Consider the following 144179-nt stretch of genomic DNA (forward strand, 5'->3'; position numbering starts at 1 on the left):
TTTCTTTAATGGACTTATCAAGATTCCACTGGAATTCTAGAAGAGGTAAATTGAGTATTTAAATTATCTCAGATCAACTATTCTTCAGCAGATATAAAGAATAAATACCTTTACTGAAGTGGTCTGGCCTCCCTACTGCAGACATAGAGGATTTTCCACTGTGTTTTTTTTCAATAAAGAATTGAAATGATTTAATTTCTGAATATTTTTTAGAAATGTGAGCTAGATTTGAGGAAAACAGAAATATGGCTTTAAGTGAATTGTTAACATTCTGTTGTGTATCTTGTTTCGGTTATCTCTTGCCTTCTTCTTCCTTAGAGTCAAGTGACAGTTTTTCCCCAAGTTTCCTTATAAGTTCTGCCAGATCCTCAGAATTCTGAGATTTTTCCTCCAGGAGTTCATACCGGAGACTTGAGATGTCCTGTTTAATTTCCTTCAATTCACCTGTAACAGGTTTTAAAAGATCACAGTATTAAGAAACAAAAGGAAAAAAAACCCCAGCATATCCAAATATCTCATAATTATGATGGGGTTTTTTTTTTCTGTATTTCTTTTTTGAAATAGAAGAAGTAAACATTCTGCTGCCTACTGGTGAATCATAAGATAGTCTGAGTTGGAAGGGACGATCGAGTCCAGCTTTTAAGTGAATGGCCCACACAGGGATTAAACCCAAATCTTGATTTTATTAGCACCATGCTCTGAGCAGCTGAGCTAACCCCAGTGGAATGGTGCCTTGGGGATAGAAATATGAAGATGCAGTTCAGGAATCAAACAAATCTGAATGCAAAAGTGTGAGAGACCGTAAATTCATAAAACTCACACAATCTATTTAATGGAAGATGCTGCTCTGCTGCAGGAGAGATCACAGATTCATAGTCACAAAATCATCTGGGTTGGGAAAGACCTCTAAAATCACTGAATCCAGTCATCAATCCACCACTGCCCAGCCCACCACATCCTTAAGGAACTAGATGATCTTTAAGGGCTCTTCCAAACCAAACTATTCTATGATTCTGTTATTACTAGATGTAGCAAGGCATTTTAAAGCTTTTCAGATCAGTGATAGTTTCTGATGGGTAGGAAGAGATAGAAATCACATCTCCTCTTCAATAGCACGTTAATTTTACCTCTTGCACTTGTAAACATGTCAGGTGGATTAAGTATTTTGGAAATATGTAACCACTTCAGTTTATTTTGATTCTCTGATGAAACATACAATCCATCAACATACTCACCTTCATTGACTTCATCACTTTCCTTATCTATCTGAGCTTTCAACACATATCTTTTAATAAGACGTTTCATTATTTTCTGCAGAGAAGAAAGAAAGAAAGAAAGAAAGGAAAAAATAGTTTTCTTAGCTGGACTAGCATTGTTATGACATTTCAAAGTAAGAGCTGATGTCCTGGTTTCAGCTGGGGCAGAGTTCATTTTCCTTTAAGTAGCTGGTGCAGTGTGTGTTTTTGATTTAGTATGAGAACAATGTTGATAACACACAGGTGTTTTAGTTATTGTTGAGCAGTGATTACCCAAAGGTGAAGAGTTTTCAAGGCCTCATGCCCTGCTGCCGAGAAGGTGCACGGGAAGTTCAGAGGGAGAATGGTTGGGACAGCTGAACCAAGCTGGCCAGAGGAATATTTCATATCGTAGAGCATCATGCATCATGCTCAACTGGGGGAGGCTTGGCCTTGAGGGGTGATCATTGCTCTTCTATCTCTCCCTTTCATTACTACTGCTACTGCCACTACTACTATATTTATTTATTTATTTATTTATTTATTTATTTATTTATTTATTTGCATTAGTGAAGCATTATTATCTCAACTCACAATTTTTACCTTTTACAATTCTCCTCCTCATCCCATGCAGTTGGAAGGGGCAATGTGGGGACAGTGAGTAAGCAACTGTATGGTACTTAGCTGACAGATGGGGTTAAATTATGACACCTCTGTTACCTTCTGTTGCATTCAGATACTTCAGTGTAGGACTTGACAGGTTAAAGAAATTGAATGTAAAAATCTCTGCTTTCATCTACAGGTGATATTTAACCTTTATGATTCTGCATATATATATGTATATATATAGACACAGATATATATAGATAGATATAGGTGATATAGATATTTATAGATTATAGATATATATAGAGATATAGATATTAATTCTATAGATATAGATATATAGATATAGATATAGATAGATATAGATATAGATTCTATAGAGATAGATAGATAGATATACAGACAGACATTTGAAAGCTAGAGAGCTAAAGACAATTTTATGAATGTTATAATTCATAAGGCTTAACCTACTAGGGGAGCCCATAAGAACTAGTACATGACTAATACAGTTTCACCAATACAGTTTGATCTCCAAGTAGATGAAGCCATCTGGCCTTTATTGCTACCCAAAGATGCTAGTGTCCCTGCTTAGCAGTCCTAATTGCTAAACCCTTTTGTTGTCAGTTTATTTGCACCTATTGTGATATATTTGCTAAATTATGTTTTCCCAGCATAGGGCTTGCTTAGAGAAAATGGGATCTGAAATTCAAACTCATTTTAGTATCTCAGCTGGGACTCATCTAACCAAAGACAGACACTTTCTAATGCAAATATACATATCTGTCACCTTTATTTCCTTCTATGGGTAAAATGAGCAAACCTGAGAGCACAGTTCATCTGACACAACTAAAACTGATCAAACAGCTCATGCCATGAGAATGACCAACCTGTCTACTAATAATAAGGGGAACCTAGGCCAGCAAATTTATTGTAAATTTTACCTTTGCAGGAAAAAAACCAATTAATTCTGGCTCTGATTCTCCCATTAGTTCAAATTACTTAAAAAAGAACAAGGTATCCAAGTACATTTTAGGATATGTATTTCTGCATTGGGTTTAACAATTTTGTAAGGTGTAGTTCATGACGACACAATAAGTTTTCTTTTCCATTTTAAGATATAAAACATTCATAGATTTATATGTCTGCTTTTGTCTCCACAATAATAGAGCTGACCAAAGATGGTTATGAGGTGAGTTATCCCAGATTAGTGGTCCCAGACCATCACTACAGTCATGCTTGCAAGGTCAGCAGCTGTACTGTTTATTATAATAGTCCAAGAATGTTTCAAATACAAAGCCACATTACATGTTTATGGGGTAGATTTTTAATCTTAGTATCTATCCCTGCATCATAATGAAATTGGCTGTGAAAAGGTCAGGGAGTTTTTGGAACAGACTCGTGTAGACACTGCATAACAAAAAAAGTGGAATGGAGCCAGCCTGCCCAAGAGAAAATCTCTTTTTCTGTCTTGTGGTCAATAAAGTATACTTGTTTTCTGTACCCTTTTTCAATCAGATTGTCTTTTTATATTTCCCAGGCAGCTCTTGCTTCTTCCTTTCTACCCACTTTGAAGTATTACAAGAAGGAAAAAAAGCAGTCTCTGGACCAGAATAGCTGAGATTTATGTGGACTGTGCTGGGTCTCTTTGTACTTAACAACACAAAGGCCCACTGCAGTTGTTTAGGAGGCAAAGGAAAAACAGACTGCATTGATAGGATAAAGCTGACAGATACTTGCAGTGCTTGAGGCATTTGTATGTAGAGGTGTGCCACAAGAAGCTGATCTGCTTCAGCAAATGGAAAGGGGAGATTTTGGGATTATTTTTGGTTTTCACAATTCACATTGTGTAGTTGAGGACTCAGCTCTAAAATTAAAAACATTTTTCTAAAGCACATTAATATATTGCACTATAAGGGTACCACTTAAGAAACAAAGAGGAGAGGAAAATACCCTCAAATTCTACTGCAAATACCTAGTTTCATTTATTTCTGATATATACAAGGTCTATAGATATATTCTTGACTCATGTTGCATAGCTCAAATGCAAAACTGTCCTCATGCCATCAGTCTGCCAGTTCTACTGCTTGATTTTATTTTAAAATAAACTGGGTTTTACCTGGTATTGCCTTGGAGGATTGTTTAAACTGTTTAAGTGGATTTCATCTGAGCTTCTTATACTCGATTGCTTCCTTTGACCAAGCTGAAATGGAAACATTATTTATAGTACAAAATAAATAGAAGATCAATATGTATATCTTGTGTATGTCCTATGACAAAACTTAAGGCATCACAGAATGGTGAACTGGGATTCAAGCTGAAGGACTGGGCTGAAGTAAGAGTGAACAGAAACTGTAAAAACAAATGGTATTAATTTAGATAAAGAGTGGGACCAGTTCAACAAGTAGTGGTGCAAGAAATATAAATCATGATGGATCTGGATGAGGAATAAGTGGGACTGTAACTAAAAATTCAGTTCCCTGAAATGATATATAGTCTAAGAGAATTTTTACTGTTTCATAGGACAGGACTGTCAGTGCAGTGTCTCAAATCCCATGGGATCATTTTGTACTTCCATTAAACCTCTTTGTGTTGTGTCCTAAAATAGTGTGCATCTACTGATAAGCAGACTGGGGCACTTTGAAGTCTATTAAATACTCTGTGGGACATACTGGGATATAATTTGTTGGGGACAAAAATAGGACAGGATCCTATGCTTAGGCACCTGTACACTGAGAATAGTTAAAATACTGTTATATTTGGTTTAGCATTCCATAGAATCACGGAATGGTTTGTGGTGGAAGGGACATCTAAAAACAGGGAGTCCAATGCCCTTGCCATTGGCAGGAGCACCTTGTATTAGACCACACTTGTATTTTGATACAAAAATTATTACATCTATTGATAAAATATTTTGCATTAGCAATTAATATAAAGTGTACACTGAATTTGGGAATTTTTTTCTTTCTTTATTAAGATTCACAAATCTATTTGCCCATACTTTAAAAAATACATTATTTATCTAGCCAGACTATGTTTATTTGACTAAGCAAAACTAATGGTAAAAGATAAATAGTGTAAAATGTAATAAAACAATAATAAAACAATTAATATTTCTCTTAAATATTAATCTACATGTGGATGGAAATTAGCAATGTATAAATAAATGCAAGTTACTACTTTTTCATGCTTGAATAAAGCTATTTCAGATTTTTAAAATATATATTAGAAAACATAATCTTATAAAAATATTTTAACTTAAACTAGGTATCTGATTTATAATCAAAAATAATGGCTAGTGAGTTTACACAACCACTATGTAATCACTATGATTTTCAGGATTTTGGAACTAATTATAGTCTTTCTTGGCCTTCATCTGTAATACTGGGTTAAAAGAGGAAAACAATCTTCTTGCTATTTCAGCTCCTGGATTTCTCATGCACCACTTTTGGAAATAATATAGTAGAATAAGAGTAAGATCACACTTCCCCTGCAGCAGCAGGGGGAGGTTGCTTTGGATATTTACTATATATTTTATTACCTACTTTAAAAGCAGTGTGTCATGCTGGTTACCAGTTTCAAACTTATGTTACATTGGTTCACCTCAAAAGTTAATCCATTGCTTAATTACAATTTGTTTTTGACTTGAAATAGCAAAATTGGTAATATGTGGTGAGATGAGTTATGAAACTGCAAACTTCGAAAACCAGGCTTACTATAACGCCTTTATCTTAACCTTAACCCTCCAGGGCATTTTAAAATATAATAATGTACATTTAATTAGCTACAGTGCACCTTGAAAGTTGGCAGGTAAATCAGAAGTGTGGAACTTCATGAGATCTTATGTGTACCAGTAACAAGACACAAGATCCACTGTAAATTGCTGAATGACCACTTGGTGGCAGATACTGCCAAGATTTCATTACAGCATCTAAACATTTTTAAACTCTCTTTAAGTTTCCTTCCTATGGCTTTTTTCTTTCTCCAAAATTAGTACTAGAGTATAATCAGCCTGTGACATTGATAACTGACGTAGAATTCATATTTTTAAGTTAGCATTTATTGAACATGAGTAACCAGAGGTGAAATTATGTTAATTAAACAAAACAATTATATAAATCCCAACAAAAATAACTCTTCTCCTTGAGTGTTGTGTGAAATATGAAATGCAGGACATATGTATCATTGCTCTTTGAAAACACCTTCATCTATAAAATTGACTCTCACTTCATTATTCTCTTGTACTACTTAAATTCAATGCAATCGGAATAGTAATGAAATTATTGTAGATGTTTTGTTTAGCACATTATTAATGTTTTATATCAGAAGCTTCTTTCAACTTGAAATTCCAGAAAACTGTACTTTCTTGGATCAGAAGGCAGGGTTCCCAGAGAGTGGCTCAGTTTGTGCTCCAATAACCAGATGTCACTTGTGAAAATTTCAGACACACTGTTTAACACCAGGAAAGTTAAAGTTAACATATTTTTCTTGTTTGAGTGAGGGCTTAAAGCTACTTCAATAAATAGTTGTCCCTTACTTCTTTTCTGAAAGGCCATGTTTAAAGAACAAAATTTAAATATATAATCTCTCACTGCTGATTTTTAGCTTAGGAAGATAAGTTCTGTGACCCTTGAGCAATAAACTTTCTCAATCCCAAGGCAATTTTTAAATGTAGAATAGAAGTTAAAGTAGGGATATTTTTAAAACTCTCCTTTTTCTTTATTTTCTTCTCCCTTTTATTGGTTTGAGTTTCTCACTCACTTGATGTTTAAAATGCCAATTCTATCCTGTAAAAAGAAATCTATGGATTTTAATCTACAGCCTGAAAGAAAGCATCTTCACAATCTTTAGTGCTGTATTTAAATATGTTTCAGGAAATTAATTTCTGGTGTACCACACTATGAACACAGCTATGCAAATTACTTGATGTTTAGCACTCACATATCTGGCTTAGTTTTTTGCTAGCAAGAACCACGGCAGAGCTAGGTCTAAGAGTAGAATTTCCTTTCTTCTCACCCTAATGCTTGTTTTCACACTCTGTAGCTGCTGCTGCTGCTTTTGCACTGAGAAGATGCAGGCTCTGCAGCAGAACAACCCACAGGCTGGGTCTGAACACAAAGTTTGTGTTAACATTTTTGGGCACTGCAATGCAATGTTTTCCATCAGTAAACTTTGACTGTCCTCCCAGGTAGGACTTGCACCAGAAGAACTTTCTGTCTTCCTCAGCACAGTTTGGCAACTGGAAAGGTTTGGGGACAAGAGATTTCTTACTTTGTGAGGAAAACATTCCTGAATTGGCTTCAATGCCCAGATAAGATATCCACATTTTACTTGCACAAACACAGCCATCAATTCTTGGGTCTGGTCATGCCAAATCTTTCCTTATCCTTCCACAGCTCATTTTGTTTATATTAGCTCCCTGCACAGGTAGCTCCTTGCTCAGCAATCACAGCAGCATCAACCCACTCAGCACTAAACGAATCAAAAGTCAAAATCCCAAAAACCTGAAAGTGCCTTTGAGAAGATGCCATAACAGCCTCAGTAATAATGAAATATCAACAGTGGATCAAAAGGTAACACAAAATCACTTTAGCTACTTCTTGGAAGTGCACACCATGGCAACATCTTATAGATTCAGATAAAGTCAGCTCCACAGGATGTGGTAGCCTCAAAGATAAGTAAAAATGTAATCATCTGCCAGTATCTGCTGCACAAATAAATATGACTCAGACACTTTATGGTTTTCAACATAAAAGTTGTTGTGGTTTTCTTTTCTTTTTTTTTTAATTTTAATTTGATATGCAGTTTTATAGCTGCTGTGGCTGGGAAGTAAGCACATTTCATTTAGGATTAGTTATACTAAAATCTGCACTAAGTGTAAAGCATTAGTGTTTGAAGACTTAAAATTAATTCAGGGTTGGGAAAAAATCTGATAAATAATGTTTGCATCTCTACAGCCCTCTTTCAGAGGCACTGCTGTAAAAGCTGACAAACTTGCAACTGTTTTATATAGAACTGGTAATTACTACACTTTGCACCCTTCTAGAAACATGCTAGAAAACATGAATTGCTAGGTTTGAATGGAATGATAAAAATACATCTTCTTTCCTTAGGCTGTATAAATGGGATTTACAAGAGTACCTGTTTTATGGGAATATAAATTTCATGCTAAAAAGTCATTAAAACAAGCTTGTAACCCACTGATGTGTTTTTCAAATTCACACAGTAAGTGAATTAGGAAAAGAATGATTTGCTGTTTTCCACCACCACTCAATTTTAAGTTTATATGCATCTCCTCAAATGTGCAATATTTTAGTGATGACTTTATCACTCACAGAGGTTTTAAAATCAGGTTGCATCAGGCTGTTTAATGAAAAGTTTTGCAAATGTCCGTTTCTGGCAGGTCTTAAATACATTAGGACCATATTTCCCAAATAATGTGAGATCAGTGAAACACTAGAAAAATTTCTGGTAATAGCGATGAAAAATTTGAACTTAATAACAATTTTGACTTTGGTGACAATGTTTGTATTACCTGTATTTGTTTTCATAAACTTACCCAGAGGCACATGATTTTTCCCTAAAAGTCCATTTTTTTTCCTTCTAGGATTGTGGGCATTTGTTCTCTTTTACTATAAGTGTGAAAAATGTGCTGGTCACATTGGCAACAGAGAACTGACAGATGCACATAAATTCTTTACTGGTCCCTAGGCTCCTGACAGACTTAAGAACTACTAACCTTGAACAGATCTGTGCTCAGACCAAAGCCCATTTTAACTTAAATTTCCATTGAAGAAAATTTTGTTTTGCCACCATGACAAATTTGAACTTCCTTTTGTTTTGTATGTTAACATATGCTCCCCTTTCTATTCCCTACGTCTGATCAGCTGCCTTGCACAACTCTTCTTCCCTAACATGTTACAATACTGCTAGAATAGTGCCAGCCTTTATATTTCCAATACCATCTAACATTCCATGTTCTTCTAAAGCAATTGATTTGATTTATACCAAGACAGTGCAGGAAAAATACACTGACTACAAACTCTTTAAGCAAGTCAAATATATCAACTCAAATGTCTTTTACTGAAGCTGTGTTAAGTAAAACAGGTAACAAAACATTTTACATTAAAAGCAAAGGGTATTTTCAGTGGAAGCAGAGACAGGCTACCAAGGGGGAACTTTAGAAACTGCCCAGGCATGTGGGGGTGGCATTAGGAAAGATAAAGTTTGCCGTAAGCTGACATTTGGAAGGGCAGTAAGAACTATTGCTACAACAGCAATGTAAGGTAGAACAAGGAAAATGCAGGCCAGTTGCTCAGTGGGGAAAGGGATTTAACTGAGTGTTGGATGAAAGTAAGAATGAGGGACTTTAGGTCTTTTTTGCCTCAGGATTCATTAACAGTCTCTCAGGCCTCAGGGCTTAGTGAAGGAATTCAAGGAGACCAGAAGAACTTGATCCAGGCAAGTCCAGAGTGCTACATCCACAGGTAGCTACATCTGAGAGAGCAGATGCACCCCTTGCAAATATGCTATCATCTCTGAAAGACCACGGGTATTGGGAGAGGTCCCCAAAAGCTGGAGAAAGGCAAATGTCAGATCCAGCTTCAAAAAAAGGTCAAAATTTTGTTTCAAGCAGCCCTGGGCCACTCAACCTCCCTTCAGTAACTGGCAAAATAATGGAATGAAAAATGAAATTTCTTACAGCACATGCAAGAACAAATGGTGACTGGAAAAAGCAGGAGTTATTCATGAAAAGTAAAATCTGTCTGACCATCTAGATGGCTTTCCCTTTGCAGATAAGGGGAAAGCAGGAGATGTCATTGGACCTGAACTTTACCTGGGATTTTAACTATTCTATTCTATTCTATTCTATTCTATTCTATTCTATTCTATTCTATTCTATTCTATTCTATTCTGTTCTGTTCTGTTCTGTTCTGTTCTGTTCTGTTCCGTTCCGTTCCGTTCCGTTCCGTTCCGTTCCATTCCGTTCCATTCCATTCCATTCCATTCCATTCCATTCCATTCCATTCCATGCTCCCACATTAGTGACTGACTTCAGTATGAATTATGTATGTTGGGAAATTCAAGAGTAAAGCAGGGCACTAATAAAAATGAAGTCAAAATTTGCTTTATCTTCTAAAATTAGCAGTCAGTATATACAAGATAAAATTACCTTGTTCATCTCTGCATCTTCCTGAAAGCTTTTCTTTTGGCACAAAAATGGTTTAGAAATACATTTTTTGATTCTGATTAGGAGATACAGCAAAGATTTTGGGCTTGGCACTAAGTTGAAGGGTACTGGAAGAGTTCTCCCTTCTTCAAAATAAGAAAACCAAAGTTTAGCCCTTGCAAATTTCCATTCTACATCAGCATCATCCTGTAAAACAGAAACACAGCAGTTAAGACACTGTTAATACCACTTTGACTATTGAAGATGCTCTAGCTAAACTTTTTGTGTGTTTTAAGTGTAAAGATTTACAGTGTAAATCTTCAAAGTGTAAGAGATTTGCTTACTTAAAGAAGTAAATCTCAAACAGATCAAGATGTATGAAAACCAAAATTTCAGTGGATGGAATTGTTATTAATCCATTTTAAATAATGCAATTTCAGAAGAACAGAATGGATTTAATTTAAACTTCATTTATTCCAGAGTGAGTGCTAATAGTCTGCAATACAGGATCACAATGACAGACTCTATTACTAGTCTATAGACCCTATTACTTTAAACATGAAGTTGAAAAAGATGAGGTGATTCTTACCTAATTCCTTCCATTTGCTGGAATATATGATTAAACCAGATATATTATCATCACCATGGTTTATGTTTATCATTTAGGACCACCAAAACACTCACTTTATTTCTTCCTGTAAAGCTTAAGAGGGTTTTCTGCAGAAAGGACTGACATCAGTTTGGGTAATGACTCAATATTGTTGTACCTGTTTTAAGAATCTGTTTTGACCATTCAGAGTATTTTTAATGCTTCAAACCTGATAGATTTGCTCCGTGGCCTCCTGATCCAGAAGAATGTGAATGTCCCTAGACAATGTGTTGCTTGACAATGCTATGCCCCCCAATCAGAGCCCAGAATGTGGGACCTAAGTGGAGTCAAACCAGAGATTGCTGCTTTGCCAAGAGCATCCCCCAGGAAAGTCTGGGACGGCCCAGCTCCTGGAGATCTGCTTACTTTTTTCCTAAACAGTGATAATGATTTAGCCCTCTGTTTTCCATGGTATGCAAAAGGTCATGATGTCTGCAGAGGTCTAGAGCAACACTTGTTTCAATGAAAGAAGAACACAGCATGTTGGAGACGTGCATGCAAGGTCGAGGCACAGGAAAGAGAACATCCTTGCAGCAAGGACACTTCCAAGTAATTACAAATGAGGCAAATAAAAAATTCACAAAGTTACACCATGTGGCCCATACTCTTCAGGAACATAACATAGCTCACCACTGGTTTCTTATCCAGTCTGGTTCTTACTATTGCAAACACATGCAGCTAAGTAATTGCCAGGTATTTTATTAAAAAAAAATGAACAGTGGAATTAATATTTTGGTCTAAAATATTCCAAAAGCTTATGTGGAATGTGTCTTCAATCAGATGTCAACAAGAAAATTTTCCAAGAGCCTGAGACAATTATTTGTAACAATAAATAGGGTGATAGTTTATCATAAGTGGACATTTTACCTCAATTTCCTGGAATGAACTGTTGATCATTGCAATAAGCATGTTCAGCAAGACGATGACCATGGTGACATTATAGACTCCATAAAGAACATAACCAATATTTTCAATAAATTTGTGTTTATAATTGATAACAACTGATTTAACTTCAGAGAGTCCAAATATAGCCCAGAACAATGTTTTGAAACTTTCTTCAACACTAAAAAGAGAAATTGGACACATGCATATGTTATTGAAGAAAAGCTGTATATTCTTATTGTAGAAATTGCCAGTTATCATTTTCATACACTGTACAAATTTTTCCATTATCATAATATTGAACTTCACCTCAGTGCATAAAAGTAGACTGTCTAATTCCATGGGTACAGGCTGTTTCATAACATGAGATTCCTAATACTTAGGAATGGCAACAAAACAATCTGATTCATATCAGATGGTTTTAGGAATCATATATCCATCCTCAAAAGTATATTACAACAATTCACTTGTTAACTACTTTAATCTACAAGCTACGAGCTTGCTGTTAATATGAAAGTAAATTTACAAGAAAATTTACCTGTAAATACTTATTTAAATTGCACCATTTGTTCACTTACTGGGAATTATTTCACCATTAATATGACAAATATTCTGAGGCTATGAAGAAGACAGGTTATCTGAAGGCAAATTATCAGTTTAAAAAAAAATTAGTCTTATAATAATCTTTCAGTTCAGTTTTTGCTATTCTATATTTCCAGGGTAAAGCCATGGTGTGGGAATAATGATGTTTTTTCAAGTCAGTTAATTTAAATACCTGTATCTCCCCCTAATCAGTTTATAAATAAACATAAGTCCAAATCTCAGAGATACTTTTTCCTATCTATCTCCATCTGTTTGAAGATTTATTTTCTCTTGCTTCAATAAAGAGATCTCAGTTCCCAACATCCAAAAATATAGTAGCATTGCAAAGAACATTTAGTATTTTATTGAGTTATTGTTAAGAAAATAAAGGTAACAGTTTAATCAGTTGTACTTACGTTGTGAACGCTTCATTCTGTTTTGCCCCCAGATAGTAGGAATAGAGATTAAACATGCCTATCATGAAAGCCACAAACACCATAATAAATATCACCATAAACTTGAAGATGTCTTTCACGGTTCTCCCAAGTGATATCTGCAGTGGTCCAAAGCTTTCATTAGCTGGTAAGATGTAGGCTATCCGTGAGAAACTTAGCACCACTGCAATTGCATACAGCCCTTCAGAAATGATCTGAGGATCAGACGGATCCCAGTTTATTCTGGCTGGAAACAAAAGATGAGAATTCCTGTCATTATAACATGTGCTTATCAACGAGAGGTCTTTTTGGACCAGCTGCTACCAGTGCTCTGCCTGATGTAGCCCAGAATACTCCTGGTCTTCTTTGCTGCACAGGCCCATTGCTGGCTCATGTTCAACCTGCTGTCCATCAAGTTATGTTTGCTAGCCTATAAGAAAACCTGGCATTAAATAATCCCTGTTAATAATATCAATACACAGAGAAGGTGTCCAAGCAGACTTCAGTGTACATGCATGTATGAAAAAATGCCTTAACTAGCTGCTTTTAGGACTTATGCGAAATGTATCACTTTCCAGTAAAATTTATAAGACTACAATGTAATGTATTTCAGTATATATATATTTTAATTGCTCTGCTTTTCTGCAATCTGGATAATGCAGAAATGCAACCTCATCAGAAATAGTACCTGAAGCACAGAATAGATAGAAACTGATGTCATTCAGTATCCAGAGAAAAATATCTAACAGTGGTAAGAGAGATGTGGTGGTGTTGAGAGTGAACACAAGTCAACAGTCCTTATTTTCTCATTTGGGCAAAATACCTTCTAGGTATTCCCAAATATGCCAAGAAAGTTAATTAACATTTTTATCTCTTACTGGTAAAGAGAGTAGATTGAGAAATATTACAGAAATATAATAGAGTCTCTGACCAAATAATATATAAAAGATATATTGGCTTTGCTGGGAAAGCAGGTTTAAGAACTTCCTGCATCTCATTGCTCAGTTCTGTCCCTGCAATAAAGTACATTCCATTCACGGCTGCACCACCATAGACTGGTTTTCAGGACAGCATTGTGTAATTGAACAGATCAAAATTATCTAGAAAAGGGGTGGGTGACAATGAGTTTATTTTGGTATTAGATCATTTCAGTGCTGTCTAGAACCATGTACAAGAAGATGAACAAACACAGCCAGGGGAACTATGATCCAATAGTAGAATCACAGAGTCATAGAATAAGCTGAGTTGGAAGGGACCCATGAGGATCATCAAGTTCAGCTCCTGGCCCTGCACAGCATCATCCCCAGGAGTCACACCATGTGCCTGAGAGCAATGTCCAAATGTTTTCTGAACTCTGTCAGGCTGGTGCAGTGACCACTTCCCCGGGGAGCCTGTTCCAGTGCCCAAACACCCTCTGGGTGAAGAACCTTCTCCTGATATCCAACCTAAGCCTCCGCTGACACAGCTTCAGGCCATTCCCTCAGGTCCTGTCACTGTCACCACAGAGCAGAGATCAGTGCCTGCCCCTCCTCTTCCTCTCTCAAGGAAGCTGCAGACTGCAATGGGGTCTGTCCTTAGTCTTCGCCTCTTCAGCCTGAACACACCAAGTGACCTCAGCTGCTTCTTGACTTTCCCCTAAGGCCCTTCACCATCCTCACTGCCCTCCTTTGGACACTCTCCAGTAGTTTAATATCCCTCTCAAATTGTGGAAGCTGTCCCAAGCACTGGAGGTGAGGCCACTCCACCCCAGTGTAGAGCAGGACAATCCCCTCCCTTGCCCAGCTGTGATGCTGTCCCTGATGCCCCCCCAGGACAGGGCTGGCCCTCCTGGCTGCCAGGGCACTGCTGCCTCATGTCCAACTTGTGACAGGGATAACAAAGAGAAGGAGTGGGAATTTCTTCAGCTCTACTTTGTGAAACGATAGTATTATTAAAAGAAAATAAGTTTGTTTGGCCAAGAAGAGTGCAATCCACTCACCCAAGGTGTAGTATTTTATGTTGGGCTCCAGTGTTGGACTTGTCAGATCTTTCATATTTGCATCAACGATGTTCTGGGCTCTGGATGCATGCCAAAATGCCATAAACCTTGCTATAAATGATGCTGCAAAAATTGCTAACATACCAAAATCAAGCATATTCCATAACTCAAACAGGTATTCCTTTGGACCTTGAGACCAAATTTCTTTACATTCAGACCATATCATGCCTGTATAAGACAGAACAGAGAAAACAGTGTGTTCTTAATTCTTCATGCTTGTTTTATATTTTTATGATATATAGGACATGCTCTTGGTTGCAGCCAAACTCAAAACTATTTTTATCAGTGGGAATTCGTATACAAAATGAAATTCTTGGACTTGCAAATTCATATACATTCCGAGACTTCTTTCATCTGAGTAATAATAACAATCTTCAGACTGCTTTTTCCTGTAAAACTACAAAATCTTTCCAAGAGAGGAATGGGATGTGAGTATAACCATCTGTTACAGACACAGAGAAGAGACGAGAAGAGCAGAAATGCTTTGGCATCAACATATATAGTGGTGGTAGAGCTAAAGCAGAACTCATAATTTTTTATTTGCCATTACCCTGGGTACAGTCTCTCTTACTGAAACTGAAAATATATGTAACAAATCAGCATGAAAATAAGACTCAGACCTACTGCTTCTTCAATAGCACAAAGGTATCTGTTTGATTCCTAACTACTGCCCCTCAGTAATAAAATGAAAGCACAGTATTGGCTTATGACAGCTTTTTTAATTGCAAAAATCCTTTTTTCTTTCCAAGGTAAAAATTGTATAATTATGAAGTACAATTACATGATTCTAAAGAGAGTTAATAACTGAATGGAATAATGTCACTAATTTTTACACTCGTCAAATTGAAAGCACTTTTCATCATTTTAGATAAGGACAATAGTAATGTCAATTTCAGTAGCTAAATTCAATGTCACATCTGTATGCATGAATCAATTTTTCATAAACTGTCTTATGCATGTCACTGACATAAGAATAGATTAAATTAGCAAAGCAGATTTTCAAATTGAGAATTTATTATTTACTTCTTTATTACTAGATGAAAATATTGATATTTATAGACTTTGGAAATCTAAGTGCTATCTTATTCCTAAAATACAGAATTATAACAACTTATAAATAGATTTACAGTTAAATAAATAAATACCGGCAAGGTCTTTTAAAGCTATTATAATCAGTTGGTATACAAATTTCAATCACAGTGATATCATAAAAGCAAAATACTTTAAGTGCATAAGCTCTTGAATGGATAGCTTGAATTTAGCTCTCACATATTACTGATTTAACTAACAACCAGAATCCAGATCCTTAAAATATTTGAGCATCTAAACCTTACTGGACCAAAAGGTAGCAGACTTGTAATAAGAATCTGACAGCTAAAATATTTTGGAAGGTCTGTGCTCAAGTTCTGATGCTGAAGAGTTCTACATCACCAAGTTGAATGGGTCAGCTCAGAGTGCTGCTCAGAACACTCATTTCATTCCTGCATTGAGATGGAAAAATCTACCACCAAATCTTCAGGGATCTGTATTCTTCTCATTTGTCACTAATATACTCAGCTAAATAGTAGTAGTTCTGCAGGCATGCTTGCAAAGTAAGAGAATAACATACAATTAGACACAAAAAATTCTTGGCTCATCATGTAAAAATCTTTCCCCTGGGAAGCTCACACTGTGACTCAACCACCCCAAAAACTGGTAGACACTTTGCTTTGATATGCATAAAACTGAATTAATTCATATTCAGATAATCTAGATTTCACCTAAATACTTTCTCTGCATGCTTGTGATCAACTAGACACATGAATCCTGCTGCTATCCAGTAAAAAAACAAGGCCCATGTGGGAATGCAGACAGCTGAATAAACTCCCTTCATTGCAATTTTTACACAAAACATCAAAAGAAAGGATTCAGTTGGGTTCAGATTCACTTGTAATCATAGTAAGACAAATTTAAGCAAAACTTTTTACCTACTACCCAAGAAATAATAAGCATCTCCATCCATGAGAAACAGGATGTTTTCATCCTAAAAAGCTGTTTTACATTGTCTGTTGTTTCATTAGGTCGGAGTTTGGTGCCATCAAACCTGTCAGCTGCATTCATGACAAGCAGACCAAGAAAAATGGTGAAAGAGGCTGCATGGGCTACAAACTTCATAAATGGTCCACGCATTATCCTCCCCAGCTGCAACAGAGATTAAGAAACACAAGGATATTGCACTGATTCCATATAGAATGTATATCAAAAGAGGAGTAACAACAGATAATCATATATTTCAGTAATACAAAGAAACAAATATTTGAAAATGTTTGTATACTACAATGCCCTGTTCACAATCATCTTGAGAAGTTTCTACTGATTCGCTGCTTTCAGAGGAATAATCTAACAGTTTCACTGTTAAGATATCAACGATAGATTAAGAGTGAAACTGAAGTGAAAAAATATAAAATACATAGTTTAACTCAGTGATTTGAAATAATACTGTAATTATTTTGTGGCATCCATGTCTATTATAGATAATCAAGAGATAAGTTTATCACAGTTGTTGAATTTGTTAATATTAGCAAGCTTCATTGTGAGGCAAGACAGAAAATAGGATTTTGACACACTTATTAAAAACATTATCACCATGAATGAATAATGAAAAAAATAATTCCATTTGCTTACTGATGTGAGGCTCAGTTTAGCACAGCTATTGTGGCGTTTTCCCAAATAATTTTCTTTTTTTAAAAAAGTTGTGACACCTCAAAAGGTTATATTTGTAGTTCTGTAGATTCTTAATTTCCTTCTGATTTGTACAATGGAAAAGTTCTCAGCTTTGTAATGACTATGAACAACTTTAAAAATGGTTTATTATAACATTTTAAAAACCTAAAAGTTCTATACAAACTCATATGAGGTTGAACTTCTGGCAATTCTTTATTTTTGAGAGTGCCTGTATTAATATTGAAAGTCTTAGCTTGTCCACCTAGTTGGCAGCTGCAGAAAAGTGTTTTTTAATTTTAGACTGACTGCATTTGTATATGACAGATAAATCATTGAAAAAGGAAAATAACAAGTAGTCAAGTCACTGCTATAGCAGAAAATCAACTGAAATGTGTTGTACCTCAAGGCGTTTTAAGAGAAAACTATACATAAAACTTCTAGTCCCACTACCAAAAAGTGAACATAACTGATTTTTATTATCTACATTGAAAGACATGAAAAATAGGCAAAACTTAAAAGGCTACAGAGTTCAACCTGCTAGAATTGTGGATCTCATACTGCAACACATTGAGCAACCCTTATAGGAGGACATTTGTCCCTCTAATGTACTTTCAAGGGAGATTTTCCATTAGGGAAAGGGCTACTGGCCAACTGAAACAGGGATTCAACACAAAACTCAGTGAGGTCAGAAACTGCAACCCATCTTCATTAGAAATGTTTTCCATACTATATATAAACCAAACCAAATTTATTAGTAGCACCTAATCCCAGACAGCGCATTGCAAGTGAATGGAGGGCAGGTTGCTCAACTGCTTTGAAGACCTCACAAAATCTGATGAATAGTAGCACTGTCTTGACTTTTATATTATTTTTAATAATGAAAAAGAAAATTGCCTCTGAGGCAATTGGAACCAACCCACAGCTTTAATTTAGTTTACATCTGAATCAATGGAAAATGAGTATCCTCTGCATCTTCCTGCCAAGGCAAGAACTAAATGAAAATTTGTTTGACTCGTTTATAAAGCAGGATTTCTATAAGGCCACTTTTGGCAAACCATTGTAACTTAATTTCTTACATATTGGAATTAACACAGTTGCAATTAACTCATTTACATGTCTTAATTACAATTGTCTGAATGTGCAACTTTAGAGCCATTCCATTCAAAATGGGCTTTAAAATAACACATTTCTGAAGGACTATTTAAGTGTATCTTTGTCCTACAGGAATCTACGTGCAGAGGAGTTAATAGAAGGCCCTGACAAGGTTTCCCAGGCTGACCTTACTGCAAGGAGCAATCCAATAGGCCATGGAGAGGAAGGGCAGTCCGACTGCAACTGCGAGGACAACCAGAAACTTCACTGCCATGGTCTGCTGCCTCAAACCCGACAAATTCTCGTACCAAATCGAGAGGAGTTGCTGCTGGCAGTTTGGATGTGCTACAAACTAATAAGGAAAAAAATAAAAGAAAAAAAAAAAAGAGGAAAAAACAATACTGCTATTAGAATAACTTCTGTTAGAATACAGCTATAGGAAGTGCATTAAGAATGCTGGAATAGTGAAAATGCAGTTTATATTCAGAGGAGCATTAACAGGGGCATAAGGAAAACTATTTTGATAAGCCAAGTCTCCCAGCAAACAGGTATGCTGTCATCAACAATAAATGCTTTAATTTAAAAAACTTATTTATTAACACAACATTCCATCAAAAACTATTAATTTCATCTAAAGCTAATTTATCTGGGCAAAATTTATATGTTACTGACATGTATAATTTTAATTTTACTGCTTCATACATTCCAGCACTTTGAGTCTTTTGGTCTGCAAAAAATGCTACACAATCTTCACTTAGGAAAGAATGAATATGTCCTATTAATACAAAAGCATGTTAACAGAGAAAATGCCATTTTTCTCAGCTGGCATGAGAAAACAGCTGCCACATTTGCAGGAATGCAGATGATGATTATTTATAACTTGTTTCTGGAACCATTTGGTTAAACTGCAAAACTAAGTTTGTCCTATAAGGCTCTTTGTGTCCTCTGGACAGCATAAGAAGCATCTTACAAAGGTAAATGTTAAAAAATAATATATTCTTGTGCACTGTACATTTTAAAATAGAAATCTATAAATAAAATAAGAATTTAATTGAATATGGTCTTTTTTTTTTCTAGATCCTTTCTCTTTATTTAAAAGATGACTGGCTGAAGATACAAGAAATGGCTTTATTGAGGTAAGAGAAAGTGTTGCAAGGAAGTTCACATTTGCAGAAGCATTAAGATCCAAACAGCATGAAGGACCCAAGCTCAGTGTGATCTGTTCTCTTCAACAGCTGTTTCAGCTCTCTTTAGTGACTGTAGCTTGGCAAGTGTTTTGCAGTTTTGTGGTCATATACTGGTTCAGCTAAAATGGATTTTATTCTTTTCTTCCCTTCATGAACACATAAATACACCTCACAGATAATTTTTTTCTGTGTCGCCCAGAGATGTGAACCCAATTTTTTAAAAAACTTGGGGTAAAATGCTTTTGAAGTATATTTTTTATCTGTGTCTTCTTGATCTTTGGTTGTACAAAGATCACCACACAAAGCATTTCTACCTGGTTGACACAAGTCACCTAGAATTTTACAACCTATATTATCCAAGACAAGTTTCCTGGGAAATTCCAGCATTTATACAGCTACGAACTCAGCTGGTTTCACCGAGCACTATTCAGATGGAGAGCAGAATATTAAGCAGAGTATTAAGTAGAAATGAAAGCAAGTCAAAGAAGGGCCAATAATTCCTGTAGCTGGCATTGCCTAAAGCCTGCTTTCTCCTGAACTAAGAACCACAGTCCTGATATTCCTAGGTTGTGTCTCTGATCCCTCTGTGCAGACACAAGCACAGCTTCTGTGGGATATGCAATTTCTCCAGGTTTTCTCAAATTTCTGAGCAAGGTGCAACAGCTCGACAAAAACTTGTATCAATATCTATTATGTAGTGCACTGGGACTGATGTGCTACTCTTTAGCTTTTATTAAATCTTACATTTTTCCAGGCTTCAGAAGTGGTTAAAAATTTTCCATCTTTTTACTTTAAAAAACAGACTTAAAATAAAAAATATATAAGATTTTGCACATAGCTACACATTGTTTCAGAGTCATTCGCTCATTGTGAGAAGCATTCACGTTAAATATCTGCTTCTTTTTTATATTGCAAGTGAGGACTCTTTTGATTGTAAAACCACTGTGCCCAGAGGGCCCAGAATATTCATTTCAGTGTTGCAGGCTACCCAGACATAAAATATAGCAGTAGCACAATTTTATACCACCATCATAACATGCCTGTTTGATCAACATAATTGCTTACTTTTTTAACTTCATACTTGATGGCGAGTTTTAAGCGGCTGAGGCTGGGACGACCATGCTCTCCATTATTATGGCTCATCTCTACATCACCATTCAAAATAGCTTCCACTTCTTCTGTATTTCTGCACAAATCAAGCAGTCCAACTACAAAATCTTTGCATTGCATAGACAGTTTCTTGTAATCATTCTAGGAAACAGAAGTAGAAAGAAAATTTTGATGTTTAGATCCAACATGAGAGAAGCAATTCTACATTCCACCTACACCTCTGTGAACATGGATAGCTTCTTTGCACCTTGTTACGCTTTTCTTTCCCCCAGATGTTCAAAGAATGGGATTCATCTCACCTTGGTTGTCTTGCACATGTACATTATCAATTTTCACACCTGAGTCACTCCTCTAGACATGCTTTAGAGGAAATTAAAATAGAAAAAAACCAAAACACTTTCAGAAATGTTGTATGACACGTTTGAATAACCAGTTCAAGTTGAGATGTATAGCACAGGGGAAATTTTTCTATTCACTGTCACAGAAGTCTAGAAAAGATGTAGAAAATTGCACTCTAGACATTTCAATTGGACAAGATGAGCATCCCACAGAATATACCTAAAGAAATTCCCAACCTTCTTTGACATTGAATAAATATACTGAATTTTCTAAGGCCTAGAATTACTATTGTAAACTTTGCCTTTTTCCTTTTCCAATGCCTATTCTAGCTTGCAAACACAAGGTTTGATTGCTGCTCTCTAGCAACACAGCTTGTGTGGTGATACCACATCTCTGATGGCAGCTCTGCTCTACCACAAGGATCTCAAAAAAGACTTCACCGTGTGAGCCAAAATGTTGCTCTGCAACTTCAGCTTCAGTTGCTTACTGCTTTAACTAACAAGGGCACTGTTTTCCAAAAGACATAAGTCAAAATAGAAAAAGGTATTTTGATCATTGCAATCTGCCCATTCATTGACCACTCCTTACATGCAGCTGTGTTTGGGTCATAAAAGTTGGATATAACTGGGCAGACAGGGAGTTAGGTATAGATGTGTATCTAAAGCTAAAAAAATCTCACACAAGTAATTTACTCACACATGTGTCAACAACTTTGTTATTTTTGTGATTTCTGCTCATTTTAATGACTTAAAAAGATGAAATTATTGCAGAATTTTTCCTAAACAAAAAAAATTGAAGAAATCTCCAACCACCCCACACCACACAGGACTGCTCATGCAGTCTCTGTGACATGTTCAAAGTAATTTTTGACAAATGCTTTTATTAGACTGACACATTTCCCCTTCTTCCAGTCTGTTCTTCAGGGTATTGCCCCTTCTTCCACTCTTAGTCCCTAGTTAGCCCCTTCTCTTTAAATACTTCCCTCATACTAACCGCCATCTAATGCATCCAATATTCATCCTGGAAGAGAATGAGCATGCAGGATACACTAATTTATTTGCTAAGGGTGTGCTTCATGCATCTTTGTGTTTTATTATCCACATCACTACAATAACAGTTTATTACTTGGATATATTAAAGGATTGCATCCAAGTTTTGCACTTCACTTTGCTTAGATGGATGCAAACATTCAGAAAGAAATAATTACAGACAAAATTTTACATCTACATAAAACTGCTAGTGATTTATTTTTTTAATAATATAACATAAACAAGGTAACTCAGATCTGTCATAAAAGCAAAAGGCATTTCAATGCAATTTATCTACAAAGAGAAGAGAAGCTAAATACTAAAACTAATAATTTCCTGTTATTCTGGATAATTTATAGTTGCATTATTTGTTTTCCCTCCATTCAGATGAATACCAGGAGAGGGTAACCAAAATCCTGACTTCTGGTACTACAGAAAGACAATTTTTGAGAGTAGTATTTCATATTCTGTTTGGCTTTCATTTTTCTGCAAAGTTAAGATTCAGTATTCAGTATTTTTAACACATGAATTTTCTCTTTCAAATGAAAAGAAAATTTTCCATTTTAAATTCACAAAGGAGAAACAAAGAGGCAACTACCCACCCTTGTATGATTAGGTACCAACTCTTCCAAAATTATATTTCACCCTTGAATACCATTATAAAAGAACAAATAACTTTCAATAAATGTAAGAAAAATATAATTTGGCCTTCATGAGAACTTATGAGGCATTTTAATATATTAGCATGTGTATTTTTTTTCCAGAAGATAAGTACATACATCCACACTCACACACACTCTTCATCAGTATCTTCCAGCCTGAGCAACTGACACCTGACATGGAGTTTCAAAACAGTTTGTGAGACCACTACTCTACAGGGGAGAAATCCCCTCTGAATTTAGGTTTGTACACAGTCCCACAGTATACTGCCACAGCTGTGACCAGTGGTGGTAGCTGAGATGAAAAGTTCTCAGCAGTCAGGTTATAGCAAACAAGCTTTGGGAAATTGAGCACTGCCCGTCACTGTCTCCACCTCAGCTATAGCACAGGCAAAGTCAGCTGAAGGCAGAACAAAAATGCAATGACAGCAGAAATGGTCTATACACTCTTCAACGTCTCTCTGTCACACACACAAATAAAGTTTCCTCTCGCTGGATCTCACGTGTCTCCTACAATTTATGTGAACTAAGGGAACGGGGCAATTTGTTCGGCTTAACTTATTTTCAAAAATGGACAAAGGCATGGATGATCAGTTCTCTTTTACTGCATGTTGCAAACTTAGTGATTTTTTTAAAAACCCATTCCGGAGAACCTTTAGATGGTAGTTAGAAATTAAATGACAGTTGGAGTCTCTAAAAAGAATCAGCACTGAATTCTGCAGCAAAGCAGGCGTGCTTTATTCTCTGCATGCGACAACATTGGTTCAGGGCTCCTCAGCAACTTAGGAAAAAAACTAATTGTGCCAAATTTCACAACACCAAGGATGAGGAGGTAGTACTAGCTGCTCCCACCCTGCAGAAGGAAGGTAATGATTTGGGGTGAGCACAGTGGGGGATGAGGGACTAGGGTAACAATGCAGGTGGCAGAGGGGTGAGAGTGAGAGCAGCACTGCTGAGAGGAGTCACCCACCCTTAGTGTTTGTGGCAGATGCAGACTATCTTGGGGTAAGTAAGGGAGCAACCAAACTCTTGTCACTCTGAAAACCTCAGCTGGCCATGTCCTGCTTTACCTCTCACCAGGCAGCAAGAGACCACAGCCAGGAGACCAGGAGAGCATCACTACAGCTGTATCTCCCAGAAGAAAGGGTCTTTTTTCACACAGTCCCCTGTGACCAGTCATAGGCTCCTGCTGACCCCCAGACTGTGCCTGGGATAAGAATGCTTTCAGGATGCAGGCTGACACTGGACCCCATGGATGAAATGGAGCAGTGCTCCAGACCACGTCCTGGTTCTGCTTGGAGAACTGTAGAGGCCAAGATCAGAAATATGGGTACTGCTATACTAGAATTTAGGATTTCAAAGTGGGATGTAATGTTGGATTTAGGTGTCACAGTAGGTAGGTAAAAACATTATTTCCCATCCAAAGGTGGCCCTTATGCATTCAGTGCTTCACTCCTTCTTTTCTAACAGGTGAGGTTACTTTTTATTTAGGAAAGCTGACAATAGCTGTAGTGAAGACTGGGGTTCCATTTCTGTAATGGGGTCTGTATAGATTAAAAGAAAAAAAACCTGAAAATTAGACTTTGAGATGATAGGTTGAATTTTGCTTCACCAGAAAAGCAAATTTGGACAATCTTACTAGAGGGATTACTTTACAGTAAACAGTAATATATCTATGTTTAAAGTAAAAAAACATTTTCCATTTCATCCCTTTAAACAATAAACCAGTCAGTTGCCTTTATAGTTGCAGTGGACTTTATAATAAATGCTAATCCTATCAATTTTGAACAGAACTGGGCCACAGCTGTCCCTGTCAAAACTTCAGGCCAAATCTCTGCAGGACAACATTTGTGATATATCATCTACATTCTTACGTACATAGTAAAGGTATTACCTCTTAGGTGGGCAAACCATTGAGATGATAGAAAACATGAACGCCACCTCCAAAAATAAAAATACTGTATATAATATGAAACTTTGTAAAGTTGCACACTGAGCCATGTCCTGCACATGCGCTTAGGCAATCCCAAGTGCCAAGTACAGGCTGGGCAGAGGACGGATCAGGAAAAAACATGGGAAGTAGGACCGGGAGTGTTGTGGCTGAAAAACTCAACATGAGCCAGCAGTGTGAGACTGCAGCCTAAAGAGTCAGCTGTGTCCTGGGCTGCATCCAGAGCAGCGTGGGCAGCAGGGCCAGGGAGGGGATTCTGTCCCTCTGCTCTGCTCTGCTCAGACCCCACCTGCAGTGCTGCACCCAGCTCTGGAACGCCCAACACAGAGAGGTTGACTTGTTGGAGTGAGTCCAGAGGAGGCTAACGAAGGCAATCAGAGGGCTGGAGCACCTCTCCCAGGCAGACAGGCTTAGGGAACTGGGACTCTTCAGCCTGGAGAATAAAAGGCTCCAGCAAGACCTTATAGAACCTTCCAGAATCTAAACAGGGTCAAAAGAGCTGGAGAGGGACTTCAGATAAAGGCCTGGGGGCACAGGACCAGATTCAGTGTCCTTAAGCTGAAGGAACATAAATTTAGACCACATATTAGGAAAAACATCTTTACTATAAGAGTTGAAAAGCACTGGAACAGGTTGCTCTTAGAGGACTTTCCATCCCTGGAGATGTTCAAGGCCAGGTTAGATGGGGCTTTGAGCAACCTGATCTAATGGAAAGTTCCCTGCCCTGGCAGTGGGGTTGGTACTAGATAATCTTTAAGGTCATTTACAACCTAAACCATTCTGTGATTCTAAGACACAAAACTAAATTAAATGGTCTTCAGAAAATCCTGAAGATCTCAGAATTACTCATGAAGCCTGAATTAGCTATTTGTTTGGTATAGAAATATTTCTATGCTGTGCTTTACATGTCTGTTCAGTTATTCCTCCTTCAGAAGTAATCTTCTACTTTTTTCTGATTCTACTCCTAATAAAGTATGCTTCTCCAAAACACTCTTAAATAATGCAACACTTTTAATACCTGCATCAAAATGCAATAGGCATGTAGCGCCAGATGACACTACTGCATAGGTGTGTAGAAAGAAAAGGGGTTATTCCAGAGAATAATGGTTTCCCCTGACTTTGGCATTTCCTATTTTGTACGAATCACAGTTTCATGGCCAGTGTTCTCCCTAATATCAGAAGAGAGAAGCAATTTATAGGTCAGTCATAAAACAACCAGCATCACAGCTTAGCGCTGATCCTTCCTATTGCCTCTGAGGAAGACCTGGAAATTATCTGTGTCACTGGCTGCTGTAGGCAACTACTTTAAAAGTTCCCTGCTACAATACCCTATCAGCACTATAAAATATGTGACCTAAAATGGTGCATTACCAGAAAGCACAGTTTTAATTTAGGTAAGATTTGAAATACTTTAGATGACTCAGGCTAACCCTAGGTGGAGCTAAAGATTTGCCATGTCCAGCTAACCTATGCACTAAAAATATATTTGTTTTGATTACACTAACACAGGTAAAGCATTTTTTACCAAACCCACTTCTATGCAGTGACTACACTCTCCAAATAATTGCACCAAACTCCTGAAATAAAGCAAGGGTAACAGTTTTTTAGATTAATTGCTGCAAGCAGGGATATGAGCTTGCAGGGGTGCAAACAAGCCCAGACTCAGTAAAACTGACAGCCTCCATTTCTTGTAACTTTTACACACTTGTACTGCCTCCACTGAACCTAAGGTGGGTATTTTGCAGTCAAGTCCCTGGCCAGTCTAGATATTGTAGATGTCACTACTTATCAATAGTGTTAAATGTCAACTCCCATCAATTCAGTTATAAATGTACTCCACAGTCTTTAATATTTATCTAAAACCACCATATGGTTTTAGTATCTATAAAAATGTTCCCAAAAGGCCTTATGCTGCCAGATGCTCACTCCTAATGAAACCTTAATGTATTGGAGAGCTAAATTTCCACGTTGCTGTGTACTTGTGCTCCTCCCTGTTCCTCTTCCATGTCACCCTATCCAAAGAATATGTATATTCCCAGCAGACCCTGGATGATTAATTCCCAGCAGTATGGAACTGCTTTGTCTCTCATCTAATCTGCTGTTTCTGCTGAAGGACAGTATCCAAAATCAGTTTAAATTCTTTGTACACACCACACTAGAAGTGAAGCTCTCATTTTAGAGAAAGCAGCTGAGAAAAAAGAGGAGCTGGAAAAACAAAAGTCACCAAACAAGAACCTCCTCACGGCACTTCAGGGCTGGCTGCAAAAGTTTGTTCTGCGACCCAGCCTACTTGGGCTCTCACCTGTGTGCTCCATTCCTTGCCTGGTGGTGCCACAGACAGGTACTGTGCTCCCATTCATCTCACTGATTGTGTACTGTAGCATACATCTGAAGGGCACCTCTCGCTGGTTGTTCCAGAGGATGAGTTTATTTATCCTCATAATAATCTTAGCTTGTGTCACTCCAACTGCGGTAGAGGGATCTATAAAGTCCCTACAAATCAGACATGCTATTTATCTCAACATAGCTGTAAACTTTACAGGGTGCACTTAACGGTTTATGAAAAATGGTTTTCAGCTCTGTTCTAAATTTACTCTGCTTTAAGTTAATCAAGTCCTTTTGTTCCCATCAGCAGCTGCTAAAGAGAAAGAAGTATGTGGTTTCAGTACTCTTCTCTGAACTGTACATTAAATCAGTGGATGAAATCTCAGTCCACTGAGGTCCTAAAGGTTTCTGCCAGGGACTTTGTGGGACAGATATTCATCTGCAATAATCTGAAATGGTTCTCCCAGCATTTTGTTTTTTCTCCTTCTCTCTAATTTCAGCAGTTCAGTTGCTGTTTTTAAGATCACTTTGCACATTCCTTCTCCTTCTTTTCCCTCTCCAATAAATATTCCAGCTTCTTATAATAGACTGGTGTCACAAAGATACACCTATGAGCACAAGCCCATGAGCCCAGGGGAATTAATTCAGAACTGCAGCACCTCAGCTCAGGCTGGCTGAGTAGAACTGTGCCACTTCTAAGATTACTGCTAAATATTGATCATGAAAATATCAAACACTTGCTAGCACAATGTTGAAAATTGTTCTGTTACAGCTTTAGAAGGATGTTGATCTCTTGCTAGTGAAGTCTATATATATTGCTCTGTAACAGGAGTATCTGCTTTCGACAGGGTCCCACGAGGCAAACCCAGACTAAGTGATTTCAGCCAACCCAGTTCATAAACAACATTGGCAATGTTTGCACAAGGCTTGACTTTGCATTTACTAACAGATAAAACCTTACATTCTTAGTGCCTTAGCTGATGCTTCAAGAATCTATGGATCCTGGGTCTCCAGTAGTAATATTTTTTTCAAAAATGTGCATTTATGAAATACTAAAATTTCTGTGTAACACTGAAAAAGCCTTTTAACTCTAGAGAGTTTACATATTACTAAGTACAAATAAGAAAGAAAGGTGAAGAAGTGAACAGAAATAAATACCAGAATAGCACATTAAAAAGGAGGACATTTATTTAGTATCCTCCTTGTGAATGAATGCAAAACACTGTAAGAAGTGTGAAAGCTTCAAATCCAAATATGAGAAACTAAAGAAAATGCAAAAGAGTTTAATAGAATCATGAAAATTGTCTGTCATAAGTGACTAAAATGTACAACTTTAGTCTCCCCCTCACCCTAAACCAGCTTCAGTCATGGGTTTGGAGGGCCTCCTTCACTCTCCAGCCTGATAGGAAGTAGAAAATCAGTTCACTGGCACATTCTACACAAGCAGCAGGAATTACAATCAGCAAATGGCAATAAGACATTCACAAAGATTTAAATCTTCCAGTAAGTTAAAGACTGTGTCTTTTCCCATATTATCTTGCTGATTTATGAAGGATAAAGTTTGCAGTTCTCTGTCTCCAGAAATCAGTGTCCCTTCTACTCACCTTGAACTCTTTTTCAATGTTGGCAAGCACAGCCAGCTCATTGCTGAGCTCTAAGGCAGTCATGACAGGGTCTTCACTGGACAAAGACAGGTAAGCAGGGCTGGCCAGCCCTTTGTAGGCATTGATCCTGGATCTAGAATGGCTGAAAGAGTCATGCTTTTGTTTCTGATTGCACTCACTGCACTTGCAGAAATAGTCGTGTGGCCTATCGATCCGAGCTCCTTTCCGCAGCAGGGTGTGCACGATCTCGTACTCATGGCAGTGAGCGGCCAGGATGATGGGTGTGACATCGTGGGAGAACCGTGTGCCGTCCTCATCGTAGGCATAGAAGTCATCGTGCTGCAGCTCCGACTGGCTGGGGCTCAGAGCCAGCCTCTTGCCTTCGGCGAACGCGGGGTGGCTCAGGATGGCTTCCACTATCCGAACGTAGCCTTTGCTAATGGCCAAAAGCAAGGCATCCCCCACCCGGGCCAGGTTCTCCTTCTTCAGCAGCAGCTCTGTGATCTCCAGGTGCTCATTGGCCACTGCCAGCTGCAAGGCGTTCTGTCCCATGTAGTCCACGCAGTTCACATTGAGCGAGGGACATTCTTCCAGCATTTTGCGAACCACTGGGATATTTCCATACTCGGCAGCATCCAGGAAGCGTTCCTCCTCCAGAGAGAGGCTGGTGGAGTGGTCATTGAACATGTAGGCTGGCCCCCGGCTGGCCTGCCTCCTGCCCTTCTCCCGCAGAATGGTCTGTCGCCGCAGGGCCAGTCTGTTCTCGCTGCCCCGGCTGCGTGCACACAGAGAAATTGTTAGTTCTTCTTTAGGCAAGGGCATATCCATTTTGAATAATAATAATTTATACAATTATCCTAATCCTATATTTGCTGTGCATTTTGAATGCAGCGCCGTAAGAAACCCTGCCTTCGATGCGCTTTGTAACCACTGTTACTACGCAACCTGAGAATTGGGAGCCAGCTACATTTTATTTCAACAAGAAGAAAAAGCTGTCATCAATCATCATTTAAAACTACACCTTTTTTTTCTTATTTTGTCCTCACAGCTCAGAGTGAGGACAAGCCCCGTTGTGAAAGGAGTCAGCAGTCATGTCATGAGAAATGAAGGATTGCTCAGGACAGCAGGGCACACAAAGATGGAAACTCTCTGAACTCCCTTCTGCTTCACAAAAGCAGTCAGGCTGACTTCACTTGCTCTTATTCTCTCTACTTCAGCAACCATCTAATTTACATTTTGGCTCTGGTTTCTACTCTTAACCCTCCTGATGTTTTTCTGACATCTATAATTGAATATTCAGGCATTAACTGAATCTGGACAAGATAAAAGCACATCAAATACATTGTATGGCATCTCTTACTCCCCATCTCTGCAATTCTTTCCATCATTACTGTTCATAATCTTGATATGCTATTTATTCTTTCACTCAGGACCCTGCCAACAAATCCTGCTAATTCTTGATTCATGATAGCTCTGAAATGTTGTCCAGTCTGCTACTACTGAAATCCTTAGCCATTTCCAACCATAATTATTAAATACCTCATTAACAATTATTTTGTGATTATTGTAAATAAAGTGAACATATCAAACTTAATTTTTCTGAGAAATGTTACAAAATCCACTACATTCTCTTTAAAAAGAAGAAAATCTAATTCAAACTTATTTCAGCCAAGTAAGATCCCAATCTTCAATAGAAATTAAATTACAAATAATTTTCTCTCCTAGAATTACTTGGCTAAACTACTTAATATTCCCCAAAACTTCATCTTTTTTTTTCTTTATGGAATTAGAAGAATTAGTAGCTTAATTATTCTTTACATACATATGCTCCAATACACCTCACTACATTTGGTATTTCCCACAAAAAATAACCATGACCAATATTTTATTCATTAAATACTAATAAGTATGAATTTAAATGTCAGTCAAAAAAATAGTCCTTTGTGACTCAAAGTTTCTTCACAAGAAGTAACATTACAAAGTATTATTTATTCTAGGTTGTTTAGATTTAGCTTTATATAAATTTCCTTTCTGCTTCTAGCCTTCTCTGTTATAGAGATACAGTCCTCTGCAGCACTGGAAATACTTCAAATTGCCTTAAGTATTAAATATAAATGAACCATTTTTCTGCAAGATAGTAATAGGTATGGAATGTGGAATATAACACAACTGGCAACAATAACTATTAAATACAGTTATTAGCTTCATTATCTGATATTTTTAATAAATATTTTCTCAGACTTGTTAGTAGGGAAGCACAAAATATTGAAATTAAGCAAAGAAATATTTAGTTTTATTTTTAAATTCATTTTGAAAGCAAACTTTTTTACTAGTGATGAATACAAATCATATGAACTGTGAATGTATTTCTGAAAAAAACACTGTATGAGCTTTATTTTATATTTATCCTAGTTTTCCTATGTATGTGTTGAATTTTGTGAGTTTGCTGAATTTTCACAATTCAGAGTATTCCTGTCGACATCACACCTTTAGAAGGTCTGAAAAGCAGTGTGAAGTTTTCATATACATTTTGTATTAATTTGCTTTTTGTATCAGAGAAGGTCCTTAGCAGTGTGAGGCCTTACCTACATTTAAGGCAGACTGACCTGGGCTTCAATTTAACCAACCAGACACAGAGTCCTGAGACCTGGCATACAAGGGTGCAGAGGGAGAAATCATGGCAAGGTTGCTCTCTACTATCTTATAAGTGCACCAGGTTTTCCAACTTTCTTAGCTCCACACTGGCTTCTCAGTTTTGAGTAAACTGATTATTTAACTTCAGCAACAAAATAATCTTAAATACAGAATCCATCCTATTGATCAACATGCTGCAAATTCCCAGTCTATCTTGAACTGCTTCTTTCTTCTGCGCAGCACCAATTACTGCTAAACATAATTCAAATCATTTACACTGAAGTTATTTCACAGAAGGACAGAATCACTTAGGTTGAAATAGACCTCCTAGATCATCAAGTCCAACCTTTGACTGATCATTACCTTGTCAGCTAGACCAAAGCACTCAGTACCAAGTGGCTGCACCACCTCCCTGTGCCATCTTTTCTGATGTTTAACAACCCTTTCCATGAAGAAATTCTCCCTGATGTCTGACTTGAACCTCCTCTGAACAGATTATAAACAGATAGTAAATTCAACTCACAAAAAATTGGAATATATTTTTTATACTTCTTCCAAATAATAAAGATGTGTTCAGTGTAGATTCAGATCTTAGTTAAACTAATTGTCAGTAACATCATTGAAATAAAACACATCTCTCTTTGTGCCCTGCAAAACTAACCCAGTATAAAATTATTTTGCTAGTATTTGATCCTTGAACAAGGAAACAAAGCCTTCAACAGAATCTTGGTCATTATTTTTTCCTGAGATGCAACAGCTTCAGCAGTGTGGGGTGGTTAACTGACCCAATATAATGTTTATGGGAACAGATCTTACTGTTTAAAACTGAGGCAAAGGAAACACTGAGTACCTCAGCCTCACCCGGGTCCTTTTTCACTGGGTCTACCAGCATAATCAGTCTGTGGTGGTGAACGGACAAAGCACACAGCCAACAACTGCTGTTCTTTAAATACTTCCTCTTTCATTTTCCAAGTAAAGGAAAGAGATTGTGTTTGTATTCTAGCAATACATTCAGTATAGTTTATCACAGCAAAGGGTAATCATTGCTAGTGAAGAATACTTAGAATTAGCACCTTTGTCTAGTACCACTTCCTCTTTCCTTGCCTGCATTTAGAAGAAAATTATTGCTTAAATGGGATATTAAATACATACATTCCTTATACAGTAGCTCATCATCTGAATTAAAACCTATCATAGAATGAAATAGAATATATTTTTATTCTTTGCTTGCCTGTATCACATGTCTGATGCAGACCTCTAGAATTTCAATGTAATCAATTTTTCCTGCATCAATGTATTTCATATGTATGAAATGAACATCCTGTTTTGTCCATTTCAGGACAGTTAATTAAATTTAAGGGTCTGTAGTTAAAACTGGTTCTTGCAGCACAAGACTATTAATATGTTTAATTGCAACACAGAAAGCTGAATTTTCTAGTTTATTATTTCTGCTTAATTAGATAGGGAAGCAAACATTACTTCAGGAACTTGTTTATAAAAGTGTAAGACACTCAATGGCCTCCAAGTGCAGGGAAAGGAATTTGATGATCCAAAAGAGTGTGTTCAGTCCTGTTATATTCTGACGTTCTTATATTTATTTTACATTCATGAAGGTCCTTCCAGTTCATTTTTTTCTTAAAGAGATGACCATGTCACAGGTACTGGCCACATAAATCTTATAGCCACTTGAAACCTCATCCTTTTTAAACTATAGTTATTGGTTACAAGACATTATCAATGTATTTTGGGCAAATGCAGTCTAAGGTACCATAGGTACCATACTCATTACTCCTTAGGACTGAGGAGCCAGCATGACCAAGGCTGGAATATTGTCATCATTTTGGATGCCATATTACAGGAAGGAGTTTACAAAATTAGAAATTAAATGCAAGAGAGCAACAAAGGTCATGAAGTTTCTACCATATTTTCTACTTGAAGCATAGTAAGACTGATTTTGTGAATTATATGGAATTGTACTCCACTTATCTCACTTCCACCCTAGGATCAGTAGAATTCTAGTATAAATTAGTCATTTTTATCTCCTCTGTAGATAAAGGAGAGACATTTCTCCTACCTACTTTATAAATGGAGAATCTATATTTTTCCACTGTTTCAAAGGGAATCCCAGTATATTATGTGAGAGGCCTCCTTTATTGCTTAGAATTTAACAGGAATATAGACTGCAGAAGGATGATGGAGTAAAGTCCTTTACAAGTACAGATATCATCTCAAACAATTTCCATTATATATTATATATTATATAGATTATGGATTATAGATTATAGATTATATATCATAGATTATATATTATATATCATAGATTATATATTATATATATCTTATTATTACGCAGAATCATTAACCTAATTTCCCCCCTATATTTTGAAATCACCAATGAAGATCTATTTTACTCAAACTGAGAAGCACTTTCCCCTGAAAGTAGTTACCTGCAAAGTACGAACTCATAGCAAACATATCCCCTCTCAACCTTCACCTTGCTGAGTGAAATTAAGCTTCTCTCATTTCCTGCTACATCCATATGGTTAAATCTCTCACAGAACAAAACCCTTCTTGAGTACAGCTTCCTAAACTTAAAATACAGCAATCCCTTGTGCCAGTGTTTGTAGTAAAATGATTAGTCACCTTTTTATGGTGCAGTACATATTTGGCTGTGTCTCAGGGGCATTTACATCCAAGAAATCATTTAGGCACTATGGATACTCCCGTGAGCCAGAATTCTGCATTTGCTGACTTTCCTTAATCAGGTGTCAGACAATGAGTCTCAGATTTATGAACTGAAAGAACTGTGCTGAAAGGACTGGTTTTGACCCTCAACTCCCTTTGAGTATATGAACTGTCATTATAAAGAGTTGTGAACCTGGGAGAGTTTGGGCATGGGAAACAACTGTGAGTATCCACAGCATTAGAATCAGAAGTAAAATCTTTTGTAGAAGATTCTGCAAAATCTGCTAGAAGCCGAACAAGTTTGCTTAGTGACAGATTAGAGACTTCATCTTTCTGTACTCACTTAAAAGAGCTAATAATACTTTAAAATTACGTTATAAGAGTAACCTGTTAATGCATTTAAACTTGAATTTTGGATTTCCTTCAAAAGTTTTTAACCTTTAGAAGAAGACTGAGCAACATTTCAAGAAATTAGAATACATAAACTCAAAAAAATCCAACTTTTCTACTACCTTCACGACCATGCTTTAGTAAAAGACTACACTGAAGTCCCTGACTTGCATACATTAAGACAAAACCAGACATAAAACCTGCTGTTCTCATTAAAAGAAAATAAATGCTTACTCATGTGCACTGCCAGCAATGCAAATCTACAGGCTGGAAACACAGCAAGGAAAAAAAGGAGGCTGGCAGCATCCTAAAGAAAAAAAGTCATAAATGTTCTCAGAGCAAACAAAATGGAGAAAGTTGTGTTGACACACTGGTTTAATCACAAACTCCTCAATGCTGTGAAGTACAAAAGTTTTGAAAATTGTCCAATCACTGTGACAATAGTATCCACTGTTTGTTCAAAGTCACGTACACAGCTGAAACAAGGTTGAAATCATTAGTAATCACTTCTGAACCAACTTTGTGGGGAAGCTTCCAGAAAACTTGAAAAGCCATGAGCCTATTTTTACAAACAGAAGGAAAAAGCTAAGCTAAATCAAAAATTTTCAAATTTAATTTTCTTATGCTATTGGTAACCTGACAATAATTAGCGATTAGATAGGAAGTAATATCAAACACAATCATCAGCACCAAACACCGAAGAATGAATCAGCTTAAAACTTGCTAATTATTTGGATTAGGATGTTCTGTACTTCTATTGTCCTTTATCACACTTCTATATAAAAAAAAATATTAAAATATATGTAGCATATAACATAATATTATATATAATCTGCCAAACATTTTATAAAATTATATCTTGATATACATAAAATAATAGCACCATATGTAAAAATAATATAAAGTCCATCACACTAGAGATAGGATGGGAGCTTAGACAGACACATGCTGTGAACCTCTATATGATACCATGCTAAGGGACAGAAAATGAAAGGCTGTAGAAAGTAAGATTAAATTGAAATGCTAAATGTAAAGATGGTAAACATCTTGAAACAAACATCTGAAAAAACTTGGGTTTTCCATTCTTTGGTGTGAGGATCCAAGGCTCCTCCACAACCCTTAAAAGCTGGTGGTGAATTATCAGTGACCTGGGGCTGAAAAACACTGTAAGTAACAGGCCAACCCCATCTGTGGACATGTACAATAAAGCTTACAAATAATCAATAATCAATAATCTTAGAAGCAAGAAAACCTCCTAATGAACATCCCTTAAGTATTTAATTTTGTAGCAGATGACAGGTATGAGTAAGATTATTTTTACTCTTGTGGGGTTTTTATCAAAAGATGTACATCTAACACACAGTATGAAATATGTCATCTTTAAGACTTTTATCTGAAATTTTGGTGAAAACTGATTTGCCTTCTTCAGCTGTCTGGAGGTCTTTCTGAGACCTGGACTGTCAAAGCTTTTTTTGTTTACAGACTTCTAAGGAGTATTTTCTCCAAGCTGATTGAGTATGTTGTCCAAATGCTTTTGTACAGAAGCAGTTAAAAACAATTATGTTTTAGAGAGTATTTCATCAATCACAGTTTGTGAACCTGGAAGGATAATAGTCTGACAAACATTTTCTTCAGGAAATAAAAGATTTTTCTATCTCTCCCGAAAAGTAGTTTAATGACTATTTAATGGATGATGGAGAGCAAGCACCCAATGTAAGGCAAACAACCAGTTCCTAGGTTCTTTATTTCAGTTATCATTCATTCACCCTAATTTTTACCCTTAGATCAGTAATAAAACCAGTGGGCTTATTACTGATGAAGTAGCTTCCAACCACTAAATGAGAATTACAAGTAAATAGAAGTATTTAGGGAAATGACTGGGAGAACAGTGTTCTGAATAAAAATGGCCTAAGGTGAAAAAGTAACCTGGAAAACTGTAACCGAGTCAGCTTACAGATTTATCAGGAACAACATATAAAAGGTTATAGCACTCAGATTGCTAGAAGATTTTAAAGAGGGGCATGAGATTTAAATTCTTTCCTAAGAGACGAAAAGAGAGAAGAGAGTGCTTTACTAGCACAGAGGATTTTACACACCACAATTGCAAAGCAAAGCAGAGTCACAGACCATTCTGAGTTGGAAGGGATCCACGAGGACTACTGAGTCCAGCTCTGATGTAAACAGCCCATACGAGGAACAAACCCACAACCTTGGTGTTACTAGCACCATGCTCTGACCAAGTGAGCTAATCCCAGGGTCAGCATAGGACATAAAGCAAGGCAGATGACATGAAGAAATGGGTTGGGACTGCTTAGTATGGACTGTCAAAAGATATCCTTTTCTTTGAGGATTAATAACATTTTAAGCTTTAAAGACTTCTATGGATCTGGATTTTGTAGGTCTGAAGATTTAGTTGTACCTGAGCACATTCGTAATTTCATGCTGGCTGCTGAAAACATCTGACAACAAACTTTAAATATAATTTTTGAAGCCTAATTTTAGTGCCAGTACTGAAAACCTGAATTTGTATTTTCCAGTAGTTGATCTTGCTCAAAATGGTGTCTATGTCTGGAAAACAAGCCCCTTTCTATGTAAAACCTGCTCAGACATTTTTCCTCAACTTTAAAAAATGTTAAATGCATTCACCCTCTAAAACACACTTTAATTAAAGCGCAATTGCCTATTTTCACAACTTATTTGATCAACGTGCAATCTCAACTCTGAGGTTGTTTAAAGATAGGAAACATTTTTCTGCACAGTTTCCTGCAGAAGATGGCAAATACTGGTGTGTACCCACCAGACAGAACACCTTATTAAGCTTGGTGCTTGATAACACCACTGTTCTCCTCTATACCCAGCATCTAATAAAAAATACAGGATTCTCTGTTCCTTACATGTTTTTTAGGAAGTTCCTCTTGGTGCCTCCTGTATAACTTAGTTACATCCTCTGCCCCTCTGGAGGCATGCAATCCAAAGTTCACTTGTTTAAGAACAGTAAAACAAAGATCAAAGAGTCATAATAATTCAAATTAAAGCTAGTATTTTATCTTCTGGACGAGGCATAAAAAGGAAAATTAGAAGAAATGAAATATAAAAATGAAATGAAATATAAACTATGACTTAGCATAGTTTTACTAGATGGCTACTTTGCTAATTTGTGGTTTTTATTTGAATACCCGAAGTACATCACAGCCTTCGCTGACATGTGTTTATAGAGGTATTCTACTTGCATATGCCAAGGGGTATGTTAAATTCTGTATTTCTACAGTCTTACACATTGCCATTTTCAGACAAAGCAAATAATTCTTCATTTCTGAAGGTTTCTATATGGCCTTGTATTTGGGGCTTAAACAATTTATATAGGTCTATCTGAGCTTGCATGTTTTGTAAAATTTACTGTCTTGTGCCTTGTTCACTCCTCAGTTACCTGGCAATGCCCAACTTTGTCACTGCAGCTGCTGGTCCTTGTTGAGGTTCCTTCTGCTAGCCCTGGAACTATTTTCCCTTTAAGAAACTCAATTTTGTGGTCAGGTGCTTTCTGTCCATTTCAAGCCATGCCTTTTGCAGATCTATCAGTCCTGTGCAGTGCAGCTGCCTGCCAGCAGTCTGCTGTGCCCACCAGCTCTGGTGAGTGATGGCTTTCATTACTCACCTAGCTGCAAGGTGACTGTCAGGAAGACTACTGAAGACAAAAATTGCTAGGAACCTGCTTGCCCCAAGCAAGCTTCCCCTCTCCACTAAGTATCACTGGCCTTTCTGTCTTAATAAGCCACTGGAGTTAGCAATTCAGTAATTCCAGGCCTGACTTGATCTGAGACAGCAATTTAAGAATCAGTTGTTTACCCAGATAGGAGCCCCCTGAAAAAGTACATCCACTTCATATTAGAGTCACCACTGAAGTTTCCATAACTCTCTTATCATTATTCATATCATAAGACTACTCTCGATGATTTGTAGACTAAATCACTGAACCTAACAGGTCATGTTTTTTAAAATGAAGCTGAAACTTTGTTCAGTTGGAAGGATCACAATCGATATAGTGGCTGTAACACAAACACAGCTGTCTGTCTACAACAAACATGCCTCTATAAACAGAACATTATTACATTAGCAGTGAAGAAGCAGACATCAGGACCCTAGCCCTTGTTACTTTCTTAGAGTTCTTTAGGAATGAAGTGACAAGAAATCAAATAAAAGCAAAACTCACTTTTATATCTCCTGGAACATTGTGCTACTGTGTTGCACGTGCTTTACTGCTGTGTCCCGCTGGTTATAAATAAAAGCACTTTAAATAAAGTGTGGATACTTGTACCAATGCTAAAACTGGATACAAATAAAGCAAACTTCTATTGCACACAAGGCCATGTGTTGGTCCTCAACTGTCGGAAACCCTGAGATTCCTAAAGAGAAAATATCTTTTAAACAACAGAGACAAGGTTCAGTGTTTTATTTCTCCAAATATTGTTACACAAAATGTTGATTCCACAGAGGGACAAACTGAATTTCTTCTTTTATTTTCAAAAGGATAAAGCCTAATTTCTATTCAACTAAACAGGTTAATTCCTGTACTGACATAATTTATACAGTGCAGTGGTTTTTCTAACTGCTTCACAAATTAGGTCAGGATGCTGTTTCATGTGCATTCTTGCAGAAACACTCCAAATCTTCTGCTCTGCTTTGGCTGCTCATGGCTACTGTTGTACCATGTAATTCAGACAGATGTGCTAGGATATCTCCAGTTTGACCCCAAGCAAGGAGCTATCTAAATGAAAATTCAAATTTCTGAAATAAGCAAAATCCTCTTCTCTCCCCACCCCTCCAGAAAAATGCTTGCTCTAAACCCAGCTCTCCAACCCAGATTATCCTACAGATGCAAACCCTTGTGCTGTCCCCTGGTAAGAGGCAGTGTGAGAACAGGAATCAGTGGCAGAAAGTGAGGAGAGAAGGAGATTTGATTCTAGCACCAGTCTGTACCACCAAGACTACTGTCTACAGTAGTCACTCAGACACAACTGTTTGTTTTCCTTTGTATTTTCCCTTTGTTGAACCACCCTACTCCGAGCTCTTACTCAAAACAATAGGCTACAAAATAGGATGCAAAATAAAGGGGATTTTTCTTTAAACCAGCATTTTATGTTCACTCATGAAGTGATCTATCTATGATGAGGGCAGATAATCTAGAAGACAGGGGAACAGCAGAATCGACAATTTCATGTGGATTTTCTCTATCAAGCTCTGGGTTGTGCTTTCCCATTTCATGAGCACATAAACAGAACCCGGGCATATTAATCATATTTAGACCAGTAAGAGTGGTCCTTCAGCTGAAAGAACTGGAAAATGCAAACGTGAAAGACACTACACCTCTAGTTTTAGTGAATCCTAAACAGAAAACAGGTTGAAACCTATGGGTCCGGAAGGGGGGCCACGTTATTTTCTCAGTATTTGATGCTCTCCCATCCACTCATTGTCTACAGTTCACAAATAGGATGCCTGCAGTTGGCACCCTGCTCTGATTCCAAAGGACTGCTCATGCACAGCTCTCTTGCTCACATTTCTGAGTCATCATAAAGCCATCAGCGAAGAGCTACAGAGGATCCCAGAGATTGGTTGGGAGCTGATAAAGATCAGAGACCCATTTACTTACACACACACATACACACACAGCCCTTCAATCTAGAGAACATACGGCAATGCACTGACAGAACATTATATTTAAACCAATCTGGAGAAACAACATCACCCTTTTAGAGAGTGCATTTTTTTTCTGCCATGTCTTCTTCAACTTTGACCACAAATAGGCATGCTTTCAAATAGTACTTGAAGGGAGAGCTGAGTGCTTATTATGCCTATCCTCCTTTCTTTTGTATATATTTTTTTTTTCAGGAACAAGTACAAGCAGAGCCTGTATCTTATCCCTACAAAAGAAAGTGAAGAAAAGGGAGCAGGAAGTGCACTAGGAGACTACTGACTCAAAGCACAGCAAAGGAGGTGCTCCCTCATACTTTGCAGTTAGTACATGCAACCTGCCACACAATGCTACAGGTGATAAAAGTTAACTATAGGCTCAAGGGGCAACGAGACAAATTCAACCAACAATAATCCACAGCTGGGATTGAACTGCTTTGTTTATATACATATATATATTTAGACATAGAATCATGTGCATACCAAATAATATATAATTGTATATAGATGCCTAACTGAAAAGGCATTCTTGAACCATTCGCATGTCTGTAGGTGTTTGCATAGCCTACAGCACATTCCAAAAACTTCTGTTATAATCTATTCCATTCTCAATAGTTTGAGAATAATATTTGTATCACATAGATGTGCCCATGCTGTAAAAATTTAACTTAATAAAAATTAATTTTTATGGAAATTTTGTTATGCAAACTTGAGTACGGAGAAAGATTATTACATTAGGCAACAGGAAGGTACATCTATATACTAGAGACAAAATTAAATTTGTGTTGCTCATCTGAGTAAAGCCACAATTTATCAGAGAAACATGGAATCTGATTTAGTACAGTGGTAATTTAGAGTTATTGGATTAATGTTTATAAAAATCACTTCACGCCTAAGAGAAAAAATTAGACTCAAGAGGTTAGTGTAAACAAATTTAAGGAGTTGAAACTGTCCTGAGCTACAGACTTTCCTGAAAATTTGAAGAACGCAAGCTTTCAGACAGCTGATCTTAAGTTCTTCTATGATAAATACCAATGTTTGAAATTAAACAACAGTTTTAAAAGACAGTAACATCTATGTACAATGTACCAGAAAGACAGGGGAATCAACCATTAATTGATTAGCTCTGTAGCAGCCCATTCTTCATCAGCCAGTCCAGGGCTGAAAGGTCCAAGTTCAATGGCACAAGCTCTCAGTGCTGCTGCAAGAGCCTATAAACTCCCCAGCAATACTGGTGGGTGTACTACTGGTGCCATACACCATCCTCTAAATCTCATTCCTCTTGCCTTTGCAAAATCTTATACAACTATGGCTCACAGCTAGAGAACAACATCGATGTAAGCCTCATGATTCTGATGATCAACTTCTTCCTACACGAGTAATTAGCTGTAAAAACACAGCCAAGGAAAACTTCCCACTGCGTTCTCCCAAACTAGTTTGAACTTCAAGTTCTTTAAAGTACCTGACAGCACAGTGAGAACCTTTTCCTAATAGCTCCCCCTCATCTGAATAGCTCACACCATTGTGTGTGAAACATACTTTGCTAGCATATCTTGACCTTTAGAAGGGAAAAAGCAATAGATTTTTCTTGTACATGGGGTTTCAGTGTAATAGGATTTAATCTCATTTAACAGTGCTTCACTATTTGTAAAGCTGAATACTGCTGGGACCAGGTGATTTAGAAATAAAGGCAAGAAACCTCAGATACCTAATTTAGGATAACCAGGCAGTTCACACTTTGTGAAACTATGGTTTCAGGCTGTTTGTAGTCAGGGAAGTGACACTATCTACAGACACTAGTTCATATTCCCAAAGCAAAGAGTAATGGCTGGAGAAATAGGGCCCTTGAGTACAGTTACACATTGATGAGATCCGGAAAAATCCCAGCTGTGGAATTGCAGATGGCCACAGCTGAACACTGTGGGTAGGTGTAGTATGTCAAAGACTGCTTAAATCTGTGAAACAATTAGTAAACTAACCTAGCAGCCTTTAGTAACACCATTGGATGCAGTATTTTGTTCTGCTTGCTAGAATGGGCAGATCTGTAGAGAATGTGCAGAGGTACAAGAAAGATTGTTTGAATTTTGTTGACCAAAAAAATGGAAAACAGAAAGAAAACTCAAGGAGTGCTGGGGAAGGGTATATTTAAGTCATGCCTCAGATATGAAGCAATGTCCTATTACAGTCCTGAGGCATTAGCCTTCTGATAGCAGTGGAGTTGCTACCAGAAGATGTTTAAAAATTAATTTAACTTCAGCTCACAATGTTGTCACATTCAGGAAGACATTTCAAAAGCAGAGAAACTCCACATTGAATAGCATTGCTATTCTTCAGCTTATTTTAACTGTGCCCTTTACCACATCCATTTTCATTCTGCTGGGGTTTTTTCATAAACTGAATGCTGCTTACTGACACATGTGTTAATTAACCTCATTTGTGAAATGCTTCTCCCCAAGCACTTTCTTAACTCCTTCATTTATTTTTAAACCAACACTTATAAGAGACAATATTTTCACCTACTTTATCCATATTCAAAACCTGCCAGAGCATATTAATAAATTGCTTATAAATAATAATATACAATAAAATTAATATACTAGGAAAAAAATGAAAGACACCACAACATTCTTCCCAATATTTTGGGTTCTAGTTTCATGCGTAAAATTAAAGATATTTAAGGCACTGATGCGCTTCACATGGTTTGAACCTAGAAAATAGCTATTAATAACAATCAACTGAACCAGACCAGGCAGAAAAGGCATCCTACTTAGAAATTCTTCAGGGAATACATACAGTGAAAATGTTGTGCACACATTACAGGGAGATTCACCAGATTCCAGCTGACAGATAATTAGCTACTCAGGTAGTCAGGGCTCAAAGCCCCTTGCCACGTAATTGTAAGAATAAATGTAGAGGTTTTACCCAAAAATAAATCCAAACCAGATAAAATTAAATATAAAAAAAAGCTAATCTACCATTTCTATTTCTGATTCTTTAAAATACAAATGGCAGGTTTAGTTTCCCAGAAAACATGGTACATATTTTTCAGGATGTAGGACAGCATTTGTCTCTCCTGCCTATGCTATTACCGCTCTTCAACTTTCTTTTACCCCTGAGACATAAAGAAGCCCAGCAGTATAATAAAATCACCCTTCTGACAGAAACAGGCTGCTGGATTACTCCAACCTTAGCTCCCTTCCATTGGGAAAAGATCCATCTATGATTTCTTCTTGGTTTCTGGAAATTGGCCAATATCCTATTTCATCTTTCACTCAACACCATTTTACCACAGCTAATAATCTCCAGCAAGGAATCTTGTCAAGTGATTTTTTAAAAAAATAAGGCATATCACTTACCTCATGCAATATTTTTATAGCACTTAGAAAGGACCGCAAAATTAACTAGGCATGCTCCCTTGTTTTCAAACCTTCCAGCTATTGATGGATAAATCATTGGTTTTCAGGGATTCTCCAATTCTTCAAACCATAGAAACATCAGTGCAATGTGCTTTAATTCCACATTGGAAAAGAATATTAAACAAATGTTTTATAAATGTTTTAGGACTGTTTTAGAAGTTATCCAATCAACCTATTCAACTACTTATTTCACATTATTCAAGCTGTTAGATAGTCCAGGGTCACCATGAACTGCTTTTTCTACCAGTGAGCAGAGAAAGTGATATATCCCAAAGTCTAGTCCCCAGTTCATTATGCCAATAATGAAAATCTCCTCACAGACTACCTGCACACTGCCCAAAGAAAACCTTTCTACAGAGATGCCCGATATCTCTGTATACGAGATAAGCAGCAGGAAATGATCTCTGCTCTGAAAATCAAAGTGAGAGCATTCCAGCACTTAGTACTAAAAGGAAAACAATTATCAAATTAACTCATTTGAACCTAAAACTGTGCTGAATTTAGCTTAAAGTTGTTTGTGTCCCGTGTAACTGTTACCCTTGCCTTAGTCTCATTGCTGCTTGATGCTAGAGTGGCAGCTTTAGTAGGAACCACAGACAAAACTAGATTTCCATCTTGGTTTTGAAAAGACAGGTGTGTGCTAGGGAAGATCAGGGCTTTCCCTCTGAATTAGTATAATTTTGGAATTAAGCGTCTCTCAGGCAAAGATATGGGGATAGGAATAACAGTTCTTTACTAATAAAAATTAGATAGATAGAAAGATAGATAGATAGACAGATAGATACATAGATACATAGATACATAGATACATAGATACATAGATACATAGATACATAGATAGATATAACAAGGCAAACAAATCAACAACAAGGATGAAATTACCACCAAACAGACCAGACCATGACCGCAGTAGCAGTTCTTCTGGCTGTGCACACCTTTCCTTTCCCCTCTGGAGCAGTTCCCATCCCACTGGCAGTCAGTGCCAGCAGCTCCCGGGGGCAGGGACAGATGTGGTGATCCCGGGGGGCTGCGGGAGCGCTGGGGGCGATGGAGGCTGTGTCCCCATGGGAAGGGCGGAGGAGAGGCTCTGCTCACTGGTCCTTGGGGCGGTGTCGGTCCCGGTGCTCCAGCAGGATGCTTGGAGGTGCCAGGCTGAGGCAAGAGAGCGCCCGAGCAGGGAGGTGCGGGGTTCCACAGCCAGAGGAAAGGTAACACCAAGCATTGGCATGGCAGGCGAGGTTTTCCAGCTGCCATTCTTGTCCAAGCCAAACAAGTGGGAGAGAGCGACTGCCTGCAACTCTCCTTTACCTGCCCCCCTGATCTCACAGTCTTCCCCCTCCTCAACCCCCCCACCCGCCCTGAGAGGGAAACTCCAAAAAGGGACAGGGAGCCTCCCTCTATCACTAGCCATCTTTGCATGTCAATGGGAAAAAATTCCAGAGAAGAGAAGGGAAAAAAAAAAAGAAAAAATCAACCCCCACCATTACCCACCCTGATTATTTTTTCCATACCAACATGCTACATCAAATTAAAATCTTCAAATTATAGACATCCATACAGTTACAGATACAGGCACAGTACCATAGGTAGTTCACCCTAAAACAAGGTCTCCTTGGGGTATGCATCTGGCCTTTCCATCCCTTTGCATCACCCACCAGGTACAACCCAGTCCTTGAGCGAAAACCACCCCCCGAATTAGATTGTCTTTGCTGGAGGCAGAGTTCACCCAAACAGTTTTTCCTAGCATACCTCTCATGTGCACCACTGGAACCTTGTCCCCATCTGGTGTTTTCAAGGGCTCAGACTGGGCAGGGCCTGCTCGATTAGTGGAACCTCGGGTGTTCACTAACCATGTGGCCTTTGGTAGATTAATCTCCCAGTTTTTGAAAGTCCCCCCACCCAGTGCCTTCAAGGTGGTTTTAAGCAGCCCATTGCACCGTTCCACTTTCCCAGCCACTGGTGCGTGATAAGGAATGTGGTACACCCACTCGATGCCGTGTTCTCTGGCCCAGGTGCTTATGAGGCTGTTCTTGAAATGAGTCCCATTGTCTGACTCAATTCTCTCAGGGGTACCATGTCTCCAAAGGACTTGCTTTTCCAGCCCCAGGATGGTGTTGCGGGCAGTGGCATGAGGCACAGGGTAGGTCTCCAACCATCCAGTGGTGGCTTCTACCATGGTCAGCACGTAGCGCTTGCCTTGGCGTGTCTGAGGCAGTGTGATGTAGTCAATCTGCCAGGCCTCCCCATACTTATATTTGGACCACCGCCCCCCATACCAGAGGGGCTTCACTCGCTTGGCTTGCTTGATGGCAGCACACGTCTCACAGTCATGGATAACCTGGGAAATACTGTCCATGGTGATATCCACCCCTCGGTCTCGTGCCCACTTATAGGTAGCATCTCTGCCTTGGTGACCTGAGGCATCGTGGGCCCATCGAGCCAGGAACAACTCTCCCTTGTGTTGCCAGTCTAAGTCTATCTGTGACACCTCTATCCTTGCAGCCTGATCTACTTGCTCATTGTGTTGGTGCTCTTCATTAGCCCGACTTTTGGGGACATGGGCATCTACATGACGGACTTTTACGGGTAGCTTCTCTACCCGAGTGGCAATGTCTTTCCACTCATCAGCAGCCCAGATTGGTTTTCCCCTACGCTGCCAGTTAGCTTTTTTCCATCTTTCCAGCCAGCCCCACAGAGCATTGGCTACCATCCACGAATCAGTGTAAAGGTAAAGCTTTGGCCACTTCTCTCTTTCAGCAATGTCCAGGGCCAGCTGAACGGCTTTGAGTTCAGCAAGTTGACTTGATCCACCTTCTCCTTCAGTAGCTTGTGCAACCTGTCGTGTGGGGCTCCATACGGCTGCTTTCCACTTCCGGTTCATCCCTATGATGCAACAGGAAACATCGGTGAAAAGAGCGTAGCGAGTTTCATCTGCTGGCAGTTGGTTGTATGGCGGGGCTTCATCAGCCCGGGTCACTTGTTCTTGCTCCTCTTCGTCAGTGAGACCAAAGTTTTCACCTTCTGCCCAGTTTGTAATTATTTCCAAAATCCCAGGGCGATTCGGGCTTCCCATACGGGCACGCTGTGTGATGAGGGCGATCCACTTGCTCTATGTGGCATCGGTGGCGTGGTGTCCTGGTTTACAATACAAGATATATATTCTATTACCATCTGAGAAGGGTGATCATCCTTATCTCTGTGGGAAATGTCTTCTGTTGATGGGCCATTAAGTCCTACTGTATAACTGATAAGATTACATCATCCCACTGGGAGATGCTCCAGCCAGGAGGATGAGACAAGCCTTTCCTACCTAGATAAAAACTGAGGTTTAGAACGCCAAAGGCAGCCTTTTTTGACTGGATTCCAGAGGAAGAACCAGGCTTTTTCCACATCATCGCTGGACCCTTTGGAGGAAAACTGCACCAACACCCTGACTGACAGGTTGTATTCTGACTGTCAGTGTTTTGGGTTTTTTTAATTATTGCATGCATTTTGTTTTTCCTTTTTCTCTTCCCTATTAAAAATTGTATTACTGACTTGAAGTCTCACAGGTTTTACTTTTCAAACCAGTACACATGGTGGGTAGAGGGAACCTTCCCTTTAAACATCCACCCCAGCACTGGTAGTCGGGGTGCCAGGAGGAGCTGTGCTTCTGTGCCAATCACCTCTGAGGCAGCTTGAACTCCTTCATAAGCAGCCAAGATCTCCTACTCTGTTGGGCTGTAGTTGGCTTCAGACCCTCTGTAACTTCGGCTCCAGAATCCCAGAGGTCGGCCTCGGGTCTCACCAGGTACCTTCTGCCAAAGGCTCCAGGACAAGCCCTTGTTCCCAGCTGCAGAGTAGAACACATTCTTCACCTCTGGTCCCATCCTGACTGGGCTGAGGGCTACTGCATGAGTGATCTCCTGCTTGATCTGGGCAAAAGTTTGCTGCTGCTCAGGGCCCCAGTGGAAATCGTTCTTCTTCCAGGTGACCAGGTAAGAGAGGGCTCACGATCGGGCTGTACTCAGGAATGTGCATTCTCCAAAAGCCTATGGCACCTAGGAAAGCTTGTGTTTCCTTCTTGTTGGTTGGTGGAGACATCACAGTGATCTTATTGATGACCTCAGTGGGGATTTGGCGCCGCCCGTCTTGCCACTTTACTCCCAGGAACTGGATGTCTCGGGCAGGTCCTTTGGCTTTGCTTTCTTGATGGTGAAACCGGCTCCCAGCAGAATCTGGATGATCTTCTCTCCTTTCTCAAATACTTCCATTGCCATGTTCCCCCACACAATGATGTCATCGATGTATTGCAGATGTTCTGAAGCTTCACCCTTTTCCAGTGCAGCCTGGATCAGTCCATGGCAGATGGTGGGGCTGTGTTTCCACCCCTGGGGCAGTCGGTTCCAGGTGTACTGCACGCCCCTCCAGGTGAAAGCAAACTGAGGCCTGCACTCTGCTGCCAGAGGAATGGAGAAAAATGCATTGGCAATGTCAATGGTGGCGTACCACTTTGCTGCCTTGGACTCCAGCTCGTACTGGAGTTCCAGCATGTCCGGCACAGCAGCGCTCAGCGGTGGAATCACTTCATTCAATGCACGATAGTCCACAGTCAATCTCCATTCTCCGTCAGACTTGCGCACAGGCCAGACGGGGCTGTTGAAGGGTGAGTGGGTTTTGCTGACCACCCCTTGGCCCTCCAGCTCACGGATCATCTTGTGGATGGGGATCACGGCATCTTGATTTGTCCTGTACTGTCGGTGGTGCACTGTGGAGGTGGCAATTGGCACTTGCTGCTCCTTCACCTTCAGGAGTCCCACTACAGACGGGTTCTCTGACAGTCCAAGCAAGGTGTTCAATTGCTTAATGTTTTCTGCCTCTACAGCAGCTATTCCAAAAGCCCACCTGAGTCCCTTTGGGTCTTTGTAATAGCCATTCCTCAGGAAGTCTATGCCTAGAATACACGGTGCCTCTGGGCCAGTCACAATTGGATGCTTCTGCCACTCTTTCCCAGTCAGGCTCACCTCAGCCTCCAGCAAAGTCAATTCCTGTGATCCCCCTGTCACCCCAGCAATAGAAACAGGCTCTTCTCCCACATGTTCTGATGGTATTAGGGTACACTGTGAACCAGTATCAACTAATGCCCTATGTTTTTGTGGCTCTGATGTGCCAGGCCATCGGATCCACACCGTCCAAAAGACCCAGTTTTCCCGTGCCTCTCCCTGGCTAGAGGCAGGGCCCCTCTAGCCCTGGTTATTATTTTCTTCCTGGGCATACATGTTGGAGGTTCCCTCAAGGGGATCTGACAAATCATCCTCCCTTTTGTAATACCCTGCATCTTGGTTATGGGAAGTTGAGGCTACCTTCACTTTAGTGGAGCTCCTTTGGTTAGTGTTTCCCTCCCTGAGTTGACGCACCCGTGCTGCCAGGGCAGAAGTGGGTTTCCCATCCCACCTTCTCATGTCTTCCCCATGGTCATGTAGAAAGAACCACAGGTCAGCTCGTGGGGTGTATCCTCTCTCCCTAGCTGGGGAACTTTGGGCTCTACTTTGGGGTCTGTGACTCACACTGGTGCTGCATTGATCTTCCTCATCTCCTTCCTCATCCCTCTCATCTCCTCCTTAAACGCCTCTTTGAGGTCCTTAACCATGGCAAAGACTTGAGCCTGCATCGGGCCATTGATCATACTCTCAAAATTTCTGAGCCTATTGGCAACAGAACCCACTGTCTCGTGGTTGGTGTCAGCATTAATGGCTGCAATGAATGTGGTGTATTGAGATGGCCCCAGGTGTGCCAGATTCCACAACATCTGCCCTGTGCACCTGACCTTGTCGGGGTCATTGTCATGTTGTCCACCCCTCCCAAGGAGTATCTCCAGTACTGCCACTTCTCTCAGCTGTTGGATCCCCTCCTCAGCGGTTTTCCAGTGCATTCTATGGTGGTGCTCCTGCATTCTCTCTCTATGGACAAACCTCTCTCTTACACTCATTAAAAGCCGCTCCCAGAGGGAAAGGGGGCCTGGTTCCTTTACGAATACGTAATCCACACCTGAGTCCTGGGTCAGGGGTCCCAAATTCCTTGCCTCAGTACCATCCAGCTGCACACCTATACCCATAAGGTCCTAGACCCGCAGTAACCACGTTGTAAAAGCCTCACGGCCCCTTCGTACAACATCTTTACGCAGATTACGGAGACTCTCGTATGACAGGGACTCGGTGATGATCTCAACCTCTGGCTCCCCTGCTGGTTGTGAGGGCCCTGCTTTCTGATCCTTATTATCCAGGTGCTTTGTTTTCATCTTAGACTTCCTGGTTCCCACAGGGGCAACTGCTGCTGGTTTGTGAGTACCCTTGTAGTTCAGCTGGAACCTGGTGAGATGTAACATCTGTGGGTTCCACTGCTGCACCATCAGGTTCTCCCTCTTTAAGGCAGGGGGAGAGTTTCTCAAGAGCTGGGGAAAGGTACTCCTTCAGCATTTGGCCCATCTCCTTCACTAGAAACCCCACCCACTCTGGATGGTTCCTTTCTGAGGTGAGCTCTGGGGCAGTCAGGCTCAGGGGGAGAATCCCTATTTCCTGGGGTAGGTATCAGGGTTGTTATCCAAGTCAATCTCCTCTTATCTCTGAATGTTAAACAGAACAGGCATATCAGCAACACCAGCTACTGTATATTATTATTAGCACTTAGAGAAGATTTAAACCCTTCAAAAACTGGTAGAGTAGACCCAAAAACTGGGTGAAGGGTTGGGAGAAAATTTCCCCTGCTGTCACTTCCTCACAGTAAGTACCATTATTGAAGTAACTCCAAAAACATATAGTTAGAGTGTGATAGCCCTGAATCCATGTGCCCACCTTCCAGAGGAAGTTAAAAATTCATGTGTCCTGGTTTTACCCTGAGGGGAGGGCACACTAGGAAGATTTTCTCCATGAGAACTTCCTCTGTGAATTGATGGGACCAATTGGAGGCTGGTTTAGTTGTTGACAGCCTGAGAAACCAATTGGAGAAGTCAGTTTGCTCCATGAATCACATCTGAAGCAAGTAAACACCAGGAAAGCTCTCTTGCATTTCCAGCCTCTCACAAGGTAACACCGACCTGGCCCGGGCCCACTTCCAGTGTGGCCCGGGCCAGGCAGGAGCAAGCTTCGGAGGCTGCTGGGCCCTGTCTTTAACCCGGGGCTCCAGTGGCGGAGGGGAGGAGAGCCCATTGCTGGGATCCTCGCCCTTTTCCCGGTGTGTCCGTGGCTCGGGGGGCCCTGCCCTGCCCTGCCCCAGCTCGGAGCAGCCCTGGGGTGGCCGAGCCCGCCCGGCCGCCCTCACGGGCTGGGGGGAGGCAGCCGGGCCCGGTTCGGGAGAGCCCCCAGGGCTTTGTGTGCTGGGCAGGGCAGAGGGAGAACCCCCGGGCTGCGGCTGGAGCTGGGGGCGGGCAGCGCCGGGGGAAAGCCATGGACACACGGCCTTGGCACCCATTTCTCCTCTGCATGGACTTCGCAGTTTTCATCCTGCCCCTCCAGCGTGGCCTGGGCACCCTGAGATCCTGACACAGCTCCGGCATGGCCTGGCACAGCCCCTGCAACTTCTGGGGGAGATCTTAACTTTTTTACCAATGCTCAGATAAGACTTACAGACTTTCCGTCCTTCCTTGGGTGAAAGGAAGAAGAACAGAAAGGATACACCAAAGTCCATGAAGTAAAAGTTAAGTTTCTAGATCGAAGGAGAATGAGGAGATGCCACAAAGGTTGGCTGAAACACCTTTTTGTAAGTTATAGGGGTGGACTGTACTACACAAAAAAATTCCTTTAAACCATGAAAAAAGAGAGACATGGGGGGTGGAGCAAGGTGTAAAGTGTTTGAAGTATCCTTTGCCCCGAGGGAAAAAGGGGGATATCTGTTCCTGGAAATGAAGTATGAATAGAGAGAAGTGAGCTAAAGATAACTTTTACCATTGAGTAGCTCATGCTCAAAAGAAATACCCCATGACTTTTTTTTAACATGGCCCACTCAGCTCTGAGAAGGCTGTGAAGTGGGAGGAGATTCATGATGGCAGATCCCAGGTGGCTGTTATTCATGAAAAAAGGGAAGTCAGGAGAGAACTGGCTGTTTCACTCTTGAAAAAAAAAATCCTTATAAGTGAACAAGGAGAAACTCCTCTCCCTAAAGTGAACTGAAAAAGATGATTTAAGTAAGGAATTGCCTGAAGTGTCTCTGTATGTTGTTAAGCTGTGACAAAGGGGAAAGAGGGACTGGTCTGAAAATCTGTTCTGAATTTATTATTATTATTATTCTTTGTGTTGTTAATAACGTTTTTCTTTATTCCCTTTTAAGTTTTAGGCCTGCTTTACTTTTCCTCCTAATTCTATTTCACAACAAAAGGTAAATATATTACAATTGGCAAACCCAAGCTATGACACCATGAATTCCTCACCTTTATCAACTCACAAAATGAACTGGATAATAGTTACAGTAGCCTGAGTTATAGAACCCATGTTCAAATAAGGGCCAGCAAAGGGAGAGATAAAGCTGTGACCACGTGTACCCCAAACCAGGGTAAGCTGGACAACATGATTCCACCTAACACAAAACTGAAGTAACTCAAGAACTGTTATTCCTTTTTCACCCTTTCCGCACAATGTCCTCAGGCCTCACGTTAGGCGCCAAAATCTGTCTTGGTTTTGAAAAGACAGGTGTGTGCTAGGGAAGATCAGGGCTTTCCCTCTGAATTAGTATAATTTTGGAATTAAGTAGCTCTCAGGCAAAGATATGGGGATAGGAATAACAGTTCTTTACTAATACATATATATAGAGATATATAGATAGATATGTATATATAACAAGGCAAACAAAACAACAAGGATGAAATTACCACCAAACAGACCAGACCATGACCCCAGCAGCAGTTCTTCTGGCTGTGCACACCTTTCCTTTCCCCTCTGGAGCAGTTCCCATCCCACTGGCAGTCAGTGCCAGCAGCTCCCGGGGGCAGGGACAGATGCGGTGATCCCGGGGGGCTGCGGGAGGGCTGGGGGCGATGGAGGCTGTGTCCCCATGGGAAGGGCGGAGGAGAGGCTCTGCTCACGGGTCCTTGGGGCGGTGTCGGTCCCGGTGCTCCAGCAGGATGCTTGGAGGTGCCAGGCTGAGGCAAGAGAGCGTCCGAGCAGGGAGGTGCGGGGTTCCCCAGCCAGAGGAAAGGCAACGCCCAGCACTGGCATGGCAGGCGAGGTTTTCCAGCTGCCATTCTTGTCCAAGCCAAACAAGTGGGAGAGAGCGACTGCCTGCAACTCTCCTTTACCTGCCCCCCTGATCTCACAGTCTTCCCCCTCCTCAATCCCCCCCCGCCCTGAGAGGGAAACTCCAAAAAGGGACAGGGAGCTTCCCCCTATCACTAGCCATCTTTGCATGTCAATGGGAAAAAATTCTAGACAGAGAAGGAAAAAAGAAAAAAGAAAAAAACAACCCCCAACAATTTCCTCATTCGCTTTTCATTGATATTACATAAAATTTCCCACAGTCTTCTGTCTGTGTCACCTAAATAAAAATTATTCTAAGTAAAGAATGAGCTTTTACCTTTTTTCTAAAAATACTTTGCATTTTACCTATAAATAAGTAATAGTGGTATGAAGCATCTGGGCCAAATCCACTGTAGAAAAATTAGGTCAGCTATCCAAAAAAAATGCAGAGATTCATGTAATGCTACCTCTAGTTTCAGAATAGATTAATTTCTTACTGAAGCACCTTTTGTGCCTCCTTAAATGCCTGGCACTAGCAGATGTTAAAAATTCTATGAGAAAAGATAGTGGATTATCTCAGTCTTTCTTCTTGAGATCTGCATTTTGGATATTGTGTTTTCTGTTTCTTTGTCATAAAAAATACTGCTGGGGGAAAAAGACAGACATTATGGGAGTCTGCAAATTATATAGAAGAGAACAGATTTCTTACACATTATAAAAAAATTTATACCAACAGTTAAAGAATTCAGAGCAAACTAAAAATAGCTCTGAAAATGAATAAAAGGAAAAGATGAAATAAAGTAGAAACAGTGGAAAGAGATGTAAAGAGCTGACTATTCAATGTTCCTTATAAAAAACACTCTACTTTACCTCTATCCTGCTAAAGCATTTTGTGTAAATGACAGGGTCCCAGAATTATACACAAATACAAAACCTAAGGACCTTGTTCTCAGGTCTCCATATATGAGTTGTTGTACTATTTCTTCCTGTCCCCTCCTCATCATTTTCTACATTGGTCTCTGAGTCTTATAAACCTTCTGAAAACTGGGCCAGAAATTTTAATATTTTTTTTAGTTCTTTTTAGTTTATTCCACTCTCTAGACAGGTCAGTAATACCAAAATATGCTTATTTGCTGTGTCAGTCTTATCCTTTCCAAGAAAATCAATATGTTTTCATTACTATGGCAGGGAGAAAATAAATTTAATACACTATGTTCCTTTTGTCTGCGTCATCAAATGTAACAGTCTATTTATCATGGTCTAGCTCTTCAGTGTTCCTTTGTGTAACTTTTCATGTATAATGCAATTGCTAGAGCAGTCACAGCAGCTTTAAAAGACTGAACTGAGCAATACTTAGCAATAATGAACTTGTTGAAAGGATGCTAAGTTTATTGCTAATTTATTAGAGAAGATAAACAGTAGTATGACAGAGAATACCTATTTCCTGTAACTTTTGCTGACTCTTGGGGATAATTTCTCAAGTTTTTTACTAATTTCCATTAATAAAAAAAAAGATAAGCAAACAGTGAAATATTTTAAATTAGTTAGAATAGAAACAGGAAATCAAAATAAATATGATAAAATATCAAACAATAGCACTGAAGCATCATCAACAATATGAATCTCAGTGGTACATTTTTTTCTTAGAGAAAAGAAAACCTGAATGAAGTCCGAGAATCCTCTTAATCGGACTGGCTGAACAGGCTCATAAAAAATTGGCTGAATGACCTAAAAGGGTTGTGTTATCATAACACAGCTCTATCAGGAAGCCCTGCTGACAAGAAAGAGTAGAATGCAAGAAACCTGACTCATAAACATTACTTCTCATGTTGGCACCTGGGTTAAGGCACTTTAAAAAATTAAAATATGGGAGTCAGTTGAACCAAAGGGGAAAAATGTTCTTTAAATAGGGAACAGCAAGAGAAAAATAAAGGAAAAGTTAACAGCCAGGAATTCAGGTCAGGAAATTACTCAATAATACAAACTCTGTTTCCTGAAACAGTACACTGTCTTGGACATTTCTCAATACTAAATGCTATTAATACTATACTGCAATACTAAAATCCATGGTGTCAGAGGTGCCCTGAATTTAGATCATACACACTCCAGAAAAATGTGCTATCTGCCCCTTTCTGGCAGCAGGTCACCTCTCCTTCTGTATCATAAAATCAGCAGATACTGATTGAGGCTTTAGTCTGGCATAACAGGATTACACCAGTTCCACTACCAGTTGTAAAAAAAAATAAAACAAAACAAAAAAGAACCAACAAAATCCCAGAAACACAAATCCAACCCCAACCCCAAAACCAGTGAAACAGAAGCTGGTGAAGCATTTTTATTATTATTTGCACATGAAATTATGGATAGCATCAATAATGTATTAAGGAAAATGTCTGAACATGTTGCTGTCTTACACTGCCAAAATTCATGCTACCTTGTACCCAGGAGCTTCTTACACTTATTATAAATTCCACAGAAATACGGAAAACCTGCAAGCAGACCTCCCAGCTGAGTTAATGTTTCAAGGGAAGGAAAAAGAAAGTAATTTCCAAGTAAGAAACTTACAGATGTCACTATGTGGAACACTGAACATCCGTAACCTACTTGTCTTTATATCTGCTGGCTGATTCTGTTTCCCTAAAAAGGGTAACAATTCAAGCTGAGTCCTCTTCCCTCAAAACAGCAAGAACTCAAATCCAAAATATGACAACAACAAAGGGAAACATTCCCCTAGATGTTAATTCATTTCGAATAAGACCAAAGGATGAAGCAGCTTATTTTCCAGGGAAACTTGTTTTTCTGTTGTTCTAAAATTCATTAGTGAGGAAATGAAAGGTTTAAGTGACTTCAGACATGGAGCAAACCCCAAATATTAATTTGGGATTCTCTGCAGGACAATAAATGCAAAGTTTAAAAAAAGGTCTCAAGTGCTTTGCTTAGTGTCAAAAGAACACGTTTAAATCTTGATCTTCAAGGTCACATGCTAATTTATAAATTGTCGTTTTTGTGCCTTAAAAGGAAAAACAAGTGCTTGTGTCTTATGCTTGGTGTCAGTGGCCCTGAGATGTAACCATTAATTTCTGTCTGCTTTTGCTTCTGGAAAGAATATAATTGTGTCACCAGATCCCTGAGTGCTAAGGCTTTTTGCAGAAGCAAAACTACTAAAAACTGAATAAAAATATCATAAAATAGATCTGGAATAAAACACTACCATTTACAGTAGCCATTGTTATGCCTAGGGTGTTTTTGTGATCAACACTGTCAGAAACTAAATAATGCTACCAAATAACTTGTTTTGCTAGGATTAGAGAAGTATGTCCTAAATGCTGCCCTTGGTAAAGAACTAATACATGTCCTGTGTTTTGTGAAACATAACTTTCTGTGTTCTGTTTTCTGAGCTTCTGAAATTGCTTTTGTGACAGGGAGCCACAGCTCTTTGCATGAGTCCCATATCTGGTTATGACTGTGTACATCAAAACTGCCTTTGAGACTACACCAGAATAAAACCTCACATCCACTTCATGTGTCCTGAATTCAATGACACGACAGGAGTTACTTGAAAATACTATGCAAAACTAAATAAATAGCACTCATCTTATGAGAAAGGTTTTGCCCTTATGATTGTTTACTGATGTAGCTCATAATTCTTGTAATCCTTATTTTTCTGGCTGCTCCACAGACACCCAGGAAGCATCAGAAGAACTTAGAGGAATCTTGATCTCTACCTTTATGAGCACCATCTGTCATAATTACATTTTTTCAGAGATGACAAACTGACAATCAAACACAGTAATTAACTATCACTGCTGTCTACGGGTTTCCTATACATGCCCTGTCACATCAATCAATTTTATGGCAAGGCTAAATACATATGAAAATACAGGGTTCATATGGTCATTAATGACCTTACCCCTCTGTAGGTTTCATTTGGAGAGGTTTCAGGGAACATTCTCTCATAACAATGTTTTATCATCTCAATTTTCAAAGTAACAAGCCAATTTGTGGCTTAGGTCATAAAGGGACACTTGTAGATAGGTAAAATGAGCAAGGAAGGGATGTGTTTGCATTTGTAGATAACAGGGTTCGAAGGAATCAGGATATAAAAACTGGTGTTTAAGGAACAAGTACTGTAATTGCTCCCAGTTCTGAAGTGCAGACACTGGGCAATAACTTGTAAGAAATATTAAAACATACCATCAAATTAAAGTCACAGATTTAGCAGAGCTTGGTATGGTTAAGTCTATAATTTTGTAAGTTTAATTTCTAAACCAATGCTTCAATGTTTTACTTTGTTTTAATCACAGCTCGGAGAACAAGAAGTTCCTTACCACCTCTTCTTTTGACTTTAATTCCTAAATGCTTTTTGACAGAGTTAGTAAACTAATAACTTTCCTTTGAATAGCTGCATATTTTTTGAAGGACTGTTTGAATGCCAGCAACTTTGCCTAGAAGGATCAAATTAAGACTCTGATTCTCATACTGTTACACAGAAGATTTCAACACACCTGAGCAGAACACCCCAGGCATTTTCAAATACTCCCAAGAAAGGACTCAGAACACTAACTCACTCACATTTCCACTGCTAATGAGGTCTGGAGGAACTCTTCTGTCAAGCAGTCTCTCTCCTGTTGTGCACAGTCTACCTCACTACACTAGATCTTTCTGACTTCCGCCGCACAAGAAACCCACTAGTAAGAAACACAATGCATCTCAGAATGGTCTATCTTTCTTTTAAAAAATTTAAACATGAGTCACACCCAGCACAGTAGAAAACAATCTGATGCTTTTAATGGGGTATACTCATGTTGACACCAGAACTGACTTGGGAAATGAGATAATATCTAATCATATCCATTATGTGTGACACAATCAGACACGATTGATTTGACTAAATATAGATGCACACAATGCAGACATCTGCAACTGCACTCGGCATCTCGAACTCTCCACACTGCTGATGGACAGAAATAAGCCCTTCCACAGCATGATTCACTGCCCCAAGTAAATATCTAAATTCAACTGCACATTAGGAGTGACTATTTATCTCCACTTTTTGTAAAATACTTAAGCATGGCTAGTTGAGATGTAGATACCTACATATACATCACTAAAATTATCTCAGAAGATTAGGACTTTTTCAGCTCTGATTCAGGTCTACACTAACTGGTCCAAGAAAGGTATTGCCTTTGTCCCCAAACCTTATCTTGCCAACAGCCTTAAATCATTCTGGCTATAACATTGTAAATTGAAGCATGCCATTTTTTGAAACTCTGCCACTCTGTAAAGCAGAATGCAGAGAATTTAGAGCTTGTACCAGAAATTAGATTTAAAGCATGGATCTGAGAGATTTATGTAAGAACCAATGCCCTCTTGAAAACACACTTTTCTGACATTCAATCTAAGCTCTTGCAAAAGGTCACATAATGCTGTGAAAATTCCCCAGGCAGTTGCATTTTCACCATGGCAGCATAAGCTAGATAAAGCCAAACATCTCCTTGAATCTGATCCAATGTTACTGACTTGTGTGGGAACTGGTCCGGACCTCTAATGTTCATAAAGGGTCTGAAAAGTCCTGTAATGAGATGAAAAAATGCTATCTGTTTGGAAGAGATGAATCATTATTAAAATATGCCACCATCTTCCTTTAGTTAGTACAATCTATGAGAACATCAATCTTTGAAAAACAAACAAGTGAACAAACACACATGAAAAAACTACAGGAATAAAACTCTTACTTGATCAAAGACAATATAAAGCTCTCTTGCTCATTTTTAATGAGGCTGGGATTTTACTGTATGACTTGGCTGTATGTCACTGCATATCAAAATGAAAACTTAAAAAACGTATTCAGCTTTGCTGCACCACATAAAATATTAGTCAACCGATGTAAATACAAGTTTTGCATATCATATTTTCTGCGTGTACTTGAGTTTAACCCTATAAATAGGATATAAATGTTCACACTTGGAATCCCAGATAGAGAAGATAAAGCTCACTCATGTCCCTGACTTTCAGCACACCACCATGTTCTGTTCATTCACTCTTCTTGATCTCATATACTAAGTGCAATGAGTTATTGGATCACAGGGAAGGCTACCAAGCTGCCTCTGGGTCCTTGAAGGTTTCAAGTTCCTGCAACACAAATAATTTCCCAAGAAAACATAGACTCCCCTCTTTAATGCAGGAAACAAGAGCCAAAATAATGTTCTATGCTCAGAAAAGGGCACATCTTGTATGGCTGGAGAGAAAGAGAATTGCAGGTGCTTTCTGCTGCATGCTCCATTGTCCTTGTCCTGTCCCTGTCCATACTGAGGACCTGTCTGGAGCATGCTACGACTGCCTTTCAGCCAGTAGATTTTCTTTCTTTGGAAGACTCAAGGCATGGTCTTGAAATGAAAGCTGAAGAAAATTATGAGTTAAAGTATATGTGGGAAACACATATTGGAACTGGTGTATCTGCACCAAAAAGTGAATTGGTGCTGAACAGCCCTTGACCCTTTATTAAACCCTGTTATTTACAAAAACACAGTGGCAGCATTCAGACTAGCTAATGGAAATGTTCCATGGCCTGGGTTAAGTCCTGAGTGGTGCGTGGGAATATTTGGGAATGCTAGTTGGCTTATTCCAAAACATACCAGGGACCATTCTAGTAATTTAGCCATACAGAGTGAATATCTGCTGCCCAGGAACATTCCCTGGCACTTACTCATTTATTACTACAGACATAGCCTAGGGACTAGAAATTGAGCAGAAACCTGCTGTGTGAGATGCTGTCCAGACACATAGGAAAACATTTCTTTTGTGACTAACAGCTTTACGAGTGACAAAAATACAATTTTTCAATTCAGATCCTAGTAGTTACTGATCCCATTTACAGGTGTTGGGTGAAATTACTGGGTATGCTCAAAAAGTTGGAAAAGGCACATTGGGTCCTGAAAGAGAAATGTGTACAGAGCAGATGCCCAAGAATAACCCTAATAAAGCTCCTGTGTTTCCAAAACAAATAATAAACCTTGCATATCCCAGGAAACATGGCTAGCTGAATGACAAGATTTCCCTTCCCCCATATATTTCCAAGGACAGGGGATGTTACAAAACAAAGAGAAGAAAAGAAGATTGTGTAATTATTGACGATTTTAAGAGGAGAGGGAGGCAAAAAAGCCTAAGGTCTTGAATCCATTACAAATGTATGACACTCCTAAAATCAAAAAAGTCCTTTGAACAAGAAGCAGCAGCTTTTCTTCCTGGTTTTCCTTAACTCCTTTTCTTTTTTCTTTTTTTTTTTATCAATTCAGACTTACACCTAGTAGAAAAAAAAAAGAGCCGTCTGTTTTCTCTGGACATGCTGCTTGCAATACAAAAATGTAAATACTGTTGTACAATTAGAAGATATTTGGGATGGATTTGCACTAATGCTTATGTGAATCCAAAAGAGGAGGGAGTTTGAAGAATGGAAAACTAGAACAATTGAAAGAAACTGACATTTCAACCCACGGTATCTCTAGGATTACAACTGTTTTATGCTGCATCAAGATATTTTCTAGAAAATGAAACAAAGTGAGGAAAAGTCATTCAAAATGGACAGCATAGCAATTTCATTATAGTTAACGGCCATATCAGGATCCTCTGGGTCTTCTAAATCCTTCTGTGTAGGTAATTTGCAATCTTTCACCTGTTTGTAAATGCAAGTGGAAAAATAGAGCAGTGGGAAGAAACAAAGGCTTTTAAAGTGCTGTGAAATATGAAATCAAAATAAAACTGCAAGGAAAAATATTTTTGTGGAAGCAAAAGATTGTAATCAATATGTTACTGACAACCAATAGTGCAGTATTTTAATTACACTTAAGGCAATGGTAGAAATAGAATAGATCATATCCTTGTAATCACTGCAAGATTCTCCTTTTCCCTCAGCAGCAGAAAAGCCAAATGGAAGTTCCTGGGCAAATACATTAATGGACATAAAAATTATACTCTGGCCTCTGTATAATCCCTGCCTGAAGGCAAGGGTTCATTCTGCTGACTTTCTCAACTGGCCTGATTTGAACCTCCACCAAATGCAAAGCTGAGTAATCACAGCTAAACTACAAGTTCAGCCTGAGCCATCTGCCTTCCTGCTGAGTGCATAACCCAAATTCTGCACCATACCAATGGCCTTTATGAACTAAGAGCAAGTTCAGGCCAAGCTGGCATCCACCTGTACAGGACTGTGAATACATATCCATGTAGAGGTTCCCTGTGGGAACAGCAAGCTATATGTATAATCCATATGAAATACCTGATTTTGTAGACAGCTAGAAACATTAGGTGCATATATGCTGATAGTATACATGAAATTCAAGTGAATATGCCAAGTAATTTCTTATGAACACAGAGCAAGAGGCTACTAATAATTCTGAAGCTGGATTCTTGAAGTTCAATTAAGTATTACATTTTTAGTTAGGACAGGATCTTTCCCCCAGTTATAACAGCACAAAGTAGATTTGAATCTATTATGCAAAAGTATAAATCTTTGTATTCTGCCAGAATCTCATTGATGCTATGTAATCCTCAGGGAATGATTTTGAGAAATGCTCAAGAAACCTGTCTCCACTTTTCAAATGTGAATTTACTGGAGGAGTAAAAGATTCCTAATTTTCTCATTGACTCATTTTCACAATTTATTGGAATGCTGTTTGTTCTTATGTTACCAAGAAACATTGGATATATTTATTTGAATATGCCTCATGAAACAGAAGTAATTTATATGAAAAGAGGAATCTCAAACAATTTTCTGATGGAAATTCTTCATACTCATCTGCTGAAACCAGAGTTCTAAAATAGTAAATCACAAATACCTATGGAAATTATAAACTAAAAACAACTACTTCTGAAATCCATGGTTGGAACTAAAGGAAACTCTTAAGAAATGGAATCAAAGTATTTCATAAAATATTTGAAAATCTCTTCTACAGGATTTGAAAGAGGAATTTGCGTGACTTCTCATATTGGAGGCAATAGTGATAAAATGTGAGGAGCTTTTAAAGAAACCATTATTCATCTGGCAAGGTTTTCTATTCTTCAGGAAGAATTAAACTTTAGGTCCATGAGTCTTTTTGCTGTAACTATTTGCAGACTTTTGCTATGTCCTTTCTCCACCTGTTTTTAATATGGGGAAAGCACATAACAGACACAACAGTAAGAAAACAATCTGTGCTTAACAACAAAAATTCCCGTTAGAAACTTTTGCATTGCACAAAGAAACATTTACCAAAGTATATGTATCTTGAACTGTGTCTGATATCTCTTTCAGTCATGAATTGGCTGCTACTGAAATCCTTAGGAAACCTCATTCATGATTATTGGCACATAAGCATTTTTATTTCCTGCAAACCAACAGTCCTACATAATTATTGCACCCAAACTCTCATTAGCAGTGTATCAGCATTCTGGGATTACAAATGTAATGAAGAAGCTGTGACAACATACACAGTAAAGGGGTGAGCATGGTGAAGGGGCTGGAGGGAAAGCTGTATGAGGAGTGGCTGAGGTCACTTGGTGTGTTCAGCCTGGAGGAGACTGAGGAGAGACCTCATTGCTGCGACACCTTCCTTGTGAGGGGAAGAGGAGGGATATCAGGAAAAGGTTCTTCACCCAGAGGGAGTTTGGGCACTGGAACAGGCTCCCCAAGGCAGTGGTCACAGCAGCAGCCTGGCAGAGTTCAGAAAGTATTTGGACAATGCTCTCAGGCACATGGTGTGACTCTGGGGATGGTGCTGTGCAGGGCCAGGAGCTGGACTCAGTGATCCCTGGGGGCCCCTCCCAACTCAGTATTTTCTGTGATTCTGTGAACTCACACCCCACAAAACAGCCCACAGCCACCATGCTGGCAAGAAACTGAAGCTGTTGAGTCCATAGGACTCCTGCAGTGTCCCATCACTCTGGGATAATGAGAAACAACTGACTGCAGCACTGGAGTAAACGTAAGCCAGAAGAGACACAACCCACAGCACCCAGCTACTACACACTCTCTCCAGCAGCGTTGACTGCTGGTGAGTTGGGGATTCTGCAGGAGCCAGATTTGACCTGTCCTGCCTGAAGAGCTCCAGTTCAGTGCAAGTCATGACATCTCCATCCTGAAGAAGATGCTCATCACTGCATAATTACATCAATACATAGATTTAAATTCCACCACTACAAATGCAAAATCTTCATAATTGGTTTCAATAAATTAATAAGAAGTACTATGTAAAGGAGCTCATGGAAGTAAAGCATCTGCTAGAAACACCGCGAAAAGCAAAAAACAAATTAACAAAAATTTAAAAAAAATACACTGTAACTTTTCAATTAAATATTATCATACAATAAATTCATAAGCATTGCTCTACCAAACCATTTCTCCTTTTTGCTCCTATGACACATTTTTATTTTATTAGAAATATTTGAGAACACATTTACATCTCTGTTGTACAACTATAAATATACTGCCTTCCAGTGTTATTGTCAGAGAAGATTCTTTTCAATGGTTGCATTATGGCTATAATACGCAGCTAAATTAAACTGTCATAGATTTATTTATTAAGTCCAAACTCTGCTTTGAAAAAACTGGAGAGCTATATGGCTCCCTCACAACATGCATATGAGAGGTTCTTTTGTATAAAGCCAAATAGAGACAGGAGGGGGGTGAGGAAGATGGAAATGGGGAAAGGACACTGTGATCCCAGAAGTTTCCAGGGTATGTGTCAGGTTCAGAGCTTTGGAAGTGTGCACAGACAGGTTTAATCAAAGAGCATCAGTTACTCCTTCAGGCTTTCCTTCTGGAATCAGCAGGAAGTAAATTTTAGATCAAGGAAAACCAATGTGGGGGTGGATGTTAAGACAGACCACTTGTCTCTTACTATCAGTAAACTCTCTAAACTTTGCCAGGTCAGGACTGGCTGAGGGCTTGGGGAAACACATTCAGACACATGCTTAAATTTATCTATCATTTGCTCTGTATCTCTCCCCTTTTTAGAGCTGATGAAAGTCTTTTACAGAACAAAGAAATGTGTTCTTATAATTGGCACTAGCTGATACAGCGTTTTTCACAAGTTTAGTCAACTGTTTGTGCAGCAGGCCTGTGAGGCTAATCCTCAGTGCTGGTTAAAATGAATGTTTCACTACAGCCACTGTGCTCAGTTCCAGTACACTCTCTCACTCTTGAGAACAGGGTGGCTGCATGAAAATGAACACTTGGAAACAGGTCCAGAAACACTCTCAATTCTTTTTGCGATGCTGTATATGGATTAGGCAAAAAGAAGGACAGGGAACTTTCCAGCTTGTTACTCGCAAACTAAGAATTGGTATAAGATACAAAGGTCATCAACAGCCTTGTCGTCAGGAACTGTGAGGTTGCACAGTTCAAAACCCTGAAAGAAGGCAGCAAGACAAACAACAGAATGAAGAGTCTTGGACTTGAGTAGAGCGAACATGACCTTGTTTAGAAAGCTGCTCGGCAGCATCCCGTGGGAAGGCAAAGGTCAAGGAGGGTTTTCAGGACACCCTCCTCAAAAGTATGAAAATACTTTGCAATACACCAAAAAAACATTGTAGGAGGCCAGCATTGATGAACAACGTCCTGGCTGACCACAGGTGTAAAAAGGAAGCACAGGGATGGTGGAAGAAGGAGGAAACTATTTGATTCAATACAAAGATACTGTTCAACCACATAGGAATGGAGCAAGGTAAACCAAAGTCTGGGTAAAGCTACAATTAGCAAAAGAAATGAAAAACAACTCTAAAGGCTTTTAAAGAAACCAAATAGTAAAAAAGGAAGGCTGAAGAGAAGATAGGTCCATTAGTCAATGTGGCAATGAACCTAAAGGAATGAGTAAGTCTGAGGAGCTTGGTGTTTTCTTCACCTTAATGGGCAAAGTTTTTCAGGTTTGCAAGCCAGCTATCAGAGTGCAGGGGAGTAAAGCATTATCTACATTACCAGAAGATTAAATTGGGCCAATTTGATATATGTAAGTAGAACTGAACACATCAGACACATGCAAAGTTGCTGAGGGACCTTGCCAATGCCATTGCAAGATTGTCATCTACTATCTTTCAAAGGTTTTGGCAATTGAGAAAGGTTCCTGATTCTTGATACCCAGAAAAAGGCAAATGTTGCACCCATTTTCAAAAAAGGGCTTCCCCAGAGGTAACCTGTGCACAGCTGTAGGAGAATCAGGCTAATGTCAGTATCTCAGGAAGTCTCTGGTAAATTCTCCCAGAGGACACTTCCCACACATGAAAGATAACAAGGTGGAATAGGCAGCATCAATTTACTAAAGACGAAACCACACCTGACAATTGGACTTCCTTCCATGACAAGACATTGTGCTTCCTTCACTGAGCTAGAGCAATGGCATCACTGACCTTGATTTTAGCAAGGCCTTAAGGTTGATGGTGTGGTTTGGAGAAGGCATTTGGGCTCAAAGGGTAGTGATAAGTACTGTGAAACAGCTACAGCTGGTTACCAGGGCATCCCACCTGGAACAAAACTAGTGTTTACTGTTTAATGTGTGACATGGATGACAAGGTAGAGCACACCTTTGCGAAGATTGTGGGAGCATTGACACACTGGAAGGTAAGGCTGCTGTTCAAAGGGTAGACCACAGAAGTGGGCCAAATGTAACATTATAAACTTCATCAAAGGCAGTTAAGTCTAAGTCCAAGACTGATTAAACCAATGCAACAAGCTGGAGAACAACTGGAGAATATGCCGCGTTCCACAAAGGATCTGAAGGTAAAACTTCTGTAGGTTAAGAAGACTCAGCAACGTGCTCTTTTGGCAAGGACAATAAACCATGTACAGTACTGTATCAAGTAACAGTGCTACCAGCAGAACAAGGGAAGTCATCCTTACCCTTCACTGGGGACTGCTGAGACTCTGTTGGGCACATCTGGAGTACTGTGTCTAGTTCTGGACTCACAAGACAAAAGTAAGACATGGACGTAACAGGGCAAGTCCAGCAAGTCCTCGAGGGTGCTGGAGCTCAAGAAATGAAAGAAGAGATTGAGGAAACCGTTCTTAGCCATCTTGAAGGAAAGAAAGCTGAGATAAAGATCTTACTGCTTTCTATAAAGACCTGCTGGAAGGATACGAAGATATAACTGAGCCAGACTCCTCTCAGAGCAAGGACAAGATGCAATAAGCAGAAGTTGCAACACAGGAAATTCAGGTTTGGTTTAAAGAAAAAATACTCCCCCGTGGCACAGACTGACAAAATAATTTGTGGAGTCTCCACTGCTGGAGACCGAAATTATTCAAACTCAGTTGAACAATACCATGTGCAACATGAACTAGTTGGAGCTACTCTGAGCAGGTTTAGTCAAAATGACCTTAACAGGTTCATTTCAGCCCACGCTGTTCTATCATTTGGTGACTCTATGATTAGTTTAATAACACAGAAAACTGCATTTCAGTGTACGCCATTATAAAGGTAGCCTCCCCTTCCACACAGAAAATGAATAAATATGTATATTTTGTAAGCAGATAAACATAACAGGAACTGTTTGTCACTGTATGATCAGGAGCTGTATGTCACAAAAGATAGGGACCAAATCATCACCAGCAAAGTGTGATGTGTGGTAATAAATTATTAAAAGTCAAGAGCCCTTGAGAAAAAAATTAAGAAACTCTATTTCTTCCTCTTAATCTGGGAGGACCACCACTATACAAAAAAATCCAGGCACGTAATGCTTCAAAAACAAAAGAAAAAACTATTTCCTTGAACTAGGCAAGGAGTCATATCACAAAAAACTGTACAAGTTAAACATTCAAAAACCAGGATTCAACCCCTTATTTCGTTCCACCAAAGCAATTTCTTCAATGACAACAATATTTCCTAACTTAACAAATAAATTCCTATATGACATTGTATCAGGCATTGTTGAGTCCTGGTACAGTAACTCTTATTGTCCCTCTTATTAATATACAATTTATTTTGCAGTAGCTGGCAATGCGCTGTGTTTCATTTTGACTTATTTTTATTTTCTTTGATTTTCTGTCTAAAACTTTTTATTCTGTTCTTAAAATGGGGCTAGTACATCTACCATTCATTAGTCACAAAATATCACCCCTATCTGATAGAGCTATTAAAAACTGAAATGGCAAAGAAAAGATTGATTGCCTTTAGAACTGAAAGCTTCTGATAGGCTTTGAAAAAATTACTTTAATATTTTCTATATTCCTTTTATAACACATTTTGAATCAACTCTACAAACATGAAATTTCATTTTAAGACACAGATTTCTAATTCTTCCTCTGAGCATCTGACTGAAATGTAGCTTATTTTATACCAATCATATTACATAAATTTCTAGTTATTGACCATATTTAGGATGCTCAAGCTTGAAGGGCTTCTAAATTTTAAGGACTCCAGCTGGTGATCTACACAACCCTTTGACATTTCAATACCCACATGAAAGTATGTTAGAGAGCTTTTCTATAGTAAATTAATGTGTCAAGTGCAACGATGCCTTCAGGATCTAAACAGGAATTTTGGTCATTTAAATGTACATTTTGGAGTTTAAAAAAGCGTAGCTAACAATCTGCTTCACTAAGTTCTCCCTAGAATATGGATGTTAGAGTATCAATTTGCCCAAAGTTGGAAACCTTCACCTACTGCAGAAAAACAAATCATTACCTCTATCTGGTTCAGAAAGTCCCCAGATCAAAATTAGACCAACTCACAGTATAGAAGACCTAATGAAAGTTCTCAGCCTGAAAGTGTACTCTATATCTTGAGATGTAACTTTAAAATTGAGAATGTTTCAGTGTTTTTCAGGCTTGAAGGTCACCATTAACTTTCCTTGAAGTTATTACACTTGTAACTGGAAAAATATAGCTAAATATAGCCAGCACTATACTATAGTGCTGACAGACTAGTACTTTTTCAGCAGGATAAATTTTGACAGAATGCACATAAAAACACTCTGCCACAATCATACACAGGCAACTTTATCAAACCTTGACACTCACATTAGGAAATTCATTTGAAAGTCACAAAGACCTTTCAAATCCAGTGTCAGATACAAATAATCAAAGACATTTATTTTCACAGTAGTTATAGTTGTCTGTGCAATAAGTTGCTCATTCTGTAAGTGGTATTACAATATGAACATCCATAACCTGAAAAATAATCTACATAATCTTAAAATAAATTTACTATTTGGAGGGCCTTGCACGTATGAAAAAATGGCTTTTTGAAGTTCATAAGAACTTAGTCTTCAAGTAAAATATATCTCAGTGTTGTCCATCTATATAAACTTTGCAGAAACACTGCTCCCTTCCCACAGTCAGTGCCATAAATAAGGGTGATGTCCAGATGGGGCATGCTGTTACAAAACCACTCATCTTTTCCCAGTTATGTTTATGTTGACATGCATAAACGCCCCATTTTCCCCATTATATTTATCTGTGTCTCACTTCATTGCATTTATGACATCACCTGTACTGTGAGTCCAAATAATTGTTTTAGTAAATTATAGGAACTCCAAAGATAGACATAAAGAGGCCTGAACTGTCATTAAAGAAAGTGGATGACGGTAATTTTCTGTAGTTTTGCAAATTAGAAATCATCCAGTCATCCACTTAACTACTAAAAATGCAAATTTTTAAGATTCTGAAATCAAAACACAACACTCCTCATAAGACACACACAAAAGGCAGTTTAATCAGTAAGAATGTAAGTCATCCAGGTAACTGAGAATTTGCACAGCCCTTCAGCCTGCACAAGAAAAAGCCAACCAGTAATTATCTGGAGAAGTGCAGGATACAGAGCACAACTTTTATAACTAGAAATGAAAGTGTTACATAAGTCCAGCAATACCCAGTCAAATACAGTTCACCTTCAATAAACAAACTGCAGAGAAGTGAGATGAATAAACTAAACTGAAACTTAACAAATTCCAAGGCTATTGCAGGAGAACTATGCAACTACCACACTTGTTCTCCCATCTTGACTGTCATCTGTAAGAATATCTGAAGTGCTGTCAGTAGATATTTCAACAATTTGTCTAAAGCCAAGACACACTCTGTTTTTGAAGACTTTCTCAGATATATCCAGCATTTAGTGTGCAAGTACTGCAATTTGCCCTTAAAATTAATTCAGTGGTGGATTTTTTTTTCCCTGTAGTCAGAAACCTTTATTCTCAATTTCTTGCTCTTCAACAAAACACGAAACATTGTGATTCTCTGCACTGACTCTACTGTGAGTTAACACCACTACGCAGTGCTGACATGTTTAAATTATCTCAGGTAGCAACAAGAAAGCATCAGTGTTAAATTAAATCTCATTCTAATACTTTGCAGTCAATGAAACCTCTTAGGAGATAGAAGTCCAACTGCTCATCTATGCCAAATCATCTGTCAATCTTTATTTATGCAAATCAACTTGTGTTTTTAACCCCTTTAAATCTGCAAAACTGACAAGTGCATTAATGCCTTACAACATGTTTCATGAAATCAACACGCAGAAACAGATTAACTCAATAAAAGTATAAAGCTTCCATGCCTACCCATCCTGCTAAAAGTCATATAAACACTGTTAATTAATGTTACATGCCAGAACTAAATTTTTATGCCTTTCAAAATTTCTCATTCATATTATTATCAGCTCTATTAACTGACTCATTAATATTCAATTAAATACTAGATAAGATTTCATTTATTGCTTCCAAATGAAATAAATCATAAAAATAATTTTAAAAATTTAGAAGCGCAGAAAGCCAAAATCATGTTTAGCAGTGTGATACAATACGCACACTAGGATAATTAAATTAATTGGTTCAGTATATTTAAAGGTCTATTTTTGAAGACCAGTAAAATGAATATACTACATATGTGAAACTAAAAAAAATATTTTTGTGGCAGCAGAAGAATAGTAAAATATTAGAGTGGCTTTTTTCCACTTCCTTTTATGTAACTAAAGTCTAAGTTCATAAAAGAAGTTTGTTGCTTTTTGCTTTAGTTGCCTTAAAACCATTAAGACTTAATCACATGGTAAAGTGCTTTCTGATTTTGAGGGGTCTTAAGGTTGAATATACATTTATGGGTAGGCTTAGATAATTTACATATTTTCATATTACTTCCACTGCTCCCTACATACCTTTTGTGTACAGATTAATTCGGAAGCTTACAGAACAACAGTTTAAGCACAGAGAATCCCATTTGTCAAAACAAACTAATAGCTATCAAGTGCCTTGTAGTCCTCTCATTTTTAAGCTACTAACAATGACTATTTCATGCATTCCTGGTCATAAGTTAATAATTTTTCTGCTTGAATGGAGCCACTCTGCTCAGAGACAGCCTCAGAAGAAGCAGCAGCAGCTTCTGTAGCACTGCTTGCCTGCTTCCCAGGTCTGGGATTTTGCCTCCCCTAACTGTAAACCAGATAAAACAGGTCTGTGGCGTACACAGCACACCCCACAAGGCTGGCTGCTTCAGCCAGCTCTTTTATCTACCTGTGGGACAGAGACACGGTCCTATCTTCTCCCTGACCCCCTCTGCATCTTTGGGTAAGCCTGCTGAAGGACATCCAGCCAGCAGTGCCATGCATTTCCTTAGCTCAGAAGCTGCAAGGCCCCTTAGGGGTGATGGGGAGGGAGAAGGAACTCCTGACTGTCTTTACACAATTCATATCATGTAAGATATCCAGAGACCATCCACTCACAGAACTTTCAGCTGATGAGGAGGAACACAACAAAATAGTGACAGGATAACACAAACTTGTGCTTGCAGTGTCAAGAGCTCTGCTGAGCTCTCTCTACTTTGATCATTTAATGACAGAGGGTAATTTCCTTTAATTCTGTTTAATGCCATCTATTTTCAAAAAGGGGAAAAACATATGAGCATGTACATATGTTACATATATATCTATAAAAGGAAGGAAAACAAACATTTATCACATAGTACTGATAACAGACCTCATCCTAGACACTGAATGCATCTAAATTCAACTGCAACACAGCAATCCCAGAACTGCATGGGAGGATTCAAGCACAAAGTGAAACGCTGAACAGAATTCAGACCAAACTCACAAGGTCTTGTTTTATTCCTCTTCCCTGTTCTACTAGAGGTATCAATTACTTCTGGCATGAGTCAGACACAATTTTCACCATTACCTTTAGCACAGTTTATTTTACAGTTGTAGTTCCAGGAAACAGAGCATGGTAGCAGCAAAAAAAGGTCAGAGAAACAGAAAAATCATCTTGAACAGGAGACCTGGAGATGATTAGAAAAAGAATGATAAAAGTAATGCAAAACACCTTAAAAAGAGAGCTCTTCAGGCAGTTGCTTCCTCTGCTACTTGGTCAGAGAAATGCTGCTAAAGGTTGCAAGTCTAAATACATCACTTGTACTTTTATTTTTCTAAAGCTTTATTAATTTTAGCTAGTCACATTTTTATTACTTGTTCTAAACCAAGACTACTGGGCATCCATTAAGAAAAACCTGCATAAGAGCCTCAGTAGAATTGCTCTTATTCTCTGTAGCACAGAGTTTACAACAAAACCCTATCAAGTTGTGAAGTATGAATACTAGACAGGAAACGATGTGGCAACTAAGATTACTCCAATATTTCCACATGCAATGCAAGTAAAGATAGAAAAGAGTGGGAAAAAATGAAAAATTTGTTAATTGAATGAGGGGAAACACATCTACATGGTTTAACCATAAAGCCTACAGTGAATGACACAAAGTGAATCTGTAACAAGGCTATGGCAGATCAACATGTCCTCCAGTCAGCACTGAACTAGCACTCCAACACAAGAATAAATTATGCTTTAATCAGATTAGTGATCTTCTGGGTTGTAATCAAAATGTGAGCATTTCTTTTATCTTTAGAAGTTCTATTCAGTCTGTATTTATTTTTTGCAAATCTGACTACTAATATCAAATGTAGCTGAAATCTGAGGAAAGATGCAAATATGAAATACAACAACCCTGAGATCTCATCAAATTCCTAGGTAGAGTCTCCACACTGAGAATTTTTCATGGTGAAATATTATTAACAGCATATTCTTTTCTTATTTCAGATGCTATTCCTTTTTATAAATATAATATCTTTCAATATATTCTCCTTTGTGTATCTCTCAGTAATCTTGACCTATCATGGGCGAGGGCACTGAACTGAGGAAAACTGCCAATAAAATAAGGATGGGAGAAAAATATGGATTTTAACATCATGGATCCTTCATGCTGAATATATGTCTCATGATTGCAGGAGAACCAGAATAATTTATGAGTGCATGCAGTTGTGTTTAAAAGGGACTGGATATAAAATGAAAGCCATGTAAACAACTGATTAGGAAAATGACAACCAACAACCTCAGGACTACTGACAGTACAGGAGGAAGTACTAAAGATCTTTGAAACATCTGAATAGAAAAGAGCAATAGGAAGATCTATTGGAATTGGATGAGTGATCAGGGTTTAGTGACAGAGCACCTTCCTTCTGCAGAAGCAGCATGTATATTTTCTGCCTGGCACCTCAGGAAAAAGGAACAGTAAGTTGTCTCTGCTTTGCAAAAAAAGCAGAAGAGAGTATAATAATACTAAAGACAGTAACTAACCTAGAGATAATTGTGTTGCACATAACGCAGATATGCAATATTATAGCAAATACAATTGAGAAAAGGCAATGAGTAAGATTATTCCAGCAGTCACATTTGACTGATTCAGGAACTTAATAAGCTTATCCATTTGTTCTTCCAATATACTCTGTATACAATAAAATATGTCCATTACCTAATATGAGTCTAGGTCTGACCACATATTTCTACAAAATTAAAATTTCAATGAGAAACTGCATTTGTAACTCAACCAATGATGAAAGGCTGAGACTAACACCTTCAGAGAACACTAGATCTAAGCAAACTTTTCCTTCTTAGATAAAATAAAGATTTGCACAATATATAATGTTCATGTCCAGGAGACCTTTTTTTTTAACAGCTGTTTGTGGGAAAATAATTAAGTGTGCCTAATGATACTCTTCTTGCATCTATGCTAGGAATAAGCCATTTTCATCATGTAAATGTGATGTACTTCTAATTAAAGAAGCCATGCAATATAATTAAATTTACCTTAATACAAAATACACACACATTAAAAATTGCAGCAGTACAGCTTCAGGAGGAAGAAGAGTTCCTGCAAAAATCTTAGCATTTTGATGTGTGCTTACATAAAAGGGGAAAATAAAGGAATTACTTTAGTTTACTTCTAATATCTGCAATTACTGTTAATCAGATTAATTACCTTGTAAGAATAAAGAGCAATGATGATGTTTATTGTCCCCTGCTATGCCCAAATAAAGTACTTGTTATCATGACTTCAGTGACACTTTGAGAGAAAACAGAATTGGTGGCAAGTCACACACACAATTCTGGCAGGAAAAGATCATTTGGCTTTCTCAGATCTAAGATGGAAAGGTGATTGCAGCACACAGCACAAGTTAGAAAAGATCTGTGATCAGATTTGGTAGATCAAAGGCATAGAATTAGACCTTTAGCAGCTGTTACTACTTCATAACTGCAGAATATGTGACATTTGCAAAAATTGTCATTCAGAAGAGATTAAAAGGCTCTGGCTTCCACTGAACACCATGCTGCCTTTGATCCCACAGAATAGAAAACATCCATGAACTAGTCGGTCCCATGACAATGTCATTAGCTGATGTTGCTTTTCAGCTAGGTAATAATAATAGAATAGCATAGGGAGGATTTTACAATCACTTGAATAAGTCTGCTATTATAGCTAAAATGAAATCAGGAGGTTTGCTTTCACAGGGGAAAATAAAGTTTCAAAATATAGAGAAAACCTCGAGACCTTTATCTTCAAGAAAAAAAAATACATAAGGAAGAGACACAAGTACAGTTCCACCTTGCTAATGTTTTTCTGGCAGGTAGCTGTTGTGGACTGAGATTTCTGCTCTTCCTGAGAGTTGAAACTGGTCTTGCAACTTGGTCTTTGACAGCCCACAAACCTACCTTACTGCTATATAACTCACTATGGTGAAATACAGAGATGAGAAATTTTCCTAAGGGGTATTTATTCAAACTGATATATTGATTCAAACTGAAAGAATTTGGATCACTGACTTTTGGGTACAATGGTAAATACCAATATAAACCAGTTCTCACAGAGTCCTACTTATTATCAAATTATACTGGGTATGTAACATGCTCCAGAGAACTGCAATTTAACTAAAACTTTCTTTAGTTAAATAATGTTAAGTGATAAAGAATGATGATTCAAACATCCATAGAATTCAATGAATCAAAGCAGAATAACAATGTACAGTTTTTCAGCACGAAATTGCATGCTCACTAGCAGAGTTAAGACCCATACAACAGCAGCTTGTTGGGATGGAACGCTACTCTCCTGCTGGAGAAATAAAGGACACCAGGAGAAATAAGAATCAAAGTGGTCTTTTCATTTATTTGGTGGTGCACACAGGTTCTGAAAAATATCAAAAACTTTCATCAGGAATTCTTGCTTGTCTAACTGCCTAACTTCACTTACTAGTTTTTAACCAAATATATTACAATTAAGGGGAGAAGGGGAGGCTCTGTTACTGAATCCAAACTTCCATATTGTAGAGGAGAAGAAAGGATTTGTAGGGTTGCTTTGTAACTGATATGCAATGTACAACTTTGCATCAGTCCCACAGCACAATTAGGTGCATTTTCCTACTGAAGGGAGACAGAACTGTAGTTTTGGTCACAATTGCTTTGCCTGGGCTGTTTTCTTGAGAGAACACCATGAGCCAAACCCTGACAAGCAGATACACCCTGAGCACTGCAGAGGGTGTCAGGTCACGTATGCAGAGTGGGAAAGAGCTCAGCAGAGAGCTGGAACTGTCCTCTCTACAGCCATCCTTGGGGGGGGAAGGATTCAAAAGCAGTTATACTGAATCCACTCATGTATGATTTATGGTGGTTCAACAAGCCCCATGCAAACACTCTATTTCAGCCATATTGAAACACTTTTGATCAAAAAGCCAATGGACAATACTTCTGGGAACAGCACTGTCAAGACTTGTTTGGAAAAAAAGAATGAAAGTAGTTTTTTAAACCATGAAAACAGGTACAAAACAAACAACATTCCACATGACCAGAAGTTTCAGACTTACTCAGCTTTCATTTTTACATAGGACTCGGGAAAATGGGAACACAGCCTTCGTCTATATTCTCTATTGGAAAAATGGAATTACTTGTTTTTTGCCAAGCATAAAAGGTAGCATCCCAGAAGAAGTGAAGGGGAAGCAAATAAACCCAAAAGACAAAGCATGCACTTTCAGAGTTTTACTTACAATTTTATTTACTTAGAAATTGGATTTTTTTCCTCATGATCTTCCTGTAAGTGTAATGCTGTGTACTCTCTGGAGCAGAAGTAAGTGCAGCAGCAATAACTGCAAAAGTGTGAGGAACAGAGAGTCATGCTCTCATGCAGCAATAATGTCTGGGATATAAAGTTAGTCTAGTCGACATACCATTTCTCTAGATGCTGCCCATGAAAAGTGTCATGAAAATTGTTTTACCATCCTTCTCCCCCTCACACTGCAATGTCCCATTCCTGTGCATGAGAATATACAGCAGCTTCATCTGTCTTTGATGCTTACTTGAAATTGCCTTGAATTTTTAGGAAGATGCTAATTGATGACTAGAGACAGGTGGGGAAAAAAAAGTCTGATTTTGTACATCCATATTTTTTTCAATTCCTCTTAAACATCCCCTCCAGTAACATCATTTTTAGCACCTTGCCTTTTTTTTGTAAGGTATGTAGCAGTCATAATTTCATATTTACTGCCTCTTATATTCTCAGAACTAGTACTTTCAAGAACATAAAGCACTACTAGATGCTTTCTTGTTTGTTTCTACCTTTTGTCTCAGTCTTGGGCTCAGGGGTTACCAAGCAGAGTGAGAGGTAAGATGATCCTATCAATCACTGACTCTTCAGCCAAGACAGTGACACCTGTTAGCATATCTGAACATATTCCACTAATGACCCACTGCCTATACTCACTACAAATTTTATGATTTCAGGAATGTGAGAACCAGCCCAATGAGTATAACAAAAAGCTGTGCTTACCTGAATGAACAGGCAGTATAACATGATGGTACAGCTGGAATGACCTTGACTGCTTGCTATCATGACACAGCAGAGCGGGACAACCCCAGCAGGCACAAAGGCAGGATCCCAAGCCTTATCACATGCAAAAAGAGCCACCTCATGGCCCCAACAAGCAGCAGCCTGCTGCTGAGTCTGGATGTGAGCTTGCACAGATGGACACACTTCCATTTTCAGATGGCATTCAGTGCTACAGATCTTGTTCCATACTTCTTACAATAAAGAGCACCCAGCTGAACTGTGCCACTGCCAAGGGGCTGTCTGGCTGGAAATTCATATCTGGGGCAACAGCCCCCCCTCTGCCAACATAATATTGATAGATTCAAAAGAATTATTCCAGACACAGAAATTATTCAGAAATTACATCTCACTCAACAAAAGACACTTTGCAGTTGTATTTGTCATGTAATTCTGATTCCTCGAAAATGTCTTCAGGTCTCTAAACACATACAGGAACTGGACCACATGCCCCTGCAGTGAGTCTCTTTCCCCACCTCCTCAATGTGTACTTCCATGCCTCTTCTGGCCCTCTGGAGGTATCAAGACCTGTATGCAGTCAGAGGTCTTGTCATAGACAGAGTTTTAAAAAGGCACACGGACACCTACCAGCACCTTCTTCATTGATCCATGTCCTGCACAAAGCTAGTTAAACCACAAAGGGTATGCTTTCCCTCTAAGTCATTATCAATGATCTCACTGATAAATAGGGAAATTTCTGCTGTTTTTCAGATTTGATGGAAAATCATTAACACAGAAACCTCAGGTTATGAAAGGTCCTCAGACAGCTTTGTAAAATGAGAGGTATTAGCCTTGTTGTCTCAGTAAAACCCTGCCTAGGTTATTTTTTTTAAGTTTCTCTTCCTGTTATGCATTAAATGCTGATGCTGATTTTAGGACAGAAGTGGCTGTGGGGTAAGAAATCCCAGTGTATATTTTATATATCAACTTGTTAGGTAAGATCATTATTTTTTTATCATACAAAGAAGTTCTGAAATGTCACTATCACATCATTTGCTGTTTACCTAAAAATGTGCTCACATCAGATGTTGCTAAATGATTAAATAGCTTTCTGACTTAAACCTCCAAAATTCTTTTCTGAAGAAAAGTAGGGAGCATTAACTTCTTCAGCTTTGTACCAAATTCAGCATTCATTCTGCAGACCTGGAAATACTGCTACTGCTGGCTTTTCTGTTAGAAGTGTTTCAAAATGTTTCAAACAGTCTAAACTGTATTTTCAGAAACTTAGTCCCTCTCCCCTCCCAATTTTTGGTTGTTTTATTTGTTGCTTAGACGTCAGTTCCAGATATTGCTATTTTTTTTCCAACACACCTGCCATGCTGTTGCAACTCCTCAGTGTTCCCTGGGCAGCAAGAGGTAGTTACAGACTCCCAGCCTCACTGATATCCAAGGGACTTGAACAGTAGTAAGGATTACAGCCCAAGTTTTCCAGATCTTTTGCTATTGTGTGGTTTGGTTTTTAAGATCCTGGAGTGAGAACATCTCACAAGAAGAGGCCGTACAAAATACCCAGTATCCTTGAAAAGTTTCGTCCCATGCCTACTAGTTGAAAATGAAGTCATGTTAGCTAAGTTTTGTAGGTGCTACTGGACTTCAATTGCATTTTAATCAAGGGTTGTTTCAGCTTTTTAGCCCAGATTTCTACGCTTAAAAGAGAGAAAGCAAATTTGTGTCTTGTATGGGGGGAAGTACTATACTAAGGCTCACTTGAGACCCATAAGATTCACTCTTAAGACTCACAAGAGCCACAGTTTTCAAAAACTGCCCTGAGTAATTAATAGGAAACTAGTTCTTAAAGGGAGAGGAATATAAAATCTACAGAGAGGAAGAGTCACTTCAGCCTTCCCACAGCCTGCCTTTTGCATCTGATTTGTCAAAATAACTAGGTAATCCACTCACCCGTGGAGCAAGATGATCCTTTGCAGAGCCTAAACCTTCTGAGCAGCCATCCTATTCTGTGTGCTCCTACAGGCCAGAGGAAAGCAAAGGACAAGCAGTGGACATGGCACAGGCAGATCCTCAAGGGTCAGATTTATCCTTCAGGGCCAAGAGAAGCTTGAGAGCTCTGAGAGCACAGGGCTTCTCTTTGAATAAGCACCACTAGTACAGCACACATGTAACTTGCAAGAACTCCTCTCCCACATATCCCCAAATAAAGATCTATAACCTTTCAATTACCATTTCAAAAGCTTTTTGTACGTACTATACTTGGATCATTGCAGTTTCACTGGAATTAATTATAAATTAATAAATTCAGATGGAAAAAACCCAAAGAAACATAATTTCAAATCATGTACAACAACCTTAGCAAATGTAGATAATAAACTAGAAATTCCTAGTACATGTTTTTTTCATTATGAATTTTTTTCTAAGACCTGAAAATTGAAAGCAATTTTAAGTTATCTTAAGGAAGAAAAACATATAACTAAAGATTAGCACAGTGGAATTAAAGCTAGTACAGAAAATCAATTACTGCACTGAAAGGCAGAAAGGAAAATTGGTTTATAATTTTCTATCATGAAAAACAGTTGCTTAGGAACAACTGTTATAGAAGTTTACTGTGGGCTATTACTATTAGGCAGGCCTAGGACATGTACACAGAGTAGGACTAAAAAGTTTGTCAGTCTGACCTGTTCCAAATAAGGGGAGGAAATCATGACTAGAAAAGCTGAAACAGGTTGATGGCAGGCAAATATCTTGCAGAAGGAAAAGAAAACATAAATCACCCCTCAAAGATAAGGGAATCTTCCCCTTGAAAAGCTGCTAAGTAGTCAGTCATCAGCCCTAAATTCAGTCAATGTGCACAATTGGAGAAACCCAGGCTGGGCCAGGAGGAAAATCAGCACAACCAAGTGTTCCTCTGAAAAAAAGCCAGTGCTGACAGAAGATGGACAGGAGGCAACAGACCAGCTCTGAATCCAACCCTTCAGTCTGCTGGGCACTCACCTATTTGCTAGTTAAGCTGATGTGACTCTTGCAGACAGTGATAGGACAAGAGGGAATGGCTTTAAACTAAAACAGGAGAGTTTGATTAGCTGTTAGGAAGAAGTTCTTTACTCAGAGGGTACTGAGACAACTGGAACAGGTTGCCCAGAGAGGTTGTGGATGATCCATGCCTGGAAGTGTCCAAGGCCGGGTTGGATGGAGCTCCAAGCAAGCTGATCTAATGGGTGGCATCCCAGCCCAGGGCAGTGGTGTTGGGATTAGATGATCTTTAAGGTCTCGCCCAGCCCAAACCCTTCTATGATTGCATCTCACAGCACAAAGCTTTATGAAAATTCTCCAGTCTGAATACTCTGCAAATCTGTTAGTGCTGCAGCAGCATCAGCCCTTGTGTTCTGTATTCTGTTTTCTACAGATCAACCATGATCCTTCGGTGTATGTTCCTTCTTTCTACCTGCATGAAAGGCCTCATAGATGCTAAATATTTTTTTAAATATCCTCACTTCTTTGTTTCCCTTCACTAAGGAAAATACTGACATCAAACACAGGGTTTAATTAAGTTCTAAGACCAAAACGAACTCCAGTCATGCACTTCTGAGCTGGCACCATCTAAGCTCACAACCACAATACTGACATTTTATTCATATGAGCAATACCTTTTCTTAACAAAAGGGAACTACATTCATCTCCTCCAGAAAACAGGTTATCCACTTCTCACACAGCTTTGAGAACACACCAAAAAAATGGCAACACTTGATATGACATTATTTCACTTACTCGGGGTTCTTGTAGTAGATCTCACATTTTACTCTTAATGCTAAAGCTTGCCTTTTTTTTTTGCCCCATATTGACAAAAATTTATTCAAATATATTAGATTGGAGGTCACAATAGAGCTGTGCTGACAAATGACAAAAATAAGACCAGACCTTAGTCAGTCACCTCCACACTATATTCCATACATTTTATATCACTAAAACCTGTACACTTGACTGTGTATGTCAGTGCTAAACAAACAATAACCATTCTACTTAAAGACAAAAATGTTAATCCATTCCAGAGAACACTGCCTGTCCTTTAATTACCATTAAGCTTTTTGTCCACATTTAATTATCAGAACTTATATTAAAATACTGCTTATTGACGCAAATCCTTTAAGCCTCCTGTTGAGCAGACTCTGTGCACAAGTGGCTACACTCACAGGTAAGTGCACAAACCTGTATGTAAGACTCACTGTATGCACTTCAAGTTTAAAGCCCTCTGCTAAGGCGTTGCCTCACACTGCGTAGCAGCCTGAGGTATGAAACCAAGTTACAAAGAATTCAAGGAACACAGTTGAACTGCCAAACTTTTCTTTTGATCATATTTGCAGAGCTGGAAAGTCTAACACAGTCTGATGACGCAGACCCACCATGCCAAACCACCTTTATCTGGGGATACCAATACTGGCAGGAATTCTTCAAGCAGCCAGTTATTATAACCTTCAGCTTCTGTGGTGACAAATGCTGCTGGGAGTGTGTTTGACAAACAGCATGCTGGTTATTAACATTTACATTGAAAAGTATTCCATATACATCCCACACTTTTCTGAATCACTACTCCACTTCCCTCATGAAAATGTAACAAATTACTTATATTTCCATGGAAATCTTCCAGTTTTATATGATTACATCCCCCAGGGAGGTGACTTTCATTTGTTTGGTAACTGCATGAGAGTTAGGGTATAAATAAACTTGCCGATATATTGCAATGGCTCAAGCAAAATGATCATGAAGTATTAGCATAGGAAACTGTTTGGGTATTGTAGCTGACCAAAGAAGTTCACAGTTAAATTAGTGAATGTACACAGCAACACTAGAGTGCCTAAAAACTAAACCAAAGAAACCCACAAGCCTTCGTCAAAAATGAACACATGTCGCGGGAAAAGCCTACCTAATATGAAATAAATAAAGATATGTGTTATGGTGAAAGTGAAGCATTCTCTTCCACCTACTTGCAGGATACACAGAGTGAACTAAAGGCTGGATTTTCTGGGGCTGGATGACAATGTTGCTGTCCTTTTACTCAAGACCTCAGGGTTGACATTTAGTCACCCAAAATATGAGAGACTCAGATATTATATTTTTTCCCAGTGCCCAGTATGAAGTAGATCCATCAAACCTAAATCACGTGATGATTTCTGTATTTGTTCCATACAAGAGACTATAAAAGGAAACGACCCCCCACCTTACCAACTCTTCTACCTTATTGATCTCAACAAGACTATTGCAACATGTTTTCAAAAGACAAAGCATCTCATCAAAGAGGCTGACAATTTGAAACACAGCTGCCACATTGTACAGTACTCCCTGATGACATTATGTCTAATGAAGAGTCTGGAAAATAATTTTACAGGTCATTTCAAGCAAGACAGTTGAGACTAGAGATAAAAATTACATTATGTTAGTGACAGAAACCATTATATTGCAGGCAGGAAAGAAATCATTAAACATGTTATTTAACAAAGGATAGGTCTTAAGTATGTACTAGGTTTGGTAATTTTGAGAAACACTTAGCTAGAAAGCTGCAGAAGCTGAGGAATACTCTGTCAAGGCAGTTATGCACATCAGAACCCTTTCCTCCCACCCTGTTTTCATCTGATAATTTGCATGTCTCATTTACTTTACAACGGACAGTTTAATACACAATTATCCCTCCTCACATCTATAAGAAAACATTTATTTTTCACAATGCAAAATATTGCAAAGTATAAATAAGCAGTATAATCAGATATCTGACTGAATTAGTGTCTTCTCACTAGCTTAGTACACTGACAATCTGTCCTTCACTAACATTTTTTCAGCAGGGCAGTTTCCATACAAGTGCTATCACTTCCAAATCCTGCTGCACACAAGCACTCAGATTTGGGGTTAGATGTTAAAATGCACTTTCCATCCTGTTTTAAACCTCCAAACTGGGCTATTTGCCAATGAAATACTTGCACCATAGGGACAAATCCCAACATACACACATTTTTACATTCCAAGAGGCAATCTTCTGACATGTCTATTGTAATGTATTCCTTGATACATAAGGGGCAAGACTCAATGACTAGATGGAAGAGCACTACGAGAAAGAAAATGTTTACTAGCATATAATTTCTAACACATCTTAAGCCATGAAGAGTAGCCTCATCTTTTGGAAATAATTTATTTACAAACTCTACAGATTGCCCAAATTTTTGGTTTCTTGCTTAAGGTTTTGAATTCAAAAGAAAAGCAGGATTTTTCAGCACAAAAATCCATTCAAATTTTGATTTTCATCACACCACATATGAAGTTAAAAGCCTTCCATCCACTGCCAAAAGACTGCGTGACCCTACTTGGCACAGCTGATGAGTTCAAGGTACCTTCTTGAAATCTTTTTTGCAATAAAGGCAGCAGCTACCTTGGATACAATAAAGCTGTTCTCCAGAAAGAGGAGCTAAAACACAGGAAATAGATCTCTGTAAATGGTTTAGGTTCTTATTATTATCCAGAAACTACAACACTTAACGGCAGCCCCAAAACAACACATGAAAAGCATGTTCTACAAACAACATATGCAGTAACATCAACATTAGCACTAAATCATCACTTGAGAAAAACTGTTCCTTAGTATCAAGCTGCTTTTCAAGTAATAGTCAAATGCCATATTTTACCAGTAACTGTGTTACCCTCTCAGTAATGTTTAAAGGGAGTTAAAACTCAGGTTTTTTTGGATGTCAACTGTACTTTGCGTTACTGTTCTCCATTAAACACCATTATAACATCAGGAGGTACCAGTAATTTGAGGATTAAAGGGAAAAAAGTAGAGAAATGTATTCTTACTACATGTAGAATTATTATTTATTAAATCTTTGGCCATATGAAGGCCTCTAGCAAAACTAATGTCTTTTGGCTGAAAAGGTGTATCTGCAAAATGTACCTGAAATGTGACGTAGCTGGAAGTTAGGCAGAAGAGTTCAAAAACCGTGCTTGGTAATCACCACACCCTGGAGGAGCCTATTCACTCACTGGCATTCATTCCTGCCAGCCAAGGAATCCTGGCAGTGGCTGCGTGTAGGCATTGCCTACGGATCTCTGTCAAGTGATTCTTCTCCACATCCAGAGAAACCCTAAAGAACAACTTCCCCATGCCTCACGTGCATGTCAGAAACCAGCCCTTGATAACTTCCTGTGGTTAGTGCTACCCTAGTTCTACAAAGCAACTTGATTAGGATGCAGGCTTTCCTTAGGCAAGGTGATGAGAGGCAATCTCCACATTAGGAATGTGCTGGACCAAGAGCTGATAGCACAGGCACTTTTTTCAATTCACTTCACTCTTGTAGGGAAATTATCAGCACCCCACAGACTTGCAGATTTTGTTTGAAGAGATGATTTGAAACACTTACGCAAGATCTATCCTCTCACAACTGCACAACCATTCTGAATGAGATGGCAAAAGAACTTCAGAATTGCCATATTAGTTCAAAGCTTTAGTCCACTAGTGAGAACCATTCTGAACTAAATATCATAAGGCTTATTTTCTGAATGGCTTCATTAGATAGATGCATTCATATATTTTGAGATGAAGTCCAATGGGCAGTAATATATGCTGCTACAGCTACATGAGCATACTGAATTTGTGATCCACAAAGACACTCAAGAATAGCAATACAGCAGTAAATTTTGAAAACTCTGGTTGTTCTTAGCTGAGTTGATAAATATTCAAACGCTCTAAGTGTTCCCAGTTTCAGTGTTGTTATTCCTTTCCTAAATCCAGGTAGCTGTCAAGCGGCTGGTAGGTGGCTCACAGATAAAACAGCAAATATTAGGAGAGACTGATAACTGGAATATACCAGTTAAGCAATAAAATAAAATTTGTACAAAAGAAAGTACGCATCCTCTGGCAATCATCTGAGGTTTTAGGACTCATCTTGCTTTGCTTAATACCCATTTTCTCCCTCTGTTGGATAGCTTCTCCTCAGAAGCATTAACAAGTGGTAATTACAGTAGTCATGCTGACAGCACATAACCAAAGGGACATTGTCAACACTGAACGCCAATCTACGTGGACATTAAGTTGTGATTCCTGGAACCTTTCTAATTTATGTTTACGCAGTTCAGCATTTACTGCATACGTTCTTGTATTCTGCTTTAAATTATAACTACCTGCCAAGACTCGTGTAATTTCATTACAAAGCTATATGGCTTTGACAAAAATAATGATAGGAGGATGGGGGTTTTTCTGCAATTATTTTGCAGTAGTGAAAGGAGGGTGGTTTTGATGCACACACCTGCAACGCGCGCTCTCTCGGTGGGAGCAACCGATCACGGGAGTTAAAATTTCTGCAATTACATTAAACCCATTAGACGCCATCAGTTTTATGTACACTTGCCCTGCTTTCCACAGCTGAGCCCAAGCCACCCTTCGCCTCCCTGTCAGCGGGAAGGCACCACGCTCTGCCCAGATGAGATCTGCCAGCCCGGACGCGGCGGTACCAACGCCGCTCCTCCACTTTTCCGAGCACAGCTACCCCGCTCCTCCCCCGGAGAGGCCGAGGGAAGGTGACAGCTGTCCGGGGAGCTGCCCCACCAGCGGTGCCGGCCCCGCGCCGCGACCCCCGCCCGCCGCACCCATCCCGCCACCGCCTCCCCGCTCCGCCCGGCGGGACTCACACGGGGTAGAAGGCGTAGGGCGGCAGGGCGCTCTCCTCGCACAACTCCGCGTCCAGCAGCAGGTAGTCCCGGCTGTCGTTCCGCCGGGCCCCCGGCGCCGGGGAGCTGCCCTTGCGCGGGGCGTAGGGCTGCGCCTGGCTCATGCTGTCCCGCGGCCGAGGTGCGGGGCGGCAGCGGCGCTCGGTACCGCGCTGGGCTCTCCTCTCCCCCGGCGGCGAGGGGCTCCCGGCAGCCGGAGCCGCCGCCCGCCGCACCGCAGGCGAGGCGCTGCTCGGAGCGGGGGCAGCAAAGTTTGCGGCGCGTCAGCCGGCGCGGCTGTCCCCGGCCGGAGGGAAGGGGCGGGAGGTGGGAGGGAGGGCGGCGGGCTCCGCTCGCCTCCCCTGGGGCTTCGGTGCCCCCTGCGCGCCTCCCCCGCCGGCGCCGCCGCCCGAATCGCCCCGGCCCCGCCGAGCCGCGGCACCGTCCGGCCCGCGCTGGCCCGGGCAGGGGCCATGTCCCACCGACCGGCCGGCCGGGACCGTGCCGGCCTCCCGCCGCTTCTCCCGGCGGTGGTCTGAAGTGATTCCCGCCGGACGCTCCCGTGGGAATTCGGCAGGACCGGCGGCGCGGCTGGCGGGGGCTCCCCGCGGCCGGGGAACAGAACTCCTGCTTGGATTTGCTGTGGCTTGGTAGCGCAGCCTGCGCTGCGCTTGTGTCCTCGTGTAAGTGGCCGAGGAAGAGCATCGGTGAAAATGAATGCTAATTCAGTACACCCAGAAAATCCGTAACTTTAGGTCTTCCCTATAACCTGAAAAATTTCCTTGGAAATTCTACTTCCTTTTCGGGCTCTTTGCCTCTTTCTTTCATCTCTGAAAGATCCTCTTACATACGCTGTTCACCTGTTCCAGAGAAGAGGCAGTTTATAATTACCTCTAATAATTTCATTAAAGTGCAGGTGCAAAATATCAAATATCATACTAAAAAAATCCCAAAACAAAACAACGCAATATTTTTGCAATAATAACACTTAAGCAAAAGTCAGCCCACTTGTATTTCTTAGTTCTGCTTCACTGGTAGCACTTTGTTTGATGATGGTTTGCAAATAAATATTTACAAACTTTTATAAGAAAAATGTATTGCGCTGAAGAATTAGCGTCTGACCTTTTGGTATCTTTCACATTAAACATAGTACTTACTATTTCATAAGGGAATATTTAGAATTAAATGTTGTTAATGTATAATATTAGCGCCACCAAATAAAATCACTCCCTCGTTCCTGGCCATGTTCACATATTGAATTCTTGCCAGTGCTTGTGTTGGAATAGCACACAGCTCCGTATTCTCTAGGCACGCACACCTTCCCCTGATTTAGTGATGTGCTGAGTAAATAACCGGGCAAGCTCCAGCAGAGTCGTTTGCAAAGCAGGCTGACACTGCCCGCGCTCTCCAGCAGCCCCAGCCATGGTTTCAGTGCCTGCCTGGGCCACTGGGGCTCGTCTCACTCCTGAAACTGCCGGAGGAAGAGAAGAGGTGTGTAAAGAGACCTGCAGCTCGTTTATGTGGTCTTTAGAGGAGGTGCTGAAATACCTGCAAATTTCTGAAATTTCTTCTGTCCTCCTAGCTATGGCTGTCAAAATTACACTCTAATGGGTTTTAGAAATCTTCCTCTCTGCAAATTTTTTTATTTCTGTTGAAGGGTATTTTATTTTAAATAGGAAGTTTAGTACCAATGATACCATGCATATTTTATAGTTCTCCTGCTGATTCTTCTTTCATATTACTATAAAAACAGACAATGCAAAATTATGTGCAAGTTTTGCATTTGAGAAATATGTTGTTGATAATATCTCACATTTTTATTGAAAGAAAATTGTTTTCACATACTTTATGATGAAATTTTGATGTGTTCCACTGCTCTTGTGCATAATAATTTAATTTCATTTGTTCTACTCTGTTATGAAGAGACAGTACTTCACTGGGTTTTTTTTGTATATTCCCCAAATGTTTGCTGTTACTTTTTATTTCAAGTAGTCTATTTGATATTAGACTGTTGTTTCAAATTTTTTCTTCTAGGTACCATTTCTTTCCCCTTCTCTTCCCTCTGTTCCTGTTTTTTTTCCTCCCCTCTGGTATATTTTCTTCCTACTTAAAGTGAATACCATCCTACTTTGTTGATGGGCTCTCAGATCCTTTGATTTCAGAGCCTGCACAGGCACTTTCTCTATTTCATTCTGCTCCTTCCTTCAATCTTGTGCTTACTGATTGAATGTCCCTAGATTATTTCCCATCTTCTACATGATACCTGTGCACCTCTCTCAACTTCCAGGTGACAATTCTCATTTTCTCAGTTGCTGCCCTTCCTAGATGCCAAACTTTCCTTGGTCTTCGTTCTTATTTCAAGCCTCATAAGTTCTGGTATTCCCCAAGGCACTCTTACTTTCTCACCAATCCTAAACCATTCACAAATCCTGAGGCCACACATAATAGATGTTATTGATGATACCGTGATGACATAGCTGTGTGATTTTTCAGAAACATTGGTCAGATAAATGACAGGAACAAAAAATGTTCAATGCCTTTGAAAGGAAAAAAAGATGCTGAGCTGAAATTCTGAATCTTTTGAACCTGATTTATATTTTAAAAATACATCTTTCAACATACTGTAGCAACTGTCTTGTCTCCATTGCCTGGTTACAGGGTGAAAATGCACTGTGCTATGGGAGTCAGCCATACTTCTACTAGAGGTCAGATAAGCACAGATGTTTTGAAATCTGCGGGTTTTCCAAGAGTCACAAGATAGTGGGAATGCTGGCTAAAGGTGGTGTGTTCTTTTGATGCATTTATGTTGGAATGGTTCAGGATATGGGAGTGGACTTGCATTTTTTTCTTTTTTTAGGCTAGGGATAATAATCCATTCTGTAACTATCTGACAGCTGGTGAGGTTAAAGAGAGTTACTTTGGACAACAAAATGCTGGAATGAAGAAGCAAGGTGTGGTCCTTTCCTTCTGAGAGAGAAGAAAAGAGATTGCTAGCAGAGAGCATAATTTTGACTATTCATTATGCTTTGTGCAAGTCTTTCCAACACCAAAATGAAATTTACATTTTATTCTGGCTTTCCTAATGACTTGGTATTTCCATTGCAAAGATGAACATATGCTATTTTTTAATGAATTAGCCATTATTGATATTTATGCAGTCATTTATTAGACATTTAAATTGCAAATTGAATTACAATGAAATTGCTGTTCTGGAGAAAGTTAGCAGATCTTCACTCCAGTATTTCCCCTAAATATGTGTATATATCTATATCTATACATAAAATCAGAGCGAATACTGAACTAGAAGAACAAGCTGTTTTTCCTCAGTCTTTGTGGGGTTTGTGAGGTATGGTTTTGGTAATGGGGGGTGAGTTATGTGAGAAGCTGCCAGAAGCTTCTCCCATGTCAGATGATGTCAGTGCCAGCCAAGACCCGCTGCTGGCCAAGGCTGAGCCATCAGCAATGGTGGGAGCACCTCTGTGATAACAGATTTAAGAATGGGGGAGAAATTTCTGCACCAGAACATTTGCAGCCAGATAAAGGAGTGAGAGTATGTGAGAGAAATAGCCCTGCAGACACCAAGGTCAGTGCAGAAGGAAGGGCAGGAGATGCGCCAGGCACCAGAGCTGAGATTCCCCTGCAGCCCCTGGTGCAGCCCCTGGTGAGGCAGCTGTGCCCCTGCAGCCCATGGAGGTTGATGATGGAGCAGAGATCCACCTGCAGCCTTTGGAGAACCCCATGGTGGGGCAGAGAAATGCCCAAAAGAGGCTGTGACCCCATGGGAAGCCTGTGCTGGAACAGGACATGTGGGGCCCTGGAGAGAAGAGCCCATGCTGGAGCAGCTTTGCTGGCAGGACTTACAGCCATCCAGGGAGTTATGCTGGAGCAGCCTGGTCCTGAAGGACTGCACCCTCTGGAAGTGACCTAGATTGCGTCAATGGGGTGTAAGGAGTCCTCCCCTTGAGGAGGAAGGAGCAGCACAACGTCATGGACTGACTGCTACTTCCATTACCTGTCCCCCTGTGCCACTAGGGGAAAGTTGTTTTAGGCTTCAGATTTTATTTCTCATTATCCTACTTGGATTTGATTGGTAAAAAGTTAAATTGATTTTCCCCAAGGTGAGTCTGTTTTGCCTGTGACAGTAGTTGGTGAGTGATCTTTCCCTGTTCTTGTCTTGACACGTAAGCCTTTCCTTATATTCTCCCGTCTGTGTCCAGTTGAGGAAGGGAGGGATAGAACAACTTTGGTTGGCACCTGGCATTCAGCCAGGGTTAAACTACCCCTGAAATTTTATCTGGCCTGTACACATATTAACCTTTCGTTCTTTAGAAGGAAAAAATACATAACCTTGACAAAAAAAAAAAATCAGCATTTACATGCTTAGTATCTCCCTTGTGCACCTTTTTTAGTACATAATCAGAAAATACATCTGTCTTTTCAGATAAAAAGAACTGATGAAATGTAAGTGTAGTTTAGAGTTGGTTTAATTTGTTTTATCACAGACAGCAAGTTAAAAATCATTCTGTAATTATTTACTCCGTCAAGTCTAGTGACTGAGATATTTCACTCACAAAGATGAAAAACAAAAGCTGAAAGCTCTTGTTCCCCGCACAAGAGAAAGGATGAGAGATAGAGTGAGCTTGCCTGACGAGTGACAGGCACTTTACTTAATGCACTACTAGAAGTCACTTGGGTGCCATGACAATGAAAGCTGCAAAAGATGCCGTGCAGCACATCACAGTACCATGATTCAGCCTCACTGCATAACTTACAAAAAGGTTATCTCTATATAGTGGAATATATATATATATATATATATATATATATATATATATATATATATATATATATATATAGGTGCCATTGTATTGCTAACATGCGGACTAATCTAAACCCGTTCAGGAACAAGAGAAAGTGGCAACATCAACCTGCACTTCCAAGGAAATTTTCAAGGATTCATACGGTGATGTATAATTGCTCACATTTAACCAAAGTCTTGTGGTGTAAGCTGGTTGGAATGCACTAACAAGGGTACTCCAGCACATGGCACACTTCCCTGGCTTTCTGTACTGCAGTGGGAATACTATCAAAACCACAGTTGAATAAACCAGAAAATGTGCAAGTCAGTTTAACTGTGCACTGGCTAAGCAGTGTCACTGCTGTGGGTGTGAGTATCACTTGAAAGGAGCAAAGAATGCTATACAGCTTGGAGGTGAGAACATGTAACCTGCCTGATGGAATTCTTTTCTGGTCTATAGTGCTGAACTCAGAATTTGCTTTTAGAAAGCCTGAAAATGGAATCATTGCTACTTAGTAATTTTCTTAGGTCTCTGCATAAGATAAGTAGAATAACCATTGTCAACTACTGACTTTAATCCCAGCTGCCTTCTGCCTTTGTTTAAATATGAATGAGGGAAGAATCATGTGCCAACCAGAAACCCCTCCCTATATCTAAAATTCTTCCTTTGTATAGTCGCTTCCAGCCATGATCCAACCTGGTATTTCCTGTTCAGATTAGATATTAGAAATAAATTCTTCACAAGAATGGTGAGGTGCTGGAATAGGTGTCCAGAGAAGTTGTGGGTGCCCTATCCCTGGAATTGTTCAGAGCCAGATGGGACTGGACCTTGAGCAAGCTGGTCTAGGGCAAGGTGTCCCTCCCCATGCAGGGAAGTTGGAATGACAAGGTCCTAAAGGTCCCTTCCAATCCAAACTGTTCTATGATTCTGTGACTTGGCTCTCATAGCTCCATCCCTTTTGTTCACACAGAATGCTGCCTGGATGTATGTATGAAACTGAAGTGCACATTTTAATCAGTCAGAAATCACAGATGAAACTTTTTTTTTTTGGTGCAAAGAAGAGGTTGATGAGGAGTTAGGCTTAGATGGCTAGTGAGCCAGATGAGAGCAGTAGTACTGGATCAGAGAAACACATTCAAAAGCTGTTCAAAATGCTATGGCTAAGAACATTCTTGGGTGTTCATGGGCCAGAGACACTGAAGGATGTTTGTGCTGCAAGAGAGTGGGAAGAGAAGTATGGTCTGAAATGAGAAAAAATTAATTTAAGGATGTGTTCCTACCTGGACATTTATACTCAGGACTTGAGTTAGTGGGGACACAGAGATTTCTGGGAGCATCATTATTGTTGCACTGCTAGGGATGGTCCTACTTCCATCACTTAAACATATGTACACACACATTGCCCCCTCCCTTACAAGATCCCACTTATTCTTTTCCTTTTTCAGAAATATACAGTTCTTCTCTTTGTGCCTTCACACAAGATCTGTCAGGCTACATTTGGCTTGATTTACATGTTATAATTAATTATTGTCAAATAACTTTAAAATTTTGAAATGTACTAACACCCACTTGTACTATATCTACACTGTGAAAGTCAGTCCAACTGAAATACTGTCATTAAACCCATTGCAGTTTCATTGCACATAATTTTGTGGGTTTTGAACAAATACTGTGTTTCCAACCCAGTAGTCTGAGGCATATTGCTCAAAAACAAAGAATTCTACTAGTCATCGAGCCCCTATTCCCATTACAGATAATAAGATACTCCTTCTCTATTTTAAGTGAGTAGGAGTATATTTGAAGTCAAAACTAGATAGAATTAACTAGAAAGTGTCTTTCTAGTTTCCAAGGAAGTGGAAAAGTTTTTAACCTTCCAATCAAGGTGTATATGGAAAGAGATATTGGACCAGAGATCACTTATTTCACAAAACGCATTACTAATTTGACAGAAATTGATAAAATTACAGCATAAGTGAGACCATTCTGTCATTACAGAAAGAAATAAAATATTTTCAGTTTGTCATCTTAATGACTAACCTAAGAGCTTTTCAACATCCATTCCATGTTCGTGCAAGGCATTGTATTAACTTCTGTGTTCTGCCTGAGTGGTTCAAATCATCTCCACTTTTCACCTAAATTTGTCACATCAGCAAAGAATGTGATACTCTGAAGCCTTCTGTGTACATACTTTGCAGAATCATATGGTTCTTATCTTAGAGATTTGATATTTAGACCTGCAAATGTATAAAGAGTAAACAAGTATCATAAAGAGTGACAAGTACATCAGAGCTCTAGCAAAAATAGGTTCTCAAACATTCAAACAACTATTCCTGGTATTTAACTTTTGCTTGCAAAGTGTGCTTGAATTACAAGTTGTTTAGCTTGACATGATCATACACAGCCATGGCAATGGTGTGGTTAATAATTTGAAAAAAAATATCTATTTTCCTTTTAATTTAAGTTCTTTTCATGTTAAAGGTGTGAAGCTTCAACTAATGAGAAGATAATTATTTTCGGTTGGTTTTTTCTTTTGTTTTGTTTTTTCTGGTGGATACTAGAAATCTCAGGTTAGCACTGTCAACATTAAGGTTCATTGCTGTGTCATATTATGAGATGACATCAGTAGTTACTTTAGTTCTCAAATCAGTTATGCTTATTGATTATACTTGTATAAATTTATCAGTTATCTGCCCAGCATAACACTAGGAATTTTCTACCTCCTTTGAGAAACATACAAAACCACAAAAAGTGTGAAAAATATGTTGAAAGAAGACCAACAGAAGAGATTTGTTAAATTAAAAGCAGAGTAACTGCAGTGAGTACCTCCTGAACATCTCACTGCTATGCCAGCTTCATAATTTAGAGATCCTGACAGATTGATATTAGTGCCACCATTCTGCCTTCAAGGTGGAATTTATAATTATTGATATGCCACAGATTTCCTCCTGTTGTATTTAAAATAATTTATCACAACAGTTTATCTGTCAAAAATATCTTTCCTAAGTTATGCACAATGATACCTTATTTATGTTTTCTCTGAATTGCATATGTGCATCCTATTCCTTTATAATAAATCAGTTTCTACCCTATGTTCCTTGTTAACAAAGCTCTAAGTAATAAAATAATCCTCTCTGGATTAATATTTTATTTTGTATTTATTTTGCTACATGTATGTGCTTCCCCATCTTATTCAGTGACTCCAGTAGCAGAGAGCTTTAATGCTTCTCAGCACTAACATCTTGAAGGGCTCCCACCTTTTAAAGCCTAAGACACTGATTTTTTTTCCCACCCTTGTAATTCTAAAGTCTGAGAACATCAGTCTTACAGAGAAAACAGGATGCAGTTATTGATTGGCATCAATACTGGTCTTTGAACTCAGATATGTCCTTGTATTTGTTTGTTGATGCTGTACCTCTGACAGCTGTCACAGAGATTTCTCTACTGGCTCCTGCAGGCAGGCCTGTGGTAAGCTCTGTAGTTCTGCCACCCTGACTTCTCTGGGTTCTTGCTGCTGGCCTGAGCTGTTTTCTTTGGAAATCGGGAACAAGTAAATTGGGAAAAGAACATTGTGCAGCACAAAGGGTTTCAAGCAATGCCTCAAACAGTTCCACCTGAGGAGTACAGGTTTTTCACCATTATGTGATGCATGACAGCCTTCACCCCTGAGTGATTCTCTGGTTTCTCTACATTCATGCCTACCACCATTTGTCATTCATGTATTTTTAGATTAGTAAGGGGTTTTTTGAATAACTGCTTTAAGAGAAAAGTCCTGTCTGTAATCACATCAACAATTATATGTGACAAAGATTGTTCAAGAAAGATAGTCACAATCTTTTACTTATTGTTACTATTTTCTTTTTTTTTTTTTTGTAAGTTCCACCAAGCGTTCATTAAGAAGAAATAATACAATAAAATGGGGATAATTATTTGCTTATTGTAACTTTAGGAAAAATGCATAAACAAATTTCTGGGATGAAGTTTTTATATACTTTAATTGTTGAATTCTATGAACTAAATTACAAGATACAATCTATAATACATATCATAAATAACACAAGTATACATATGTCTTGAGAAGGAAAACAGGGCTGATACAGAAAATGTATGACAACCCAGTCTGCTACATAGTGAGTTTGTTGCAAACATTTTGACAAGCTCTACCCAACATTCTTGGTAAGATAAAGTCTTTTATTAATATATCCTCCATGTCCTCTATTATATAATATTAATATATCCATATGTCCTCTATTCTACAATTTGAGCTATGGTGGCATCTTTCAGGACATGTTTTTACAACAATTCTACCCATTGTGACTTCAGACCTGAATGAGCAGTCACTCTGTGTCCTGCCACCAGATGGGACAGCTGGGTATTAATAACATGAAAAACTTCTGTGATCCATATTGCAGTTCACATACTGACACCAGATGCAATTTCAGTTTCATAAACTACAGTAAAGGAGGTTAAATTGCTAACATACATTGCAAGATGCTTGTTCATTGTCTGGCTATGCCACCACGGTGTCAAAAAGTACTTTTTTGCTGTTGTTGATGCTCTTTTAGTAATTGAGAGGTGCTCCAAGTTTGGCTACACCAGGTTGCACAACATTTGCCTGCCCCTTTTACATCATGACACTTCAGGAATGATAGTCACTACTTACATAGTTTGTGAAATTTCTGTGATGCAGAACACACCATGGTGTGTTTAGCTAACACCATAACAATCAAATAAGAACACAAAAACAGTCCATGGAAACCTGCAAGTAATATATTCATTAAACACAGCGTCATATAAGTTGGATCAATTTCAATCTAGAAAAGTTAAAATATATAACACGCTCACCTGCAGTTTCTCCAAAGAAAATTTTTCTCCTAATGGACTTTACAAAACGTGCTGCAAAGTTCATCTGCCTAATTTGCTATCTTTTAGGCTCCCTCACAACAGTCAATGCATGAAACTTGGACCATGTCGTACTAATAGGTGCAGGAACATCCCATGAAATCACAAGAAACAAAACTGTGAAAAATGTTGACCAGGAATATATTTCCAGATTCCCATTTTTCAAATGGTAATAATGAGATATTATCTGCATTTCATGCCATGACCACTCAAACCTCCAAAGAAAATAAAAAGACAATTCTAAGATTAAGTAGAGACCTTTTAACATAAAGTTAGTCCACTAAAGGAATGGGGTGACACTGGGACAGGGGGACAGACAGGCATGAAGTTAGGGCAGGGGAACAGACAGAACAGCTCTAAGGAACATTATGTTACCCTCCTGATTAAAGATATTTATTGAAAATTGGAGAAAATCTATATTTTTTTCCATCATTTTATGACAACGGTTAGGTAGCAGGATATAATTCCAAAATACTGATCACTTACATTTAGCAGTAAATTGAAGTCTGGTTCTTACTTTTGTTCAAGCCTTGTAAAGTATCTGCATGGCTGGTGCATTTGTAAATAATGGTAGCAAAGAAATCAAATGTGGACATGAAAGCATTGAATCTTTATGGTCATATCCTTATCATTAAATATGCAGGTTCTTCTTTATCCCCTGAGACCAGATCACATGTAATGAGATTCAGCAAAGTATCAATATGCACAAATACCACAAAAGGAATCTGGATATTCAGTTAATTCCTGATAAGTAGAATTAATGAGTAATTAATAAATATGTATGTAAAAAGTAAGACTGGATTGAAAGTTAAGTATTATGAATGTGGTCAATGTTTAAAGATTACTGATGATCAGTACATTTAAGAAGTCCCAGAGAAAATTTGTAAGGGGTCAAAAATAAGTATTTTGACTATATTTTTTAAGTATATGAAATAATTTTGAATAAAGCAGGCCTACTGAGAGTTGAGCCAGAGTTATTCACTCAATACTTCCAGGTAAAGTTTTACAGAGTTTTGACTGTTTAGTCAGCAGGTCTCTGTTTTCTTCACCAAGCTGAAGTTGATAAATAACTTGCAGTTGCAAAACATTCTTGTCCCAGACTTCACAGTTCTCAGACTCTCACCAGTCTGCTGGCTCCTCAGAGCTTAAGAAAACAGACTGCAAAAACTACTTAACCTTATGCAAACTACAGCAGTGATCTACTACACAGATGAGTTATGTGGAGCACAGTTCACCTTGATTCTGAAATGTTTTTTTACAAAATTAGTTATTACTGAAATTTTGCTCCAAAGGGAGAAAATCTGCAGTAAAAACTGTGCAAATGTGCTGCACTCATTCTGTTGTAGTCTATGCCACCTATATGGAACCAGAATTGTATTATGTGTTTTTAATCCTGTCTGAATCCTCCAAACTACATCACGGATGATTCTCCTCATAGAAAAATCCTCCTCACTGATATAAAGAGATAAACCACTGCAGTTTTAACTGTTCATGGCATCTTTGAAAACACGGCTATCAGAACATTCTGCTGGGCTCTACAGGATCATTCTGGTAGATAACATTTATGGGACAAAAAAGTGTAGAACAAGGACAATACTAAAACTTACCTGAAATACATAGTTTCCACAAAACTATCCACATTGTGTCACATAGGTCACACCCTTAGTTTTACTTTATAATACAGGTTAATAACAATAAATTTATACAAAAAGGATATCATTTTATTCTGTCAAAGCAATTTGTGTCATTAAGAAGCAATTCCAAGGAAAAGTAAAAAAGGAAGGATATTGAAAATTTAAAAATATGTAAATGCTGAATCTTAACCAAGATACATGAGCTAACCTGCATGATGTTAATTATATTCTTACTAGATGAGATTTTTCAGACAATACTCTTCTCTGCAATATTCAGCAGATGCAGTGTCCACAAAATCATCAGTTATTACTTGACAGGGATTTTTGTCTTGGAAAGAAATTAAATTTCCAAATGATAAACAGCCATTCTTTGTCACTTCAAAATGTATCCCCTTGATTATTTTTTTTGTGATTACTTTATTTTGATTTTAGTAATTACATTGGAAAATCTAAAACCAGCATGAAGTACTTTAAGCACTCTGAGTTACATGATTCAGGAAACCAAATAAATTTGATTTTTTTTCCCCATTAATTAAACACTGGAACAATTTCATCTTTCAAAACAGTTGACAATTAGTACAAACTGTTTGAGTTACTGGCTAAGAAAAATATTATTGTTGTCAGTGGATAGTCCACCAGAAAACTAACCATTGAGATTAAATTCTGATCCCACTGGAATCTATGGAAGTCATGTCATCAATGGACTACAACAAAATCAAGAGTTTATCCTGAATGTTAGCAGGATTGGTACAAGCTTTAAGCAAATCCCATCAGCTAGATAAATGTCTTTGTATCAATAATATTTGGTAATAATACCAAAAGCTCTGCCAGAACCAAGAGCTAGCCGAGTGGAATTCCATTGTATTGTTTTGGCCTTGCTTACTGGGAATTGTTGAAAATTACTTTAAAAATTATCATTGCATGAATTATGTTATCTATGCTTATAATATTATATTCTATAGAGTCGTGAATGTTTGATGAATGCTTTTAGAATCATCAGTTATAGATCCAGTCACCAAATTCAGATGACCTAATGGGTTGCTATGCCATGGCACGTTATAACTAGTAAATACTGAAATCCTGCAGGATATTTTAGGTCTCTGTAGGTGTTGGGGTTTAGGAATGGTATTCTCCAGTTTAGTGCTCCCGCTGAGACCACTCCAAGCCATGCACTGCTCATTGACTCCCTCCCACCCCATCCCTTCCATATGGTGGGCTGGAGAGGAGAATTGAAGGCACAAAAGGCAAAGATCATGGGCTGAGACAAGAACAATTTACTGGAAACAGCAATGAGACAAGAAAAACAACAGTAACCTTAGCAGTACTAATGACAGCGGATACAATAGGGAGGAAAAACTTCATATTAAAACTTCCAGAGAATACCTGACTGCTCCCTCTGCCCTTCTCCTACACTGACCCGTAAGGGAGCCCTTATCTCATCCCTGGAGGATGGGAGGTGTTATCACATAACCTCTGGGTCCTGGCCATACCCCTCCTGCCTGCTGCCAAAATTATCACTGTCCCGTCTGTAACCCGGACAATGTTCTCTGTGGCTCTCTCTTGAACTACTTACATTTTTGGAGCTAAATACATGATCTTTGCAGGACTGAAGTTCTTTGGAATTGCTCTCTAAATCCCATAATAATCATTAGTTGCCACTTTCTGTGCTAGGGTACCTTCAGTGGATAAATATTAGTAAGTTACTTTTGGCTACTTTTTCTAAAAGTGTATGTTGTTCCACTGGAAATAAAAGTGTGAGCTGTGAGACTGGAGGTAAGAAATCTCTGCAAATGTGAATCCCTGGTTTCTGTCCTCTTTGTTGTGTCTTTTCTGAAACACTTGTATTTCTAAGAAGTGCTAAGGTTTCTAAGGCCACAGTAGCATTCTAAAGGGGATTTTTCAGGCAACAGCTTATTTCAGAAGTTCGTTTTCATTGGAGCAAATAAGTTGTTGTGACTTAACTGATTTATTTGATAAATTATTGGATGAAACTCCCATGGAACTGTTTCAAGACTGCTGTTATTCCTCTCTAAGTGTTCTATATTGTAAATTATTCTTTGGAATCTTGAGTCGAAGAATCTGCTCATCTTCTTCACTTATCAGCTCTTGGGACCATGTTACTTGCATGAGGGTTCTCAGTGAAAAAAGCTTCTAGCACTCTGAGTTGCAAAGACAGAAGTGAAAATAATAATCCACTTCACATACCACTTGGGAATAATGCTTAAAATAATCCTCAGGCTTCAATGTTAAAATTAATTTTCACTTCAAGAAGAACGGGAATTAGTCCCAATTATAAGGGGGGAAAAAAATGCAGTAGACCACCAGTTTAGACACAGTAGTCCTGGGAAGTTCCCTATGCCTAATCCTCTTTTTATCCACTGTAGCATCAATGAAAGGGCCTTTCCAAGCCCTTTCAAAGGGACTCAAGAAGGAGCTCCTTTTTTTATGGTAGGTTAAAATTAGCACTAAATTCCGCTCAGTTATTAAGTGTTGCATTCAGGGTAAGAATACTTCTTCAAAGTCACATATTGCAACTGAGAGGAACTGAGATGCTCTTTTGTCAGATTGTTGAGGGTTAGTTCTTTCTTTTTTTTCCCTCTATGGAATTTTCCCCATTGTCATGCTAAGATACCTGTTGACTGGGCCCGGGTGACAAGGGGGAGGGGACGGGAGGGAAGAGGGAACCCCGCGAGATTCAAACAGCCAGAAGAGGAAGCGGAAGGCTGGGCCTCGGCCCATTTTCCCCCGTGGAGTTCGGACGAGAAGGACGATCGCCGCCGGTGTCCCATCCCTGCCATCCCAGCGTTGGGAAACCACCATCGGACCCTGCCCGGCTGTCTTCTCACTGTGAACTACCACCATCCAGCACTCTGCTGAGCACCAGGACCCACACCGTGAGTGGAGGGCTCTCTCTCCATCTCTCTCTCCCCCTGGGACAGCGCTGCCATCACCCCCAGCCCTCCTGCGGCTCTGCGGGACCCGCCCGCCCCCAGCACCGGGAACTGCAGCTCAGGGAAAAGGTGCCTGCAGCCAAAAAACACTGGGACTGAGTTACTGTTCTGTTTGTGGGTAATTTCATAGCTGTTGTTGTTCTTGTTTGTCGTGTTAGATATACTAGTAAAGAACTGTTATTCCTACCCCCATATCTTTGCCTGAGAGCTCTCTTAATTCCAAAATTATAATAATCGGAAGAATCACATTTTCTTTCAGTCCAAGGGGAAGTTTCTGCTTTCCTTGGCAAACACCTGTCCTTCAAACCAGGACACAGATTTAAATCAGAAGAGCTGGATCTCCAGTTGTGGAATTAAGAAGTTTTAAACTTGGCCTTTTGATAATCGGTCATAGTAGATTTGGAAAATGTGCATAGTTTATTTGTAATAAACAAAATTACACAGGTTTTGTTTAAAATTATATTTTAAGTAACATCCAGTACTGTCCTGGTGAGAGCAGGCAGCAGCTTCTCAAGGACAGAAGTATGAGATATTCAGACACAGAGATATTGCTACATTTCATGGAATGCAAGAGGGAAATATAGGAATACTACACAACGTATTATACATCTCTGACAACTGGGCAGTCCTCAATTCATAGGTTCCAAATTCTACTTTTAACACAACTAGTAAATTTTTTTTTTTCCTACGCTATTGACTTTCATTCTGATTTTTTACAAAACTGTAATAACTTAGTCCAGAACTACTTTCTGGGGAACTGGGGGTGCAGCAATCTCTTGTATTAACACTTGCTGGTGTCATGAATGGTCTTTTGCCACAGCTGGGGTGCTGCACAGCTAACCCCAACCTACCAGCCTAAGGCACCCAAGCACCTCATTTAATGGTGAGCATAGTGGTGATGCTGAGTTGGCAACTGGACTTGATCTCAAAGGCCTTTTCCAGATGTAACCATTCTATGATTCTAAACCTAGTTGTGTTGCTGTGATCCCATAATTCCACTGCTACATACTTCAGCAAGGTGTTTCAAGGATTCACCTTTTCCCAGTTTGTTTTCTCTGTATTTTAAACTTAATCCTACTGCCACTATAGTCGCAGTTCTTTTCCTCATCTCCTATTTTTCCTCTTCTGCTCCTTACTTACATTGCATGCTGCAGTTTTTGATGTAATATGTTTCTACTAGGCTTTTGCATGTTACTACTGGTGTATAGTAGAGACAGAACCCATCCAACTGTTGATGTTATATTGAACTTAAATAAGGCAATCTAAGTACTTGATTAATTATCAATTAACAATAAGTCACTATTATGCAATTTGTTTCTGAAGATATCACACAGTATTAAGCAGTTATTATGTACTCATTCTTTATGAATCTGTTCCAGTGGTTTTTTCACACTGACAGAGTGCTACACCACAGTTTACATTAAAGCTGTCATATTAAACTCTTAATTCTTAATTACTATTAGGGTATTAGAATGGCCTGGCCAAACTTTCATTTTCCACCTAAATCCTCAGATCTGAGAAGTTTTAAAAACTTTTTTCTTCTCTCTTAATCATCAGGCCCTAAAGAGAAGATATTGATTTTCACCTGAACCATCTTCAGCTACTGCAAAATCCTCACAGAATGCTCCAATGTGACACTCACAGTAAAAATGTTTCCACGAGAAGTTTCCTAGAAGAGTCTGGGCTGAATGAAAGCTCAGCAAAGATCTTAGAGTTTGTCCCAGAGGATTTAGTAGCTCCTGTGTGATACACAAGTTTTATTGTGCATGGCTTTGTATTTTTAAACCCAAATAATTCAACCATTTGTGTTAAATAATTAATTTGGGGTATTAGCATTCCAGAGATCTCTTGTATTAAAAAAAAGTCAAATCTAGTGTGCTGCTATGTTTAACTTTTATCATGCACAAATGCTCACTTGATTTTATATCCATGTTTTTATACTTTACAGTCTCACTCCCAGACAATATAAATAATAAAACTAGCCACAGCCCTACACTTGTTATTTTGGTATCTGATAAAATGCACTACCACTGAACTCCCTCCACAGTTTCTATTGCATTCAAAATGTATTTTTTCTAGCATGTCATGTCAACCCTTACACATTACTTTTAGCTAAGGACTTAGAATTTTGCATGAACCTCAATTAATTAAGGAATATTTAAAGCAAGTTTGAGAGACAAGAATGAATTATGGGTCAGTTAAGACACAGGAGATTTTTGATTAGCTAAATTTCAATACAGGTGAGAAGCAGAATGAAGAACAGAACTGCAGCCCATGGAGGAGGCCATGCCAGAGCAGGTTGATGCCTGAAGCAGGTTGTGTCCCTGCCTGAAAATTGTACTGAATTACACCTTCAAAGCCATTCAGGCTGTTACACACAAGCACTTTGCTTGTACAGTGCAGTCCAGCCCATATGTGTGTATTCAAGTCCTTCTTTAGGCAAGCAATTAAAATATCTGAATAAAACTGCTTGCATAAAATTAGAACAGCTAAATTCAGGAGACCTACTCTCACTAGAAATTAATTTATATGTGTTTTCCAACTAAAAACAAATGCTCTTAAAACAAAACTAAATAATCAGGCCAAAACCATTCAAAATTAACTCATTTACCAATCAACTCATCAGCATCTCTTTCATCTTCTTAGTGTTGAAGAATAGCATAAATTTAGCTTTGGGAAATGAGACTCCAAGCATATTAGATCCATATTTGTCAGAATTGATCCTACGAAAATGGTGAAATATTGAATCCAGTTCTGTGGTTCGTATTCTGCTTTATTTCACGTTCATACCACTGTGCAGCAGCAATCCCCTATATGAATAAGAGCTGAAAAATACAAGGAATGACAAGCCAAAATTTTTATCTTTGCTTCATTTTGACCTCTACATACACTTGTGGAGACATCCAGGTCCACCACGTATCCCAGGCTCTGGGTGTTTTGAAGTAGTCAATCTACAGAAAGCCAGGAGACAATTCGTCGTTCTTGTTCCCCTCACAGAATCAGAGCAAAAAAGCTTAGAAAATTTGAGCTACTACTTTTCCTCCATCTCAGCCAAGAGATGGAGGGAAAATCCTTAGGAAATTCATCTCAACAAAACTGTACATTTTATTTGTTCCTCTTCTGGGTTCCTACCTATGAATGAATAGCAGAAACACATGACACAGACTATTACTCTTTCAAAATTTTATCACAGATAGGTATTTGTGTATTCAGTAGCCAGCTTTTTTACAACAGAAAAATGCCTCATCTGATACTCTGTGTGTGATTTGTACTAACCAAACATCTGATTTAGAGAAAAAAATAACTTTTCCAGTTGGGCTGTTTGAGATTGCAAGGTGAATGCTTTATAAAATCCCATAGCATTTCACAATGATACTGTGTAATTAGAATTCTAAAATCTTATCTTTCTAAAAGTTGTTTCTAAAGGCACATAGACTCTTTCAGATTTATCTTTGTGATAATGACTAACTGTTCACCTCGAGTCTAACATGTTAACAAAAATCATAGAATGGTTTAAGATCTCTATGGATGAGAAGGTTCCAAGCTGAACAACCTCCACTCTCTCAGCCTTTCCTCATAGGAGAAGTGTTCCATCCCTCTGATCATCCTGGTGTCCCTCCTCTGGACTCTCTCCATCAGGTCCCTGTCCTCCCTGTGCTGGCCCCCCAGAGCTGGGTGCAGCACTGCAGGTGGGGTCTGAGCAGAGCAGAGCAGAGCAGAGGGGCAGAATCCCCTCCCTGCCCTGCTGCCCACGCTGCTCTGGATGCAGCCCAGGACACAGCTGGCCTTTCTGAAGCTGAATTATGTTCAAATGCAGCACAGTGAGCAGCAGTCAGCACCATTGGATGGGGTTTTGAGGGAGCTGAAATGTTTTAAAAGTCCTGGGTCAATCTCTCACGAGTAATAGAAGGCAATAGAGTTTAGAGGTTCAGATGTGCAGGGTGCTGCTGAGCCTGCCTAAGAGATTTGCTGTTCAGAACACAGATGTCACAAAATTTTTGTGTGTTCTGTTTCAGATGCCTATACAGAGGTTGTCTTGAAATTGATTCGACTCTCCAATCTAGAAATTAGAATTTCTATTCAGTCCATCCCAGGCAGGATAGCAAGCAATTTCAATGTGGACTAGATTCTCACATCAACTGAGTAAATAATCCTGATTCACAACATCCATCTTTAAAATAAATAAATAAATTAGTTAATGTCTATCTAATGAAAGAAGAATAAACCAGCAGTTAACTTCAATATTTTGGATACAAAATAATTTTATTTGAGGTATAACACTGCAGGCACTACTCTATTTTTGTTTCACTCAAATATGGTGGGGGTGGTGCTGAAATATCTCACAGCGTATGTTCTACTTGTTTTCTTTCAAATATTCATAATATAATTGAATAATACTAACTGTGTACCGGGTTTGGCTGTTAATGATGAACTTAATTTTCTTCTTATCAGCCTGAATGGTGCTGTTTTTTGGATTTGTGATTAAAACACTGTTGATAGCCCACCAGTGCTTTGGCTATTGCTAAGCAGTGCTGACATAGCATCAAGACTTCCTTTATTTTCCCCTTCTGCCACAACAGCTAGTATGTGGGAGATGGGCAAGAAGCTGGAACAGCTGGGACAATGGACTGCAGATGCCCAAAGGGATATTCCAGGCTATGTAACATATTCAGCAATAAACCTGAGGAGAGGGGGCTCTGTGGGAGGTAGCTATTGCTTGGAGACTCATGAATCCTTGCTCTACTACTGGCCATCTTGATGCCTACATCACTCAGGTTTTGCTTGTTTGCCTTTTCATCTTTCCATCATTTACTAAACTGTCACTGTCTTGACCCATTAGGCTTTTGCTTTTGCTCTTCCTACTCTCCTCTCCTCTCCTCTCCTCTCCTCTCCTCTCCTCTCCTCTCCTCTCCTCTCCTCTCCTCTCCTCTCCTCTCCTCTCCTCTCCTCTCCTCTCCTCTCCTCTCCTCTCCTCTCCTCTCCTCTCCTCTCCTCTCCTCTCCTCTCCTCTCCTCTCCTCTCCTCTCCTCTCCTCTCCTCTCCTCTCCAGTTAGAGGTGAAGAGTCAGTGAGCAGCTGGGGAGGGCTTAGCTGTGGCCAGAGTGAGTCCACCACACATTATCAGAATCTCACAATGCTGCAGACAGAAGAAACTGATTTCTGAAGATAAGAGATAGGAAAGAAATAATATAGTGATCTATCAAAATGTCAACCCGTCTTATCCATATAGTCAAATGGTGTGAGTGTATGTGATCAGGATTTGAAAAATATAAAACCAGGTATAAAGATTAAATAATACCAGACCAATATGAAAATTAATGACATAAAGGTCATAATAACAGTCATCATTGGAGCAAAGATTGGTGCATTTTCTCAAGAAGTATTACAGTATCCCCTGAAAGAAAAGCAAATATGACAACTGTCTTGTGTGAAGTGTGACAAACGACTCGTAGTCAGTAAACTAGGAAACTAGGAAGCTGAAGATTGCAAATATAATAGCCTGTATTCTTGAAGTAAAGATGCAAGGTCTGCACACATCATTCTCCCTCGTCCTGCTTTTTCCAGAAGAGTGTAGAAGTCTCTACTAGAACAGATGAAGCAATGAGCACTTTGCAGAAAACAATGTGCAGTAGGACTTAGTTGCAAAGTAAATATCTGTCCAAAATCTCAGTGTAAGAACTTCTTCAATAAAATTTACAACATTACCCCTTTCAGAAGAGGTGACCTCCTTAGTCTGAATGACACATTTTTTTATCCTTTTGTAGTCTTCAAAATGGCAGTAGGTGTCATTAAAAATAAATTCAAACTCAAGAGCAGAGATCTGATCTCATTACAGTTTCTCAAGTCCATAATGCCTTTGCTCAGGTGAGATGGCTTTCTTGAGAAGGACTCTCCTATTCCAAGTACACGTATAACAATGCTACCTCTAAAATACTTCTAGATCATTGCCTTTTTTTAAGCAACAAGCATGTTGAGAAAGCTTTTCTGTACATCAAAGTCCTTTCCCTGTCACACAGAAGGCAGTTTGAATGCTGTGCTCTGGGTGCTCTGCACGCTTAGTAGCACTGAAAACAGGTCTTCAAACACAAAATACTTCAGAGATTTCTCAGTTCTGAATGTGAAGAGACTGAAGGGAAGCTCTGAGATTTGTCCCTGCATTTATACAAGTGCATTTGCAGACTTAGCTAACCCCTATCAATTCTTTGGTGCTTAGTAGGACACTGTACATTTGTTTATGTTTCATTAAAGGAATTTTAAGTGCTTGTTTCGCTAAGAAAGAAGCTTCCAATAGTGCACATTGAAACTTCATTACAGTATTTACGCTTTCCCCTTTGGATGTCCTAAGAGCAGCAGTCAGGCACACAGTGGTAATGTCTGCTCTGTTCCAGTACTTTTTCATGGCTCTTTTCCTCTCCTGTCTTGATTCTGTTGTGGACATTCAGCAACTTGCACAGATCAGATAGTTGAAGCTGGATGAAGCTGGAAAAAAGATGGATAATTGCAATTTTTCCCTGGCTGGGTATCCACTATGGGGTATAAAACTACTTTTTAAAGGCTGAATTAAAGGACTCATTTGTGCTCTAGTGCTACTTATTTTAATGCTTCCTTTTCATCTCCCCCACAGCAGCCTCTGAAGGGCTGCACAGGGTCTTTACAGGAGCAGAATCAGAAAACTCCTTTACTTGGCTGAGACAGCAGCTCAGCAGCTCCATATTTTTTAGCACACAGACTTGTGAATGATGCACCAACATGACTCCATCCATTCAAGCACTGAGTGATAAGAACACATTTGTTGCCACTGATTTTATGCAACAATCCAGCTTTCTGATTACAAGATTATACAAAATTTAACTAACTATTCGTTATCCTTCCTCATTTTCCCAATTGATGAAGCATTCAGTGTCTCAGAACACTTTTCAGCAGATTTCTTGAAACTCTTTCATTCTCTGTGCATTTTTTGCAGATCTGCTACATTTCAAATGTTTCTAGTTCTGCGATGTGGGTGAGCATTTTTGATGTTCTGAAAATCTTTTATTGAGGAAAAAAAATCGTAAATTTACTCTTCATAAATGGTTACTAATTTTAATGCTATTTTACACAAGCAAACCATCCTTCAAGATTAGGTGAGACTTGCAATCATGATGTAAATTCCAAGATGCAAAATATGTAATCTGTGCAAATATTATTTTGGCTTTTCTTTGGCATTTAGGTGGAGAAAAGATTTCTGGTAAGGTCACAGTAAAACGTTTATGTACAACATTGCATTTATTCCTATTTTTAAAAAAATCGTAAAATTTGAAAAAGCATTAATTTTTTAAAAAGAAAAATTATTGTGAAAAAATCATCTGACTCTGTCTGTGTTCTACTCAATATCCACTTTGAAGAGAGGATTACAAGAAAATATTACTAAGTATGTCAAGTATTTTTGAGGTCCAGATTACCTACTGTCTATAACCAAGAATGGAGAAAGAGCAAAGTGCTGTGTCTTATCCATGATTAAGTAGGAATGTCTCTGGCAGACCTATCCCTCATCCTTCTGGATGCATGGTGTCTTGGAGGAGTAACAGGCTAAGCTTACATTTCAGTTACTCATGTGGTATTTTTGAAAATCCAAATGTCATATTCTCTTTTAATAAAAACCTCACCCAAATGAAAAGTTTCACAACTTGACAGAGACTTCATTATGCTTGAATTTGTTTTTCTAGTACTTTGTTAAATGTTTTTTCATCTGACAATTTAAAATACATCCCACAAATAGAACTGGGCAGGCCATAATACACATGAATTGAACAGAGCCTTTAAACATAGTTTTTGCCTGTAAAGGAAAAGAACAGCAACTGAGATATGTAAATCAAACTTGTTGATCATGGAAATTCTACAGTGAAAGATAAAACTAAGAATAGAGAAATGCATGAGGCTGCTTTTATTCATCACTAACCTATGTTTGCTTGAAAACCTAGATAATAAACCATCTTTTTGCAGAGTAAAATGAAAGGCTGTTGCTTTGTGCACTTTATGAGCCAAAGTAGCTAGGCATATACTCCAATCCAAATCATGACGTTGCAGAGTACCATAAAATAAGGAAGATTTATAAAATAAAAATATGCAGGGCATTATTAAAAATTCGGTGTAAATCAATTGCTGTTTGCTGTTTGTTTTGGCTGATTGCCCAGAGCCATACCTCAGAAAAACAAATTTGATAAAGTGCACTTGCAGTTTTACCTGCATAAATTTCTGTAATTAGTCTTTCTACAGCAAAGGAAACACAAATTACTCTGTGCTATGCCAATCCCCAGAAAAATAATGCAGTCCTATTTGGGCTATTTGTGTGGCCCACAGTGAGTGTCTTAATTTCCAGGTGGTCAGGAATTTTACCTGCAAACCCAGAGACATTTGTAATATTCAATCCTGGAAATGCAATATCCAAATTCTGGATTATTTTTCTTGACCTGGATTCTACAAACAGGATATGATATAATGTTTAGAAAAGGATTAGAGACAGAAGTCTTTATCCTCAGTGTTGGTATCTGCACTGTAAAATGGAAGAATATGTATGCATTGTATTAATGTATGAATAATGTATCTTTAGACCATGACCAAAAGAAGAGGAGAGGAGAGAAAACAAAAAAAGCTCCAACAGCTGAAATAAAGTTGGAATGAAGTAGGAATATTTTAACATTATTTTAAAACTATTTTAAATCTCGGGGAAACTTAATTTCAGATTAAACACAATTGTTTCCTTCTTCCAAGAGCACGTGATTTGCATTCCATTTTATTTGAAGAAGTTGCCCTGTTCTACAGAGTATGGCAAGCCCCCACCCTACCAGAGAGGGCAAGCTGAGCTGAGAGAGCTGGCAATGCCCACCTGGTGCCTCTGGCAGGGACACTTCATTAAAACATTCTGCCAAAGACCTAAGGAAGTAGTTGCACAGAGAAAAAAATACTTCAGGCCTGAAACAGGATAATATGATAACAGGACTAGACGACTATTCAGAATTTAATAATTAATGCTTTCCTGATTGTTAGCAAAATCAAGCTAAATGATCTTCATTTCTGCATGAAATTTTTCAGAGCTGAGCCACAAGTCTGCTTTAAAGGATCTGCCAGGTCACTGGACATCACTGAACATTTACAGCAGTTTCAAAACATGGCTGGAATTTCTTGTTCAAATGTAAACAAACAAAGGTACAAATTCAATTGTGAGCATGAGACAACTGTAATATTTTAAAGACAAATGAAACTAGAAGTCATGCTTATGTTTTGCTAAAGCAGTTGTAAAGCAATATATTACAATGTTAATTATTCTTACTTGAGCACTTGCTAATTTAATGTCTTCAAATTCCATGTGAGGAAAAATATTACATGCTTTTTATCCATTTTAACAATAGATGAGAAGTGTTTGTTTTTATTTCTTTCCTATGCATACTTTTCCTATACTGGTTGCATATTTGCTGTGGCCTTGTTCTCCTCAAAAGAAGAATTTTCACTAAAATTGCTGCTATAAACTAAAGAAGTGTTACAGCATCTCAGATAAGAAATTCTGAACAAACCTCTGCATTTCCACAGCTCTATTTCAAAAAGTTCTCTGAAGAAAACCAGAAATCTTGATGATACAATATAATCTATAGCACCTTTAACAGAAATTGCCTAGCAGAAGTATCCCATAAATGACAAGATCTTTTAGGAGTATGAATGAGGATCTCAAATCCCATTTGGACATTCCATAGGAGAATCACCTACTCATCAGTTGAGCTAAGCTGAATTGGTTCTGGGTCCAAGGAGACTCTGACAGGATGAGCACATAGCTTCCAGTTTTCCACTAACATATTCAGCATTAGCTCAAGTTGCCTTGTAGCATTACTATACACAAAGACTCAAAAACCCCATTCTAAAGCCTCAGTATAGATCCATGTATTTTTACATTCAGTTGTATTAAAACAAAACTGTAGAATTAAACATTAATTAACTGGTTAATTTTAATTTTAATTAATTAAAAATTAATTAACTGGTTTGTGTTCTCCTTTGTCCGCAGCCACTTCAAATGACAGTAGTTGAAACACCAACTCTTGAGCGAGTTACTGAGAGAAGTTAATAAACCTGTGACTATGAGTGGCATCAGGAGCCACTCAGCACTTCATAAACACACCTTGCGTCTCAAAAAGCAGCTAAATTGCTGCTGGAGTGATGAGTCCTGTGGCTGAGACACACAGCCAGGAGCCAAAGTGAATCCTCTGTTGTGCTTTTCATGAAGGGGTTAATTTCCACCATGAAAATGGAGATTTGAAATATTTAACTTCAGGCTTTCCATGTAGCTGTTCACTATTTGAGGAATAATCCATTGCAAAATCCTAAAGATTTTGTTATCTCAGGATATTTGTTCTCATCTATTCCTAACCTTTCTCTTGTCAAACAGTGGGAGGAATCTTATGGGATTAAATTCTTCGCTGCTACAGCAAGGGCACTACATTAAAAGGTTGCTAGGGCATCAGCACATGATGATTTGGCCTTTTTGTCATTTCTAATAAGCTTAATGAAAATGGCAACATTCACCCTCCTTACTTGAGGCATTTAACTTTGTGCCTAAGGTGGAGCCCACGTGGGAGTGGAGGAGGCTCCCAGCACGGTTGCTCTCAATTACTCTCCAAAGGCTGCCTTTACTGCAAAGGGGCTCTGAGGTCCCAGCCCATGCATACAAGTCAAACGTCTAAAATTATCTCCTGGCTCTGTTATAGCCAATTTCCCTGCACTTCACATGGCCAGGCTGTGTGGGATGCTGTGATCAGAACCACACCGCACAAAGGTGTTCAAAGCTGCCACTCACGGAAAATTCTGCCGCTTGGTAAAATATAATGACCTATAATGACGTATAATTCAGCTTGTGGAGGGTTGTAATTAGCGATAAACCAAAGCTGAAAGATTGTGTAGGTGAATTGCAGTTTATAGAATTATAGGGCCTGCTCTTTCTGCCATTTAATTCTGTAGGCTCTGAGCCATGGAGCAGCTGCAGTTCCACTCCTCACACCCCACAGAGCAGGGCAGAAACTGAAACTTACTCTGTCTCCCCTCGGGAATTGCTGCTCATCAAGTACAAGACCCTAAGAGGTGGACAATGTCATAACCCAAGAATAACTTAAAGCTAGGATGTTTCCAGGGAAAAAAGAGGCCTGAATTCACTTGGGTGCAAGAGGGAATTAAATGTGAGGTTGCCACATTCTGAGCAAGTGCTAAGATACTGCTGAAAAACAGCAGCATAAGACTGAAGATCCCATTTTAAAAGGAGAAACTGGTCCTCCTTCTGCTTTAGAAAGAAAGAAAAGATACCTGCTGTAGGATTTGGAGGTGAGAATCTCAAGCGGAGAGAAGCACTTACCTGCCACCCTGCATGAGGCATCTCAGCCCTGGAGAGAAATAGCATTTATCATATTTTGTGTTTTAGTGTTTCTCAGCAGGCTGACCTTAGCTGGCTTCCCACCCATTGCTCTGCTTTAGCTGCTCTTGTCTTTGGGCACTCCCTGTTTTGGGGCATCCCTCTTCTTCCCCAGGTGCTTTGTGGAGACATCAAGCATATAGTCAGGGATGGGGCATTTCACTGCAGCAGTGAACATTTGACTGTACCATTGTCAGAAAAATTAAATGTCCTGCTATTTCCCCTTCTTATAAAGGAGAACACCTGAGAGAGACAGTGCATTAAACTGTGAGATGCTCAGAAACCTTAATGATTAGGGGCTGTGGAAGAGCACCAAGGTATGCTTAGTGGCAACCCTTTTGATTTAGGAGCATCTGAACTGGCCTCCTCCTGAAGTTACTGTAGCAGTGATTTTCTAAGTCAGTGCTTAGCACCCAGGAATTCACATTAAAGTTAAATGAACAGAAAATACTGTGGCAGCTCTCTTCTCCTAGATGTTTAATGTTTTTTAATTCATGTACATGTTACCAAAAAATTATGATTTTTTTTTCTTAATTCATCTATTGTTTTTCACTAGGTCTTGGTTTCATTTACAGTCTTCCAAATATAGTTCTGTGTCATATCAGTGAAAGCAGACTGAAAGCAAATGTTTCCTTGTTTGAGAAAAAATACTGTTGTATAATTGACGATTACTTCTCAGGCATAAGGCACAGGGACCTATAAACTTTTTCACTGGAGTTAAAGTGTCCATAATTTTGATGCATAATCAGAGATATATATATACTGGGAATCTGTGGAGAACATGAATTCCTATTACTGAAACCCTGGCCTTTTCTCAAGCTGTGAAATGCTTTTGTGAAAGAACACTGTTATTATGAATATATGCACTTGAATTGTAAATTCTCAGGGTGTAATCTCAGACTTGGGTATGCATATATGAGATAGTGATACAAGAATACGTATGACTTCATTGCTTGAATAAACTGATGTTAAAAGTAGTGATTTACTTTTCATGGTATTTTTGTCTCTTAGCAACCTCAATTGTTTTCATCATAGTGCATTTATGTTTGAGTTATTCATTAACTTACACTACTTGAAAGTGGTTATTACTATAATCTTTTGGGTTATGGACTGTTCTTTTGGGCTACAAGCTAATAACAAGAAAGGCAGCCACTTTGTATTTTAAAAATTTTTAAATGTTATCAGATGAAATAATTCTCTTATTGGAGTATTAATGGGGCTGGATAACCTGAGATACATCTTTTCTGGATAATTTAGTCTCAGACCTCAAGCATGCATAAATTAAAACATAAACTTTCACATATACTTTATGCATCATGGATCTGAATTACATATTTTGAGCAAATGAGTTTCTTGGTTCTATTTATTGGACAAGGCTACTGACTACTTCTCTGCTTTGGTTTTCTATAAAATTTCTTTTCACTGGGGGATTTTTTATTAACTAACTTCAGGAAGATTAACCTGACACAGCCTAATAGTTGGTATAGTTGTATAGGAAGCTCAGATATTAAACTTCTTGTGGGATGTTATAGTAATCATCTCCATCACAAAAATTGCAGGAGAAGGAAAAGGAAAAGACGGTGCTTGCAAGGATTCAGGTTTACATTGGTGTCCTTTTCAAAAGATGCAGGTTCAGATGATATCCGTGAAAATATGCCAAAAATACAGGAACTGTTATATAAGATTCTCAATATTTCTTCTTTCCATAATTTAAAAACACTTACTACTTTTTATGTGTGTGAATTATAAAAATCATATAACAATAATATTTCAACATAAGGAAATTATTGTCTTGGAACAAGCATTGTTCTATAGCATCCAAATCATGAGTAGAACAATTAATAAATGTGATCTTTACTGTAGCAGAGGAACTGAAATGAAACTTGACAATCACTAGAGGGATCTAATTATCTAAATCAAATAAGGGTGGAAGTTGATTCACCGGTCTTTATAATCATGACAGAAAAAATACAGTTCTGAACTGTAGCAAAGTGTTTCCTCAGAGAAACAGAAGTACTGATAACTGAGTCACTGTGGGCAATAAACTGATGTATCTGAGACATCTGTGTGAGGAAGATGTATTTGGTAATAAACTATGCCTGCAAATGGCAATTGGAAGCTCTATAAAGCATCATCTCATATAGCACTTGTCACAGATGTTTGGGCCTCTGAAGTGCTCCCTGGGATTTGTACCTGTTTAGGTTCATTGATCAGTAATGGAAAGGGAGAGAATGGAACCCAAGAGAAGAACATGTTTCTCCAACTTGAAATTTAAGAAGCTGTGAAACAGTTCCTTGAGGTTCAAAACATACCAAGAATTTGATTCCATTCCCATGCAACAAGAAATTTTACTTTCTTCAAAATAAAACTTTCCTCTGAAAGCAAAGAAACAAAACACTTTTGTTTGTACTTAAATGAAACTACAACTTTACAGGGGCACTCCCCATGCTATTAGGAAGTGAAAGCATTTAAAGGTCATGAATGCTGCTTTGATGTTTCCTTTAATAAATGGAGATATGCCAAGGTTAACTGATGTGTGTCTGGTGCTTCATGAGCTGGTTATACATACACTGAAAGCTTCACACAGAGTTTTGCAAGAGCATGTGAAAGAGAATATAAATCTCCTAAGCTTTCCCACAACTTAATTTTACAAGTGCTAGTAACGTCCACCACACACACCTGTACTCATCCAACACAAACTGACTGTTCATGTTCACACCCAAATGAAGAGTGGTCTCATCAGGATATCTGTCTTTCCCTTTGTCAATTATATTCACACAAAAAATATGAAACATGATTAATTTAAGTGGTTACATTTTCTAATATTATTTCTTGAAAGGAGGTTTAAAAAAATCCACAGTATAGACTGTTCTACACTTGGATATATTTTGATGTTTGGCATTCCAAATCAGTTTTATCTAGGTGTCTTGTAAAGGAAGGTCAAACTGTTTTGGCTATTTAAGGCCTTTGATGACACATCTTCCAAGGTCAGAAATATTTTTCATTGCCAGAGAACCTCATGCTTGCTGTACATAAGGTCAGTGATGTGAGAGAAAAAGACAGGCAGTGCCCATATTCAGTGAACATCCTGTTTCAGGTATTTGAATGTTGGCTTTGGAGCAGCTGCTGCGATCCCTTCTCATTTTCAAACCTAGAAGAGCATCATCCTGCTAAAGGTCACCTGGCTACAGTTAGCCTGTGAAAATGACATTCTTTGTTCCAATATATAAGTTATTAATCTCCTGATTTTTTTGTGGAGAACGCATTCTTCACCCTAAGGATCACTTTATAATTTTGAGAATGTCGAAAATGGAAAATATGGAATACAATTAAAAAGTCTGTAGAAGTATTGTTTGCAAGATGACCCTAATATCCCAAATTAACACTGACATTTGGTCACTACATATTTTACAAAGCTACCAGAAACTTCTAGTGCTTTACCTGAAGGACTTCCAGAAGAAGAGATACACAGTCTCTTGAAAGAGAAAGCACTACAATTCTTTCCACAAAGTTCACAGATCTTCGTGACCCGATTGTTGGCTTTTACAGATTTGAGTTGCTATAGCTTTTCACTTATTATTGGTGACCTTGGTTTTGTGGTCATACCTTACAGCAACAAGAATAAAAGCTTTCTGTGGTGGAAACTTTATAGAAAGAAAGCCAAGAAGACTGTGAAAAAATGCTGAAATCAAGAAGGTGAACAGAAGGGAGGCTGAAGAGATTCCAAGAGGGAAACAAACATCTACTTATTTCTGCAGAAAATCCTCTAAATATTTAAAGATCTCTTTGGCAACTCCCACATCCACCAGCTGATGTTACTCACTGATTTACCTTCATTCCAAACCCCCAATCAGACAAAACTCCAGCTTAAAAAAGAAAAAAAAAAAGAAGACCACCCCCCAAAAAAGGAACAATTAGCTACCCCCACAAAACAAAAAACAAAACAAAACAAAACAAAACCAAAACAAATAAACAGACAAAAAAAAAACCACAGAAGACCAACAAAATTCCACCACACTCTGATAGAAGAGGGTGAATGGGTACAAGAAAGGATTCCCCAAGCCTGAAAAAGTCTCCCTTGTGCAGTCATTGGTTTGAGGAAATCTAGAAGTAATTGCATTTTAATTGAACATAATCTTGTTGGAACAGGGAATAGTGAATTTAGCACATTAAATAAATAAAATCAAACTACTTTCTAATTACCTTCTTACAATCTCAGTAAGGAAGTTGCAGTTACATTAGGGTGTTTCAGGCAATTACATTAAAGACTTCCTAATTGAGAAAGGAATCCAGCTGGTGCTTGAAAAACAGTATTGTCCTTGCAGTGCAAAATGCAACATTCTTCTTTAGTCTTCGTGTTTTCTTTCCTTGTGGTTTGGTGGAGGGTTTTTTTGTTGTTTTTTTTTTGGGGGTTTTGGGGGGGGTTATGGTTTTTTGAGGTTTTTTGTTTTGTTTATTTTTGGGGGTTTTTTAGAATAATGGCATTTGGAAGGAAGTGTAGGAAGTGTTAGATCTTAGAGCAGTACATCCTAATGCATGTTTCAACTCACAGAACATGGCAGAAAAAAGTAACTGAATGCAGAAGCCATTTATTTCTACACCTCCAGCTACCACTATTGCTGCACGTGCTCCGTGTCTTGGCAAAAGCCTCAGATAGACAAGACATGGTAAAATGTCTTCACATATTCATTTTTCATTCTAAAACTACAGCTTAAAATGGGCAGAGTACAGGGGGAGTATGCCTGATAAATGTCAGCTTAAGATATTTATAACTAAAAAGTTCTTAAGTTAAAGCAGCATCAGAGGAGTGCCTTCCCTTTTTCAGAAGCTGTGGAGAATAGAGAAAGAAGGCAAGCACAGCACCTTTCCTTAAAAAAAATAGTCAAGCATTTACAAACTAATTCACTTAGTTTACCATAGAAATTCTGCTAAAACTAGTTAACTAAGATCTTAAATAAAGACATACTAACACAAACTTGTTATGAACAAATAGTTTCAATCCAGCATAGCTTTTTCCGTGACTGCATCACAGGCAGAAGCCCTTGTTTTGGCACAAGCCATTTGTGTGCTTGTCAAGTACTGCATAGAATTTGACAGGCAAAACAATAGATTAGGCTCAACTTTTCTGAAACTACCATAGGCTGGATATAGCATTTGTTAGGAAAACCCATCCAGATAATTACTTTTGTCGATTATCAAAATGGAAGTTTGTACTATTCAGTAGGGATGTAGTAATAGCACAGGGGGTAATGGCTATAAATGAGGAGGGGGTAGATTTCAATAATAAGAAATTATTTCTTTGAGATTTGTGAGGCACTGGCACAGGCTCCCTAGAAAAGCCTCATCCCCAAAAATGCTGGAGGCCAGGTTAAGATGGGGCTTTGAGTAGCCCGATCTCATGGAGGGTGTCCCTGCCCATGGCAGGAGGGTTGGAGTGAGATTACTTTTAAGGTCTGTTCCAGCCCAAACCATTCTGAGATTCTATTACTTGCCCTAGATTCAGTACTCTTCAATAACCATCTGCAAGAATGAACAGAAAGTATGTGCTATTAAATTTGCAGATAACAAGAGTCTTAGAAAAAGGGACTGTCTTGGAAACAGAACTGCAATGCAAAATGAAATCTTGAGGAGATTTCTGTAAAACAAGAACAAAATTCAACAGGAATAAATACTAGGTATTTATTTCAGGATATTGAATTTTACAAGTGTCTAAGGAAACAATTCATTAGAAATATTTTTCGAGAAACTCTAGGGACATCACAAACTGAAAATCAGCTATGACCATCTTAATTGCTAAAAATATGTGTGTGTGTGTATTAGAATATGGCCTCCAAGACACAAGAAGGAGTCCTTACTCTCTGTACCATACTGGTGAATGTTTTTCCCTAATACTGTGCTCAACTTTGGAAACTGCGCTCTAAGGAAAACTACTTGAACACCAGGGATAGTTCAGAGAAGAAACTGATAAATGGTTTCTATAAAAGAGGGAAAAAAATTGCTTTTCATGTTCATGCCTATTGATTCCAGTAACAGCAGGCTATAAAAGATCCTGTTAGGCTGGAAAGATTCAAGTTAGTAGGAAAACTTTGCTAATAATATGGCTCTAGACCTCCTCGCTGCCTGGGAAACTGGGTTGGAATAACTGATTATGACACAGAGCAGTGACTCTTTACACATGAAACATATGATTTTCCATGAAACATATGATATTGTCAATTTTGAAGCAAAAAAAATGTTTATACTATTTAAAATCCGATGGCACTAATACCTGGAAAAAATTGCTTTTTAATATACTTGTAATTGTAATAAATATGTGATGATCTTACCAGTTGCTGTTCTATTATAATAAACTTTTATGACAGCTCTTTTTAGACTGGTGAACTTCATATTTTGATAACTGTGTTCCATAACTACCTAAATCCATTAAAACTGACAAATTCAGTTAATTGCCATCTTGGTCATTACTTATAGAAAATTTTAACTAAGACTAGTTTACAGACTGAATTACAGGAATTAGCCAAAAGCTGTTCATTTCAGATGTTTGAAGAGAAGAGCATTGAAAATACCCAGATTTCCTATAAAAAAAACTCAAAGTGAGTGAAGTGACATGACAGATTCATGTACAACCCCAGTATGTGCAAAAATCACAGTAAAAAAAGGGGTGCTTTGACTGAAAGAGTAGCAATAGTGTAGCTTACAATAAATTCTGAAGTACCAGAGAGTAATGTTCAGATTTCACAAAAGGAGAATTACTATCACTATGCCAGCTCCTATGGGGAGAAGTCTAATTGGCATTTCAAGAGCAAAAGAAAACAATTCAATTTGAACTACATTTTTCATACAGAGATGGAACCATAAAGAAAAATATGTTTTTAAAAAAGTGTAAAAATCATTCTTCCTCCATTAAATCACTTCAATTTAATTTGTCCATAAGTACAATCTTCTTACAGGAAGATCTGAGTAATTTTCATTTCTCTAAATGACACCACAGATGTTTTGCTTAGATTTTGTTTATTTGTGAACTCACATCACTGGGCCTTGCCTTAGAGATTAGTGGAATCTTTTTTTAAACCAACACAGGCAAGACTGTGAAGAGGCAAAGGTAGCTCAGCTGAAAATGAGGCTTCCTGGATTGGAAATATTTATAATATTTTATACTCAGAGATCGAGGTCCATGACATTCTGTTGCATTATCTCTACTCCCAGTGCCATGCCTCCTGTGTAGTCACCTGCATTAGTGAGATGTACATCTGGGGTTCAAAAATATTGTCTGGATAAAGACAGAAACTTTTTTTTTATTCAGTATTTTTCACGAAGTTTCTCTTTTCTAGGATTTTACTGATATTGTTTCATACTTGCTGCACTAAAACAATGTCTAGTAGTTTAAAATTTATAATTAAAATTGAATCTGTAGTCTGACAGATCAATATCAGCTCTTCAGTAGAAAGGTTGGTTTAATTAATAATGAGTGTCATTCATTAACTGTGCCAAATTCTCTAAGATGTTCATTTGTAACAACAACCTGGATTTGTCGAACTGAAGGCATGCTATCTAAGCAATGCAAAACATTTTTACCATACACAAAATTATATTTTATCCTGATGAAACTGCATTCATCAGCAGAGTAGCATTCAAGTACTGCCGTGACTTCAGCAAGAGCACATCCATGATGCAGAGGAAATCCTCAGTTGGCATCAACAGGATTTTGTACAGTGTGTAGCAGTGTCAGCACATTCCCTTTGCTGGGAGGACAGAGCTGTGACATGGAAGATGGACAGTTGTTCTCTCCATGCCAGAGGGGCAGCCAGGACAAATTTCTCACTGGGGACACCTCTGCAGGCCCTGCTTTCCTTCCCTGCACTGACCCCCTTCTGCCTCCCTCCAACAGAGACCACGTGCTTATTTAGGGACTGGGGCAAAGAGAACTGCAGACACAACATGAGGTGAAGAGAGACAGGTAACGTGTCTTGCATGTTCCTTCACAGACAGGGCTCTGACCAGCTGGTGTGTTTTATGGTGTAGCCTCATGCACCAGGAAGCATGAGTCTAGATTAAATTTTTTATTTTATTTTTGAGGGAGGGGTATCATTCATACAAGTTTTCCCAGCCTGTTTTGCTCCAGTCATCCAGCATTTGAGATATTAAAGGCTCTTGACCACTTCTATGACAGTTGCTTATCTAAGGCAGGACTAAAACCTGGGCTTTCATCACAGAATTTTTTTATACCTGCACATGACATTTACATACTCCTTTTAAGATGTTAGAGAGAAGAATTAAAGTTCTCTGTCCTGTAGTTCTTAAACAGAATACCAGTGCTGGCTGACATACCAAGATTAAATGTTTTATTTTGTCATACTAAGTACCAGAATTTTTCAACAAGGTAACTATGGAAACCAGAGATCCCATTTTGTCCCAAGTTCTTTCCTCAATACTGGGGCCTGATGTTAGAGGCAGAATTAACTTCTCTCACCATGTATACCTAATACCATCTGAAGTGCTCTAGTGATCTCAGATAAATTCCACAAAGGACTGGCACCCACTAGAAACCCATCCTTCTCTGGTACAGCCAAAGAAAGTTCAGCAAAACCAGCCATTGGCCTTCAATGGCATTAAGCATTCACAAATAGGCAAACAAACGCTGCTCAATCTATTTCTCCTCTGGGTAGTGGAGGCATTCATGTGAAACATGAAACTGGAGACAGCTAAATACTTATATATCAGTAATCAACTTAAGTTTGGACAGCTGCTTAAGCAAATACTTACTAATGTTTTAACTGAGGTATTTTATTTGGATCCTGAATCCCATCCTCCATGGCTTGGATTGTTCCAGGGCTATGAAAGCATTTCTAGAGTTTTGACTTGGGGTTATTGATCTTTTCATCTTTAGTCTGTACAGGTTTGTGTCCTGTCTTCTGGACTGTCCTCTGGTAGTTTATTGCCCTTCCGGTGCCTGCACTGTAAACAAAACAGAGCTTCACCTTCATCTAACCCACCTTTTTCCTCAGCACTGTTACAGAACAGAATCTTTCCCAGCTGGTATTTACCTGGATAATCACATCCTCTATTGTATAATCACATTCTCTATTGTAAGACCTGTGTTATACAGTCCAGCTTTTAGCTGTTTAACTTTTTTGTTGTACTAATACCATTGTTTGTGGCACAGCTTTTGCCCCTTCACCTTTCTTTACTCAAATCAAAATTTGCAAATACTGTGTGTGCTTTTGGGCTGCTAGTTTATTTTTTGCTGCACTGTCACCTTTTGTGTCTAGCCCTAATTCTTTTGCATTAAGGGCACTGCCTCAATCCTCCAGTCCATGCTGTGCACACTGTTGCCATTTGCAAAACCCAGACAAATAATATAATCTGTTGCTAATATCACCTCCAATCTCATCTCCCTATCCAAAAAACACTATGTTAGTTCTGAAGCTCGATATGGCAAATATATGCTGGCTCTGAGCCATTTTTCACTTTGCATCATTTTTCTTCTATTTCATGTTGTGTCTGTCATGGCTGCAGTGTCAGAGCCCTCTCCATTCTTAATCAGCTTCAGCATGAATGGAGATGTATGGGTATCTTAATTTTCTTGGCAAACCCTAATGACTGAAGTGTTAACTCTATTTCTTAGTGTAAGTCTGCACATCTGCCTCTTCTGTTGGCATCCAGAACAAGTCTAATTATTTAAACAGTATAAGTGTCCTGATCACTCACAGCTGTTAAAAAATAATCATGAAATCCACCACCAGAAGCAGAGCTGTCCTCAGACTTCATGCTTTCATGCTGCACCCCACCAGCTGCAGATTCAGTGATGTCTGAGTATATCGTCTCCACATTTCATGAGTGTCAAAGCTAGCAGGGCTTTTATCCTCAGCAGTGTCTCTCTCAGGGTGATGTTTTCATCACCATAAAACTGACTTCATATTATTTCTTATTGAGCAATTTCAGACAGGCATTTCACTGCAGAAGCTTGATTCATTTCCATCTAAAATAGTCTATCCTGTACATATCTCAAGATATTTTGTTACAAAAAAATTCCATGCTGTTGATTGCACAAAGTAGAGACAGAATTGCTTAGTTTTATCGTAGGAGTGGTGCCCACCCTGTGAATTCAAGCACGAGTATCATCCTGATTATATTCCTTTCAAGCTGATACAGTTTTAAGAGCTGAATTTCACCTATCAGTGACTACATATCAGTTAATAGAAAATTTTAACCTATTTATCCTTTTAAGAGCTGTCTTCTGATTAGCTTCTGCAAAGGTGTTTGCCACTCTCCCTTGCTGACACACCAAACACCTAACTTTGATCCCCTGATGAGGGTGTGGTAGAGGATGTGCCATTCCCTCGTGTCCCCCATCTAGAATTCAAGCTCTGGTGTGCTGCCCTCTCTTTGCAAAAAGGACCTCCATTGCCAGTTTGTGCAGTGGGTGCAGGAAGAGATCACTTGCCACAAGACAATCCACAGTGAAATCATATTAAAATATGTTTCCCATACTTATTATATAATATAGTGACAGAGATTAAAAATCCCATTTTAAATGCCTTTGGCTACTTTAATTGGTCTAAGGCAGATGATGCAGGTCTAAGATAACTATATTAATGTTAGAAAAGCAATTCACAGTCATAGAATTAAGGTTTTTTCCTTCTTCCTCTATTATTTACAGAAGATTTTACATTTGTGTAGGCATTAATCCAGAGCAATCCAGAAAAACTGGTGAGTATTGTTTTTATGTGTTGTGAAGATCTTGTTCTTGGCACAGCTGCACTATTTTCTAATAGTTTCTTAGCAAGAAATGAGGCTGTGATGAACACCCATTACCCAACCCTTAGCCAAACATTTTTTCTTTTCTTCTTTACTGCAGAAATTCAGGTTTTGCTTGTCCATACATAAATTTTGTTTCCAGCTGAGATACATGACATGATAACAGCTTCCTGAGGGTTGGTGTCTGAAAGATTAAAAGGCTTCTGGTTCTTCTCTGGGGCATTTTTGAAGTCAGTTCCTAAGAAAAATTACTGTTTCCTATGTGACAGCAGTATCTTAGTGCTTCAGATATCTGCAGGAAGCACTGCTTTGCAACTATTGCCCATGCTTTATGGGCCATTCAAGGAATAATTTAGTCAAATGTGGAAAAATATTTACCACAGTCCTATTCAGCATTCAAGTTTGATTTTGGTCCATAACAGCAGACTGAAACCTGTCTCTTTGCCCTGAGATGGACCATATATACATTTAAATACATTACATATTAAATACATTATAAATTAAATACATTACATATATACATTTAAATATATACATTTAAATACACAAACCCACTTCTCAACTTTTCCATGTGCATGTGTATAGTTGATGACTTCAAAACATATGCATGAGCAGTTTTTGCTCCATTTTTTGAAATATTTAACACTAAATATTTTTAGTGATGCAAGGACAAGGGCTGTTTTTAATCCATCTTCATTTTTCCCCTCAAAACAATATAAGAAAAAAAAGTCTTCAAAATTGGAATATTTATGGCTAATTTAGAACAGCATTTTTTTTTACAGTTTTTAATCAACTGCTGTATAAATGATTATACAGATGCTTCACAAATTACATATTGCTCACTTTCAATGAAAATTATGTACGGCACACTATGGAGTTGGTCTATAAAAAAAATTCAGAGAACACCTTTACTTCAAATCATTTGAAGTAGACCTCCTGAATCATTTAGGCTACAGAATGCACTATGTCATATAATCCCCAACATAAATTTATTATTGAATTTCAGCTAAAAGTAGGTTCACATTTCACTCCTTTCCTCACTGCTCCAGAACTACTCTTGTTGCCATGTTTAAGAAAGGCCTTTATGATTTTTAGCCAAAATTTAATTACAACCACCTTATTCTTATCTGGTTTTATATATCTGTTCACCTTACTCTCTCCCCTTGCAACGTGTCTCTTGGAATTATTTATAAACAGAGGACACGTTTTGTTGGAGGTTTCCTTTGTAAGACACCATTTTTCCTTTAATGCTCACACAACACATAGACAAACATGAAGTGATTTGCTACCAATTTTTTGACAAGTCTTAGAACTTCTGTGTAAAAAAAATCTCAAGGTATCAAATATTCTGTTTTATTACTGACTTTTACAGCTTGTGTGCTTTCTTCTTAAACATGACTGATAAAGCTGTAGGTCAATATGGCAATCTTAACTTTTTCTAAATATTCAAACAAATAGGTGATCGTTTCCAAGGAAAAGTAAGCACATCAAAATATTCCCTTAAAACAGAAGCCTTTTCTCTTCTCTTCTTGCTGGTTACAGGAACTCCTGAGTAGCTACATCTGGTTTTAAGTACAAACTTGTACTGATTGACACTTTCTGGGATTGTTGGTGGACCTCTCTATCATCTGCCTTCCTATAGAGGGGCCATTCAATAAGAAAGAGAAAAAATGCAGCAGTCCAGCAAGTCCATCAGTCCAGTTCCCCCAGGACCTGTATACACAAGTCTGAAAGCTGGAACCTAAAGCAATGGCAAGAACCAACATCTCCCTCCCCTCCCCAGCAGTGAGCCCAGATGGCAGAGAAACCCTCAGAACTCCACTGTTACATGATGGATCAAAGGGGAGAGAAGTAAAAGACATTAATGGAAAGGCCTAAAGCCCATGAATTTTGCACATGCTGTGCTTGTTATGAAGGCAACCCTGCTGGTCTGCAGGGCAGCTCCCCTTACAGCAGTGTGAGAGCTAAGCTGGGTACTCCCTTGCTGGGCATTGCACTGGGGCAACGGCATCAGCCGCTGCAGGGCAGAGGAAAGAGACCTTTCAGAAGAGAAATGGGAGAAGGAAATTGAACTTCTTGCAGTGGAGAGCTGTGTTTTGGTAGAGGCCTGATAGAAGCACAACTGTGATGACCAGGGGTGGTTGCAAGGGCAAGGAGGAAGAGGCAGCGCGGAGCAAGGGGGTGACCCCAGGCAACAATCAGCACCACAAGTGGTGAGATCAGTTACTTCATTTGCCCATGTCTTCAGACTTCTCTTCTTCCCTCTAGTAAAAACTATTTGTTAAGCCAATTTTTAGGCTTTACAAGTGAAGCAAACTAGCTCATTTAGTATGAAATGCTAGTTTAGTTTTCTTCTTTCCCCTTTTACTGCCAGGCACAAATCAGCATGTTAGCATTGACTCCTTTATATCTAAACTTGTCCCTTTTTCCTCCTAGTCAGATGGTGACAGAAGCATTATACAGGGCATAATGAACCGTGGCTTTCATGATTAAACACATTTATCTTCAAACATACTCTTCAAGCCAGACTGAACAGCAGTCCTCCATGGAAACTCTCTAACTTCAGCACACTGTTCAGTCAGCAGTGGTTTTTCATTAAAAGTGTTACGGCATGATAAACAGGTTTTCTTAATTTTACTCCAAACCATTTCAAGGAATAGTCTGGGACACAAAATAGGGGCATGAATAAGTATTTAGGAATATTAAGACTCGCTTCATAGCAACATCCAGCATGGATGCCTGTATATTGTCCAAAAGGAGGTTTGGGCGTTAACACTGGAGTCCTTGAAGCACCTCTTCAAAAAACATGGACAGCACAACTGTGCTAGAAATATTATTCACTGCAATTAAGGCCAATTTCTATGCAGAGATGTCAAGTAGGAGCTGTTTTTTTTCCTAGTTACTGCGGTGGTGAATGATTAATTCTCACCCAATTACTTTTTGGTTACATATGGGTTTCGAAAGTTCATGAAAAAAAAATCTGCTATTGCTTTCCACACTGTGGTTTCCTAGCCTTTACTATTACTAGGCACACAGTAAAGATGGATAAATTCTTTCATCCGTACAAAAGCCCTGTAATATTGGCCCCCTTCAGCTTTTATTGACATGGTTTAGTTCCTCCTATGGTTACTCCATTTCACCCTTGCCTCAGAGTTGTCTGCAAGCCCCATGTAGTCTGAAATTGTCTTGGAAAACAGCCTCAGTGCCCTGAACAGCTTGCACCTGGGCATTCTCTAATCTTTTTTCACCACTTCACCAGCAAGTGCATTTTGAATTGCAGCAGCTGGCACAGAGAAGAGTCCCCAGAAGCAAAAGAATAACAGCTCATACATTAAATAGTAGCTTAGCCAATATATGTAGCAAGGATGTTACAGTGATTTACTCTCATCAAGTACAGTCTCTATCTTTGTCCATTTAAACAGATATTTAATGTGGATTCTCTGGAGACCAGTCCCTGACTGCTCTGTGGTGCCAGGTCTAGCTGAACAAGCACTAAAAGGTGCAGGCACTCTTTTAGCCCATGGAGTAAAATGGAAATGGAAGTCCTTTTCATCACACAATTAGTGTTTTTGTTTCCTACTACCTCCCAGGTTGATATTGTATCTAGTGTTTCCAGAAAACCAATTGCCTCCTTGCTTCCACCAAGTATTTACGAAATTGTCTGAAATGTCCCCAGTCTGCTCTGGAGTGCTGCTGGAGAAATTTATTGAAGCATTCTATGTTTTAACAGCACCTGGATCTTGATTTATATTCACTGGGAGAAACACAGAATATTAGTATTGATTCATAGAATGGTTGGGGTTGGAAGGGACCTCAAATAGAACCCTGTTCAATTCCCCTGCCATGGGCAGGGGAACCTTTCACTAGACCAGGCTGCTGAAAGGCCCATCCAACCTTGAACACTTCCAATATATATTGACTTTTAAATTCTTTTCTTATATTCTGTACCAGATTTATCATAGGAAACTTTTCCCTGTGTATTTCCACCCTGTAATTTACTGTGGTGATGCCCACTTCTAGCTGAGAAACACAAGAAAGCCAGAGTCCAGTTTGAGAATCAAATTTTCTGACATTACTCCTTCACCAGAAAGGTCATTTATATTCTATGAGAAAGTACCAAGGAATTCCAGATATTCAGAAATCTGAAATCAAATCCTATAAGATACAACTGACTCTTTATTTGTTTACTTTTCATGCAAAATAATTTCAAATTATACATTTTATCATTATGCTAATTTACTGTTTACTATTAATTATGATAATTTACTTTTCACTTATTAAAAGCTTAGTTTTTCAAGTGTCTGCTTGGAGTTTAATCAGCAAGTAACATTTCCAGAAATAATTTATGATTTTTCTGTCAATGCAAAATAAATTTCACTGCTGTTATGCAGCATTTTCTGTATTCTTTTTTGCCTGGTACTAAACTTAGCTCTATTATTGAAGTACAGAAATTGCACATAACTTGAGATTTCAGGAATTTCTTTACAGCACCATGAGCAGCTGCTAAAAACTCCTTCAAGGGTGCACACCTGAGTCACTGAAGTTTCCTCTGCAGCTGTGTGCTGTTATGTACACAACTGGGCTAAGGAAGGATTCAACCTCATGTCCCAGGGACTGGTGATGTCCATCAGCTCTGCTAAACTGGCATCAGGTGAGAGGCAGCACTTTAGCTAAGAACTGACTTTTAAACAAGGTAATAGAGAAAGAACATGCTCTAAAATGAGGGTATGTTATATGAAATTGTTAAGCAGAGTCTAACCTCAGTTTCCATCTCCTAAAAATGCAATTTCTTAGCACATCTGTTTCTATATCCTAACCTAATGGTGAAATTTGGCTTTGGGTTTTGTTTGTTTGTTTGTTTGTTTGGGGGGTTTTGTTTGGTTTTTTTTGTTGGCTTTTGTTGATTGGTTGGTTGGTTGGTTGGTTGGTTGGTTGGTTTGGTTTGGGGTTTGATTTTTCGCTTTTTGAGGTTTTTTGCAGCTCCAAAAGAGAGCTGTATTGAGGGCTGCATGGACTACAGAATTCCTGCATCCCTCTATCTAGTTCTGTCTTTTGTGAGATTGCACACAGCATGCAAGCATACAAAATTCAGGCATGAACTTGACATGAAACCTGACATCTCAAGGATGATCTCTGTAGCAGAGTTACTAACATAACTACAGTTTATGTGTAAGCTGCTCTATCTGGCAGCAAAGTGTTAGGAACTGGACACAGTCCCCCAAAATAGAGGCACCACTCAGGAGCCCTTCACTCTCTTTCACCAAAAAATAAACGTGATAGTCATTGGAGTGACATGCCAAAAGCAAAGCTGCACTTTGCAGAGGTAGACAAGTTTTAGCTAACACACACCCACATATTTGCAGCTACATCACCAACATTACCCAAAGGCTTCAAGACCATTTTAAAGTTTTAAAACTCTGGCTGCTTTGGAGGTGCTACCACCCCAATTCACATGCTTGATTCAGTCAGAAATTTGACTGAACTCTTTATTCTTATTTTCTTTTTCTTTTCTTTTTTTTTTCCTGTTCTCTGTTTTTTTAGGGGTTGCTTTGTTGAGGTTTTATCTGTTCAGTGTTTTTCAATGAACAGGAACAAATCTTAAAAAATCTACATATATTCATTTATGAAGCTCACAGCTCCAAGAAGTAAATCCATCAGTTATCACATATTACTTATGATCAAAGCCCAGGCTGAAGTAATGATAAGCAGCACCACTGCAGTGCACTCTGAACATTAATCCCAAGAAATAATGAAATTAACTTTTTGTGAGAATATTTGAAAACAGCCCTCCTGACTTTTGCAGTGCATTTGGATCTCAAATTTACAATTTACACTGTAAATTAAATTTATTTTTATAAGCTTAGTGGAAAAGGAAGAACAAAAGCAACAAACATGACAAATAAGGGCTCAATCCTCTTGGTACAGTCTAGTCTAACACGTGATTCACTGATTCATTGCTTAGTTCATGCGGTTTCTAACTCACAAGTTCTCTAATTTATAACTTAGAACATTTACCTTGTGCACCTCTGTGCAAATTACTGGCCCATTGGGAGAGCTCCTCCTCAGTCCTCTGCCACACCACAGTTACACCCTTTATCACTCCAAGCACAAAAGTCTCAGCAGTCCAGCTGCTGTTGGATAAGCCTCCAAAACATTTTGGGTAAAGTGACATATTCATAATTTTGAGTTTGGAATTTGGTCTTGCAGGAGACAGCAAGCTGCAGGTGGCTGTGGCTACATATTGACCTTTAGCCCTCTCTGGTTATGGTGTCCTGCCTACATGTTGTCCTTGCTTTGACCTAATGGCACTGCTCCCAGCACACATCAAGCTTTAGCATGAGCTGGGTATTAAGCCAAATCTAAGCAGAAAATGATCAAACAGTCCAAGCTAACTCATTTTCCCATTACAAGTACATTAGAGCCTTTGGCTGTTAAGTGACTTATTTGGTTAAAATTCCTTCCTTTTATTTCACAGATGTGTAGGACATTCTCTTTTCTTTCTCTCATAGGCTCTTGCATTGCCAAACTCTACATGGAAGTGAGATATTTGATTGCAAATATGGCCTCACATATCTGTTATTGTCTGAGAAGGGATAGAGATGCTATTTGCACACAGAATGTTTTGCAGAATACCTTAGCTCTCTTACTTATTGAGAGCTGCAGAATACCAAAAGGACTATTTTCTTTAAGTGAGCTCAGGGGAATTACAGAACTGTCACTTTGGCCTCTATATGTTTTATAATATCTTCTCTTGCTTCAGATACAAATAATGAATTTACATAATAAAAGGGGAAAAGCCAAAACGTTTTCTTCAAACTGATGTAGCAGAATTGATACTATGCAGCTACTAGACCTGATCCTAAAAATCCTTATTCAACTATTAATTAATTCAATTAATATTTATAAATATTAAAAAACCAACTGCATCCACAATAAGAAATAAAATTCATACTACTCTATAACCCCTCTTACAAATGCTTAACAATTAAATGAAATTTAGTTCATTATCTGCAAATGGAGACAGACTTTATAGTCAAGCACAATTTACTAGTGAGAACAGAAAGTTGAAACATGCTCTGTCCCAGTTCTGTCTCCCACTGAACAGACACATGCCTTAGGCTTGCATGCCTCGTATCTGCTCACATAAGTACTTGCTAGAGCTTGGCTTTCATCCTGTATACAAAATAATTCAACATCAGCCTCAGGTTTGTCTTCTGAGGCTGTCCCTGTAGCTTTCTGTAAGCACCCATAATTTTAACTCTTGTTCATGCTACCTTTTGTGCTGTTCCTGTGTCACTGTCCAAATTACTTCTTCCTTGGAATTTCTTTTCTGTACATCTATTTTATATCCTAAATACAATATTCAAAGTCATATTTTGCCCTGTATAACATGTTCTGTCTTCTTACTGCCTCAACTTCAAGCAAACAGGAGTCCAGTTAGAAAGGATGACAAATGGATGTCTTAATCTTCACACCTTATGGAATGCAGTTGTCTAAGTGACACTATACTGGGTTTGAAGTTTTAGAAATGGGTTGCTGCTCTAACAGCTATTACCAAAATGTAAAGCCTGCCTCCTCTTCCCTTTCTTTCTCCTCCCTTTCCAGTTCAGTTCTCCTGATTACACAACCCAGCCCCCCCTCCTGAAATCACTCTAGTCACCATCAGGATGAACCAATTCCTCTTACTAAGTCATCAAAGAACGAACCCATCAGAAGAATATGTGTCATTTTCTGCCAGTTTAAAGAGCTGAATCAGCTCACCACAGAACCTGATGAGTGCCAGTCCCAAGCAAGGGAAGTATGGCCAAAAGAGGAGAAAGTTGTGGGACTGCATCTTTTGGCAGATCCAGACTGCAATATCTCTTCTTGCGCCAAAATTGCTTATTCAAAATAAGTCTGCATCAGAAGAGGTGTAATCTAGGTTTTGCTTCATTCATCATCTCTAGACCAGCTTTGCTGTCAGCCATAATGTCAGCACTTACTTAAAAAGTAAATAGAAGCACTCCAAACATAGTCACTCTCAGTTTTCAGCCTTGTAGAAGCTCCTACCACCAAAATATCATGCAATAGTTCCACCAAAATTGGTGCTTAAGAGCTGTTCAGGTTTCCGACTAAAGTTAGCGGGAAGCCTGTTTTTCTTTATATACCTTGATCATAACTGGGACAAGATATAAGATTATGTTATATGCCAGCTTTTCTGCTATCTTTGCCAGAAGTTAAATATACCTCAAAAGTGTCCATTAACGTTAAGTACACAAAATCTCTGCCATATGAAGTTGAGCAATTACTAAAGCCAGAAAATAATTTTCTGTCACTTAAAGCATAAGCATCTCGACATAACTAACAAATTAAGTCTATACCTGACATTAACTGCTTATTTTTTATTTTAAAGATAATTTTATCACCCAGAAATCACAGTTAAGTCCCTTATTAAAAACCCTTCAGTGTTAGCAATGGCTGACAAATATTGAGGTAGATTAGGCTAATCTCTAAATGAAGGGAAGAATCCACAATCCACCCTGTACACTTCCAGGTTCCTGACAGTCACTGTGTGGGAGGCTTGCTGCCTGAGCGTTTTCTCCAATCCCGATTTAGAAAGGCAAAAAGTCTTACAGTTCTGCAATGATAAGACTGTGATGACAATAGAAATAAAATTCAACCTGGAAAAAAAAAAAAAAAAGAGCCATTTTTACCACAAGGCTGGGCAGCATATCCTCATGGGCTAGTGTAAGGTTGGGAATTTTGGCAGTCAGGCTGTCAAGGAGGTTGCCATCTGCATCCTTGTGTGACCCTCAACATCTGTGTTCAAGGTGCAAATCACTGGTCCTCCCAGCTCAGTGGAATTAGGAAACTGCACAGCTTCGTGTTGCTGTTGTTACCAAGAATAGGTGCAGGATGACACATGGCAGAGGGAATGCAGGAGAAGGGGGAAGCTAGGAAATGAGAAACAAAATGTCTGACACCTGTTCCATTCCAGCCACTCCCTGATTTATTGTGTGCTAGCAGTCAAAGCACATTTCTTAAAAATCAAGGTTCTCCCTAAATAAATAGGAAATTATGTTGAAGCTTTTATGTGAACAATTCATGTTGAAAATTGCAAAGTACTATTTTTTATAGAGCCCTTGAGATCATGAAATGTGTATTGTATAAAATTATTGATATAATTTTATCAGACATCTTCAAACACCAGTAAGAATCTTCTAAAAGGTCGCATGAAATAAAGATTTGGCTTTTGGACTCTTATCAGGAAGTTTTATAGAATTATGGTGTTCTCTCTCATGAAAGTTATTTCGCTACATCACAGTATAAAATCATAAGTGAAAAAAGTGATTATTTCCTGTTGGAAAGATGCTTACTTCTTTTACTGTTGAATAGTTAATAGTTTCAATAATCCAATTGTTTTAATAATTGCTAAATGACCTCAGAAACTTACAAAATTTAATTGTAGCTGTTTTTTTAGAAAATTACTTTTGAATGGGAAAGTTCTTTGCAAACAGGCTTTTGGAGCTATTACAATTTCATACCAAATTACAGGTTCATATAGTAGCTGTAGGTCTCAGTTAAGCAAATTATGAAGATAACTGATGAGAAATATCTTTATTCTTGTTAAGAAAAAATTCCAGATGGTAAGGTACCTTCATGTTTTGAAATTGAGTGAAAGGTTATGTAGATATTAACAGATAATTTTTTTTACAATGAAAAGAAAAAAAACCCCAGAAAACATAAAGTTCTAGACCTAAACTAAATTATAAAATTTATTTCTAGTTGAGTTCTGTTTTAAAAGAAATTTAGAAAGAAAATTTCAAGCCTAGCTGAACATTACAGCTATGTTACATTAATTTTAAATTTTAAAAAGTGCTGCAGGAACTAGTGTATTGTTTCATCTTAGCAATAAAAAATTGCATTGCAAAAGTTGAAATTCAAAACTTTTTCTTTTATTACATATGAGGAATATGAAAACTGAGCTAAAAAAAAAAAACAGACAATTCAATGACTAGATTTTGACCCATAATTATTGCTGCCATTACAGGTGACACAGCACTACTCTAACCATAAGTTGCACTATTTCTTAGTATCTGTGTCACTCATTCTTAGGATTTTACTGAAAGTTTCATATGGGCAGAGAGGCTTGGGCAGAAAAAATTGAGTTTCTAGGTTTTTTCTCAACAGCAGCTACCTTGACGGTCTGAGCTCAACTCAGTTAACTAAACCCAAGTTCTGTGTTGTTTGAGACACCACAGTTTTCTGGGACAGCCTTACAGAGCAGGCTGGTATTACACAAAGCCTGTCAGAGCACAGAGTCCTTCACCAGTGGTTCCTGGAGGTCAAGTAGAAGGTCATCTCAGGTCATCTCGACACCTCTGGCCAGGTGTTGCAGCCTACAGTGAGCTGTATGTTGCTGAGATAATGCTAGAAAATTGAAGGTCAGATGTCTCTGCATCAGGAGCAATCACTAAAAGAATTACAGAATTAGAGAAAAAGGAGATCCAGACAACCTGAAGAGAAACTACAGTAGTTTAGGAAACCACTGGATTTTGCGAAATATCACAACTAGAGAGGTTGTGCCTGTGGAATTCTCACTGATGCAATACAAAAAGGATTAACTGTCTTTCCCGGCACACAGAATGACCAGAAATAGATCCGGTGATCCATCATCTCTTTTAGCCTTCCTCTAATACTTTTTCCTTTAAAGAAATTATTTATTGACACATATTGTCCAAGATTTGTTCTGAATCAATTTCAATAAACTTTAATTAAAACTGAGCTGATTCCATAAAGGCTGTGGATATTATTAAAGTTTGAAACACTGATTTAGTGAAGCTTATTGATTCCCTTTGGTTGCATAGTTCATGGATGCAAAGAACTGAGGGCAATTCATAAAAATTAATGGGAATGACCTTGCCTGCAGGCAAGCAATTTGTTATAGAGCCTATAATAGTTTCAGCTCAAAGGTAACTGCTAGAGAGGTTCTCACACCATCCTTGACATGCTCATTGTTCCCCACCTTTTAAATGGATGACAGTGATTCATCTTCTTATTTAGCCAGTTTCTGAAAGCTGTGGAGATACATAACAGTTCCTGTGGAGAGAGCCACGTTTGACACTTCCAATTCTGGCACTAACAGTGCCTAGAGGGTTCAAGAGAGAGCGGATTTTTGTATTTTGTTCCCAAATTGTACACAAGAAAAATATTTAGGGGAGATACTGCTACTCTGGCATCTCTCAGCAGTGTATTATTTCCCTGACAGAGGCCCAGACTCAGCTGTACAACTTGCTAAAGAAAGTAAATCAACTCAAGGCATGTAGCAGGATTTAGAAGAATAAAAATGTAATGTTTTTTAAAAAGACTCTACATCCGCAACCCTGCCCTGTTGCAGATGCATTGGACAGCATTTTAAAACTGTCATTTCCTCCTTACTTCTTCCAAAACAACATGCACCAAGACATGCTTTATACTCACTACCATAAAATTTTCCCCATGCATCACTAATTAAATTTTCCTATACTTCCCAGAGGACAAATCTTTGAAAGTCTAAACCTCTGCCTTCAAATAATCCAATATTGTTCCATTATCATCTCAAAGAGGGGAGCATTTCTCCCTCATTGCTGACAAAGAAATAGTGCCAGTGCAGGGAGGATGAACAGGAAAGTGTGTTCAAGTCACTCTTCCATTCTCAGCCATCACATTAAAATTTACCCACATGGCTACAGATATCAAGTATCAATAGACCATAGCCCATTTTGCTTAAATTTTTCCATATTTTCTCTAAGAAGAGTGGAAAATTGCTAATTTTTGAATAGGTTCTGCTGACAGCAAATGGTCATGCTTTGAGGAGCTTGTGAAATTGTACTTGGGTTTCTAGACATGTCAGTCCTGGGGCTTCCTGAGAAATGAAGGCAATGGGCTAGCTAGGGCTGCTTACTATCACATGGAATAAGAACTTTTATTGATATACAGTCTATGTATGAGCATTTTATTTGATGATCAGGAGTTATTGAAACTGAGGAAAGATTTGTCCATAAACTGTCAGTACCAACTCCAAAAATGTTTAGGGCCAATAAAAAAAATTGTAGCTTGTATTAATTATTATTTAATTTTTGGTTTAAGTTTTATTGAATCACCAGGTGATTTTAATTGAGCCCATGTTTGACAGAGATGTAATGTATTACATTTTAAAAATCCATTAGTCCAGAATAGAAACGTAATTATTTTGCCAATATCTGGATTTTACTGAGCCATCATTTCTGTGCTATTAAGCAAGTGACTCAAGACTTTGGGAATCTATTTGGTACCAGTCCGCATTGGGAGCATCAGAAAAATTAGAAGGTTCTTACAGTACCTCTATGAGCCCTTTGATTTTTATTTGAGAATGTAGCTCAAAAGAGCCATAACTATGTTCAGTGAAGAATACAAGCAATATTTCCTGAAAATAGATTTTTGAGATTTTCTTCAAGTATTTGATTGAAATTAGTTTATTAGTTCATATAAAATTTAATAGTAGTCTTTTTAAATTGCTAGGAATTAATTTTCCATAACCTTGAGTAAGCTTACTTAAAGAATTAATTCAACATGAGATTAAACAAAAGAATCCATAAGGTAATATAATGAAAGATGTATTTCTATAATTTGTCGTAATATTCCACACTGCTGTCAGCTTTCTTTGGTTAAGGCTGAGGCATTTTTTATTAATTGTGACCAACAGAAGGACAAATATGAAAAAAAAATAGGAGGGAAACTAAACTCTATCTGCAGATGAAGGTCAAATTCATGACGTCTGATCTTGGGAACACAAATCTCCCATTATCTCTAAAATGAAATACCACAAGCAGTTAGGCTGTAATATTTGAAACTGAGCATGAACTTCTTTAGAAAATCTCAAGTAACTTACATTCTTTTGAGAAGAAAATTAATGGCTGTGCAGTGATTGATAGAAGCTCAGGTCTGATGCCAGACCCTGCCCTGTCAACCCGGGGAACCCCAGGCTCCACATCTCTCCCACACCTCACTTAAATGCTCTTTAAATTCTAACTGCCTTTTATTTTCATTAGCACCCAATAGCAATGACTGCTGGACAGTGTCAGTCACTTAATTTGAAGACAACTCAACACTTAATAATGAAGATGAGTAACAGACCAAAAACAACTTTTGCTCCTGATCTTTTCTACAGAATCACAATGAAAGCCACTGCAATTAAGAAATTAAAACTCCCAATCCTGTCCCATTAAGCAAAAAGCAAAGCAGTTGTAACTACCAAATTTGACACAGAGGGAAAACATCCAGATTAAGCATTGTACTGACCTCCCCCAGCACCCAAGTGAGAATGTCCATCTTGTGTCATCATGAGTCAAGTCAGAACTGGGTGCAACCAGGCTATGTGGGATTTGCAGCAGCAGCAATAGTTCAGAAGCAAGACATTCCCAATTGCAGTACAGAGGGAGGCCTCCAGTTTACTTTGTCAAAGATTTGTAAAGAAAATCAATCTTAAAACAGATTTCAATAAATTTAGGGGAGCCTCCAGTTTACTTTGTCAAAGATTTGTAAAGAAAATCAATCTTAAAAGAAGATTTCAATAAATTTAGGGGGTGAAAGCTTTTTGTATTTACTGGGTCTCATTTTTCAGTGACACTCCTATTTGGCCTGGATGTTTTCTCAGTGAAGATTGTGGAGTTTCAGGTATTAGCCTGATTTTGTCCCTGTGTTAGACTTGATCAGATTTCAGCATAGGCTGGAATTGAGGTATTTTGCGAATCCTATCTGTCTACAAACATTAAGGAGAAGGAAACAGTCTGCAATGACCCATGAACACAGAAGTTAAGTCATGTAATTTTTTCAAGTGTTCAGATAAAGAATGCACCACAGTTCAATCCCTGGCAACATTTTCAGCTCACTTTAGGGAGAGAAAGGTACCAGCCTTGCAGTTCATACTGGAACATCTTCAGCACTGTCAGATGCTCATGGCTGCAGGGTTTGGAGCTAGGCATGCCTTTCATTCCAGAGGTATGAAATAATACCTTCTGTCAACTTGATGAGCGTTATTCTTCCAGAGTTTTGTCTTCAAATCCACAAACCTCAGCAGCAAGTACTGCACAAATCTTTGACATAAATTTGGGCAGCAGGTAGAACGTGCTGCTTTTAATTCTCTTTAATCTTTGCTGAGCTGCTTTTCTCTAAATTGCACTACAGGTACTAAATTTCTCTCCCCAGCATTACAAGTTTGTTGGGTTTTCTGTTTGGGGCTTTTTTATTTAATTGTTTCTTCTTGCTTGAATGGTGGAAGACAATAGCTACCCCGTGGCTAGCTGGAACTGCCTCCCCAGAATGGATCAGACCACAGCTTCTGTACAGAAGCTTTTCTTTTAACGGTTTTGCTGTAGTCTTACAGAGATCTGGGAGTCTTCCAAGCCAGGATTAATGTGCCATGGCTGTGGAGTGAGCAGAGGGCAGAATTAATAACTCAGCATGAGCATAGCCATAGATTGAAGTATTTGGGATTCCTGACTGTAGAGTACTGTCTTAAGCAGGTTTCAGGTACAGGAGTACAAAGAGAAGGCTCTGGGAAACAGACACCAAAGGGCTGTAGCACTCTGGTAAAGCATTTACATGAACTTGGGGATCCAACGGCGATAAATGCCTTTGCTTAGTGCCTTAGTGATCCTGAAAGCACCAAAAATAGCTGTGTGCCCCTCACTTAATATTTAGGGTACTCATCTTTTGTTCTATATCAACACACTCCGAACTAAGCTTCTGGACTCTGAACTTCTGCCTGCTGTGGATCATTATCCAAAAACTAGGAGAAATAATGCTGCCTCTTCTGGTACTCGTAACTGGTTCAAATCCTCAAAAATCTAGCAATTGCTGCTTTTCTTAAAAAAATACATTCATAGGATTCATAACCTAATCACAAGTACTTTCAAAGAGAAAATGGAACCTTGAGTTTTAGGTCCTGTTTAGCCTAAGGATTTCCACAATTTCAGATCTATATTCTTGGAGAAGAGTGCTAGTGTTGGCTACTACTTTGAGTATTTCTTCCTTTTCTCCATTACAGTGAATTTTTATGCTTTTTCATATTTGTCCTTCTTTTTCTTTGCTGGTTTGGTTTTATTTTTATGGAAGTGTGGGCAGGATTAAAAAAAAATTTGGAAGAACAGAAGAATTTGTTACAAAAAGCAGGTAGTATCAGGAAGTATGAGTTATGTAGGGACAGTGATTCCTAATTAATGCAAATTTTTACAGTTCAGGAAAGAAAAGATAAAATGGGAAAATGTAAGCAAAAGGAAAGCTATCTTGCAGTCGAGGTAATCTAATCTCATTTCTACAAATGCTATCCTAATATTCTTTTTACAGTATTAATTTTAACAGTGACAGGATTACAAAGGGCAGATGAACAATGAGAATAAACTGTCTCTAATCACACCACTACACATACCATATAAACTTTGAATTTATATTCATTTGTCCAGAGGTTTGTGTCCTGTTACATCTCACATAGTTCTGACACCTCAACTATGGCAAAATCATCATGGGAACACTTAGGCAAGCCTTGGCCAATAAAAGCAGGGAACAAAAAAAGTCAGTCTGTTTTTAAAGAACGATCACAAACATGTTTTAAAATGGAGCCTGAGCTCAATGATGCGTTTCAGATGCCTAGAATCTCATTTGAATAGAACCAGATTTTGTCATTCTAACCCTTCAGACTAGGAGGCTGAGCATTCAGGTGCTTTTCACAGGCCAATTCTAGTGAAGCATTCATCCTGCGTCAAATCTGACACAGAATGGAGAAAGAAATTGTGGATTACTGAAAAAAATGCCTTTAGGAACAAGAACTCAGATTAGCCTCTCAGGAATGCCTAGGACCAGGCTGGAATCAGACTCTATGTGTGTTCTTCCTTTGGCCCCCTGACTTGGATCCAGAGACTCAGCTCTGTGAGGAGCTGTATGAATAATTTCCAGTTCAACAGCAGTGCTGGTGAGGACATTTTCTCAGAGGTGAAAGAGTGAGTGGAAACTGCAGACAGGGAGTGAGTTTAAGGTGGTAGTGAGTGCTTTATCCACTAAATGTTAAGCACAAAAACGTATATAATACCTCTTCTTCCAGGAGTTGCACAGACTAGGTGCCTGTCTGCCCAAACCTGGATTATGATGCAAGTATCACCTGCTCAGCCTCCTAAGGAATGTTTGCTCCTCTTTGGAGCATTTTTGAGGAGCCAAAGATGGATACCTGAAGGTCCTCCTGGCTACGAAGGTAAGTGCCTAAAGGACTAGGCAATATTTGAAAGATGCAAGTATACGTTGCTCTCTAGGTGAAATGCACACAACTTTGATTCAGGTGCCTATGTCTCAAATTAGGTGAGATTTTGGCAGCCTGGTTCCTACCCACGGTGTATTAAAAACATTTTTGCCACCTGTCGATATAAACAAATTATGAAAAATATCATCAATACAAAATTTCTACAGTAGATTAAAACTAAATTATTTTTTGTATTCATAGCTAAGCCTAAAATGATAAACAAGAATAGACAGGTAAATTATAAGTAAATGAAACACTGATTCTTAATAATCCTTGGTCTCTTGTGCCCAAAGGATTATAAATTCAGGAACAGTTGCAGGTATGAGTAAATGAGGAGACAGGAGACTCACAATTGCAGCACAAGACCTGGACTCGTCCCATCATGCCACATAGGTATAATTAACCTTGTATGTGCTTCTGAGAAATATACATCTGCATGGGCTTACAGAATGATTCTAGATCTCTCTAACCTAAATTACATTTTTAAGACTTCCCAAAGCACCCTACAAATTGTTTCATATTTTAGAATCTGTATTGTACTTCTGGTTAAGTGTAATGTGTTTATCCTTGAATAAAGGTATGGTAGCTCTGAAAACAGCAATTTATAATTAGAGGTAAATACATGGAAATAATGAGCAGGGAAGGAAGAAGTAGCTATTAGAACTAAACCTGTCTTCTCTCCAGACATCTTCACAGGAAATATTAAAGCTAATATTTCCAGTCTTGAAGATTTAGACTCCATCTGACATAAACTTGGAATTTTCATTAACGTTAATGAAACTTATGCAGATGCATCAAGTGAAAAATAGTCAGGGAGTAATGAAAGTTGTAGTAGAGCAAAAACAAATGACACCATAGAGAGATGACTCAGCCAAGCCAATATTTACATATTCCCAAAAAAAATACAGTAACCCAATCAATTATAGGAATTCTAGTGACACTATTTACCTGTCCTGGTTTGAAAAGACATGTGTGTGCTAGGGAAGAGCAGGGCCTTCCCTCTGAATCAGTATAATTTTGGAAATAAGCAGCTCTCAGGCAGAGGTATGGGGATAGGAAGAGTTCTTTATTGATGTATATATATGTATGTGTGTGTAACAAGGCAAGCAAAACCACAACAGCTGTGAAATTACCACCAAACAGACCAGACCATGACCCCAGCAGCAGTTCTTCTGGCTGTGCACACCTTTCCTTTCCCCTCTGGAGCAGTTCCCATCCCACTGGCAGTCAGTGCCAGCAGCTCCCGGGGGCAGGGACAGATGCGGTGATCCCGGGGGGCTGCGGGAGCGCTGGGGGCGATGGAGGCTGTGTCCCCATGGGAAGGGCGGAGGAGAGGCTCTGCTCACGGGTCCTTGGGGCGGTGTCGGTCCCGGTGCTCCAGCAGGATGCTTGGAGGTGCCAGGCTGAGGCAGGAGAGCGTCCGAGCGGGGTGCGGGGTCCAACAGCAGCAGAGGCAGCTCCCGGTGTTGGGATGGCAGGCGAGGTTTTCCAGCTGCCGTCCTCCTCCGAGAGCCAAAACGAGCGAGAGAGCGAGCAAGCGCCCCCAGTTCTCCTTTACCTGCCCCTGATCTCTCGGGGCTCCCCCTCTTCCATCCCCTGCCCTGCGACAGAAACTCCAAAAAGGGACAGAGAGCCTCCCCCATCACTAGCCGCCTTAGCATGTCAGTGGGAAAAAAAAAAAAATCCAGACAGAGACGAGAGGGGGGAAAAAAAGAAAAAAAAACAACCCCCAACATTACCTGTAAAGATGCAACTGGACCCAAATAGCTGGACAATTGCTTGATCCTTTAACACTCTTTAACACCCATGTTTCCAGCTGTCCCCCTAAAGAAAAAACCTCCTTCTCTGAGTGTATACATTGCCCAGAGTCCATAACAAGAAAGCATCTGTAAGACACTATTTCTCCCTTTCCCAATAAAAACAATTAGTTCCTCTGTCTGAGGATTATTTTTTTATAAATATCCATAGATAAATATAATTTTTTTATTGTCTATGTCTCTTTACCTATTTTACATATATATATGTATATACAGTGCATCTCTATCTGTTAAAACAAATTTAACAGTTTTAGGTATGTGAAATGCTGGATTGGTAAATGCTTAACACAGGGAAGCTTTTTGGAGCTTGGTGTCTTAAGCACTAAATGACCTCGGTTTTTGAAGCTGGATAGATTCTTTCTGAGTTATTAGTAATTCAAAGGCCTCAGTATTTTTCTGCATACTTCACAGAGAAGCCAATGACCAATTATACATAAGAGGAACTATTCTGTATTCTGTTCGCTCTTTGTATCTACAGAGCAGCTAAAGTATCTGTATCTACAGAGCAGCTAAAATATCTACATCTACCGACACAGTTTTTTTATTTCTAAGTTAATTTTGCACATTCCCAAATGGGAAGAATGAAACCAAAACCAATCCTGTTTCCATGAACGAGAAATACTTGTTTGCTGTCTTTCTGCTTCTTGTTTCAACTTTTCTGAAAAGCTGTGGTGTTCACTAGTGTTACCTCTTCAGGCTGCAAAGTCATAACACTGAACTGAGTAGCCTGGAAGAAACTGATGTTTTTCAGAGGAAGGTGAATAAGGAACTCTAAAGACTGTGTCTTTGTGCCTGAGCTACATAAGGCTTTAAACTCTAATTCTATTATCAATTAAACTGATAGAATCCTAAATCTGTGTCCTGGGTCTCCTAATCTCATGTTTCAAAACTTACTTATTCCCAGGGGCTGATAACTTATGTGTAGTGAAACAAGTGTGGACCAGTTTAATACAGGTAACTTCATTTTCCCTGATTTCTACATTAATCTTTGCAGGTCTATTCGGTCCATGCTTAGGCAGTGGATTAAGCCGACAATATGCTTGATAGAGATGATCATATAAAATAATCCATATCCCTCTCCCTGTGTTTGCTGATTCCCACCCTGTGCTTGGGAAGGGCTTTAAGGAAAACCTTGAAAAATATTAAACAAACAAATAAATAAACAAACCACCAAAATCAAACAAACACTAGATTAGTTCATGGTCTGACTGGCAAAGCAGACATACAGATGCTGGTGTTGACACCCGAGGCAGTGACAGCAAGTAGGGAAGGGCAGCAAAAGAGAGCCCAGTAAGGCCAGTTGTGATGAACCCTTTGTTCTGTAAACAGGGGCATGATTTCCATTTCCCAGGTGCTCATCCAGCCTTTCATAAATTGGCAAGTGACAGTGCAAACATTAAAGAAAAGGTATTTGTAGATGTTTAAATGATCTTTTAGTAGGTAACAGGCAGATGGACTCTGCCTACCCATGGCAGTGAGTGTGTTGGCAATTGCTGGAAACAGCTGGCTGGAAAGACTTGTACTTCACTCCTTTCCTGCTCTACACCATCACAGGCTGCCTGATCACCTATATATTAACTCTGCAATTTCCAGAGGAACAGCAGCTGGCTGTTTTTTTGGAACGGGTTTTGGAATCAGGTTTTTTTGGAACACTAATAGTTTCATTGGGTAAATGCTAATAATCATTCACAACAAACTAGATTTTTTTAAATTTTTTTTTTGCATGCGTGCAAATGCTGTCTTGGGCAATACATGTCTGAATTACCATATAACATTTATCCAGTCATAAGCAAACCAACCAAACCTTTTCTGCATGAGAAAAGAAGGTTGACAAGGTTGACAGAGCAAACAGAGAGTGTTTTGAGCTATAGTTAGTCCCTCATCTTTTGGGAAGTTTTTGAGACAATTGCTACAATCTGCAGTGCAATAGAGTACAGAGCATAATGTAATCACAGATTATTCTTTAATTTACACAGTTCTCACTGCATGTGAGGATGAACAAGTTGAACATCTGGTAATAGAGACATCTACCAATGAACTTAGAGCTGTATTTTAACTCATGCAGCTGTCCTAGCCAGCCAGATTGAATGCTTTTTTCACTCTGAATGTCTGCAGCACATGTGTAAGGGTCTGTGGGAAAAAACAAAGTTTCACATCATTTGCAAGCTCTTTTTATGAAGAAAACTCTTCCTCTCATAAAATATGTATTCATTCAGGCTAAAAATAGAGCTTTGTAAGTCATGTTCACATGACCTATGTACTAAGAATGTGCCTATAACATCAAAATAGTAAATGTACCAGAAGGCCTGACAAAACAGTGATACCTGACTCTGGATTGGCAAAAGGTTTTTGTTCCCTTGTGAGGTTTTTTCAGTATTTTTCCAAAGGAATTGAAACATCACATACTTCTTTCTACCCCTTGAAAATGTAATGTATTTCAGCTTGATCCAGGCCAAGCACTTCCTGCTGCCCCTCTACAAGTTAATGACCTTGCACAGTGCATATGTCAGCAAATAACTTGGAGGACAAGTATAGCATGATTTATGCACCTTGGACCTTTGCACTGATTTTGCACAGGAACACAAGATGATGGAGTAAGGATGAGAATGTTTCTTCCCCAGGCAGTGGAGGAATGGGTAACACAGTCCTGACTACACAGACCTGAGGAGTCTTGCCTGCCACCATGATCTGGGACCTCTTGGTAGAAGCAAATAGTACAGGATGAGTTTTATCCATTACCTAATGCAATTATTTTCCCGGGGTGTGTGGGTGAACATCTGGGAAACTATTCCTGAGATACTTAAAAGCTGCTCTAATTTTGTCTCTTTAAATTTTGAACAAGAGATATGAACAAACAAATATTAGAAGTCTGGCATTCTGAATTTTCTTCACTGTACCAATACAAAATTTCTTCAGACTACAGGATGTTTACTTGAGCCTGGCTGCAAATGAGACATTTCATTAGGACACAAACATTTGACTAGACCGTCCTTATTACATTATTTTTATTAGTTATTGAAATTACTTCGGTTTATAAAGTTATCAGCCCTCAAAAATTGTCTGCTGTCCTGAGCTACCTTATTACCAATATATTATTCAAGTTGCAATATGCATCAGTGGCTCCACATTATTAGTCATAATCCTACAGTTGTAGGATTTATATAGACCCTTAAAGGCAAAAAAAATGAGTTCTCAAGGTGGTAATCAAAATCTAGGAAAGATATTAGTAACATATATAGAAACAGGGACTGTCAGGCAAAACATGCATGATTGATAGTCTGTTCAGAAAATCTTAACAGAGAGCCAGCCAGACACCCTGTCAGCATGCAAACACTCTACACTTCTGAGACATTCCTTGGGCTCTTATGCTGCTCAGACACTACACTGCTTACCAGGCAGGATGGGGTCTTCAGCAATCGAGATTTACACCTGAAATTCAAAGAGACTAGAATTTTACTTGGGACTGGGGTGGGACCTGGGTAGTAATTTCTAGGCCTTGTTTAGTAACTGTCTCTTTTGTGTTTATGTCACTGTAACTAGTTATCAAGAAAATGGAAATTTCCTTTCGTGGGTTACCATCGCTGTGTTAAAGATCCTTCAAAATCAGCATGACTTGTGCTCAGTACATGCTGTTCTGGACTGCATGACACTTGTGCTCCTGAGAAGTGGATTTTAATATCAACAAACAGGGAAGTTGTAACAAAGGCAAGATTCATACAGCACGTAGCCTTGTTTCAGGAAAACTGGTAACATCTGAGAGTCACTGTATGTAACTGCCTTGTTTTTTGGGCTCTAAACAGAGAACAGTGTGTTTAAATGAACAAAACCAACAGTAATTTTCTATTTCCCATTTATTAATGGCAAGCTAAAGCCAAATGTAATTGACAAACACTCATATGATGCTGAAAAAAAACATCTGGAAGTCCACCAGGATCACTGATGCACAGAATGCTGTACATTTTAGTAGTGCCTATGAAGTGTCAGTGAGAACCATGGGCACTGTCCTAGCAGTGTTTGGTAACCTGAATTCTCTGTGGGCACAAGGATGGTTGTGCCGACATCCAAGGCCATATCCAGTGCCAGAACAGCTTTCCCTGAGAGGTTGTACCACCTCTTAGAGGGACAGCTAACATTATGTTTATAGCACAGCTGAGAGCAGGGTTCTAGGATACCGTATTTGAAAACAGGCATTACATGACCTTGTACTACATTTCCGGCCACTTTTGCTTCAGGCACGTTAGACACTGCTGTGAAATATGCTCCAAAACAGAAAGGAAGTTAAGTCTTTTGAATCAAAGCTATTTATAACTAGTTACTCTGCTTCTCTGCTTTTCAAGTCTTTCTTGGATTTATGTAATTTGCCTGTTTACCAAGCATAACTTGATTCCCTCTAATGCTGCACTTTTACAAAGCATCATCATAAATATTTTTGGGTCTTGTTTTCTGTCCTGATTGTAATTTAAATTTGAAATACGGAAGTTTACTTTAATCTGAACCATTTACGTGAGATTTAATCCTTAACCCTGCTGCTCACTAATAGCGTGTTAATCTTTTCAAGGTTCAAAACAATACATAAATTAGTATTGAAAATTATGGAAACATAGAGAAAGGCAGATAAATCTGTGGTAACCCAAATAAATTGCTTTATCAAGTTTCTTCTCAAATTAAAAAAAAAAGCATAAGCCAAATCTACATAATATGAAAGGTAGAAAGATATTAAGACATTAAATCATGGTAACAAGACTAAGTTATTTTTTAAACAGTAATTCTGTTCAGTCTGATACTGTCAGTTCTATAGTTTTTCTTGTTTGAAAGTCTCTTGTGTGCTAATAGTATTACAGACATACTGAACAGGTGGGAATGAGGGAGTGAAGAAGTAATGAGAGAGAGATAGGGATGTGTGGACAAACTTAGATACTGTAAGGTCCTTCAAGTGAAATCCAAGACAGAAAGTACTACAAATCAAATTAGAAACTGTGGACAAAGTGGGACTCAGAGATGAAACACCTCAAAACTGATGAGTGGATGAGAAGGAAGGACACACCACTGGTCAGATTTGGGAATGTGAATTACTCTGCTTTGTAAATATAATGATGCATGGAAGACTCTCCATAAAGAAAACCCCATAGTCTCCTATTTTATTCCTCATGGAGTAAACCAGCGGAAACAAACACTGTATAACTGTTCCACCAGAAAATCACATTCATGTGTTC

At 38.7% G+C, this 144179-nt stretch overlaps 1 protein-coding gene across 1 annotated transcript; it reads right to left on the bottom strand.

Moving 5' to 3' along the window:
- Positions 1 to 292: 292 nt before the first annotated feature.
- Positions 293 to 84518, bottom strand: TRPC6 (transient receptor potential cation channel subfamily C member 6). The gene is made up of 12 exons (XM_062514470.1): positions 84376 to 84518; positions 28592 to 29366; positions 20641 to 20826; positions 18576 to 18740; positions 16561 to 16774; positions 14534 to 14761; positions 12538 to 12802; positions 11525 to 11720; positions 10012 to 10215; positions 3958 to 4041; positions 1236 to 1311; positions 293 to 444 (listed from the first exon to the last, which is right to left on the bottom strand). The coding sequence occupies exons 1-12, from the start codon at positions 84516 to 84518 to the stop codon at positions 293 to 295; spliced, it is 2688 nt and encodes an 895-aa protein (XP_062370454.1).
- Between the last annotated feature and the right edge of the window lie 59661 nt (positions 84519 to 144179).

This window comes from Cinclus cinclus, chromosome 2 (genome assembly GCF_963662255.1).
Source record: "Cinclus cinclus chromosome 2, bCinCin1.1, whole genome shotgun sequence".
Lineage (NCBI taxonomy): Eukaryota > Metazoa > Chordata > Aves > Passeriformes > Cinclidae > Cinclus > Cinclus cinclus.

Coding starts and splice junctions, on each gene's coding strand:
- TRPC6 (XM_062514470.1), bottom strand. CDS start 84,518: ATGAGCCAGGCGCAGCCCTACGCCCCGCGCAAGGGCAGCTCCCCGGCG. Junction 11,721..12,537: donor CAGAATGAAGCGTTCACAAC/GTAAGTACAACT, acceptor TTCTCTTTTTAG/TGTTGAAGAAAGTTTCAAAA. Junction 4,042..10,011: donor AAGATGCAGAGATGAACAAG/GTAATTTTATCT, acceptor TTTCCATTTCAG/CTTGGTCAAAGGAAGCAATC.